General features: G+C 50.6%; 1 protein-coding gene across 2 annotated transcripts; it reads right to left on the bottom strand.

The window, feature by feature from the left end:
- Positions 1 to 12,691: 12,691 nt before the first annotated feature.
- On the bottom strand, positions 12,692 to 113,799 carry RNF165 (ring finger protein 165). 2 transcript variants are annotated; one of them, XM_045527203.1, is made up of 8 exons: positions 113,685 to 113,793; positions 31,365 to 31,680; positions 29,651 to 29,761; positions 23,904 to 24,033; positions 22,004 to 22,108; positions 21,629 to 21,724; positions 17,493 to 17,599; positions 13,144 to 17,032 (listed from the first exon to the last, which is right to left on the bottom strand). In XM_045527203.1, exons 1-8 carry the CDS (start codon positions 113,743 to 113,745, stop codon positions 16,915 to 16,917), a joined length of 1,044 nt encoding a protein of 347 aa, XP_045383159.1. In that variant the 5' UTR covers positions 113,746 to 113,793; the 3' UTR covers positions 13,144 to 16,914. The 2 variants fall into 2 exon arrangements, with proteins under 2 accessions (XP_045383160.1, XP_045383159.1); XM_045527204.1 differs by lacking the exons at positions 29,651 to 29,761; positions 31,365 to 31,680 and having other exon boundaries at positions 12,692 to 17,032; positions 113,685 to 113,799.
- Positions 113,800 to 132,305: the final 18,506 nt, after the last annotated feature.

The raw sequence follows: 132,305 nt of genomic DNA, 5'->3' as shown, positions 1-132,305 counted from the left end.
CTCTATTCTGTGATCTCAATGTCCAGCCCCAATACAAAGGTCAAAACATCAAACTTAAAACTGAGCTTCCTCCCATCCCCCAGCTCCGTCCTGTCGCGGGTGGGCCGTGCAGTGAGGGAGAGGTGAGAGTGTGAGTGTGTGAGCACGTGCAAGTATATGTGTGGGCATGTGTGTAAGCATTGTGGTGGGTGTGTATATGTTGTGTGCATGAGTGTGTGTGTATGTGGTATGCATGTGTGGTGTGTGCATGTGGATGTGTGTGTATAAGAGCATGCATGACTCTGTGTGTGTGTGTGTGTGTGTGTGTGTGTGTGTGTGTGTGTGTGAGTCAGCCTTGCCTCTTTTCCCCTCCCTTGCCCTGTTCCTCCCCCTACCAAGTGTTGGTGCCCCTGGGTTTCTGACTCCTCCAGTGGAGGAGGTGAGGTGACGGGAGCAGGCAGCTTCCCATCTGAGGTCTGCTGTTGTAGTTGGTGTCTCTTTCTGGACTTGGCAGGGGTTTAGGCTTTCTCTTATGAGCACTTGTGTTCACCCTCCACACTGCCCTTTTGTTTAGGACCTAAAACACTCCACAAGAGGTCCTCCAGCACGCTGCGTTCTGAAACTCTGGGCATTCAGGCCACTCATCTCTCCGTGCTGGCCAGCCAGCCCATCTCTCACCCCTACGACTTCTCCAGAGGGGCAGGCCACTGTGACCTCCATCGAGGTGGATCCACCCCCTCTGCAAATAGCTCTGTTGAAGCCCCAATTTCTAGCCTTGGGTTAAAGGGCAGCCAAGAGGAAGGGGACACTCAGCTCTCTCTCTGAATGTCCCTTGCTTGTCCCCACTGCCTCCCAGTCTCTCCAGCCTCCCTCATAACCTGGGGGAGGATGCTCTGTCCAGAGTGCCAACCAGTTCTCTGCCATGTCTCTCTGGCAAATGCTGCATGGCGGTCTCACTGTGGAATATGGCATCTGTTGTCTTGTTGATGCAGCCAAAATTGGTACAGGAAGAGCCCGTTGTTATCCTGTTGCTGGTGTGTTCTGTAGACGTTGACTCACTATTGTTGTGGCAGGGCAGGCCTGGCACAGCCACATCCCCATGGCCTTAGTCAGCGTTCCTGCCTCCCTTCCCTCATTGCCTGCTCAGCTTTCCCCAGAGGACTTGTCAGGAACTCATGAGACTGTGCTGTGAAAGCTCCATACGAATCTTTTACTATCTTTGGTTCATTCAGGTGTACTTTCTTACCTACAGGGCACCTCTGACCCCAAGCTCACCTGATTCTCCAAATCCCTAGGACCTGGGCCAAGCCCATCTCAGCAAGTTGCCTATAGCTCTGTGCCCAACATGGTACCCTCCAGCAATGCCACACACACTGTCCCCTCTGCTGTGCTTCTGCTAGGGCTGTCCTGTCTTCCTGAAGACTCCCTGTCACCCATCTACCCCTCCATCTCTCTAGGCACTGTGCTTCACATTTTTTTATTGATACACAATAATTGTACATATTTATGTGATACATGTGATATTTTGACACAGACATACAATGTGTAATGATCAAATCAGGGCATATCCATTACCTCAAATATTTATCATTGCTTTGTGTTGGGAACACTTTAAAACTTCTCTTCTAACTATTTTGAAATATAAAATAAATTATTATTATCTATAGTTATCCTACTGTGCTATCAAACACTTGAAATTATTCCTTCTAATTGTATGTTTTTAATCCATTAACCAACCTCTCTTCGTAACCCCCGCTCACCCACACACACACATCCCAGCCTCTGGTATCGATCATTCTATTCTCTACCTCCATGAGATTGGCTTTTTTGGCTCCCACATATAAGTGAGAACATGCGATATTTGTCTTTTGGTGCCTGGCTTATTTCACTTAACACAATGGCCTCCAGTTCCAGCCAAGTTCCTGCAAATGACAGAATTTCATTCACTTTTATGGCTGAATAGTATTCAATTGTGTATCTATAACCCATTTTCTTTATCCATTCATCTGTTTATGGCCACTTAAGTTGATTCCATATTTTGGCTAATGTGAACAGTGCTGCAATAAACATGGAAGCACAGGTATTTTTTTGATATCCTGATTTCCTTTCCTTTGGATAAATAAATACCCAGTAGTGGTATTGCTGCATCATATAATAGTTCTATTTTTATTTTTGAGAAACATCGTTACTGTTTTCCATAATGGCAGTACTAATTTACATTTCCACCAACAGTGTATAAGAGTTCCCTTTCCTTCGCATCATCACCAGCATTTGGTTTTTGTCTTTTTGATAATAGCCCTTCTAACTGGGTGTGATGATATCTCATTGTAGTTTTGACTTTCATTTTTCTGATGATTAGTGATATTGAGCTTGTTTATATGCTTCTTGGCCATTTGTATGTGTTCTTTTGACAAATGTATATTCCGTTCCCCTGCCCACTTTTTAATGGGATTATTTGGGGTTTTGTTACTGAGTTGTTTGAGTTCCTTGTATCTTGTGGCTATTAGTCTCTTCGGATGAACAGTTTGTAAATGTTTTCTCCCATTTCAGAGGTTGTCTCTTCACTCTGTTAATTTTTCCTTTGCTGTGCAGAAGCTTTTTAGTTTAATTTAGTCTCATTACTCTAATTTTGCTTTTGTTGCCTGTGCTTTCGAAGTCTCAGCCATAAAATCTTAGCCTAGACCTGAAGTGTCCTGAAGTGTTTCCCCTATGTTATGTTTTCTTCTAGTAGTTTTATAATCTGGGGTCTTATGTTGAAGTGTTTAATCCATTTTGAGTTGATTTTTGTGTATGATGAGATATAGGGGTCTCCTCTCATTCTTCTGCATGTGAATATCCAGTTTTCCCTGCACCATTTATTGAAGAGGGTATCCTTTTCTCAATACATGTTCTTGATACTTTTGTCAAAAATCAGTTGGCTGTAAATATGTGAATATATTTCTGGGTTTTCTATTCTGTTCCATTGGTCTATGTGTCTGTTTTTATAACAATACTATGCTGTTTTGGTTACTGTACCTTTGTAATATATTTTGAAGTCAAATAGTGTGCCATTTCCAGCTTTGCTCTTTTTGCTTAATATTGCTTTGGCTATTCAAGGTCTGTTGTGGGTCTATATGAATTTTAGGATTTTTTTTCTATTTTTGTGAAGAATGTCATTAGTATTTTGGTAAGAATTGCATTGAATATGTAGATTTCTTTGGACACTATGGTCATTTTAATGATATTAATTCTTCCAATACATGAGCATGGGTTGTCTTTCCATTTTTTTGATGTCCTCTTCAATTTTTTTCTACAGTGTTTTGAAGTTTTCCTCATATAGGTCTTTCATCTCCTTGGTTAAATTTCTTCCTACATATATTTTTTTAGTTGCTGTAAATAGGATTGCCTTCTTGATTTGCTTTTCAGCTAGTTCATTTTTGGTATATAGAAATGCTACTGCTTTTTGCATGTTGATTTTGTATTCTGTAACTTTACTGAATTTATTTATCAGTTCTAAAAGTAGTTTTTTGATGGAATCCTGATATTTTTCTATATATAAGATTGTGTTTTCTGCAAGGAGGGACAATTTGACTTCCTCTTTTCCAATTTGGATTCTTTGTTTCTTTCTCTTGCCTGATTGCTCTGTTTAGGACTTCCATTACTATGGAGAAGATAGTTGATATGATTTTTATTTTTTTAATTTTATTGGGACCAGTCCAGTGTTTGTTGATCTTCTGTCTAATGGATCTGTCCAATGTTGGCAGTCAGCTTTTGAAGTCCCTAATTATTATTGTAATGGGGTCTATTTTCCTCTTTAGTTCTAATAATATCTGCTTTATATATCTGGATGCTCTGGTGTTGGGTGCATATATATTTAGAATTGTATATCCTCTTATTTAATTGATCCCTTTATCATTAGATAATGACTTTGTCTTTTTTATATTTTTTGGCTTAAATTCTATTTTATTTGATATAAGTATAGCTACTCCTGCATGCTTTTGGTTTCCATTTGCATGGAATTTTTTTCATCCCTTCACTTTCAGTTTATGTATGTCTTTATACATGAAGTGGGTTTCTTATAGGCAGGATATAGTTGAGTCTTGTTTTTAATCCATTTAGTCAGTGTGGAATTTAAATGGGGAATTTAAACTGTTTACATTCAAGGTTGTTATTGATAGATGAGGGCTTCTGTCATTTTGTCACTTGTTTTCTGATTGTTTTGTATATCCTTTGTTCCTTTCTTCCTCTTTTATTGTTTACCTTTAGGATTTGGTGGGTTTTCTCTAATGGTAATGTTTGACTTCTTTCTCTCTCTCATTTGTGTATCTGCTCTACCACTGAGTTTTATGCTATTGTGTGTTTTCATGATGTTAGATATTATCCTTTTGCTTTCACACATGAACATCTCTTAAGCATTTCTTTTAGGGCCAGTCTAGTGGTGATGCATTCCCCTAGTTTTTGCTTGTGTGGGAAAGACTATTTCTCCTTCATTTTTGAAGGATAGATTTTCTGTAAATAGTGCTGCAATAAACATGGGAGTGCAGATATCTTTTTGTTATACTGATTTCCTTTCCTTCCCTTATGACCCAGCAGTGCACCTTCTGGGTCATATGGTAGTTCTATTTTTAGTATTTTGAGGAGCCTTCATACTGTTCTCCATAATGGTTGTACTAATTTACATTCCCACCAACAGTGTATGAGGTTTCCCTATCAGATGGGGCATCTCTGAAGGTATACTCTGAGGAGGGGACTCTCTCTGAGTCTTCCACTTCCCCTGAGCATCCCTGGACATCCTTGGAATAATGTGAAGGGCCGAGAACTATAACTCAGAGACTGGGGTTCTAGGGGGGCAGCAGAAGGCAAGAGTTAAGGGTTCTGGAGTCTGGATTCAAATCCCACCCTTACTTCTTAGCTGTGTAACCTTGGGCAAGTCATGGAACTGCCCTGAAAACTTTCTCCTGAAAATCGAAGATGATCCCAATGTCATAGGGATCATTATAAAGATAAATAAGGCAGGTCATGTAAGCAGCTGAGCATGGTGTCTGGCACCTAGTAAGTGTTTAGGAAATGTTAACTGTCATTATCCTCAGTTTCATCCCTACTGCTTAGTAGGCTCGTGACTCAAGTGACTGGATGCTCTCCTAGTTCCTTTCTTGCTCTGATCAACTATGACTCCAACAAGGACAAGAATCTGAAGCTTGAGACTTTCTCTTCTTGGAGAGATCCTGCTGTCTTTGGGAACCACCCCAGCACTCTGGAAGGAGAGGTTGCCAGGCTGTTGCCAGGGCAACTTCAGCCTCAGAGGTAATCAGATGAAACAGGGCTGCCCCTGGGCTAAATATCAGAGATGAACACCAACTCCAGCATCCTCCCGGCTTCCTCTTCCCCAGTATTCCCAGCTGTACCCCTATTCCCCGCCCACAAACATAGCTTGACCTTGTCTTTCCTGATGCCCTCAGCCCTTGCAAAGCTCTGGGCTGTTGCCCATGCAGCCTGCCCTTGGCAGAAGGCTCCCAGGGTGCTCTCCAGCCCAGGGCGCAGACTCCTTCTAGTAACTGGTGAGACTGAGAGCATCCCTTCTCCCGTCTCTTCTGGCAAAACCCTGTGTAAATAGCTTAACATTTATAGGACATCATGATGATGCCCTTACAACTCTGAGTAGCCACACCGTACACTCGGGGAAAGGAACATTCCGGCTCACCCTGAGCTGCTGGGTTTTGATCTCAAATGAGGCTGCCAGTGTACACAGCATGCACATGCCATCTCAGCTGTGTGGAATATGGGATGGGGTGGGTAGTCCCCTGGCTGGGAGTGGGAAAGGAATCCAAGGGTCTAACTGCTCCTTAGACTCTCAACCAATCACCCTGTCTTCATCAGAAGAGCTTCGTCATCTTCCCACGCTCACAAGCCCCCTGTTTAGAGATTTCTATTTCCTGTAATGTTCCAGACGCTTTTTTCATGTCAGCTCCTTGAGCCGTGGGGCTAAGAGGTGTCAGTTTTCTTCTCTCTGCTAATCAGTTTCATCTCATCCATCCTCTTTCATCTTGAACCATTTTGTTGACATCTCTTGTCTCCTAGGCCCAATGGATTTAAGTGTTTCTTATTCTTTTGTGCTCCTTTAAGTGAAGCTTCCAAAACAAATGAGTTTAATCTTCAAATTTGAAGGGAGCTATCTCCAACTTTTATTTTCTACATCCTGGATTTAGATAAGTAAATAACTATAAATATGTGTATAAAAGCACTTTATGTATTACCATAAGCTACCTCAAACCCTTACAGCCACAAGTTCAGAAACATATAAATAAAAACACACCACCAATACATCTCCCATTTTTAACACTACAGGTAATACTGGTTTATTCAAAGGAATTAGAATCCGTTAATAAGAATTTCAGGTACCAATGACAGACCAGAGACCAGTCGTCACCGAGGGGGAAACTCCTGAAGCCGGAAGGCACCCTATCTTGTTTATGGGCACACAGCGTGAACAAAGACCTTGCCATGAGGCCCCACGTTAGCCCAGCCTTCCTGCTCTATAGGCGTAAGAACTAAGGACCAGAGAGGTCCTCTGACTCACTGAGGGTCACACAGGGGCAAGGCTGCGCTTGAACCAGGCCATCCGACGGATGCCCTCTGCACTCTGAGTGCTTGAATGGGACCCCTCATAAAGCAGGACTTGGGGCAGCAGTGGAGGAGGTGGGAGCAGGTGCATGACGAGGGAGGGGTCAAGGGAGAGGTGCCAGGAGTATTGCAGAACTTAACATCAGCTGGGTCGCAGCTCCACAATGTTATAGGATGAGCCTGCTTTTGGGGGCTGGGTACTGACTTTCCCTAGGAGGTGCCAGGGCCTGAGCAAGTTACATTGTTTGAGGCCCTGCAGTCGTCCTTCTGCCATACAAGCCATGCTGAGGCTGTAGGCAAAGGAGAGGGGAGAACTGCTTACTAGGTCCCAGGGAGAAGGGTGGGAAAAGGCTGACCTACTGCATTCTATTCTCAGCTGATTGCTATGCCCAGGCCTGGCTGCTGTCCCATCCCTGCCAAGTACCCTGAGACAGGAATGAGGGACACCCAGGAGGAGCCCCCAGGAGTGGGCCTCCCCCCACAAGTCTTACCCTATCCTCCCTGGCCTGGGCTTTGCATTTCAATACATCCTCTTGCTGGTGGCAGGACAGAAAGCAGTGCAGGGACTAAGATGAGGTGAGCAAAGGCCCAGGGGGACAAAGTTAAAGGAGATGTCCAGCCTCAGGCTCATGCAGAGCAGGGCTAGTACTGAAGAGCACGGGCCTCCTGTCCTGGCCCCAGCGGAAAGATATTCTTTTACCTGTAGCCCCCACAGAGCTCTGTACCCCAACAGTCCTAATGCTAAGGCTGAGACCCCACAGCCAGCATGGTGAGAGTGAACAGACCTTTTCTTGGAAAGGCCTCCTAACCTGTCTCACCCCAACGCCGTAGTCCACAGCCCGTGATGGGCAGGAGGGGCTTGAATGCCACCTCTCCTCTGGCCAACACCCTCGTTAGGGCTCTGGGTGAAGAAGACAAAAGAAGGGGAGGGTCTCTTCTTTCCCCAGCACCTCCCTTCCTTTCCCTGCAGTCCTTGCAAGAGAGGCTCACTCCCTCCCCAAGCCCCCTTGGGTATTGAGGGCTCACAGGGCTCCAAAGCTCTTCCTTATAAGGATGGCTTTGTGAGTGACAAGGTTTTATATGAGCTCCATCTTTCCCCACCTGATTTAGAGACAAGTCTGTATTAACGAATATTGGAGAGAACGGTAATTATATTGCTTTGGAGTAACTGCTAACAAAGTATTTCCAAGTATCCCTGAGGGTCTACTTTAAAGAAAAGATAAGACTCATTTGCAATTAGCACAAGCTATTTACATACAAACTGTTGCACCAAAATCTAAAAAACACTCTTGCTCTTAAGTAGGTTAAACAAAAGCCTTCTAATGTTATTTTCCCAGTTCTCTGGCTGAACAACCGTTTTTATCCAAGATTTTGATACCAGTAAACTCAGCTCAGTCCAGACACAATTCTTCTTTGAATTCTGATTTGTAGGGTATGAACGGATGAGGTCAGACAGGACAATGGGTGCCCCATTCCTGTGGCCTCCTGGTGTGTCCATCCTGAGCAGGCACCCCCATTACTCCTAGCCCCTTTGCGGGGCCTGGCACCAGGCGTCAACCGCTCCTAGGCACCCCCAAATGCTCTGAGCAAGGGCAAGATCTGGGTTTTCCAGGGGACGGATGGGGGTATCTCAGCCTCAGGCAAAGGGAGTAAAGAGAGCCAGTAGGAAAGGTGGTTTTGGATAGAGGTTTGGAGAGGAAAGAGCATTTTAGCCCTAAACTTAGAAGGGACAATTTGGGTAAAGGCACCTGAATAGTGGTAGGGGAAGGAGGTGCTTATGAACTGGAGGGAAGACGTGTCTGTACTTCCAGCTTAGTGGCCTCAATGTGGCTTTTCTTCTAGAGTTTCCAACTGAATGCAGAAAAAATTGTTACCAAATACTTATTTCAGAAGTCTTGTTTGTGATTCCTCAGCCACCAGCCTTCCTGCTGGACAGGTGGCTGCTGGTGGCTGACCATGGCAGGAGGTGGCCAGAAGGGATGAAGGGACATTGATGGGGACTGAGAAACACTACAGAAAAAGGAGAGGGAGGAGAGAACAAAAGGCTCAGGATTTAAAGAAAACAAAACATCATTGTCATCATCATAATTGCTAAAAGGATGGCCTTGTTAATAAACTATCTAACAGAGCAAAATAAACTAACAGGAAGGAAAAAAAGGAGAAAGCTCACAGCACATAATTGCCCCTTTGAAGAGACCCATCATAGTGCACAATTGCCCCTTTGTTTGATTAACCACCTGTGGCTCAACTTGTTGTTTTTAAGATTACCTTGTTGTTTTATTTGAGAGTTTGTTTTCCCAGCACTTGAAAAGAACCAAGGAAATAGAAGGAGCTCAGACCCCCAGTTCCTGCCAGACCACATTCCAAGGAGACTGAAAAGTCAGCTTCACAGAGAGGAGGGGAAAAAAATGAAAGAAAAACAGACACTGCCGCTTCACAGCTGCATTCTGCTATCAGCTGGCAACAATCACTTTTTTTCTTCTCCCTTTACCATCAATAAAAACCCTGAACCCCTTACCCTCTCTGCCAGCATTTCTCCTTTCTTTCTCTTGTGCCATGTCCTTCCCTCCCTTTGGGAAGTAAAACAAACTTTCTTTCTTTAAAACTATTCTAATCTTTGTGTTGAGAATTCTATCTCATCCTACACTACGTTCCCACCCTAACCATAGCTAATATTTCTATAGTGCTCACCATATTCCAGACATGTGTTAAGTGCTTAACACATATTAGCTCATTAAATCCTCATAAAAGTCTATGAAGCAGATGCTATTATTATTCCCATACTATGATCAAGAAACTGAAGCACAGAGAGTTTAAGTAGCTTGCCCAAAGACACACAGCAAATAAGAAGCCCAAAAGCAAGGTTTTTTGTCAAATGAAACATTGATGGACCTCCATATATAAAACAGACCAAAGAGCGGCTGCTCTGACAGGTAGGAGGAAGCCCTGGTTCATGAATGAAAAGATACATAGATAGAAATGTACGGAAAGCTACAGACAGTATTTTGGTTCATCTCACTTGAACAAAACAGGAATTTAAACATTCATTACCTGGCCAAGTGTGGTGGTTTACGCCTATAATCCTAGCACTCTGGGAGGCCGAGGAGGGCAGATCGTTTGTGCTCAGGAGTTCAAGACCAGCCTGAGCAAGAGCGAGACCCCCATATCTACTAAAAAAATAGAAAGAAATTAGCTGGACAGCTAAAAATATGTAGAAAAAATTACCCGGGCATGGTGGCGCATGCCTGTAGTCCCAGCTACTCAGGAGTCTGAGGCAGGAGGATCACTTGAGCCCAGGAGTCTGAGGTTGCTGTGAGCTAGGCTGATGCCACGGCACTCTAGCCCAGGCAACAGAGTGAGACTCTATCTCAAAAAAAAAAAAAAAAATTCCTTAGCTTCATGTAAACTATGCACTTTAGTTAATAATAATGTATTAATATTGGCTCATCAATTGTATTAAAATAACAAATATATCACATCAATGCAAGATGTTAATTAAAGGGGAAACTGGGGGAGGTGAGGAGAGAAGATAATGGAAATCTCTGTACTTATGCTCATTTTTCTGTTAACCTAAAACTGCTCTGAAAAATAACATCTATTACTTTTTTTTTAAGTTCATTAATATGGGTTCTGTTTGCAGTTTTTCATGACCCCACACTTCTCTGAGGACAAATGCTAGACAAGGCAAAGAGCATGTGAGCTCGGGCCCTTCCGAGGGAGCAGAAATCCCGCAGTGTTGACTGCTGCAAGTCAAGTTCCTTCTCTCCTATGGGGAAATCAAGGAGCCCTCCAGTTCAAACACACAAGAGCTTACATTTGAGGACTGATCAAAAGTGGGAACTTTCCTTCTTTAAGATCCATAACTAATGTTTAATAAACAGTTCAATGAGATGGTTGATCACAGCCATAAAACAGATTCTCTGAGAGATAAAGAGGTGCAAGAGAAAAGCAGGTACGAGACAGGAAGAGGAGGAGGAGGAAGAGGAAGAGGAGGAGGAGGAAGAGGAAGAGGAGGAGGAAGAGGAGGGGGGAAAGGGTCAGGGAGAAAGGAGGAGGAGAAATAAGTGAAAAGGGGACGGAGGATGAGACAAGCTGTGGGGAACTACATAACTGACATTACCTCGCATCTTGGATAAAGACATGCATAGAAATAAGCACCCTGCACAAGTAAGGTGTAGTTAGCAATGCAGTTCATTTTTATTAGTTATAAATAAAGTACAAAAAATCCACCAAAAGTGAATCTAAGCATTTACACAATTCCTAATGTCTCCGCCTTTTCATTGATGCACTATTGCTTTAATATTCATAATAAATATTCTTCTAGCTTTCTGCTATAAAATAGTCTATGTAGCAAAATGTTGCACAGCACAACAGAACAGAACAGCAGGAGGATTACAAAAAAGGACAATCAACACTGAGTATAATCCTTTCACTTACCAGGGGCAAACAAATTACCCCCTTGAGGGCCCGATGCAGCTGGCTCCAGCGCTGGGAAATGAGCCGCATCCAAGGCCAGGGGTGGGGCTGGGAGAAGGGGCGGTTGAGGCGGGTGTTAAGGGGGGAGCACAGGCCAGCCAGGGGAAAGGGCCCCTTCACACTCTGACCCCGCAGAGCAGCATAAGGCATGCCCGTCCAGGAGCCCTGCCAAGGGGGAAGTGTCCGCCAGGCCTGGCAGTGTGGTGGCTGTGCTCCCACCAGGGTGGCGGGGGACTCCACGGGAAAGCAAGGCTCCAGGGTGGAGGCAGCAGGGACAGCCGGGCAGACAGCAGGCAGGAAGCCCAGAGACGGGCACCCTCACCTGGCCAGAGCAGAGTTGGGGCTTAGGGCCCACACATGGCCCAGTGGCTCACATGAGCCTGGCGGGACTGGGTGACAAATCTCTGTCTCCACTTCCTCCCCCCACATCAGCACCATCCCCATGGGGCCTCACCCCACCAGGCAAAGGCAGTGATGTCAAGGGACAAGAGGGAGGATGAGCTGGGAAGGAAGGGGAGGAGGAGGGGTGGGAGGAAGGCAGACATGCCACAGTCCCAGCCCACTCACAGGGTCCTCTTGGGGGTGAGAACCTGCTCTCTCCTCTTGGCTGAAAGGCACCAGGCTCACCACTATGCCAGCCTTTGCCGCCACTGCCCCAAGTCCTCCCCCATCTACAGGGGCAGCGAGAGTGGAGGCCCACCCCCTGCCCTCCATAGCAGCCCCTCCTGCCCACAGCCCCCAGGGAGCAAAGGCAGAGGGTGCAGGAGGAGATGCTGGGGAGAAGAGGCCACAGTTCTAAAATCTATGTCCCCATCTGTTGTCAATGGGTGGCATCTCAACAGCAAGCGCTCTGGAGACCACAGGATGGGGCTGCCAATCCCAGACACCACAGTCCAGGGCTTCTCTTCTGCGCACCCCATCCCCGTATCTGACAAGCCGTGGATTTCAGCTCACTCTCTAAATAACTGTCCAAACCTTATGAAAGGGCACATCCCATATCCAAGGATATGTCACCTAACTTATCTCCCTGTCACCCACAGGATGCTACAAAGAAAAGGACAAAATCTCTTCTGGATGTCTCTTCAGAGCAAATCCGTTAGATAAATTCTCAGTCCACTGTCTCTATTCTTCTCTTTTTCTTTCCCCTCTTTTCCTTCCATTTCCATCCTTTCTCCTTCCCTCTCTTCTCTCCTGAGAGGGTGAGACAGCTCAGCACAGCAATTGCCCACCGGCTCTGTGCCATCTTCTATCCGAACCAGAGGGATCCTGAAGATCCGCCAGTTCTCTTCCCTCACCCCAGCCCAGAAAACTGAGACCCAGAGAGGCTAAGGGACTTGCTCAAGGTCACGGGGAAGTCTGTCATAGAGTTGGTCTGAAAACCTAAGTCTCCTGGCCCCCCCCACCATTGAGTCAGAGCCCGGGTGCAGAAAGTGACCCCAGTGCCCCGTGACCTTCCTCAGAGGACAGTGGGCGGGTGGGCTGAGGTTGTGGGAGGGACAAGGGAAGAAGGAAAAGCAGGTTAATGGTGGGGGGAGAGGTTGGGGGGGAGGGGGTGCCAAGGGCAGCAAGTGAAAGGATTACCCCAGTCTGCTGACGAGTGCAAATTATATTTATATATGTGCTAAATACAGTCACTATATTGGAGTTTTTCACTAGATCACAGCATACAGAATCAAAGGTTTGCATTTCGTATGGAATGTATCCAAAGAGGCCAGCACCACAGTAGGACACCTTGCAATCACACACCCTGATAGTTTGGACGAAATAAAGTTTGCGGAATTTTATTTAAATTTTTTTTTTTTGTATTCATAGTTGTTTGTCATCGTACCAATGCATGCAAAGCATTCCACTCCCAGAAACAACGCCAAAATGAGGTAATAGGAGTAATAAAAAAAATTAGTATCCTTTCTAAATAAATAAATTATAATTAAAAATGCAAAACAACTATAAAAATAATTAAATAAGAACCCACAATATCTACAAGTTAGTCATAAATTATGATTGTTAAATATAAGGCATTTAAACTCACAAAACCCTGTAAACTAGCAACGTGCCATGTTTTTTGTTTTTTTTGTGTTTTTTTTTTTTCATTTTTGTTTTTCTATCAGCTGAAATCGCTCTAGCATTTGCTCTACGCGCGCAGGAGATGAAACACGAGGGGACCCGACAGACGTTGCTACAGCCCCACGCGGGGAGTGTTCGTCCCGCCGGCAGGCGGGGGGCTTAGGGGATTTTTTTTTCAAGAAAAAAAAAAGTCTGGTGCTTTTTCTTCACCATTGAAAAAACTGTGCTTGTTCATTAGGCGTAAAGAGTTAAGAATACTTGCACGGAGGCTGGGAACATTTGCAGAAGAGGAGCTTGAGTCCTGCCACAGGTGGTGGCCAAGGGCGACAGGGGGCCGGAGGGGGTCCTGGCCAGGTGGGGGAGCCGGGGCCCCCTGACCGCCCTCGGGCTGTGCCCAGCCGGGCTTGTGGCGTTGGGTTGATTGATTAGCGTCCTTGGTGGACCCGCAAGGCAGGGCTGCTGCAGAGGCTAGGATGCCCGACGTGAACCCTGGGGTCGTGATCGCCCCAGAAGGCACTCATGCGTCTCAGTCAGAAAAGGGTCTGAGTCCCTTGAGTTGAGCAGGAGGAGGGCTTCGGGTGGTGTCCCCTCCTGGAAGTGGTGGATGTGAGATGCTGAGGCCTGATCCTGCCATCCTGCCTCTTCTCCGCTCTTCCCAGGCGCCCTCCCCGGGAGGGACCTCAAGGGAGCAGAAGTGCAGACCCGCTCCTCCCCTCCCACCCAAACGGCTGCCTGGCTGAAGCAGTGGGAGCAAGGAGGGTTCTGAGTGCCGCTCACCTCCTGTCCCCACCTGCAGGGGACAAGGAGATGGGAAGGGGTGGGGGGCTGCAGGATCTACCCCCACATTAAGCAGCTTACCTCTCCCCCTTGGGCGATCCCCACCCTGTCCCTAATGTCAGCCTGGGGCAGAGAATCGGGAGGGAGGAGGGGACCAGGTCCCACCCCCTCACTCAGCACATGTGCCCTCAGCCTCTGAAACAGACGTGCGCGCCCACAGAAAGTCCTTTTCGACAGCTTGGTGGGCACACGGCTCTAAAGACTTGAAAGATGTGTTGATGTTAGGGAGGATCACAAAGTGTGAGTTGGACAGAGATTCGGCAAGCATCCAATGCAACCTCCTTGTGTTACAGCTGAGGAAACTGAGGCCCAGAGAGACAAAGGGGAATTCCTGGCATTGCCCACTTAGTCAGGGAAGAGCCAAGGCTGGAACCCAGGACACCAGTTCGAGTTCCATCCTGGCCTCCCCACTGTCTCCCTTATGCCTGCCACCTTTCAGGCCAGCCGCAGAAGAAAGAACCCAGAGACTGAGACTAAGAGAAGAATGACCTTCCCGGACCACCCTGGCTACTTCCAAGCCAAAGCCATCTTCTGATGAATTCCTGGTTTGGGCCCAGCCATGAGGGAGGATGGGGCAGAATTCCCAACTTCTTGTGGCATTAGTAACTCGCTTTCCCCCAAATCCTGACTCAGATGCACTTTCTCCACTGGTGGGATTGTTCACAAACTTCAACCACTGAACTGGACCACGTGGTGCTGCTTGCTGCTAACCCTGAATCTTAGATTCTTGGCCATTTTGCACTATTGGATGTCTTGTCTCCTCAACTAGACTAAGTTCCTCAAGGCAGGGACATTGCCTTCCTTGCTATCATCTTCCTCAGCACCTGCACCAGTAGGCACTCAATAAAGATTTTATAGAACACCAGGATATTAGTGCTGGGAGAGACTTTAGTCTAACTTTCTTGAATAACCTCCAGCCAGGAGCCACTTCCCCCACCCTCAGCCTACGGGACAGAGCAGCCATTGTGCCATGAGCCAGCTATGTTAGAAGGCTCTACCTCAAGCCCAAATATGCCTCCCTGTCATTTTTACCCATTGATCCTGGTTTTACCCTTAGTAGCAGCAATATAGACTCAAATTTCCTTCATCGTATGGAATTCTTACAATCTGCAGTAAGTATCCTGTCGCCCTTGGTCTCATGGATATGAGGGCATTGAGACAGGGTTAGGGGTTGAGGGGAGGGGGAGGCTTTGAGAGCCGTGCAAATGGGGGAAGAGGAAGGGCATGAGGGGCAAAGGAAGACTGCAGAATTCCAGCTGACCTGGTGTTTTCCCCATATGGATAAAGAAAGTTGAGTTTGGGTTGGGATTTGGTGAATTTTCCTATCTCCATTCTTCTGAGCTGCCATCTCTCTGCTCCCTTTGGGGTTCAGAAAAATTGTGGGGTGGTGCAGAAAGACACACTGTATGGTGTCACTTGGAACTTCCAGGTCTGTGTCTCCCAGCACCTTCATCCCTAAACCCCAGAGGTTCCCAGGAGAGAGCATAGAATACGTTGGACAGAGATTGTTAATCCTCACGACATCTAGGTGAGGTAGAGGGGCTGGAAATGGGGGTGCACTGTTGTTTCTCCCCACTCAAAGGAGAAGGAAACTGAGGCACAGAGAAAGAAAGGGACTTGCCCAAGGTTTTCAAAGAGTCAGAGAAAGAACCAGAGGTTAGGGACACAGGGCCTCCCAAAACCAGCCAATGTGGCTTCAGAGCCAGGGCCATCTCTGAGGGACTGGATCAGACTGGAGACATCCCCCAGGAAGCTCAAGGTCTTCCTCAAGGCCCACCTGCTTGACCTCAGCCCTGAGTGCTGGCTGAGAGCACTCTGGCCAAGACCAAGCGTCCATCACCCACGCTATCTTGTCTGCATCCTCTGGTTGATTTTTTGCATAGGGAGGCAGTGGCGACATTGCCTCTTTGTGGCAGGCAAGGGCACAGCCTAAAGGAAGGAGTGGCGGTGAGCATGGGTCTCCCGGCTCCCAGGACACAGGGGCAGCTGGCACTGAAGGCTGAGCCCTCCCTGGTCCAGTGTGGAACCCGGGGTGTGGGGACAGCTGGGGCCAAGCCCTGGGACCAGAGAGCCCTCCCTAGACAAACTCCCCCTTCGCTGCTGGAGCTCTGCCTTCCTCGCCTCGGGCTGAACCCCACAGGGCCAGGTGAGACCCCATCAGCTCCCGCTCCCCCCTTTCCCAGATGCCCCTTCCATGCTCCGTGCACTGTAAACATGAGAAACACAAAAGCCAAGGAAAACACAAAAACAAAACCAAAACGAGAACCCCCCTTCCCGCCTCCCAAACTGGGTGAAAAAAAAATCATCCTTTTTCACCCTAAACAGGATTTGGCTTTTTTTTTTTTTTTTTCCACCTTTGATTCCTATTTCCTTTTCTCTCATAAAGACGGGAAGATTGGGGCTGTCGTGGGTTGGTTCAGTCAGGCACCAAAATAAGAAACTCAATGAGAAATATTTGGTGCGGATTCGGTAATAGCGACATGTCCACCACAAGATGACTACAGCACCACACACAACATTTTTCTTAAGCTAACATGCTCCGGCTGCCGTCCACAGAAATAGCGAGAGACCCCTACATGGTTCCTACGTGGTCGAGAGGTATATACACAATCCTTCGAAGGACAGGATTGAGGGGCCGGTCTACCAGCTAGTGCCTTCGGGATCCCACCGGGTTCTCAGCAGCCTGGGCCCCCCCTTCCCGCCCCTGCTCTGGGCACGGCCAGCTCCCTCCCTCCTGCACAGCCAGGTGGACGGGGACAGTCACCATTCTGGATGGGCGGGCCCTCCCCACTCTCTCCTTTCCCTCAGACACTGATACCACCGACTCCTCCTTCCACAAATGTGCTTGCAGGCTTTCCTCTACGTCAAATGGCTCAGAAGGCAAAGTTTGGCTGCAAGGGCTATGGCCGTGGGGGGACCTGGTGAAGGAAATGGGGCGTCCACTGGCTAATCCCTCCCTCAGCTGTCGGCTCCCAGTTGTGTCTCAATGTCCACTCGGCAGATGGGGCATTTCTTGCTCATGGCGAGCCACTGGTCCACGCACAGTTGGTGAAAGAGATGCATACAGGGTAGGCGTCTGGAACAGAAGGGTGAGAGTCAGGGACCAGCAGGGGAGACAGGCCTAGGGCTGTGCCAGGAGCTGAGGGGGACAGAAGGGAACAGGAGACACACACCCTGGACTGCTAGGGGACTGCCCTGCCATGGAGGGAGGCTGTGGCTCAGACCAGAAGCCGTGACAGGAAGAGAGCGTCGAGGCCCTCCTCCTCCATGAAGCCCTTGCAGATCAGCCTGAAACAAAGCCATGACTTTGTCTTAGACGCATCCAGGCCAAACATTGCACTGTTCTCTTGCACTTTGCATTCACATGTCTATAACTGGGGCATCACACATCTAGAAGGTTCCACATCCCACCTTCCCAGTGCACCAAAGAAGCACACTATAGCACACCTGGCACACCCACATGCACAAGCATCCCTACCCCCAACACAGCACAGGGAGGAGAGAAGGGACAGGGACTCAAAGAGGTGGTCGCCTACCTCACATCTTCTCCATCTTCGAGCATAGACAGACAAATTGTGCATTTCTCATCTGTGTCTGACTCCTCCCCCTCGTCCTTCTTGCCCTTGCTGTCCTGGGGTCTTCGCTGGGAGAAGCAGAGAGAGGAGTGCCCATTACCTGGGGCCAACTCACCTGGTGGCCGTTGGCTTTCATCCCCAGCCTCCTCCCTCCCTGCAGCTTCCTCTTCCCCAGGAGTCAGTCCGTTTTTATGTTCTTAAGTAATACCCAGACCTCCTTGCCACCCCCTCCCCTTGCTGCAGGAGAGGGAGGGTTAAGGAAGAGGCTTAAATAAAGAGGCTTAAAATAAGAAGTGGACTTTATTTTTACGGTCCCAGGCACTTTCTAGGGACACAGAGTTTGGAAAGGAACTGGGTTTCCAATGAGTCAATCCTTTGCAAAGCTGTGACATGTGCACAGCTTCCCTTTTCTGATCTACTCCTTACACCCTTTACAACCCAGATCTCTGCCTCCAGGCATCTCCCTCCATGGTCAGGTCCAGCAGGCTTCGTTCATTCATTCATTCATTCATTCACTCAACTAACATCCATTCATTTATTCACTCATTACTAGACGAATGCAAAAATTCCTCAACCTGGCATTAACTCCTGTAAATTTTACCACATTGTTATGAACTATTTTATGTTGTTGGATTTCTATTCCTGTTCAGAAAGTTCATTTGAGAAAGGCACTACCTTCAAGCAATCATGTGAGCACTCTGCTTATACTTGTTGACTTTCACTGTCCTGTTGTTAATTCTATGCTAATTCCTTTGAACTAGGTAACCACTATGTAGAAAGTCTCAAGTTCCTAGATGGCATGGACCATGGCTTACCCTTCTTTAAGTACCACCCCTACAGTTGGCCAAGTACAAGGCATATCAGTACGAAATATATATTTGGAGAAGAAGGAATCTAATTAGTGAACAACATCATCCTAGTTTCATGTTCCCATCTCTATGCTGGATGGTGAAACAGTCTGGCAATAACCACCAGAAGAAAATTACGCACTCTGTCCCTCTCCAGGGATAAGCAGACTTCAAGGTCATTTTGCAAAGAGAAAAATCGGAAGAGTCACAAGATGAGGATCATCCAGAGAACGACCTTGGGGCCAGGCATGGACACCAGATCTCCCTACTCTGGTCCCTGGTCCTAAACTCTGAAGCCACTTAGTCTGATTTAGTGTTGGGAATGCTGTAACCTCACTGGAACATACAAGAAAATCGATTCCTTCTGCTCTCAGCCTCACTGCACTTTGCACATCCCACAGCAAACCGTGCTAAGCTTCTGCAATAAGTTTCCCCTTATCCAGAATCCAGAAAATCAGAATTGTCATGCATTTGGGGTATGAATAGAGTCATGATGATCTGTCTGCCGAAGGGTCCAGCTGTGCTTGCTGGAGGAGTGGCCTCCTGGGTGCCCTGCTAGAAAACAGGTGTCTAATACAAGACACCATTAAGACTCAAGTACTTGCCTATTTTCTATTGTTTTTCCCCATCGTTATTCTTGATTTCCTTGTTATAGTTAATAATTTCAGCTTAATATTACCTTGTTTTACTACGTCTAATCTATATTTCTTTAAACTACTCTCCCTTTTCAATTCTTATCCTTTTCCTGTTTGGTATTTTTAATCTTTTAGATCTTCTGGTTTTTGTTTTCTCTTCCCTATCTACATAACTTTTATTTCAACTTTAACTTTTTTCAACATTTATGTCAATAGGTATTTTATCCCTTTTGCTCTTACCTTCTCATTTCATTAACATTCCCTTTTAGCTTTGATATTATTGATTTTAATTTTATATGTTACTTTCATACTTTTCCTAGTTCTTATTCTTTTCATATTTTTCTATTTTGACTCTATATTTTCTTCTGTATTTTTATTCTTATATCATCATTTTCAATTATGCTTTTCTGTTTTATATTATTTTGCTCTCAGTTTAAATTTTTTAAGGTTTTCTTCACATTTTATTTGGATCCTAACTTTGCTCATTTCTCATTTTTAATTCTTCCTATTCTTTTTAATAGCATTTTTATTGCCTTAATTCTCCCTTTATTCTCCTAACTTTTTACCTGAGGCCTTTACCTCATTGATTCAGTCCATTTTCCCTTTTCATTCTTAGTGTTAGTACTTTTTCACAATTTCCTTGTGTTCTGTTGAAATGGTGGCAGGTGAGGTGTGCATCTTTGGAAGGAGCAAACACCCCCTGGCCTGGGACACAGATGCTGCTCCTGAGCTCCTGAACATGCCATTCGTTCTCTTCCATGCTCTTCTCCAATAGCCTACAGCTCTGTCTCCAGAGAATGATCATCTTCCCCATGCAGATGGCACCCTTAATTACTGAACTGCCATTTCCTCTCTGAGTATACTGTCCAGTGTCTGACTCAACAATTGTGGTTGAAATCTTTTATGAATAAAATCTCATGCATTGTGAGGAGCTGCAAATACCAAGATTCATGGCCTTTGACATTGACACCACCAGCACATGGGCAAGCCTAGGGAAGAGTGTACCTGACATCAAGGGAACAGCAGCTCACCACACCTGAGCACTCGGTGGGTACCAGGCACTGCACTAAACTGCTCAAATGCATTACCCCCTTTAATCTCCATAGCATCCCATATGGTAGCTACTAATATGATCATTCTCATTTCACATTAAAAACATTAGAGGAAGGGAGAGCCTGGAAAAGCCAAGCAAATTGTTCAAAGTCACACAGCCATAAGGGGTGCAACTGAAATTCAGAAGTGCCTCTAACTCCAACACAAGTGCTTTCAACCATGCACCCTCAGGTGAAGCCTGGGTTGATCATGGTGAGTAGGGTCCTGCCCTAAGCTTCTTAACACTTGTCAAGCTTGTAATTTCTCCCAGAAGGAGGTGGCAATTTTTCAAAATTAATTTTTTATTTGTTTTTATAATAGACTTTATTTTGTAGAGCAGTTCTAGTTTACATAAAAATTAAGAAAGAAGTCCAGTGTGTTCCCATATATCCTATTTCCCCTAACACACACAGTCTCCCTTATTATTAACATTTTGCATTAGTGTGGTACACTTGTTACAATCAGTGAGTAAATATTGACAGACTATTATTGATTGAGGTCCATTAGTTTACATTAAAGGTTCACTCTTTGTGTTGTACCATTTTATCAGTTTTGACAAATGCATAATGTCATGTGTCCACCATAGCAGTATCATACTAAATACTTTCACTGCCCTAAAAATGCCCTGTGCTCCACCTATTCATTCCTCCCTCCCTCCCTGCTCACAATCACTGACCTTTTTACTGTCTCTATAGTTTTGTCTTTTCCAGAATGTCATCTAGTTGGAAATATACAGTATTCAGCTTTTGGGAGCTGACATCTTTCGCTTAGTAATGTGCAATTAAAGTTCCTCTGAATCTTTTCATGGCTTAATAGCTTATTTTTTTAATTGCAGAATAATATTCCATTGTATAGATGTACCACAGTTTGTTTATCCAGTCACCTGTTGAAGCACATCTTGGTTGCTTCCAAAATTTTTTATTTATTTTAGTTTAAAAATGTGTTTAAAACTCAGGCTCCTGGGCTCTAATCTTACCCCAGGTTCCTGGACCCTAATCCTGGATGTTGTACCTCTACAGGCTTAGGGTAGAGCCTATGACTCTGTGGCTTTAAAAGCTCCCCAGGTGACCTTACTGCTCAGTCAGATTTGAAAACTCCTGATCAGAAGACTTAGTTGCCCATTTGTCCACATGTGGATTGGACAGAGAATTATGTTCTAAAGCAAATGTTAGCCTTCTGTGCAGGTGCCCCTTTTTCCCATCTCAACTGGATACAAACATTTATATGCCTGATATCTACATGTGTATGCATATGTAATATACCCATTGATAAGTCCACATGCACACACACATTCCCAGCCCTCCTCCTTTACTGATGAGAGGCCCCCCATCTCTCCCTCTGGCCACACCTGGCACAGCCAAGCGAGAAGACCCTGGGAAGGTATCATAGCTTCAGAGCATCTAACCAGAGCAAAGACTTCTGGATTTTGGACTGTGCCCATGTGTGGACAACCAGGCCAGGGTCAATTAGACAACCTCTCCCCCATTCCCTGACTTTGCAGGCTGGCTGCTGGTAGACCCACCTTCTTGTACTTGTGGGGGAAGGTGAACCTCTCAATGGTGTTCTGTACAGCTCCTCTAGTCACATTTCCCAACCTGTCCTCCAGCTGCAGAAGCTCCTGCAAAGAGAAAAATGTGGACATGTGGACTCAGCATGTGCAAACACACACATACACACATGATAAGGATGAAGGGCACACGTACCTGTCAGGAAGAGTTTGTCTGATGCTTAAAGACTATAATATCTATACTTGTTCTCCCTTTTTCTCTCTCTTACTCTCAACCCTGAGGCTTCCCGCCACCCATGTCCTACCCACCAGCAAGGGAAAGGGGAATGGATGTCACCAACAATTATAGTGTCTCCACCAACCCAGCTGGTGTCAGACAGAGCATCATACCTCATAGCTCTCCCGCACAGCGGAGGTGTGTCTGCTGGGATTTAGTCCCTGGAGAGCAAGGAAGTGAAGCTGAGGATAAGGGTAGTTTCGGATTTCATGGACGACCTGTTGGGAAAAAAATGCTTTGGATAGAGCAAGGACTCAGGGCTTCTCCACGAGCCCAGTGTGCAACTCCTCCTCCCACAACCACCAGGCAGCACACCCTTGAGATGCTGTGGGCAGAGTGCTACCTTTCCTGCTCTTATGTCTCTTTCTCTTCATCAAGAACCAACCTTGTGCCTGGACCAGCCCCAGAAAAAGTAACAAAGTCAACAAAGTGACAACTAACCTTCATGGCAGGCACTGTTTTAAGCATTTCACATGATTGACTAAATTAATTGTCTCATGTGATCTAAAATGTAGGCACTATTACTGTCCCCATTTTACTGGTTAGGTAAGTGAGGCACAATAGATTCAGTAATGGGCTCAAGTTATGCAACCAAGTGATGGAACCAGGATTTCAAACCCTGGCAGTTGGGTGGCAGAATTCATTCGCTTCACCCCTACCCTGCACTGCCTTTGAGCACAGCGTGATAGCTAAGGGATTGGACCAGAGCCAGGACCAGGGTTGGGACTCAGAATTTAAAACTGAGTAATCAAGATAAATAATATTTTGATGTCATATTTTTAAAAATAAAAATGAATGCACAAACAAGTCCATGCTGAGCAAAATATCAGTATTTTAAATAAAGACAGACTGAGCATGTAGTTGCCTCACTCTATACCCTGCCTCACTCCTCCCTAACCCTGGCCAGGTGGGGCCAGGTTTCTATCACAGCTCCTCCACTTACTGTGTGTGCCATGGCAACTTACCTAACCTCTCTGTGCCTCAATTTGCCAATCTTTAATACCCTTTTGTGGAGGGTTACTGAGAGGATTAAGTGGGATAATTTATGTAAAGGGCTTAGAACAGTGACTGGTATGTAGCAAGTGCTCAATAAATGTTTGCTTTCTTTATTCTTAAGGGATAGTATTTCATACACAAACCAATGACTCTCAGAGCTGACAAGGACTCCAGAGTTTACTCATCCAAGCCCCTTGTTATAAAAATAAGGAGGCTGAGGAGCTAAGTGATTAAATGACAGAGACAGGGGTTGAAAGGCTGGGATTATGCTTTAGGGCAGCAACATGAAGCTGTCTGGAATTAAGAAGATTTTCCATCAGTCGTTTGCCGCTTTAATGGAATGTTTTCATTTTGATTTCATGTAGCTTGCAATGGCAGGAACTTGAAAGCTCCCAAATGTTCAGCATTCTACAGTCACAAGAAGGCCTTTCCCCTGCAGAAGGCAGAACTGGTTCTGCAGGCCAGACCTGAGGGCTCCCTCTGGGATCTGTTTGGGCCCTCACACCAGCCCTGTGAGATGGGCAAGGTAGACATCTTCACTCCCATTTCACAGACAAGTAAAACCAAAGCCCAGGGAGGCACTGCCCATGAGAAATTAACTAAATGAAGTCATATGAGGTACAGGACCTACCATGCCTGATCTTCACCCTGAGCCTTTTCCCCCACAGACCACAGCCTGCCATGCTACCCCTCTCCACTCCTCCAGTGTCCACTCCCACTGCAGTACTAGCTTCTAGTCCAGCAGGTTCCCTTTCATTGCCCCTCAAGCCAGCGTGGGAACAGGAGCTGGGAGGGGAAGGGAGCAATTGATCTGCCTGGAACCCAGAACAGGCACAGGGAAGTCGGGACACAGAGGATCTGAGGCAAGGGGAGCCAGGACACAGGGGAGGTGGGGCACAGGGGAACTAGGGCACAAGGGAGACGGGGCACAAGGGATCTGGAGGCCTCAGCCTATCATCACTGGAGTTCAATAGGCAGCAAGGGAATCAATTTCCTGGCAGAGCCCCTTTCACTCACCATCTGCGTGGAGGAGGAGTTTCTGGGAAAGTGGTGCATTCGAGGAGTTGCTAGGTAATGCTGATAGTGCTGAGGGATGGGCCGCACCTGGAACTGAGCAGGACTCAAGCCAGCATCCACACTGAGATCCCTGCAGGGAGACAAGCTCAGTGAACCACAGGGTGGTGTGATTTAGCCATCAGGTTGCAGAAGGGCCCTCAGACATCAAGCCCCTATCATAGAATGAGAGCCACACGCTGCCAGAGCAGCAAGGGACTTTACATCCCCCAGCCCTTACCCTCTCTTTAAAGGGAAGGGAGCTGAGATCCAGAGAAGGAAAGGGCTCTGCAAAGTCTGAAGGAGCTAGAGCAGTCCAGGCCCCGTGAAACTTCTTGAAACTAGGGGAACAAAGCTCCCTCCCAAGACAAAGTCCATCCCTAAGAGAAATGCTGAAAGACAACTCTAAATAGAGCAGGTTGGGAACACAGAGCAAGGGAAAGACAAGGCCCAGATAAAAGTGGAAAAGGGAGCAGAAGCCATATTTTTACCACTTTGAGAAAACAAGAAAAAAGGGGCCCTCTACAGCTAGATCTATGAGTTAGAAAGCTTATCCTGGCCCAACTCCTCTCACTCCTAAAAATATAGGAAAACTGATTTCACTTAAAAATTAATTCATTGATTAAGTACACTGAAGAGGAACCAATGGCTAATTTGGAAAATGGCTAATTTCAGGTCTAGCAAGAAAATGCACAAGACGAGATTGAAACATCTTGTCATTTCTGCAAGAAAGAGAGCTATCAAAAATCTACTAGGGGCTGGACATGGGGGTGCATGCCTGCAATCCCAGCACTTTGAGAGGTTGAGCAGGAGGATCACTTGAGGCTAGGAGTTTGAGACCAGCCTGGGCAACATGGCAAGACCCTATCTCTACAAACAAACAAATAAAAAACACTACTAGGTGTTAGGCCTGCTCAGGGTGGGAATCTGGAAAGTATGTATAAGATGGAATGCTAGATAGGTGAACAAATAAATGTGGCTACATTCCAATAAAATTTTATTTACAAGAACAGAAAGCAGGTCAGATTTTATCCAAAGGCCATGGTTTTCCAACCTATGACAGCAAAAATGATAACAATGTATTGTGATGATTATAACATATGTAGAGGTAAAAACTGCAAAAGAAATAGAAGAGGATGGGAAAGGGTAATGGAAGTATACTGTTGTAAAAGTTTTACATTACACGCAAAGTGGTATAATTCTATTTTAGGGTAGAGTGTGATAAGCTAAATAGGCACCTTATAAACCTAGTGCATTCCACAATAAAATACAATAAGATAAAATAAAATAAAATAGTATAACAAGTCCATATTTAATCCTAAAAATTACTCAGCTGATCCAAAAGAAGGCACTAAACAGACAAAAAGTTTTTAAAAGAAGAACCAAAACAACAATAAAACAGGTGAAAGAAATCAAAAGCAAAGAAAAAGATGCTAGATTTAATTCCAACCATATAGATAATCACATTAAATGTAAAGGGTCTAACAGTCTAATTAACAGGCAGAGATTGTCAATTGCAAAACAAAAGACAACTATATGCTGTCTGTTAAAACAACATTTTAAACATAAAGATATAGATACTAGGTTAAAAGTAAAAAAAGGAAAGAGATATACCATGCAAGCACTAAATAGGAAGAAAGCTAGAATGGCTGCTAATATCAGACAAGTAGACTTTGAACCAAGGGATATTACCAAGGACAAAGAGGGAAATTTCATGATGATAAAGGGGTCAATTCATCAAGCAATGGCAATTCTTATAATATCCTATTATACAAAAGTCAAATAAGTGAAGCAAAAACTGACAAATCTGAAAGAAGAAAGACAAATTCACAATTACATAATAGTCGTAGACTTCAACCCTCATAGAACAAGTGAACAAAAAATTTAGTAAGAATATAGACGACCTGAACATCATCCACCAACTTCATCTAACTGATATTTATAGAACACTCCATTAAACAAGAGCAGAATATATATTTTTAAAATAAATATAGAATATTTACTAAGGTGGAACATATGCTGGACCATAAAATAAGTCTTGATAAATCTAAAAGGATTAGAATTATACAGAGTATGTTTTCTGATCACATTGCTATTAAATTAGAAACCAATAACAAAAATTCTGGAAAATCCCAAGTTTTCAAAAATTAAACAATGCACTTCTAAATCACCCAGGATCAAAAAGAAATCGTAATGAAAATTAGAAATTTGCAGTCCTTAAAGAAAAATCCATTAGTTTATATGCTTATATTAGAAAAGACGGCTCAAAGTCATGATATAAATTTCCTCCTTAAAAAGCTAGAAGTCAGGTAGAAGGGAGGAAATAATAAAAGCAAGATCAGAAATCAATAAAATTAAAAACAAACAATGGAATCAAAGGCTGTTTTCTAAAGAACGATACAATTGGTTAAAACTCTAGCTAGATTGATCAGGAACAAAAGAGAGAAAATACAAATTACTAATATCAGGAATGAAAGAGAAAACATTACTAGGATTCTACAGATGTTAAAAAGATAATAAGGAAGTATTATCAACATCCTTACACAGATAAATCCAATGAAATGGGAAAATTCCTTTAAAGACATAAATTACTAAAACTGCTGGACTTGGCAGCATATGCCTATAATCCCAGTTACCTGGGAGGCTGAAGTGGGAGGATCACTGGGCCCAGGAGTTCAAGATCAGCCTGGGCAACATAGTGAGGCTTCATCTCAAAAAAATTAAATCAAAAATAAATTACCAAAACTAACTCATCAGGATATAGAAAATCTCAACAGTAGTCTGTCTATTCTTCAAGAAACTCCAGGCCCAGATGGCTTTACTAGTAAATTCTATGAAACATTAAAAAATAATAATAATACCAATCCCACACAACCTCTTTTAGAAAATAGATGAGGAAACATTTCCCAAACCATTTAATGAAGCAAGCATGGCACTGATAAAAAAAATCAGACAAAGACATTTCAAGGAGAAAAACCTATAGACCAATATTACTCGTGACCAGAGACGTAAAAGTTCCTTAACAAAATTTTAGCATTTTGAATCCAGCAATAGATAGATGAAATGAGACTTATGTGACATATTGACCAATCACATGTGTAAACTTTATCTGAATCATGATTGGTACAATCGATAACAATCACAGAAATTTGAACATGCACTGCATATTTGATTATATTTTTAAAATATTGTTAATATTTTTAGGTATAATAGTGATATTGTAGTAACAGTTTGAAAAAGAAGAGTCATTGACTCTTGAGATATGTAGTAAAATATTTACAGATGAAACAATGTGATGTCTGGATTTATTTCCAAATACAGTAGTCCCCCCTTATCCCTGGAGAATATGTTCCAAGACCCCCAGTGAATGCCTGAAATTGTGGATAATACTGAATCCTGTATATACTATGTTTTTTCCTATACTGTACACACATACCTATAATAACGTTTAATTTAAAAATTAGTCACAGTAAGAGATTAGCAACATTAATAATAAAATAGAATAATTATAACAATATACTATAAGTTATGTGAATATGGTCTCTCTCCCCCCTCCCACCTTCCCTTCCTCAAAAATACTGTAATATTTTTGGACCACAGTTGACCGCAGGTAACTGAAACCATGGAGAACGAAGCCATGGATGATCGGGGACTGTTGTGACAGCAGGGACGAAAGAGAGAGTGGGGGTAAAGATGAAGCAAAACTGGCCACAAGTCGATGTCAAAGCTGGATGGTGAGTATATGTGGGTTCATTGATGTCATCCAGTTACCTGCGGCCCGTCTCCTCGCAAAAGCAGCCTCTCTGGAAACGAGGGCTTGGGTGCAATTAGCATGATCACAATTGCAAAAACCCCTCGTCACCACTAGGCTGGCCACTGATGGACAGAACTAATTACAAAGAAGGAGAAATGACTTCCCTGCTTGGGAAGTGGCAACAGAACAGGCAGAAAGAGCCCAGGGGTAGACCGGGGGACTCCAGGCACCTCCTGCTGGGACAGGGACCAGCCTCCCAGGGCCTCCTGCTTTACGTTTCCTGGGGTGAGCAGGGCCCAGGAACGCAGAGTGGTTCCAAGGAGGCAGAAAGGTGAGGAGGCTGGGCTGAGTAAAGGAAGCTGAGGATAGGGCCAACACCTGCACTGCGCCCCATGATGTCCCCAGAACCACTCCCACCTGTACCACCTGTCCGGTCCCACTTGCCCATGCGTTCCTGAGTGTGTGTCCAAATCACTGAGCTGTGTGTAAGGGCCCTGGGTGCTCCATGGGCTGAATTAAATTAAATTGAATTGACTTGCCTGCTGAGGGATGGAATTTAATCCACACTGCAATTAAATCATCCTCATTTGAATCTGCTAATTAGAAAAAGGCTGGGCTGATGTTGGCTGTAGTGTAATCTGTCTTTTAATGGATTGTCCAATTTAACAGAGAGTGTAGCTGAGAAGGAGCAGAGGGCCAGAGACGACGGAACACGTTAAACCCACTGTTCCCGCACCTGGAAGCACCCTAGCATTCAGCCAACCTGAACTACCTTCTGAATCATGCCTAAGCGTCCACAGATAGGGTTCCCAAAGCAAACCTTGACTAAGCCAGTGCCTGGCCAAATAGCTGAAAAATAACATCAATTTTTTTTTTTTTAAATAATCCATCCTTTTCCATTGAGGGCTTTTTTTTTTTTTTTTTACATTCTTTTAAAAAACATTTTTGACCTAAAGTTGCAAGAACAGCATAAAGAATTCCTGGATACCCTTCACCCAGATTCCCCAAATGTCCCCATTTTACTATTTTACTGCATTTCTATTTCCTTCTCTCTCTGTCTCTCTTCTCCCTAATATATATGTACATATACACATACATATATATTCATAGACACACACACACCTCTATGGAGGTAGGGTTTTTTTTCCCTGAACTATTTAAAAATAAGTTGTAGGCATGATACCCTTTTTCTCGAAATCCTCAGTGAGCTGCACATCTTTTTAAAGTACGTGAGGGTTCTGATCCAACCCTGGTTAAGATCAGCACCCTCCTAAGCTAGAACCAGGGAGTTGAGTGGGACCCAGGATCCCAAACTGAGCAACTCTGCATCCCAGGACAACAAAGACCTCTGTCCCGAGTGCAGGCGATTGTGGGAAGACCTCGCAGGGGCCCACTGCCTACAAAGACACAAAACAACATCTTTAACCACTCTCCCAGCTTCTCTCCCAAGTCCTTACCCCAACCCTGGCTGGCTCTGTCTTCATCTTTCAGGCATAATGTGAGCCTGTGCTTACCGACTACCCTGCCCTGCACTGCCTTGCTGGCGTGCCTTGGCACTGCTCTGTGGATCCCTAGAGACCCACCCCCTCCAGGAAGGCTTCCCTGACCACCCCAGCTCCTCACAGTTCTCCTTTCTGCTCTCTCCCTGGGGACCACTGGTTCATAGCCTTCACTGAGCTTAGGGAATGTTTTGTGTCCCTGTCTCCCCCCTCCCCTGCAGGACCATGAACCCTGAGCCCCAGGCTGGGCACTGATAGCACCCAGCTACATCTGAGCTAATTGCTGGAACCAGGCCCGAGTGGGGCCATCTGGCCCTGAGGCTTGCTGGGAGCAGAAGCAAAGGCTGGGCCTGAGAGCTAGGCCTCCTGCACCATCAGAGTGAAGGAAAACGGGAGCTCCACGGATCTGGCAGGACCTCCCCACCTCCCGACTACCCCCAGGGACCCCAAAGACTCACCAGTCAGTGCCCTCAGCCAAATACCTGGGCTGAGGTGTCTGCAGTTGGTGGCCGAAGTCGAAGCTGGGGTGGAGGCGGTGGGGGTGGACAGACACACGCTCCTGACTCCGCCTGCACCAGAGGGGAAGGAGGGCCATGGTGTCAGGGGCTGCCTGGCCACCCAGCTCCCAGGGACTCTGAGCAACCCAGCCAGCCTGAGAGCTGCAACCCTGCTCAGAGCCCCTCTTCACACACTCCAAGGAAGCTGCTCAGATGAGCAGCGGTCAGTAACTCAGACATTCCGATTGTCTTTGGGCTGCCCACTCTTGTGAAGTCTCTCCTTGGGCGTGTCTGCTGCAGGTTCCCTGGCCCCACCCAAACTCTCTGCCTCTTCTGCTCTCCTGCTGCTCCCTCTCTGTCCTTGGTGGGACGTCTTCAAGACACACACACTCACCTCCTGCAGGCTCTCCTACCTCCATTCACCCCTCTGCTCCCACCACGCTCTTCTCCTCTCTTTGACCCTTGCCACACTCTTCCCAGCTTTCATGTTCCAAGTCAAAGCCCACCTCTTCCAGGAAGTCCTCCCAGAATACCCCAGATCATGGTGACCTCTCTTCAGGCAACCCAACTCTACAATCACTGATGCTTAGGGCCTTAGAAATCATCTAGCCCAGTGGTTCTCAAGGAGCACCCCAAGCATCCTTGGGAGTCTCTGAAACCCTTTCAGGTAGTTGGAGAGGTCGAAACCATTTTCCTAATGACACTATGACGTTATACGCCTTTTCACTCTCATTCTGTCACAGGTGAACAGTGGGGTTTTGCAGAAACTGTGTGACACGTGATTCTGCCAGATTGAATGCAGAAGCAGATACAAGAACACAGCTGTCTTCTCTCGAGCCATACATTAAAGATATTTGCAGATAGGTAAAAAAAAATCACTCTTCACATTAAATTTGTATATAGTAGTTATTTTTCATAAAAAATGTATCATTGGTATTAACATAGAATGAGTTTGTTACTGTTATTTGTAAATGAATTAATATTTTAAAAATGTTTCAGCTTTCATTTCCAACATGGTAACCATCAGTGGTCACAACCCACACAAACAGAAGCTCTTTGTAGTCCTCTTTAATTTGTAAGAGTTCAAAAGGGGTCCTGAGATCAAAAAGTTTGAGAACCACTGATCTAGTCCAACTCTTTCTCTTGACAGTTGAGGCTCAGAGAGGCGTAGTGACTGGCCCAGGGTCCCACAGCTATTCCAGACCCATTTGATTGGTGTTGTCTAATTTTGCTCTCCATTTGTTTCATGGGTATACGGCTGGGTACTCAGAAGGCGTGGGCCCTTGGAGGGCAGGGCTGGAACCAGCTATTTCCTTTGAGTTCTTGGGTGTCAGACACAGGCAGTCATAAAGCTAGAGGGGGTATAAGGGGTTCCTTAGTCAAATTTCCTGCCATACCGAGCAGAAGTCCGACTGTGAGCATCGTGAACCACTCAGCCTCTGGCCCTGCGCCTGGGTGAAGTGACAGGGACACACACTGGCTTCTGAGGGAGTCTGAGTCGGTTCAGGGCAAGAGTCACCTCCTGCAGAGACCCACTTGGTGATTGCCTGGCAGGCCTGGCCCTATAGAAGCCAGGTGTCCCAGCCCTGGCCCCGCCCCGGCCCTGCCCCAGCCCCGGCCCCGCCCCCGCCATGGCCCCACCCTCTTCCCCGCCCCCGTCCCAGGCAGCGCCCACCTGGGGTGCGAGACGAGCCGGCGGTGCTGGGCTTCCAGGAGCTGCTGCTGCAGGAGGTATTGCTGGTGCAGGGCCTGAGGTAGGAAGGAGGGACCTGTGACGTCCTGGAACTGCAGGGTGGGCAGCGGGGTCAGCGACTGGTGCAGGGCGCCGCTGTGCTGGTGGGCCGGGGCCATGTGGGCGCTGAGGCCCGGCTGCGACTGCACGGGGTGGGCCAGCGGGAAGTCGGGGGCGAGCTGCTGCGGCTGCGGGGGACCCAGGTGGAAGTGGCGGCAGGAGGTAGCGTGAGGATGCTGAGACCTTTGAAAGGGGGCACCTGGGGAGGCAAGGACAGAGACGTCTCCGTGAGGACCAGCACGGGGCCGCTCCCACGCTGACCCCGTCCCCACCCGCGGCAGCCTGGAGCTGGCGAAACTCAAGACCTTCATTAGAACACAGCAGTTGCATCGCTTTTATGTGCATGTGGTCATCTTCAATGTCGCCAAGCAAAGGCTCTGTGCGCGTACGTGTCGGAGGGGGGAAAGAGTGAATACATAAGCATCCTTTTTATAATTAATACACTTCTTTAGAAGTATTAAGGTCCCCAAAGGCAGTAAGGCACTTTGGCAATCTTATTGACTCTACCATTTTTTTTTAAGAGAAGGTATCTCCCTGCATTCCGCAGGCTTCAGCCCAGTGACACAATCATAGCTCACTGTTACCTGGAACTCCTGGGCTCCAGCCATCCTCTTGGCTCAGCCTCCCAAGTAACTGGGACTACTGACACGCACCACCACATCTGGCTAATTTTGTTAAAAAAAATTTTTTTTGAAGAGATTGGGGTTTTGCTAGGTTGCCCAGGCTGGTCTTGAACTCCTGGCTTCAAGAAATCCTCCTGCCTTGGCCTCCAAAAGTGCTGGGATTGCAGGTGTGAACCACCACCACCACCACCACTGCCCCCGCTCCGTGATTCTACCTTTTTAAATAGATACTACCTAGAGAAAATTTAGTTCAGCCTAGCCATGCCCTGAACTTCACTGAAGCCTTGGCCAGCTAGGACCCAATCTTTATGCAGCCCTAGTTTCCAAAGAAAAAATAGCAAAAAACCCAAATCACACAAAATTTTTTGCTTAAACAGTAAATAAATAATTTATTATAACATTATAAACTATTTAAAAGCAAATATGTCCAGGTACAAGCTGGGCTCAGGCTACATTTAATTTAGGCTCCAGTACTTTTCAAATAAAATTGAGCCTGATGACCAAAAAAAAAAAAAAAACAGCCTTACAAATTCTCCAAGAGCAAAATGTCCAGCTCTAAGCACTGGAGGGAGAGCTTTAATGAGGCAAGTAAGTAGACCCAGCATTTCAGAGAGATTTGCAGAGAATTTCCTACTAAGCATGGCAGACTCACCACACGTCTGCTCCTTCTCAAGCCCCACTGAAACGCAAGCGAAGGAATAAAGAGAAGATAAACAGACAAGGACAGAGAGAACAAGAGAGGTGACATCAGCAGGCAACAGATGTCAACAGATTTTTGGAAGACAGTAAGCAGATGGAGGAATTAGCAGAGAGGAGAAATCAGAAACCAAGAGCTGACCAGAGGGGCCATCAACAGGAAGTGGACAGATCTTGCCACATGATGCTGGAAGGCATTGGCTACTCCGGAAAGCAGGAGCGAGGGCAGAGGGGAGAACAGGGAGACTGTTCACAAGTCTTACAAGTAGTTACACCCAGGGTTCCTCCCCTTCCTAAGCAGGGCAGTGACCACCCCTCCCAGAGAGGCTCCGATGGGGGGAGGGTGACATCAGGCAGAGGAAGGCAGGGATGCAGCACCATGGTAACACAGGGGATCACGTGAACATCTATATATGGAACTTTGGAGCCTCCATCCGCTTCTGCCACTTGGTTCCAAAAACACTGTCACCCAGGTGTGCGCCCCTTCCCTGCACTCTCCACAGCCCCAGGCTGAAACTGGGGAATGCTACTCTAAAGAAAGTCATTGGTCTCAGAAAGAGTTCTACAGATACTTCTGGTTGAGAGCACCCCAATGAAATAGTTGGGTTCCCAACTGGGCACTCTGTAATGAGGCCCATGAGTTGACAAGTCCATTCTCATACCTGGGCACACAGAGCTTCTGGACAGCCTTAGTGACCTGCACTGCAACATGAACAGACAGCCCAAGGGTGTCCAGGTTCTTGATTACAAAGTGAAAGGAGAACAAGAACATACCAAATATTTAAAAATAATCTCAGAGGAACACAGATAATGCAAGGACCAGGAAAAAAATTAACTTCAAAACACTATAATTAATATTCTCAGAGAAATAAGACTTTGGATCCATGAAACAAAAGGAAGCTCTTTAAAAAAGGAGCAATGAGGAAACAAGAAAGAGAGCTCTTGGAAATTAAAAATGTACGAGGTGAAATCTGAAATTCAACAGTGGGGTTGGAAGATAAAGATGGGGACGTTTCCCAGGAAGCAGAAGGAGAAGACAAAGAAACAGGGAATAGGAGAAAAAAGATGCAAACATTGAAGGATCTGGTCAGAAGATTCCACATTTCACTAGTGAGAGAGAAAGAGTGGAGGCAACAGTGGGGAGGAAATTAGTGGGGAGAAATTACAAAACCTATTTCCCAGAACAGAAGGTCTGCGTTTCTAGACAGAAAAGGCCCCCTGAGTGCCCAGCAAAATAGATGGGGAAAAGAACCCCACAACAAGCCATCTCCCTGTGAAACATCCAAACGACAGGGCAAAGAGAAGGTTCCAAGACCTTCTAGAGAGAAAGCAAACCAGTCCCCTGTGAAGGGTCAGAAATCAGAATCACTTGAGATTTTTCAAGAATGACACTGGAAGCTGGAAAACAGTAGAGCAACTGCCTTCAGGATACTGAGAGGGGAAAATGATTTTCAGTCTGGAGTTCTCTGCCCAGCCAAAGCATTAATCAAGTATGAGAATAGAATAAAGCCATTTTCAAACATACAGGATCTCAAAAAAAAGTTAACCTTCTTGACACTTCTTAAGGAGGTACTGACAAAAACCAAGAAAGAGGAACACGACATAGGAGCTGCGCCCAAAGAGGTGGAATTTTCCCAAGCACACGGCTGTGCAGGCTTCTGCAGCCATTCTGCAGGAGAATAGGTGGCGGGGGCGCTTAGAGGAGATCTGGGGTGGCGAGGGGTGGCTGGAAACGACAGGGGTTACCAATTTTGGCCACATGAGAATAGTATTTGAAGGAATTTTACAATTTGATAGAGAATTGGGTAAGAATTTGTAAAGATGTCATACAAAGCAAGGCAACGACAAAAAAAAATGCAATTATTACCACTAGGAAAAGTTGTGCAAGAAAGTGTAATGATCTGTATTATGCACTACTTTGCCCAGCAGGAACAATGTATTAACAGTAAAACAAATAATTAATAAACTATGTTAGAACAGAAAAGGACATTTCTTTCTCAATATGGAGAACATAGACAATGTCAGAAAGTGAAAAATCAAGGAATGGCAGTCTCATTGTTTATTTAGAACTTTGCTTAGTAATTTATGTCTTTCAGGAAGGAAAGGACTGAAGAAGAGTTGAAATCCTTGTGCTCGAGGGAGTTTGACTTGGCGGGGAGGCAAGGGACAGACAAAAGCTACTTTGCTAACTGTGTCTTACAGTGGTCTGTTCAACTTTGTCAAGGATGCACCTGTCCTTGGTAGACTTTTAAAAAATCTTTTAAAAATAAATGTTTGCAAAAAGAAATGAAAATCTGAAGAATGTCTACCTGACTCCACGTGAGCCAGAAAAGAATGATCTAGAACCTCAATTCCCACAAGCGTTCCGGATAAGTTGGGCCTCTCTGCCTTATGAACTCTGGCTTTGATGAGTCCACGGGCTACAGCATGAGCAGGCAGGCACCGGACCCCTACCCTCGCCCCACCCTCTGTCATCACGCATGACAGTGGAAAGAGGACAAGAGTCCGATGTGACAGACAGAACGACGGAAGACGAGCTGTGGAATGACAAAGAAGAGAAGAGAAAAGTGACTACAAGGGAAGGGAATGGTCAATAGAAAGATATTGTGGAGACTCTAACCCAGTTCTGTCCAGTAGAATTATGATGTGGGTCACATAGGGACTTCTAGATTTTCTAGGAGTCACCTTTAAAAAAGTAAAAAGAAATAGGTGAAATTACTTTTAATAATATACGCTATATAGCTCAATATATCCACAATGTTATTTCAACATATGCTCAATATAAAAAATTATTGAGATATTTTACATTTTTTTTCATACTAAGTCTTTAAAACCTGGTGAATATCTTGTGCCCACAACACATCTCAATTCGCACTGGCCATGTTCCAAGAGCCCAGCGGCCACTGGAGGAGAGTGGCTTGCTTAGTGGGCAGCACAATGCTAAAGAAAAGATGCCAACCCCAGACACCGAGCAAAGCCTTTCAGCCACTTTTCCCAGTTGATCTGCCTTCCCCCCGGCCATCCACATTGGTCTACGCAAAACTCCAGACTCCCCGGGCACATTCCCACTGGGGGGCCTGCACCCCATCTCCCCAGCTACCCTCCCCATCTTTAAAGATCTGTGTCGCCTCTTGGCTCCTCCAAAAATGCCTCCCCTGCCCACCAGCCCCCAGGGCCGCCTTCCTCCTCTGAGCGCTGAGAACACCCTGTCTCTCCCACTCACTTGGCACCTGGCGGTGGCTACCTTGAGCTGTCTCTTCACGCTGGCCGCCCCCACCAGGCTGAGCTTCGTGTCTTTACTGTCTCTGGATCCCCACGCACCTCGCCGGGAGCTGGCATTCAGTAAATACCTGGGTGTTGACTGATTGTTGGAGGGAGTGAGGGACAAACAGTGGCTCAGAGGGACAGAGGACTGAGCTGGTTGAAGGCAGACTGGTTTGAAATTGAGTGGGAAAGAGTGGCAGGTAAGGCCCGGTGGGCTCTGGGTTTTGATGCTGTGGCACAGCCTCCCTCCCACAGGTGCCCCCTGCCGTGAGAGCACCCACTCTGTGCAGGGAGCCTCCACGCTTCTACGGAGGCCGCTAGGAGCAGGGCCGACCCCCCCAGCCTGGACTGCTTTCCACCCTCCTGCAACCTGTGCCCCCCAGTGCCTACACTGGGAGGTGAGAGCAGATGCCCTCTGTCCAGGGTGGGTAGCAAGAGGAAGGTCCTGTCCCATAATATTTCAGGCAGTTTCTTCCTACAGAGGTCCTTTGACTTCCCTCTGGGACTCTGTGTTCCTCCTCCCTGCCATCTCCAACCCCAGAGTGGTTCTTGGTCTCAACACCCTGCTCAGAAGGCCACCCCCTCTGGGCCCCCGGACCAGGTCTGTGAAAGTATCAGGTAATAGCTGCTTTGTGTGTCTCTAAGACCATAGGAGCGAAGCTCTCAGGGTAGAATATCTGGGTCCATGACAAGCCAATGATCAGTGATGTCTGAATAATACTGACATCCCCAAATGCCCCACATTAGTAGACAACCTGCAATTTTTCGCATTAGAGTTATTCCTTCGGCTTAAAAAATAATCTCCAGATGTCCCTGATTATACTACACATTTATCATATTTCCCCAGGGCTAAAATGCCACCAAGTGAAAGAGTCATTATGATCTAAATAACATTTTCAGGGAGCAGAAAGAAGGGTCTCCCAGAAACAAACAAACAAACAAACAAAGCACCACATTAAATAAACACATCAATTGTAAGACACGACTTAGTTCCAGAAGAAAAAATTGTGTGTCTTAGAATTCTGGAAGTTGATGCTGATGATTAGCACGTGTCTCTGGGAGGTGGCCGGGGGCAGTCCCTTAAAGCAGGGACTGGGGCCTGAGCGAGGCAGGCGGAGGGCTGAGGGTGGGAGGCCCAGGTCTAGCCCTGCACATTGAGACAGGGGAGGCCCACAGGTGCGGGACTCACCTGATGCCCACCTGGCATACACGGGACACAATACAGGGGCCCCACAAATGTCTGGGGGCTGGTGGCTGCTTCGTGCCTCATGGGCAAGGCTCCTGAAGAGGCTGGCAGCTGGAGAGTGGGTGGATGGGAGGACAGAAGAACCCACACAGCCCCAGGGAGGAGGGCAGGGCAGGGCCCAGCGCGGCGAGAACGGTGATGAAGTCCCGCATCTCTGAAAGGTTCAATGACTGCCCTGGACACTCCTCTGGTGGGTGACAGAGTGGAGACATGAACGGAAGGAGGGAGGGGCCAGAGTGCAGGGAACAAGGAAGCTTGATAAGGTGGCAGTGAGCGAGTGCTGTGGTCTGGATGGTGTGTCCCCCACATTTGTAAGTTGAAACCCTAACCCCCAAGGTGATGGTGTTAGGTGGGGCCTTTGGGAGGTGATTGGGTCATGGGGGTGGAGCCCTCATGAATGGGATTGGTGTCCCTATAAACAATGCTCTGGAGAGCTCACACGCCCTCCGCTGGGTGAGGACAGAGGGAAGGCGCCATGTATGAGGAGGAGGCTCACAGCAGCGACGGAGTCTGCGAGTGCCTTGATCTTGGACTACTCAGCCTCTAGAACTGAGCAGCCAATCCCTGTTGTCTATAAGCCTCCTAGTCTACGGTATTCTGCTATGGCAGCCCCAGCGGACTAAGACGGGGGCCCCCAAGGAGGAGAGCGGTGCAGGAATGGGCCAGGACACCAAGTGGACACGCTGGGCACAGGCTGGGTGTCTCTGGCCTGTGCATGGGGGCATGGGGCCAGGGCTGGGCCCGGGCAGGAGCAGGGAAGAGCCAGGCTAAGGCCGGTGTCAGAGGCAGTGGAGGCAGCAGAGGGCCTCCCCAGAGAAGGCCTGCTCCCCCGGGGTGCAGCCCCGTACTCATTAGGGAAGGAAAGTGGCCTTTGTCCTCTAGGCTCTGGGGCTCAGAGGCACTGTCGTCCAGCCCTCGGAGGAAGAGGGGGCTGAAGGAGGGGAAGAACAGGCGGCCTGGAGGGCACCACAGGCCACCTGACATTTCAGCCTGGCCTGCCGCCCAGCCCACTGGGCCACCGCAGTGACGATCGCCTGCTGCTAGCGGGCACCTCAGGCACAGGCCTGCCCAGGGCTTCTGTTGCAGGGCCCCCAGCTGCCCAGAGCTGGGTCTCGCTCCAGGGACTGGGGACCCTGGGAGAGGAGGACGGGAACCAGGGAACCAAACACTCCCCGGGGCTTCCCTGGAGGCCCCAGCTCCCTCCTCCCCAGCAGTTCTCAGGGCGTCAGGTTTCTTGCTGCAGGCAGAGCAGGGAGGGGCTCCTGAAGAGAGGGGCAGGCCAGAGACACGCCCTCCCAGAGGCACCAGGGAGGTGTGGGGAGAGAGAGGACAGAGGACTGCCAGCAGCAGGGACGGGAGGGCTCAGCCTCATCAGCGGCAGCTCAGCCTTTGCTCGTTTGTGCAGAGCAGCCTTTTGAAGAGCAGATTCTGCCCACAGCAGCCAGCGAGGGAGGCTCACTACCAAGAAGCTTTCAAAGCCAGGCAGAGTCACCTGGTGTAAGGGGTCCGTCCCAGAGGCCAGGGCGCCTCCCCTCGCAGTCAGACCTGGACGGCACAGTGGACTGCTCTGACCTTCGTGTCCTAGACTTGTGACCCGCGATGATGACACCTGATCCTGCACACCTGCTGAAATCCCTCTGCTGGCAGGGGCCTCACATGGCTTCTGACCAGGCTTCTCATCTTATTCTCTGGCAGCCAAATAGAAAGAGCTGGGGGGATGTTTGTGAACTGAATGTTGTGACCACCCCCAGGGTCCCACCGCTGCACAGGCCAGGCCTGAGATGAGCCGGCAGCGCTGTGCCGTGGTGGCCAGCGGTGACGGGGGCCAGATCAGTGAGAGGCAGGGCAGACCAGTGCTGACCTTCGAAACCCTTCTTCCAAATAAGTGGCTGCCACATTAATTTTCCTAAAGCACAGTTGTGAGCACTCCATTCCCTGCCCTGACGCCCCTCCCAGCCTCTCTCTCTCTCTCTCTCTCTCTCTCTCTCTCTCTCTCACTGCCCTGTGTGAGCTTCCCTCTCATCCCCACCAGACCCCAGGGTCCTCATCTGCCTCTGGGCCCTCTATGGCCATTCTCTGCCCCTGGGCACTGCCACCCCACCTTGTCAGACTGTCCAACTTGACTATCCAGGGTGGATGTTAACTCCAAGGCCTTCCCAGATGGCTGAGATTCCCCTCTCCATCTGACTCGTGGCATTTAGCCTATTACACTTGGCATTTTATTTATGTACAAATTTTATCTCCCATAATAAGCAGTGAAGTGAATGTTTTCAGGGCAAATGCCATGCAGTAAATGCCCTTTGTTCTTAGAAGGGGCTTAGGAATGTTCTGAGGGGTGAGGGCATGGAATAACAGAGGAAGGAGGAAAAGAGGAAGGAAGAAGAAGAAGGGAGGTGGGAAGAAGAGAGGGAAGGGGAGAAGGGTTGGGAAGGAAGGAAAGAAAGGAAGAAAGACCGCATTAGCTCAGGGAAGGTAAATACCAACTTATTAGCTAGCAAGGAAATATGGGTCTTCACGGAATCATCAATATCCAAGCTGAATGAGCCTCAGGGATTGTGTAGCCTTCACTCTGCAGATGAGGACCTGGAGGCTGGGAAACCTGGGGTGGCTTGTCCCAGGGCTCCAGGCCTGGTTGGAACTAGAGCGCAGGCCTCCTCAGTCCCGGTGCAGCGTGAGCCCCTGCCCTGCCATGTCCCAGAGTCCCCTCCTCCCAGCACATAGAACCGCATATACCCATACACAGCCACACCTGGTACTCCCAGGGAGGAACCCACCTGCCCAGTGGGTCGCTGAATGAGAATGACATGCCATGGCCCTGGTAATCCCACCTGCCTACCCTCTCCCTCTCCCTCTCTCTCACTCCCCTAGGAATAAGCATGTTCCTGCCTAACAAAGTAACCATGAAATGCCAGGGCCTTGGCACCTGTGGGGAACAGGTGTGAATCTTCTGTGGGAGGTGCTGAGGAACAGCCTTGGCGAGTGGGGCTGCTTGGGCACAGTCCAGGGCACCTCGGCCAGTAGCTCAGGCCTCCTCCCTGGCCTCGCCAAGGTCAAGTTCCAGCTTTATAGAGCAGATCAAGGTGCTTCCAGCCTGTTGGGTTCTTCTGTAGCAAGACAAACCCTATAGGGCCTCTGGACATCCCTGTGCAAAAGGCTTTAGGCCTTGCATTTCACAGGCTTTAACTGAAGGAGAAAGATGGAGGAAACTTCTTGGGTACTGGAACCGATTCTGGGCACCTCATACTAAGACAGATGATAAATTGGACCCCAATGATGGAGGGTGGGTTATGAGGGGACTTCTGTCATCTAATATGGGGAACAGTTGGAGAATCTGGGTGTAATCAGGGAAGAGGAAATTCAGGGTCAGGGAATAGCTGCAGTCAAAAGCATTAAGGTCTTCCTAGCAGGCAGATTAGAGTCAACAAAAGGAAGACATTTCTCAGAATTTGCTTTGTCTCCCAAAGTTCCTCATCACTGCAGATGTCCGTGCAGAAGCCAACTAACTGCCCTGCAGGGGAGCGTGAACGTGGGGCAGGTCAACCACCGCCAGATGATGCACATCCCCTGCAACATCTGCCTCCTTCCCCCACCTTTTGGCCTATCATGGTTAAAGTTGGCCAGACTGGTCAGCCACTGTCTATGAAGGCACAGAGAGCCAGGCCTTGGTGATGGCAGGGGGAGGAGGAAGCGTGGCAGCAAGGAGGGAGCAAACTGTAGTCCTTGGAGACTGCTATGGTTTGGGTCTGGTCTGATTGGCTTCACCAAGTCTCATGTTGGAATTGGATCCCCAGTGTTGGAGGTGGTGCCTGGTGGGAGGTGTTTAGGTCATGGCTCATGCATGGCTTGGTGCCGTTCTCGTGGTGGTGAGTTCTTGCTCTATTAGTTCCTGCAAGAGTTTCTTTTTTTTTTTTTTTTTTTTGAGACAGAGTGTCACTTTGTTGCCCAGGCTAGAGTGAGTGCCGTGGTGTCAGCCTAGCTCACAGCAACCTCAAACTCCTGGGCTTAAGCGATCCTACTGCCTCAGCCTTCCGAGTAGCTGGGACTACAGGCATGTGCCACCATGCCCGGCTAATTTTTTCTATATATATATTTTTTAGTTGTCCAGATAGTTTATTTCTATTTTTAGTAGAGACGGGGTCTCACTCAGGCTGGTCTCGAACTCCTGACCTCGAGCGATCCACCCGCCTCGGCCTCCCAGAGGGCTAGGATTACAGGCGTGAGCCACCGCGCCCAGTCTAGAGCTTCTTGTTAAAAGAACCTGGCATCTCCCTCCCCCTCTCTCTTTTCCTCTCTCTTACTCTCTCTCTGTTTCCTCTCTCGCCATATGATCTCTGCACACACCGGCTCCCCTTCACCTTTCACCACGAATGGAAGCAGCCTGAGCCCCTCGCCAGATGCAAATGCTGGTGCCATCTTTCTTACACAGACTGCAGGACCATAAGCCAAATAAACCTCTTTTCTTTATAATTTACCCAGCCCCAGCTGTGTTCGCAGCACAAACAGACGAAGACAGAGACCAAGCCTGGAGGCCTGAGCCGAGGTGGAAGGAGGGGATGCAAGCCATGAGGGCTGTGTGCAACGACAGACGAGACGGTCCACTCAGCACAGCCCCCAAAGAGCCTCCTGTTCCCTGTGCGCTAATACAGCTCAGAACTCCATTTCCTGCTTCTTCCCAGACTCCCAGTGCCCACACTGAGTTCTCCAGCCTGGGAGACATTCAGATTCCATGTGACTAGGTAACGCCCGCTTTGTGACTTGTTCAGGTGCAGGGTGCTTGGGAAAGTGAAACAGGAAAGATGGCGGAGAGGGCGAACAGTAAGGAATCTCGAATGGCAGACCGGGAGTCTGGGGTGCACTGTATGTGCTGACTACTTGACAGCAAACCAGACAGAGCAGAGATGAAGAAAATGAAAGGGGGCCATCTGCCCGGAACCCAGCTCCTGGTCTCCTTACCTACGCCAGGTAAATCGGTTTAACCTCTTTCGCTCCAGTCTGATATTCCCTGGCTCGGCCCCCTGGGCTGCCACAGGCCTGCTTTCCTCCCTTTCTATCTATTGGGTCCCCATCCAGCGGGGGACTCCTGGGGCCTGGAAAGGAAGTGATATGCCCAAAGGGATCCTTTACAGCCAAGAGCAGCTTTGTGATGCTTCCCCAGGGCCAGGCTTTGATCTCTAATGAAAAGCTCAGCTTCTTCCAAGGAACTGAATTCCCGCTCCCAAAACACTGATGGGAGGGGACTTTGCTAATGCATAGTAAGAACTCCTGGATGCAGGAGTGAATGATAATGAACGGCTGAACGTGGAGGAAGCAGCACCTTCCTAAAAACCTTGATCGTGTGCAAACAACTGTTTTGCAGCATCTTCGCACTGCGTGGTTTTGCATGGTGCAGAGGGACAGCGTAACCAAAGCAGATAAAGCGCACCTTGAAGAACTGCAGACAGAAAGACTTTGCGATGCGTATAGGGGCCCAGTGGCAAGTCTGACCTGAGGTGGGGAGGCCCAGCACGGAGGTGGTCAGTGTGAACCACCATCAATGAACCCAGAAGAAGCGATTTCAGATCCTCCACCTGCCACTCCTGGCCAAGGAAGGAGAGGGCGTGGGTGAGCTTTCGTAAACTTTGTGTAACTCCTCTCAGGTCATGAGTTCAGATGTTCTGCTAATACTGTATTCTTGATAAAGACTCAAGTAAATTAAAAAAAAAAAAAGAAAACAATAACTTTTAAGAAGTGCTAGGGTGGCTGCCTGGGCGCATCTCACAGTGGCATTGCCTGGTGCCCGAAGGAGCGGACCAAGTTCAGAAAGCCGCTTTGACTCGGGCTCTTCCCATCGAGGTTTGCAGAGTGCGTGTGACACACAGGCCTGGCCCTGTGAATATAGTGGACGGGACAGAGGGTAACTTCATTCTCTGCCATTCCCCGCAGGATGTCACCCTCTCCTGCACCCTTCTGTGCCCAGCTCCAAGCCTGGCCCCCCGGGCCATGCACTCTGCAGTGCAGTGAAGGGGAAGAGCTTACGCTGTGGCTTTTCTCAGGAGATCATGGTGTGAAGCTCTAATGGTGGGATTTCAGGCAGCGCCAGGGAGTCGGGACGCTGGGGGAGTTCTTGGCCTCCCCGTGCCCCTGAAATCAAATCACATCCGTGCGGGGGTATCTGCTTGCTGTCAGAGGGAGCCAGGGTCAGTAAAATTAGATTCCCGGCCATTACTGCTTGTGGGGCAGCCCTGTCTGGCACTCCCGGGTGTGTGTGTGTGCGTGCACATGAGTGCATGTGACACAGAGAGAGGGAGAGAGAGGGAGGGAGGGAGGGAGAAGGGAGTGAAGGAGGATGGTGGTGGAAAGATGAGAGGAGAAAGGAAGGCAGGAAAGAGAGGGGGCTGTGAGAGAGAATAGAAAGGGGAAAAACAAAAGGCAGCAAGAGAAGAGAGAGGAGGGGGAGAGGGAGGGGAGGGAATGCCCAGGACAGGCAGAGCCAGCGGTTTCTCGGAGCTGGCAGCTCCCAGGGGCCTCACAAGCAGCAAAGGCCCATCCGCAGTCCCTCATGTGACTCATCAGCCCCTTGGCTGCCCCTGCTTGGCCTGTGGCCAGTCTGCCTCCCGCCCTGGCCCGCCCGTGCCTGGCAGACCTGGTCCAGCTGTGTCCTGTCCACTCTGCTCATCACTTAGCATCCCACGTCACTATTTTGGGCCAGCATCCCTTCCACCGGGTCACCCCAGCTGGACCGAGAGGCCCCACAGGCCAGGACTGCACCTGCTCCCACGGAGGAGAGAACCGGGCAAGCCCTCAGGAGAGCGAGGGCAGCTTCCTACCTCTGGGCTTCAGCTTTCTGTGGCATCTCACCTGCCCGCCTGCCGAGGGAATAATCCTGTGAAAGTGTCTTACAAAGTAGAAAGGCTTCCCTCCCTCCACGGGGCCTGGCCCAGCGCTGGCTGCAGAGAATGGGCTCAGTGACTTCCTTGAATGGGAGACATTCCGAATCCTGGGAGCACCTGCTCCTCCCTGGTCCCCACCCTTCCCATCAAGCCCCAGCATGGCCTGTAGTAAGACACAGGCAGGGGAGAGCAGCCAGGGGCCCAAGGGCAGCCTGCCAACAGCAGCACCCTGGCTGACATCCTACTTCTGGGGTGGACTCAGGGACACCAGAGAGATTTATGGTCCAGTAATAGCCTTCCCGCTGGAGCCAAAAATTCTCCAGGAGGGAGTCACTGCTTTGGATTAAGCATTAGCCTCTCTCACTTCTACTTTTAAAGTGCAAATGCCCAACAGAGGGCAACACGTTAAGTCCCTAATGTTTCCTGGTGTGGGTGAACTTGCGAGATTTTCCGTCTGTCCCAAGAGAATGGAAAACCGTGGAGATGCAGAGTGAGTTGGAAAGGCTGGGAGAGAAAGACTAACCTTATCCCCTTCACAGCTCTGTCCCTGCAACCCAGAGAATGGACATAGCCAGACACCAACTCTCTTCTGGGTCTGAAACTGCCTTGCCACATAATTGCATTTGATTCAGAACTTGACTTAGTCACTCACCAAATACTTATCGCATGCCGGCTGTGCACCAGGCACTGTTCTAGGTGCTGGGGATGCAGCCGTGAATGAAGCAGTCGAAAATCCTTGCCCTCATGGAACAGTGGTCTAGCTCTGCAGTGGCCAGTGTGGTCACCGCATGTGAAACGTGGCTGGTCCAAGTTCACATGTGCTGTTGTGTGTACAGTAGACACCAGACTTCAGAGACTCAGTACAAGCAAAATAATGTAAAAAATTAATAACTTTTAAAATGAACTCAATGTTGACATGATAATATTTTGGATATATTGAATGAAATAATGTATATTAAAATAAATTTCCACTGTTTCTTTTTACTTTTTTCATGTGGCTGCTAGAAAAATTTAAATTGCAGGGGTGTCTTACATTATACTTCTGGTATACGTCGAATAGTGCTGGTCTGGATGATAAGTAGATATATAAGAAAATATGTCATTTATTGGTGAGGATAAAGCTGTGCAGAAAACTGACGCAGAGAAGAAGGAAGGAGGGGATGTTTTCATTTTAAATAGGATGGCCAGGAGAGCCTTCCTGGAGAAGCTCACTTTTATATAAAGAGCTGAAGAAGGTGAAGGACTGAGCAGGCAGTTATCCAGGCAAAGTGCTTTCCAGGGAGCTAGAACTGCATGTGCAAAGGCCCTGTGGTAAGAGCGAGCCCGGCATTTTGGGGAACATCAGGAGGCTTGTGTGGCAGGGGTTTAGGTGAGACAGATCATGGGGGCTGGGGTATAGATCACACAGGACCTTGCTGACCATTATAGAACATTTTCCTTGACTCTGAGTGAGGCTAGGAGCCAAAGGAGGGTGTCTGAGCAGAGAAGTGACAGGACTTGACTCTCTCTGGCTACTGAATAGAATAGGCTACAGGGGCAAAATGAAGAAGCACAGACCAGGCAAGAGATGATAGTTTCTTGGACCAGGGTGGCAGCGGGGGTGGAGGTGGAGGGAAGGAACGATCAGGTCCAAAATATATTTCATTTCAAGGGTAGGGTGACCAGATTTGCTCATGGAGTGAATATAGAACATGAGAGATAGAGGACAAGGTGGACTTCAGATCTTTTGTCTTGAGCACCTACAAGAATGGTGGGGTTGATAGTTTGCAAAAATGGCCCCAATTCCTCCCTTCTCTGTATGCTCACCCCTTGCAAGGTAACACTGCTGCTCCTCCCATCAAGAGGCGGAGTCTATCTCCCCACCTCTTGAATCTGGACTTGGCCATGGGACTGACTTTGGTGAATAGAATGTAGCAGAAGTGACATGATACCAATTCTGAGCCTAGGCCTCAAGTCCTTGCAGTTCCTCCCCACCTCCGCCCCGCCCTCTGCCTCTACCATAAGAACAAGCCCAGGCTAACCTGTTGGAGAACGAGAGACATATGGTGCAGAGACAAACTGTCCCAGCTGAGGCCATCCTAGACCAGTCTGTCCCGGCCAACCCAGCCAGTGACCACAGACTTATGAGTGAGCCCAGATAAGACCAAAAGGACTTCCCAGCTGAGCCCAGCCCAAATCACCAACCCACTGAATTGTGAGCTGCATAAATGGTGGTTGTTTTAAGACCAAGTTTTGGAGTGGTTGTTATACAGAAAAAGCTAACAGATCCAAATGGTGTTGCCATTGATTGAGGTGGGGACTCACTTTTGAATTATACTCTAATTGTTTTGAATATGTTTGAAAGCTCAGAGAGCAAAACCCTCGTCTTCTCTCCCTGCAACACCCAGAGCTGGACATTGCTGGATGCAACCTGGGTGTTCAGCAATGCTTGCTAGATGGATGGATGGATGGATGGATGACTTATTCATTGGCTCCCTAATCACAAGTCAAGTCCCTGCGTCACCCTTCTCCTGACAAAGCCAGAGAGCTTTAAATACCTCCTCTCTCCCTGCCCACTGCTCCCTCAAGAGGTTGCAGTTGAGCCTTGATTTCCAGTGACAGCAACAGAGAATTGGAACCCACAGATCCGTGTGTTTCCTTGAGAACGTGAAGCACTGATTTTCAGCCTCAGTTTTGACCTCCCACACCCAGCCTTTTCCCAGATGTGCTGGCAAGTAGACAAATCAATTGTTTTGAGTTTTTCTTCCCCTCCACCCCCATGACATGTTAATTAGCAGTGAAAATGCCAGCAGCAAAGTCAGGAAGGCTGAGGACAAACCCCAGCCCTGAATAGCCAGCTGGTACCGCACTGGGTGTCTTAACTCCTCCATCCAAAGTTCACTTCCATTTCCCTGTTTCCTGCCTCCCTGCTCATCTCTCCTCCCACTCAGCTGCTGCAGGTCCCTCAGGAGCTCTGCTCCAATCCACCTGGGATGGTCACTGTAATGTCAGTGTGTCACTTCACCTCTTACAAAGCTTTCCCCAAATTCAGCCCCGCAGCCATCCAGGGCAGTGGGTTAGGGAGATTAGCCCCATTTTAGAGATGAAACTGAAGCTCAGAGGGTTAGAAAGACTTGCTCAATTGCTCAATGTCACTTGGCCCAGACTGGGAATTGGGAGCTCATTTTTCTGATCCCAAGCCTGTCTCTCTCTTTCACTGTCAGCACCACCAAAGCATGTGCTTGATAAAGGAGGGGCTTCTTGCGCACATCACTGGAGAGGTTGCCGTCTTAGGGCTCACAAGGGCATTCATGTTTTCACAGGCATCAGTCAAACTCTGGCCAAGGTCGTCCAGGCCCAGGGAAGGGACACTTCAAATTGACACAGGGAACCCCCCCCCCAGGCCCTGCAACAAGGCTGATTTGGCTTCTGCTCCCTCCCCCAACCCCATCTCCTGGGCTTTGGCTCCAGACATCACTGAAGCTGGTGGGGTGGCCACAGCCGAGAATAAAGGCCCAGTAGGATTTGCGGCTCAGCTCAGGCCCTGATCCCACACATGTCCTCCACAGCCCTGGGTGTAAGTGTGTGCTCCCTGTTCACGATGCTGTGACGGCACAGAGTGAAGATGTTTACTGGGGGCAGAATGGTCCCCAACGAACTTAATATGGCCTCTCTCATGGCCCTTCCCAGCTGCCACTGCACCCTGCCCTCCCTACCGGGGCAAGGAAGGCCCTGAGGACCCGGATTCCACATGCTATGTTTGCCCTTCTGGAGTCTGATGGCTACATGTGTGTGCATGTGTGGTATGTGTCTGTGTGTGGTATGAGTCTGAATGTGTGCATGTGTGTATGTGCATGTGTGTATAATCATGTGTGTTATGTATGTGGTATGTGCCTAAGTGTGTGTGCTTTGTGTCTGAATGTATGCATGTGTGTATAAGCATGTGTGTGCATGGTGTGTATATGGATGTGTGCATGTGTGTGAGCATGCATGTGTTCACGTGTGTGTGTGTGTGTGTGTGTGTGCATGTGGTGTGAGTGTCTATGCAAGTGGATGTGCACACACAGAGGGCAGCTGTGATCTGAGTATCCACGACTTGCCCCGCGGCCTGCTGAGATTAGGCAGGCCTGTCTGTGGGGGCTACCTACACAGAGTCCTGATTTGCCAGGCCAATGAGTTTTTATTAAATACCTGTTGTATACTAATAGAGCATAGGGGAAGTGAAGTATTTTCTTTCAAGGAAGCAGTGGGATGTGTCTGCCCGGAGAGTCAGGCAAGTTGCATTCAAGTCCAATCTTACTCACTGTGTGACCTTAGGCAAGTAGCCCAGCTTCTCTGAGCTTCAGCTTCCCGACCTGCAAAATGGGCATAAGGATCTTGCCTTCTCTACCTCCAGAATTGCTGTGGATTCAGATGAGAAATGCTGGGGTAAAGTGCTTTCAAAATCGTACAGCACCTTACACAAATAGGGCCTGGTATTAAGGATGTTACAACAAACATTTATAAGAGAAGAGCCCAAGAATGCTGCATGAGCTCGAATTAAATTGCATGGTTTAGATTAAATTGCATGTGTAGCAAAAGTAAATATGCAGATGGTTTCTGGAAGGATCCGTGAGACCTGACCACAGTGGCTCTCCATGAGTAGCTGGGGCAGTGAGGAAGGCGGACGTGGTGTTCTGTGCATATACACATCCTTTGGCATCATATGAAATTCGTACCATGTGCATATGTTACATGGTTTTTAAAATACACTGAGTAGTGTTTTAAAGTAAAATAATAATTAAAAAAGTAAGTATGGCAAAGTGGAAAAGGTGCTGCTCTTCTGCTTTTCTCTACCCCCCAACCCTTTGCCCCAAGTTCCCAGGGTCCCCCATAATTGTCACCCACACCTCTCCTGGCATTTCAGCTTTCCCTCTCTTCCCAGTTAGGAGATAAGTAAACTGAGACTCAAAGAAAGTAAACAACTTGCTGTCACATAGCCCAGGTCCCAGGGCTAGTAATGCAAGGCTGTGTGAGCTCTGCAGAGTCTGCTGGACTCTGTAGGACTCCACAGCCAGGGAGCAGCCTCCTACCCCACTCAGAACTGACTACCAAGCTCAAGGAAGGCCATACAGGACTGCGGGTTCAGGCACCATGAGACAGGATAAAGCAGATAGATTTTGGGGTGGACAGTGTCTTCCCAAGGCCTCTGGGACGTCATCATACGGTCCACTTCCAGTTAGGGCTGGGCCTGGGTGACACTGCTTTATAAAACTTGAGAATCAGTACCCTTGGAAGGGAGGAGGCAGCCTGCCTTATTCTAACTCCACTCCAGAGAGAAGAGGTCCTGGCAGGGTTCCCAGCTTGCAAAGTTTTAACCAAACAATTTCAAAACCTGAGTTCAAGATCTGTCACCCGAAGCAACAAACTTAAACAGAGTGACACAGAGTCAGGCTCCCCGGCTAAGACAGGAAGACTTTTGGAACATCTCCAGCTTCTCGGAGAGGGGGCTGTATTGTTTGACGTGGGAGCATCCCTCATTCTTTGCAGCCAAAGGCTTCTGGAATTCTGGGGGAGTTGGAGGGTCTTAGTCAGGGAAAGAGGGAGGATCTGCCAGTGACCTTGACCGAGGGCAGCTCCCCTTTGGGCCTCTGTCCTCATCTGTAACAAGATACGGTGGCACCTGGCCCACAGGTGTACCGTGGGCAGCATGGAAGGTGTTTGTTCCTTGCTGGCTGTTAGCAGTGTCGCCACTTCTGAGATGGCTCCTGCCTGAGATGACCTTGTCCTTCTCCCAGAGTGGGGAGGGCTGGGGGTAGACAGGACCACCAGCAGCGGCCCTTCCTGTGTGTCCACGTGCCCTGGCAGGGGACATGCTACAGCCAGCTGCTGGGGTGGGAGCTGGGGAGGGGAGGTGCGGCAAGCGGCAAGCGAGAAGAAACAGACAAGCCAGGCAGCTTCCGCAGCCTGACCCAACGTCAGCTTCCGCAGCCCCTCCCACCTCCGGGGCAGCACTCAGTACCGGGCTCAGCTCCCCGCGGGACGGGACGTTTGACAGCAGAGTGGCTGCTCTCTGCTCTGTCTTCAGAGCCTGACAGGCAGCTGTGAGCTGCTACCAAGAGTCAAGGCAGCAGCAGACAGGCAGGGACACGTTTGCCTGCAGGCTTAGCGGGGAGCCTCTGGGGGTGCAGGCGACCCCGAGACCAGGGCTGTGGGTCAGCTTCCGGTCAGCCAGGTGGCCAGCCCGCACCAGGATATGCCCCTCGACCCCATGGTCCCTTGAATTCACCCTTCCCCAAAGCAGGACATGCGATCATGGCAGGACTCATGTGCAGTTGCCCAATTTGAGATCTGATTTTGAGGCTGGGGGGCGGGGGGAGAACTTAAACCTTGCGGGGAGGGGCTGTGCTTTGATTCCCAGGGCGCTGAGATGAGCCCGAGCTCTCCGGCTGAGCTGAGATCCCGCACTTGGGGAAGAGAGGGCGTTTAAAAATAGCACCGACTGACTTGAATACCTCTGCGCCCTGCCTGCTGCCAGTCAGATCCAATTACTCTGCTGCAAGAGGCTTTTAGCCCAGGGAGGCTGGCAGCATGGACGCCACCCCAGGGAGCGGGCCCCAGTGCCCCAGCCCCTCCTCGCACGGGCATCTGAGAGTCCAGGAGAAAGGAACTGGGGGTGTGAAGACCACACACACGACCCACCCCAGGCCGTGGTCCCTGCGTGTCCGGCTACCTGACCGAATCTGGTCTCCTCGGGCCCTCTTTCTGTTCGCACTGGGTGAACAGCCCCAAATACCTGCCCCATGCCTGAGATTCCACCAGTTGGGCCTGACCCCATTGGAATGTGAAAACTTGTTTCAGCTCCCTAAGATCCAAGTGCCCTTCTCTGGGATGGGCTTCTGGTCACAGTCGGGAACATAAAACTAGTACACACATAGAATGTCAGCTCCGTGAGGCAGGACCTCGGCTGTCTGCCCAGGGCTGGCACACAGTAGGAACTTACCAAATGTGTTGAAATGAATCCATCAGTAGTAAAAGGGACTTGGCAAGAAAATGCAAATGACTCCACACACTGCACCCCCAACTACAAGGGTGAACGATAATCAGCTGACTCAGAAGTGCATGTCCTATTAATGATGGTCACATGGAGTCATCTCAGCAGCAAAGCCAAGTGCAGAGGACCCTAGAAAATCTGTCCCCTTCCTGTCTCCAGCCAGTGCCACTGGAGTTATCTCTCGGCAAACTCACCCAACCCCAAATTCCTAGAAGTGAAGCTTTCTCCTGCAAGGCCTCACCCAGCCTTCCCCGTGGCACTGTCCCCTCCTTTCTGCTCTGGTCCTATCCGTTCAGTCACCCTCAAAATGATCAGATGCTCAGGAATGCAAACTAAGAGAGCTGTCATTAGGAGGGGTGCCTCAATCCATCAGGCACGTTTTACCTGTCTTGTCTGTAACACTTGTCACTTTTCACTCTAGAAGCCTCATCTCAGCAACTTCCCCGGCGGGGATGCAGGGTCTCGGGCATCTGGCACACACTGGTGCCCAGAAGGTGTTTGATGAATGAATAACTGGGGGGACGGGGCTGCTGCAAACATTGCAAAGGCATGTGTAATGTAGGGGTGACTTCTGACCACTTTCATGAGCCTGGACAATCGAGGAAATGATGCTTAAAGCGATTTCACCGCACACCAACCACAGCAATGAGGAGAACAGGAGGAATGAGTAGCGTTCCCACTCACTGGGGCCTGTTTGCTTCCTTGGTGACATGTGCGTGTTTGTCAGGGGGGCCCTCCCCCTCTGCCAAGCCCGTGGAGTGGACGGTTATTGGTGATAGATTTGAGTGCTTCTGGGCACGGCTCCAGGTTACCGCCAAGATTTAGTCCCTGCCAGCACCTTCCTGGGCTGAAATTGCCAGCAAGTGTCGGGAGCCTCGCTTCCGCTCGCTGACGGTGACCCTGCAGCTGAGGCTGCAAGCAGAGCCCTGGATGGCGAGTGTGCCCTCGGTCTCACTGCCGAAGGGGTCTGTCCTTCACCATAACACACACAGCTGGCTGGCTGCCACCTCCTCCACCCGGACTAAGGGAAGCCAGCTGTGTGTACACAGAAGGGGGAATGATGACAGCTGCTGGCACAGCACCGGTAAGACATTGAGCACCTGGAACACATTCATTTTCCCTCTCTCTCTCTCTCTCTCTCTCAAGGGGTAGCTGGAGAGCAGAAAAGCAAAGATCAGAGGAAGCAGCGAGCAGAGATGCAAGGAGGGGGCACGACTTAGCCAAGCCTGGCTGAGCATCTGGGGCCATCAGAGACGGTAGGGAGGCCGGAGCAGGGCCCTGAGGTCATGTAACCTCAGAGGGGGAGGAGGTATTGGAGCAATCACCAAGACCTCCCACCCACCTCTCCTCACCACAAAGCAAAGCAGCCGGGCCACAGCTTGCCAGTGGGATTACATTATGGTACAACCTCTAGGGAGAGCGATTTGGCAATGGGCATGAAAATCACAAAAGTATAGCCCCTGTTAACTGGCAACTCCACTTGCCATCCTAAAGGTTAAGTGCGTAAAACTCCATAAGCTCACAAGTACAAAATGTGCACTGCGGCTGGTTAGGGTGAAAGGCCAGGAACAACCGAGTGCCCATCAATAGGCGAACACACGTTCAGGGAGCTTTGTGCAGTCATGAGGAAGATTGACCGTGATCTCCAGGATAGCTTGAAGCAAAGAAAGCACGGAGCCTGCGGGCCCATCTACTCCGAGTCCTCCATTCTATAAAAGGGGAGCCTGAGAGTGAGGACCGAGTGGCAGAAAGCCATCCCTTCTGCAACTCAGAGGCAAGTTCAATACTAGGACCGAGGCTGCCTGACTCCCAGACCAAGGGTCCCAACACTGCGGCACAATTTCCCAGCTGGTGAGAAGTGGCCAGGAGCCCACAGCCTCTTATCCTCCCCTGTCGCAACACTCGACAACCCAGAGACAGACAACCCTTCTGCTATCAAATCCAGATTCTCAGTGTCGCTCTGCTGCCTTTGCTCCCGCTCTGTCCCTGGCTAAACGAAGGAGGACTGTGTCACCACCCTTTACCTGCAGACGTGCCAAACCTCAGAGGATCCTTTGAGCCCCTTATTTCTGCTTTCTCAGATCGTATCAGTCAAACAGGGCTGGTTTATTCTAGATCACGGAGCTTCTCCCTGGGACAGCGTCCCTTCCGGGTCACAGTATCTCATATCATTCTTCTCCATTTATCCCCTTAAGTGGACAATAAACTTGCAGACTATCCTTTCTTTTGAGGGATCAACATTCTTTTTCTCAATTGTAAAGGCTCGTGGTTGCAATAACAGCTGACATTAACACGGCACCCACTGTATGCCTAGGTGCTTCTCGTATATTAACCCCTTTAATCCTCAGAACTCCATGGTGTCGCTACTGTTTTTATCCCCACTTGACCAATGAGGGGATCAAAGCAGCGAGAGGCCAAGTCACTTGCCCAAGGACAAACTTTAAGTGGAAAATGGCCCTGGGGGCAGCTAGGCAATGCATTGGGAACTGAGACTTGAAATGAAAACCACAACTTGCAGAAAAGCCCATGCGATGACTCACAGCGCAGATAAACTCACCACCATGATGTTCATCACAGGCTGTCTAAGCTCAGACTCTTCTGACACCAGCTCATTCACAGCCATCTGTTCTGAGATAAGACCACACACAGACTGATCTGACAGCAATTCCCCATCGGCTGGTGCGTTCTAAAGATATGACTCCTGACTGTTCCAGCAACGCCCTGGTCCACAAACTCTGACCAAGACTGCACTCTGATTAACCAGCCCCAAACTCTGCAGTCCCCCTCCTTCAATGCCCTCTTTGGGATGCCCCCGTTCCCCATGATGCGTGCGCTTCTTCACTGCAGCCGGCCGTTAAACCTAACGAGGTTCGACTACAGGTGTGTTGCTGACAGCCTTTGGCCGGTGGGCTTTAATGGGACAGACCCGGGGTTTGAATCCAGGAAGTCTGGCTCTGCGTGCTGAGTGTGTGACCTCTGTGGACATCCCACTGCCTCCAGACGGTCGTCACGGGTGCATTTACCAAGCTGATGCCATGCAGGGGTGGGGAACCTGCGGCCTTAAGGCCACCTGTGGCCTTCTAGGTCCTCAAGTGCAGCCTTTTGACTGAATCCAAATTTTACAGAACAAATCCTTTTATTAAAAGGAGTGCAGCGGAGAAAGATGAAGATTTTCCTACTTCAAGGTTTTAAGAGTGGTGCTTAAAAAAGAACAATCTTGGAATCAGAAGGCCGCCGCTCCCCACCCCTGCCTGCTCCTTGGCAGGTGCCCCCATCTTCTCAGTGGCCCCTTCACTGTTCCTTAAAGCAGACCTGAGATACCTGGTGCTCACCTTCCCCTGAATCAGAACGCTTATCAGCTACCTCCAGGGTTCCCTGCTTCCTCCAGGGCAGACACCTCAGCTGAGTGGTCACAGCTGACTCCAGCCCACTGCCCTGGCCTAACTGAGCTACTTCAGGCCTCCAGACATTCTAGAGCTTTCCCACCTCCAAATATCTCCCCAGGCTCTTTCCCAAATCTGAAATACCCTCCCACGCCATCCGTCTTGCCCAAACTGACTCAGACTTCAAAGCTCAGCTGCTATGTCACCTCCTTCAGGAAGGCTTCCCTGACTAGCTCACTGGATCTTTGCCACCCTGAAGTCCTGAAGATGACATCAATCTCTGTGCTTCTCAATATGCCAGGCTCTCCAAGCAGCCTTGTGACATTTGTGATGCCTGTCGTGTCAACCCGCCTTCCATATGGGTAGATCTTGTCACCCCAAGTGGAATGTAAGCTCCCTGCAGGCAGGAGTGACCCAATATGCCCCAAGGCTTCAAGCCAGTGCCAGCTCCCAGAAAGTACTTCCCTGCTCTTAATTTTAAACATTCAACTATGAATAACAGCTATGACTCATTTTTCCCATGCAAGCCACTGCCGGAGCCTCAGGTCTGGAAATGCCCTCTCATTAGAAGAAATTAGCATCCAACTTCAAAACAAAACAAAACACTAAACAAGACCTCTGCCTAGGGAGAAAAATCTAGAAGGAAGGGCATCAACAGGCTAACATGGTCCTGTTGGGTGATAGGATTAGAAATGATATCTGAGGTGAGAAATAAAGCCACATAATGATAACAAAGACAATATGCCCCAAAGAAAGAGAAAACACGTGAACAAGTGAGCAAAAGCCAAGCCCTATGCCAGCGATGGGCGGCAACACTTGGCGGGGTGTCAGGGGAAGGAAGTGTGGTACCCCCAGAAGACGGGTGGGGCTGAAGCTGGACTCTCAGGCCAGAGCTGGTCGCCCACTCTGTGGGGTGAAGACGGCACAGGCTCCAGAAAGGGAAACAGGAGCCCTGGCCGCTGATCCCGGCGCTTCAAACAGATCTCAAACACAGGGGAATTCAGGGCAAATCAAAGGTAGCCCAACTCTGTGCGGCAGGATGCAATTTATAGTACTCATTTCCCCCCAAGAGGTGGTAGAGGCCAGGGCAAAAGTCAAGTTCAAGAAGGTTTTAGATAACTCTTAAATCAAAGCTCCATAAATAGTCATTTTTAAAGGGAAACTAGGTTTTCAGGGACATGACGAGGGTGATGTTGGGAAAGACAGCCACACTGAGCCTATCCTATCCTCGTGTGTCCCCATCAGGGTCAGGATTCTTGGCTAGAAGTGCCAGAGCCTGGAGTTGCCTGACACCGGCCTTCACTGTCCACTCCCAGCCAGCAGCAGGTCCCTGTGGACAGGACGGGAAGTCAGGGGGTGCGGGGGGCACAGCCAAATGCCTGGCTGCAGCGTTGTGCCCAACCTGCACAACTGAGCCACACCTCATCCCTCTGTGGTCAGACTCACCAGCCAGGGGACACGGGGGGACCTGTACCAGGGAGAGTCAGCCTGGTGTGCTAGACCCCAGCCTGCCACCTCCTGGCAGGCAGACCCTCTCTGAGCCTTGGTTTCTCGTCTGTGCAGTCAGCAGGATGAGAGCTCTCTAGGAACTGTTCTGGTCCCCACATTTGTTCCTCTCCAGGGCTTTCTCGAGGCCTGGAATTAAGAAGACCGGAAGGGCTTCAAGTGCTTCAGAGGCTCACTCTGGCTGCCCAGCCAGCACCGCGAGGTCAATGGCAACAAGGGGCCAGGAGCCAGCCCAAGCGTGGGCCACCTGGCTGTCACTCTGCCGCAGCTCCTGTGCCTGCCCCAGGGCATTCAGTCTCCTGACAGTGACCACTCTCTGGAGAGGCTGGGAAGGGCCGACTTTGTGCCTATGAGTGGGGGTGTGTGCTGAGAAAAGTATGCACGCGTGTGCGGGTGCACGTAGGGGAGGCGCGTGTCTGAGTGTGGGGTGAGTGTGTGCATCCGAGGGGTGTGGGGGGAGGGAACGGTGCACACAGGGGCGGTGTCTGGGTATGTACATGTGTGCACGAGGGGAGTGTGTGCATGAGTGTGTAAGGAGGTACACGTGTGCATGTGTCCAGGCAGAATCTCACTCTGGGTAGAGGAAGGGAGTGTCCGTCCTGCAGGGGGGCCTCATGTGCTGGTGAAAGTAGCACCCCTCGTGGCAGGGACCCCCGAAGTGCTCCGCCATCCCCAGACCTTAAGAAGTTGCCTGGGTGTTCCATAAACACATCAGACTCAACCCATGCAAGTCAAATTTATTTCCCCCACCTCCCTGGTCCTCCCTGCCTTACCCCTGGGGCTGTGTGGAGCTCTTGTGGTGCCAGTGGCCCAGGTCAGCGTCCTGGGGGCCTTCCTGGCATTTTTCCTCTTGTGCTCTCAATCCCTCTCTCTCTCTTTCTCTCTCTCTTTCTCTCTCTCTCTCTGTCCTTCACCCCTTCTGTCCCACACTTCCTATAACCACTCCCACCTGCCACTCCATCACCCTGCCTCCCTCGGCTGTGTCTACAGCCTTCCCTGTCCCTGCCTGGGCCACTGCTGTACCCCTCACTGTCCCCACCTTCTGTCTGGCCTATGCTGCCTGGCACACTCCAGCCAGGCCACCTTCCAAGTGGCTTGGAGAGCTTCCCTGGCTCCCAGCAGCTGCAGGGATGACCGTTCTGGCCATCGGCACCTCCCGCAGGCCCTGCTATTTCTGGGGAGCCCTCAGAGCTGAAGAATTGCTGACTCCTGGGCTAAAAGTTATGCAATCGGATACTCAACAAGTCACTTGACCTCCCTTTGTCCCAGGGAGCAGCATCCTCAGTCAGGCTGCCACCTTGTACACTATAGATGTCTTCAAAAATAATAAATTGCCATTTTATTAATCAGATCCTACATAAAAGCAATTAGGCGATTAGCCTTACCAAAAACAAAAAAGGTGGGGGGTAGGTGTTGCCATATCATGGTTGCTTAGAGTTAAGCTCAGCTCTGTGGTATGGCGGGAAGAACGGACGGAGGCTTGGGCTTTGGAGCCGAACAGAGCCTCACGTGAACTCTGCATATATCACACAGCCACATCAGCTGGTGAACCTCAAGCACTTCACCTAACTTCTCTGAACTTCCTCGGCCTCAGTTTCCCCAGCTCTAAATGAGACTAATGATCCCCACTTCACTGAGTCGTATGAGAGTGAAATGAGACAATGAATACTGAGTGCATTGCATGTCTGACACAAAATAAGTGCTTCACACCTGTCAGTGTCTTTCTGTCACCCTTCACCCTTCCTCCTGTCTTTGACCCACATCCCTCAAAATTACTTAGTAAGAATTCATTAGATTAAGTGCAAAAGAGCGAGTTACCCAGCACACTAACTGCACCCCCATCTTCCAACAACGATAAACGGCATTGCAGCACCAGGAAAGAACTTTCAGATGTGACCCTCAAACCACTGAGCAGTTCTGGGGGGATCAAGAATTGCAGCAGAGCAGTTTCAGGCTGTAAATTACATTTAAATTTTTGCACAAGGGAAAAAGATGAAATCCAGAAACTGCCCATGGGAATATAAAACACCTTGACAAATTTATAATGGCTTTTGTAATGGTTTGTGAACACTTAAAAAGGGAAGGGGGAGAGGGAGGGGATTGGTAGTCACTGGGGACCAGTAGAGTCCCCTAAAGTATGAGCTTTGGTGACGGGGTCACCTGGGTTGGCAGATGAAGAACACCAGAGCGTAAAGGATCTGACTTTGACCAGGCATCTGGCATGTTGCATGTGGAAGCGTTCAATAAATAGTCGCTCAAATGAACGAACCAGAGAATGAAAGACGGTTAAGAAATGTTTGTGGATGGAAATGAGAGGTATAGTCTGGGTCACGGATGCTACACAGGTTGGCCCAGGGAGTGCTGGTTGATATCACGCTAGAGGGAGGGAGGGAGAGAGGGGGGCTCTCTCCAGGAACACACCACGGGCCTCTGTGCTGGGCCTGTGACCAGGAAGTGCCTGGTGCTCATCAGTTACACTTGTCCACTATACAGGAAGCTCTTGGCTGAAGAGCTGCAAGTCTGGCTTATCATGTTGGAATATTTTCGAATCTGGGAGAGATGGACATTTTGCTAGGTGGCAGACTCTCGAACCTATGAGATTTCAATGGCTTGGAAGCACGGACAGACCAACAAGATGAAATATCACAGACCTAGGTGGAGAAGCCAAGGCTTAGTTCAAACCCTCTGCCCAAGGGCTGCAGGGTGACCTGCCGGAGAGCAGCACAGGTGAAAGTGAGTCGTGGGTTTTGAGAGCAACAAGCTTGCCGGAGCCATGGAGGCGGCTGGGACGGGCTAACAGTCATGACATCATTCATGACACTCGTCTAGGGTCCTGAACCACCAGCAAGGCTCGGGACACTAGAGACACAGACACCTGCCTTTGAACACTTGAAGGGTTGTCCCTTGGCAGCGGGAATACATGAATTCTGTACAGCCCAAGAGGGGTGAGTTTAGGATTGCCAACTGAGCAAATAAAAACACAGCATTCCCAGGTAAATTGGAATTTTACACAACCACCAGATTGTTTAGTACAAGCATGTCCCGTGCAATATTTGGGACACGCTTATGCCAAGACAATCATTTACTATTTATCTGAAATTAAAATTTAACTTGGCATCTTGTATTTCATCTGGCAACACTGCTGGAGCTGTATTTAGAGAGTAGAATTTAGAGGGAGGCAGGTTTTAACTAAATATAAACACCTAGCACATAAATGAACTAATAAATGGACAACTTAACCAACAGGGAATAGATGCTTTCACAGGCGTGAAAACTCACAAAATTGTACACTTTAACTATATGCAGTTTATCAAGCATCAACTACACCTCAATAAACCTATTAAAAACAACAACAACAACAGAGAATGGAGGAATGGATTGCCTTGCAAACAATGTGTCAGACCAGTCCCAGAGAAAGTTCGGTCTGAGGCCTCTTTTGAGGGCGGGGAGGAGAGGTTTTCTGCGTTTGCATCAGTTTCTGTGCAAACGTACACATCAGATGCAAGCTGACGGCCCTCCCACCGTGGAAAGCCCCTGATCTCTGACAGGAGCTACGTGTCATCAGCTGGCCCCAGGTAGCAAGGTGACCACAGACAAGTCACCTTGCCTCTCTAGAAGAAGATGAAGCATTTGCCAAGATCCCTTTGTGCCCTCGTGCTCTTGGACCCATTGTAGCAGTTAAATACAAGGGACTTTCATTTTTAATTGAATGACACTGAGAGATTTGAAAAATCCCACCAGACAAAAATGTCCTTGACTGACAGCCAGTGGTGGGAGAAGTGGGGGGCGGGGTGGGATAGGCAGGACCCCCTGTGCCATCGGCAGAGTTTGGTGCACAATTCACTGAGTTTGGTGTGGCCTGCAGCACCCACGGGCCACACGGAGGCCCCAGGCCACGCCTGGGCTGGTGTGGCAGGTGTAACAGCTCCCTGGGGAAAGGACCCACAGTCCCGGGGTCTCACGCAGACAGGGCCCGGGGGGAGTGACTTTGCACTTGCCCCTGAGCAGGACTAAGCAGGACCCAGCAGGCCCCTGGGGACCCAGGGCACAATCTTCCTGTGCCTTCACTCCTCCTGGGTTCCAATCTGGTGTTCCCATGGCCCTGGGGACTCTCAGCCTGGCACAGCATGTCCCTCGTTCCCTCATGGGAGGGTCTGGCCTCCCCAGAACTTCCTGCACCCAGATCAGCTTTGGAGGAGGCAATTGCTGCTTCTAGCAGCTTCATCTCCCCTGTATCCTATTCCCTGCCCCTCCCACCTGCCCAGTCAAAACCCCATAAACCCAGAGGGAGTGAGTTGTAAGTGCCTCCATGAGACCGCACCCTCGGTCCCTTGCCAGGATGTTTTGTTCTAACAGAAGACCAAAGGGGGAAAAATTCAAACGGTGGAGTGGCAGGATTTAGCCATTAGGAGCACCGTGACAGGACTGCTGAGAGCTGACATAATTTAGGCTGTGTTCAGACCGAGGGAGACGACACAGCCTTCTTGACAGACTGTCTGACTCTAGGCCCGCCACACTAAGAGGCACATTGACACACCAGGCAGTGTTCTGAACAGCTGGGGACCCGTGAGAACAGGGGGTGATCTGACTGCCTAGAAATGTCATTTTACAGGCAGTGCTTGTGTAACGATTCTCCTTCTCATCCTCTGTCCCCCAAAGCACTTGACACAGAATGCAGGCAGGTCACACAGTCTTACAGACTGAGGGTCCCCATCTGATCTGAGCTGGAGAGGAGACGGGGCTGTCACAGCCAGACGGGAGGCTTCGGAGCTCTTAATCAAGCCGCACCTCTGCACTGGGAACCTGCGGGGTGCCCGGTCCCTTTTCTGAGGGACACAGAGAAGTGAGAAACCGGGTCCCTGTCCTAGCCAAGCCGGAGTAAAAGGACAGCGTGCGGGGCCTGCCCTGTGGTCAGGGTGAAAGGCTCAGAGGAGGGCAGGGACAGGAGGGGTGGGCAGCGTGAGGGTTGGGGAGCACCCAGCCCAGCCTGGGAGATAAGGCCTGGAGCTCGAGAGGAAGACAGGACACCCGGCCAGGAGAAATGAGCCGACAGAAGGCTAAGGGATGAGGGAGGCCCAGCCCTCCAGGAGGCAGAGCGCCCAGCACTGGGGACCCCGGGGGTCCATGGGGCCTGAAGATCAGAACACCTGGGGTCTGGTCCCAGCTTGCACCTTGCTAACCCTGACCTCAGTTTAAAGGAGTTAAGTTGCTTGTCCTCATCACCTTGCAGGGATCTGTGGCCACCTGCAGGGGGATGTGTGGGGGTCACTACCAGGGAATGAGGGAAAAGCAGGGAAACAGTTGGAGACGAAGGATGAGAACAAGAGCAGGGCCCGGCCAGGGAAGGAGGACAGCGTGACCCCCGAGAGTGCTCTGTAAACAAAGGCTCCGGCCTTGGCAATCACCCCCCTCTCTGCCTCTCAGTTTCCTCACCTGTAAAATGAGGGGCCTTCCCTTGTAACCGTCCACAATTCCAAGAGCGCTGGTGATCCTCCTAGCAGTAAGAGAACAAGAAGCCAGTCCTTGCCTTCAGGACTGGTGGTGGCCGCACTGGACACTGTCATTGCCAGCCTGCCCTCCTTTTCACTGCCTCCCGCTTCTCCTGTCAGAGGCCACCCCTGCTGCCCGGGCCCCCGGGGCTCCATCCTCCACCAGCAGTCAGAAACCACAGCAACACGGGCGATTCCGTAAGACGGGCTGCTCCCAGAAAGTCACGTACCTCGGCCCAGTCCAAATGCACACATTCCCAGGAGGCCCTGTGGCCTGGCCCCATCTAACGGGGGGACATAACGGGGATAGAGGCCAGTGTCCCAACGCCCTCAGTCCTGTGCATGCGCAGCCCACACACAACGTGGGCCCTTGCGCCCAAGCTATGGGAGCACTGTCCTCGGGGTCACGAGTCCCACTTCCAGCCCTGCTGCCTGTGTGACCCCGAGCAAGTCCTTCTCCTCGCAGTCTCCACTGTCCTCATCCAAAGGACGGGCACAGCCCTCCCTGCTTGGCCTGCCCGTGGGGCAGCAGCGAGTTCTGTGGAACACCCTATAGTTGGAGGTAACTTGTCCATCTTAGAACATGACGCAGATTCTCATGACCTCCCTGGGACCTGGTGAAACTGCACGCTCCCGGGTAAACTCCCCGAGTCGGGGTCTCTGGTGGCCATGCCCAGAAGTCTGCCCTTCCCCGAGTGCTCCCTGGGGTTCTTTACACAGTGAAGCTTCAGAACCTACATGTGTGTCCCAGATGGTGACTAGACGTTGGTGACATGCCTCATTCGAGGTGGGGATCAGACGAACGGCAAAAGGGCAGTAACCACCCACCCACCCACCAGGAGCACTGAGGCACAAGAGGGAGGAGTCACAGTATTTGGGATATTTGTCCTCTCCGGTCACTGGTACAAGATCCCTTGATGTCAGCAGCTTTCAGGCCCCTGATCCCCACAGAGCCTGCGGGGGCTGGACTGTGTGCTCTCAGGTCAGCAGCACGGACCCCCCAGTAGCTCGAGGCCCACCAACCCTACAGTGTCAGTCCAGCTCAAACCCTTTCTTCAAACGCTCCCTGACCACCCCTGTTCTGTATTCCTCCAGCACTAAGGTCCCAGCCACGTCACCTGAAGCTTCACAGGACACTGTCCAGCATTGCTAACCAGTAGTCTCTCCTGTGTCAGATTCCTGTCCCACCAGCAGGCACCTTGGGGACAAGGAGCTAGGTTTCTTCTGCTGGAACATCCACAGCTTTGACGTGGGTTCGGGGCACGAATTTCACTCTTGCCATTTATCACCTGGTCTGGTGTTCACCTCTCCTTCCTCCCTGCCTCCTTCCTCCCACCTTGCCGCCTTGCTGTGACCACACACACAATCTCCCACCTCACCATGACCACATACATGCCACACATACACACACACACACACACACACTTGCCACCTCTGCATGAGGACACACACATGCACACACACCTGCTGCCTCTCTATGACCACACACACACACACACACACACACACACACACAGACACGCACACTTCCCTGTTCCAAGTGACTGACCCAGTGAGTGACCTGTGCTCTGTCACCCACTCAGAAACTGCACACACTGGTCTGATATTTCCTGATCTGGAAGGAGCCCCACTTCCCCTCCCACCCCCAGTCCCCAGTCCTGACCCCGGGAAACGCTGAGGTGGGATGAGGAAGAGGAGCAACATCTGACCAAGGCCCTGCCTCCTCCTCCAAGCCTCCAGCACAGGATCCCGGGCCCAGCCTGGGGAGGCGAACCGCATTGACTCCTGGCAGGAGGCAGCTTCCTGTTTCTAAGAATCTGGGGCTTTGAAAGCCTCCTCGGCGTCCCGGCCACCCTTACACAGACAGCATTGTGGTGCGTCTCAAGCAGTCTCCGATTTCCCTTCCAGAGCTCTCAGGCTTTCAAAGGAAGAGGGAAGCCAGCAGCTGCCCGAGACACCCGCTGGACTGGGCTGAACTGAGCCAGTTGGAAAATTAGCAGAAAATCCACCCATCCACATCATGCCAAGAACTTGGGGAGAGTTGCAGGGACGGGGGCCCCTGCCACGCCCTTCCTTGGATGGCTCAGGCTGTCACTGTCTAGGTGTGGTTTGCACGGCCGGCCCTGCTAAGGCTGTCGGTCTCCCTTCTCGGTAGTCCCCTGTGGATTGTGCCTAAGCTCCAGTTCATGGCCCAGCCAGGCTGAGAACCAAAAGACATCGCTGACTCTTGGATTAAACAGGGCTGAGCTCAGTGGACAGTAGTTACTTCCCAAAGCCCACTGAAGTCAAGTTACACTGAATTGAGTTGAAGTGAACAAAATGGATTAATTTCACATTTAGCAACTATTCACCGAAAATCTGCCATGTTCCAGGTGCTGAGTCTCAGGACTTAGGGGTTGGACAAGGTCCCCGCCCTCACACAGCTCACCATCCTTGAGAGGTGACAGGAGGCCTGCAGGCGCCTGAACCTGCTGACCTTTCCCTGCCCTCTCTCACTGATGGGCCCTGGGCTTCCAGTGGCCGAGCCAGAAGGCCAGAGAAGTGCTACGAGAGAACAAATACAGGAATGGCCTCGATGACTCCCTCTCTGTCTCCAGCCCCTTGCAATGTGCTCTGCAGCTCCCTCAGCCAAGAGGGAGGGTCTATTTCCCTACCCTTGAATCTGAGCTGGCTTTGTGACTTGCTTTGGCCAATATAATAAGGCAGAAGTGACCATCCTAGTCCCGAGCTTAGGCCTCAGAGGGCCTTGCTTATCTCTCTCTGTCTCTCTTTCTCTGAGATTCCTGTCTCTGCCACCTGAGCAAGGACAATGAGACCTGCTGGATGATGAGGGACCACGTGGAACAAAGTCAAGTCAGCCCGGTTGTCCCAGCCAAGGCCACAGACATGTGAAGGAGCTCAGACAAAAGCAGCAAGCCATGCATGAGTGACTGATGAGCCTACATGGGGCCAGAAGAAGTACTGGGCTTTCCCACAGAAGGGCGAGCAATGATAAATGCTGTGGTTCTTAGCCACTGTGTGTTGGGTGGCTAGTTAAGTAGCATTATCAAGGCAATAGATACAGATACATGGGGGCTGGTCCCAAAGCCAGCCAACCTGCTGCAGAAGGAAAGCACGTTTGCCACTCAACTCCCCTGCCCAGCACCATCTGGCCCCAGAAAGCCCCTGAAGGCAGAGAAGTCAGAGGATGGACCTTTGCATTGAATGTGACTATTCACTCACTTCGCCCAAACCCAAGCTTAGGCATTTTCCCGGGTAAACACCAGCTGAGATGCTGGGCTTCCTGGAGCTTCAGAGAATGAACCAGATCTTATTCCCTGCAGCAGGAATTATGGTAAAATCACGGACTCTGGGGTCCAGCGGACTCAGGTTTGAGGCAGATGAGTTACTTAACCTCGCTCAGCCCCAGCGAATTCCTTGCAAAGCTGATTCTTCAAAAGGCTGCTGTGAGGCTTACATGTGACGACACATGCAAAGCAATAGTTCTCAAGTGGGGGTGATTTAGCCCCCTAGGGAACATTTGGCAGTATCTGAAGACATTTTTAGCTGTCACAATTGGGGCAGGGGTGCTACTGGGGAGAAACCAGGGATGCTGCTAAACAACCTATGACACACCAGGACACTTCCCTCAACAAAGAATTCGCCAGCCCAAAATGTCAGTAATGCCAAAGGAGAGAAACCCAGTCCCTGGTCCAGTCCCCGGCCCACAGCAAGCAGCAGTGGAGATGGTCACCCAGTGCCCTGGAGCAGCGGGGCTCAAGGACCCCAGCGCCCTTCCTGGGAGGTCCAGAGAAAAGTGCTAGTAGCAAACTTGACACTGGAAATAGCTCCCATCTTCTAATCAACCCCTCCACCCGACGGCTCTGCAAAATGGGAGCCCAGCTAGTTGGAACTGACTTCAGGTGTAAGTTTGGGTTCTAGCAGCGAGGTGGCTGTGTGACACTTAAGAGTCTCTGGCAGCCAAGATTCTCTGGCCCAAAGGGATCCATCTCTGTAAGCTAAGCAAGGCTTTGCCTGGAATTGGTAGCACATTTGAAGCAAAGCCCCACATGTGTAAAAGGTCATGCTAATTGGATGTTCCAGCTTCACAGAGTTACCCTGCATTCTCAACTAGGGCACCGGCTTTCAGAGAACTGACCTGGACCAAAATACACTGGAATCTCCCTTGGTTGACTCAGAAAGCCTTTGGTTCCTGCAGAAACACCCCTGGGACCATTATTAGGATCCACGGTTGTCCTTGCACAGTGGAAAGGACAGGAAGGGAAGCTCTGGATCTCCTGACACCACCCCAGGGCGCAGGCAGCAGGAAGAGCCACAGGGTCTGGGGCTGTCGGGGAAGGCCATGGGCTTCACTGCAGCCAGGAAAGATGGAGCTACTCACAGAGATGGGGAGGAGGGACGGGACGTTCTTGGTGGGGGTTCTGAGCGGGAATCTGCCCAGACTCTGCCAGCCTGGTTCACCCCTCTGGGAGGGGCCGGGAAGTCAGGTAGGGACAGCAGCAGCTGGCAGAGGGCAGGGAAGCCAGAGTGGCTCCCGAGGACCCAGGGGAAGAAGTGGGGAACAGAGTGGTCCCGATTAGAATGGCCGTTTCGTTTCTCGGGAAGGGCTGCTCTGGCTTGAATAAAATCTAAGAAGGGCCCAAGAAAGCCCCCGGGGGACCCAAGTCCCTGCAGTCTGGAAGTCTGTGTTCAGAGGGCATTGAGGGGTGGGGTGGGGAAGGTGAAATAGTCCACCCCCAGGGTTGCCCTTGACGACAGCTGACGCTGGCCCAGAAGCGGAAGACGGCCCCTGCCCCATCTCCCTCCACCCCTGCAGAACTTCTGTGCCTACAAAATGAAAGGGTTGAACCAGAGGACTCTGACGCGCTTTGTTTCCTGTGGCAGTGTGTGTCCGTCCGATGGGAATTTATCCAGGGCATTTAGAACTTACCGTGATGTTTCATGCATCAGCACTGTTGGGGAAGATTCACATAAGAGAATTTTCCCTGTAACAGAAACTTGCCCATTTACTCTCCATCATTTAGTATGGAACCGATCCCGAATGCCACACCCTTCCTGGCTCCTTAAGCAGTGACTAATACAGTGGGCCCTTCCCCGTTCCCTCGTGGTCCTAATGACCCGACGGCGAGTTATGAGACAGGGTGACCGTGTGCCTGTTCCTCTTGGGTACGGGTTCTGTGGTCCCTAAGCCCGTCCTCCTCCTTTCAATTAGTTGTGCCCAATCTGCTGAGGACCTTGAGCCAAGACAGAACTCTTGTTCTGATAGAACTGTTCATGAACTAAGAGTCAATAAACTATTAAAGAAATCCAATAAACCACTGCAGAGTTAAGCACGTGAGCTTCGTGACAACTATTTCAATGTTTTGCGTCTTTTTTTTTTCCTACCTCTGCATCTTAGATCTGTTTCTGACTGCCCCTGAGTGGGGTGTTGAATTCATTTTCACTCACACCCACCTCTCCACACAAACACATCTCTCAGAGTTCTCTGGGTTTACTCCTCACTGGGAAATGGGACTTTCTTGGATTTATCCTGAAACCACCTTCCAAAAAAGCTGCTCTTGGTTGTTGACCAGGACGGATGAACAACGCCATGCCCACCCGCGACTCTCTACCCCAGTCTGAGAAGCCTAAACCACCAGAACAAAAGGAACCCACCAAGGTCCACTAGTCTCTGAGCCCGGCTGAGGGCACCTTTCTTTAGCACCAACCTGCGTGCTTCCTGTGCCTTGGCCGTGGCCACGGCAGACCCTGACAACAGAGTTGAGGATGCGTTGTCACCATCTCCAGCTAAACCTGCGGGTCCCAATGTGGGTTTCAGAAACAAATTGTTCTGCAGGATTGAGCAGCCGCTGTGCCACGGAAGGGTCCAGGACCAAAGGCATCTAGGAAGCACTTGGAAGTTGACGTACTTAGAAACATTAAGAAGTTTAAAAAGTTAAACAGGTTTTTTTTTCCTGCCATGTCTCCAAGCCTGTAATATACTACAGTGAATGGTGAATCTTCAAGATAGAGGTGATATTACGAACAGGGTTTCTCAAACTTACCTAGCCAGGGAACCTAAGCACCCCTTGAAAACTCCACCTGCAGTGGAGCTACCTCCTTTCACCCAGCCCTAATTCTGAATGGCCATGCGACCTTGAGCAAGCTCCTTTCCCTCTCCTGGCCTCATATTCTTCACGTGTCAAACGAGGGAGTTAATCCAGATGGGGAGTGGCACAGAGGTCTGTACGGAACTCGTGTGCCAGCTTGAATCTTGGAAATTCCCAGCCTGCGGGGCTGTGTTAAGAACTCTGATGCTGCCTGCAGGCCTCGGGGAACAGCTGCCGTGGTCGATTAGGCACGACTGCCCTGGTCCCAGGAGCCGGGCTGGCAGCTTGCGTTGCCCCACATTGGCTGTCCCTGTAGCTAGATGACCCCTAAGGTCACCTTCTGCTTCAAGAGTCTGCTGTGGGCACACACAGATCCCTGGCCGGACCATGGCATTTCAGAGTCCTCCATGGTGAAGACTGGAAGCCTCTCCCCCCTTGGCATTTGCCTTGGCCATTGACGCTGGCTGGGGTTTCTGGTCTGTTCCATTCAGTGGCCCTTGCACCTTCATCATCCTCCTGGCTCGCCTGGGGGCCTCCTCCAGTTTGGGGGTGTCGTTCTTGCTTTCCACCCTCCAGACCTATACTCAGGTGGTGCTGAGAAGCACAAGAATGTGCCCTCTGCTTTTGCTTCTGACAAAACCAGGATGGTTACACCTGCCCAGCTCCATCATAGAGTGAGTTTGTGTCTCAAACGAAATGACTGCGTAAATGATGGTACTTGGAAAACCATCAGATTGTACAAATGTCAGAGGTGATGGTGATGGGGATGACAATGCTGACGATTAGAGTAGCCGGGCGTCAGAGGGTCTAAGATCCTTGCACGTGGGTGGAGAAGACTTTCATTCAGCCTCCTCGCCAGCGAAAGCCATGGGGCAGCCAGGAGGAGGGCAAGCTCTGGCACCATGGGTGCCCAACCACAGTCCCCTCTCACCCTGGGAACACGCCCCTTGGCAGCAAATGCCAAGGCCTCACGAAGCTGAGGGTGGACCCCAATGCCTCCTTTTTGGCAAAGCAACTGGGGCAGCCTGGAAGCAACTCCCTCCTGCAGACAAGGGGTTCACAGAGCCAGAGCTTCAGGACTGGCAGAACCACCATGAGGTCATCCAGCCCCATCCCCTTATTTTATGGAGTCGATATTACAGTCTTCTTGGCACATATTAATAAAAATAACTCCTCCAGCCCCAGACACCTCACCAGGCTCAGCTGAAACACTTATCACTTACAGAGAGAAAAAAAAATCACTTTTCCAAGAAGAAGGCAAAAACTGATTTATTAATTAATTACCTCAAGGGGGGGCCTGCCAAGACTGTGGGCTGGGAACAAGAGTCTGGAGGGGGGACAGAGAAGCTCTGGGAGGCGGGGGTGTGTGCTCTGCTCGAACTCCGGAGGGTGAGAGCTGACACTTCCAGATCAGGGGCTGCGGGGCTTGTGCTGAGATTTCCTCTCTGGGCATCTTAAAGCAAGGCTTGTTCCTGCCTCCACCTATCAGCAGAGAGAGCAGCAGCTGGGGGGCTGCAGGCTCCAGAGCCTGTTCTGTGTCCACTAGAGTCAGCAGAGCCACCCTGGAAACGCTCCCAGTCTCAGCCTCAACGTCCTTCTTCTGCATCACCTTCCTCCTCAGAAGCCCTCCCTGTATGCGCGCGCGCACACACACACACACACACACACACACACACACATACACGCGTGTCTAGTGCCCAGAGCCCTCCAGACAAGGGCTTTACACACCCACTTATGAAGGTGAACCACCACTTTCATCTCCCAGGAGAACTTACAATGCACCTCTCATCCCTGTGCAATTGGATTTGGGGCCCAGGAAGCGGCCCTGTAATTGTGGGGGCAGGACAGGATTCCCCTGGCCCCTGACAGCACACCGCCCAGGCAACCATATTCTCCAACCCAAGAGACACAGGCAGGCCCCAGCGTGGGGAGTGGGGCCTCTGAGAATACATGCCAGATTGGTTGGCCCATCTCCCGTGGGGAGTTCAGAAGCTTTGCCAACCAAGAGGGAACCCTGCAGACCGCTCTGGAAATCTTCAGAGGGCAAAGACCAGGGCCACCACTTACAGGTGTGCCGGACACAAAGGTGTCCAGCAAGGGGTGAGTGGGGCTGAGCCAGTGTGTGTGCCCTGGCCCTGGGCTGCAGCTGCCGCGGGGGGAAGATAGGCCATTTTCTAATCCACGCACGAGTGCAGAGTGGCTGTGGTCCTAGTGGGAAGAGGTGCAAGGTAGGGATGAGCCCCTTTCTACTGGGGGCTCTGCAGCTTCCACAGGGCGTCTGAGTGGGTTTGTGCCTATGGGAGGCATTGTGTGTGTGCTGTGTAGCTGAGGCGCAGGGGTGGGGGTGTGTATCTATGGGAAATATTCAAGGAAAGGGCCGGGGATTCGGGAGAAGATAGAAAATAGGGACCAGAGGTATTTCAAGAAAGACGGGGCTCCCAAGCCCCAGCTCTGGGCAGAGCTCTGAAGGAGAGTGTCCCTGTGATAAAAAGGAAAGGGAATCACAAATCCCACCTGCATGCACACGCGCGCACACACCCCAGCCTGCAGGTCCTCGGGGAGACGGGACACCTACAGGGACCCCCAAAAGGGCCTTGGGCATCCCAGCCCTCTGGGACTCATGTCCATCATAAAGTGCCCAGAGCCGGTGCGGTGGCTCATGCCTGTGATCCTAGCACTCTGGGAGGCCAAGGCAGGAGGATTTCTTGAGGTCAGTAGTTCAAGACCAGCCTGAGCAAGAGTGAGACCATCTCTACTAAAGATAGAAACATTTAGCTGGGTGTGGTGGTGCACACCTGTAGTCCCAGCTACTAGGGAGGCTGAGGCAGGAGGCTTGCTTGAGCCCAGGAGTTTGCGGTTGCTGTGAGCTAGGCTGACACCATGGCACTCTAGCCCAGGAGACAGGGTGAGACTCTGTTTCAAAAAAAAAAAAAAGTGCCCAGGTCGTTTTAATAACCAGAGTAGAATTCTGCATGGAGCGAGGGGTCGACCATGTAGGTGGGTCAGGCTGGAAGTGGGGCCGGGGGTGGTGGCCTTGGACGGTAAAAGGCCTGCTGTACCAACAGTGCCTTGATCATCTGTATCTCGCACTCTGCCTGGCTGGGGCCCCTCAGTCTCACCCCCTGACCGCTTTTGCCTGCTGTTAAGAAAAAATATTCAAAACTTCAAAGTAAGACAAGAGGACTATACGTCCTTTCAAAGTCACGCTGGAACATCGTCTCACAGACCTGCCTAAGACCCATGCAGCTTTCCAGGGCAGGGTAACTTCATTTGATTTACTACCGAGCAGAGCCCAGACTCCGCAAAGTTAGATGTTATTAGAAAACTGATGTGGTGCCAGTGTTTTTTGTCCAATGGAGAATCTAATGCCAGAGGTTATGGTTTTATTGCCCTGCTAGACACTAACCAGTTTTGTGTCTAATTTAACAATCTTATTCCAGCATTATTTTTTCCCATTAACGTGTGCATATATATATTTTTTTCTGATATCCTCTTTTGAGCTAAGTGTATTGTCTTATGTGTTCCCTCATTAGCAGTTTAAATAAATCATTATATATTTGTAGGAAATTTATGTTTTTACCATTTTGAAATTTTGACTTGATGCTGTCTTGGACAGGTCTGGTGGTGTCTCCCTTCTGGGCAGCCATCGTCTGGCCGTGTCTACGTCACCCGGCTAGCGTCTACCCCGGATCCTGGCCTGGCACGCTGAGAGGACAGAAGCCACGAGGTGGGGCCTGTGATCTGGCCGAGCTGGCGCTGCAGGCTGGAGTGCGCGTGAGCTTCCGGACCTGGAGCAGGGACGGAGCCATCTCAGGCTCAGCCCTGTTTGCTGCCTCTTCACCAAGAGGGACACCTTGGGACACCTTTGGTGCTCCGTAAGCCTCTCTTTCTGTCCTGCACACAGGGGAAATCACACCTGCACCACCCCAGGGGGCTGTGGTGGACATCAGAGGCGATGGGCGACAGACAGGTTGGTTGGGAAAGCAGGAGACTTAGGATGTGCAAGGTCAGCAGGGCCTGCCGGCATGTGCGGGGTGGGCAGCATTCTGCCTTCCATAGTAGGTCAAATAAACAGTGGGAAAATAAGAGACTGACACTGGATGAATGTATTAATTTTTAAAACACTAAATCCATGCAATAAAAGGAAGGGGAAACCACAGGTCTGCAAACCCAGACAGAGCCAGGGCCCAGCTCTGAGCTCTGCAGGAAATCCGAAGCACACAGAGGCTCATGCCTGCGATGCCACCAGCCCAGGGTGGGCGCCTGCAGTGCCCGATTTCACCCCAGCTGTTGACCTGAGCGACCCCTGCCTCCACGGGGCCTGTCCTCAGGGGGAGAGGAAGAGAGCGCTCCAGGAGGGAGGGGTGCTGCCAGGGACCAAGCTGCCCAGGTGCCAGAAGGTGCCACGTGTGAAACCCTCATGGCCTCTCATTTAAAAACCCAGCCCCAGAGCCAGCGCCGGCCCTGCAGATGCCCAGACTGACGCAGCGTGGAGGACAGCCTGCCTGTCCACACTGCCCCATCTCCCGGTGCTGGGGGCTCGCGAGGAGCCCTGACCCCTGGGGCCTAAGGGAGAGAGGCACCACAGCGCCCAGGCTGACTCCTGGGCTGGAGAGCAAGGGAGAAGCGCATCCCCCCCAAAATACCTTCTGTCTGATTGTGCCTGAAACCCCACCGTTGGAGTTTTGTTCCTGAGAGTCTGGAAAGATGTTTTTTTTCCTCCAGGCCTCTCTGGAAACAGCAGGACCCTGAGAAGGGCGGCACATGTGTGCAGCAGACACCCCTGGGAGCGCCGGGCGAGGGGGGCCTGTGACCAGCTGGGACAGACACAGGCTCTGACTGCAGAGGGAGAAGGCGCAGGAAGGAGGAAGCAAGTGGAGAAGCACAGACTTGTCTTGGCACAGGTCACTGTTTCCTGGGACTGGTCCTGCCCTTGTGGCCCAGAACAGGAGAGCCGACCTCTCAGGGCCCAGGGAGGGACCTGCAAGTCGGGGTGGAAACCAGGCTTTGGCCACAGATGGCAGAGGATGTGCCTGGCCTTGCCGCGAAGGCTGGCTGGCAGGACCAGCAACCCCTCCTCACTTCAGAACAGCTTGCGCTCCTTCTCTCATCCCCTGGGGAGGGCAGAGTGGTGGCATTGTCCTCGCTTTACAGATGGGGAAACTGAGGCCCAGTAGAGTGCCATGTCCGAGCCTTCACCACACTGCCACACTCAGCCCGAGGATGCAAGGTGTGTGTTCCTACCCAAGCGTCAAAGGTGTTCTCCATGACAGATCTGTTTCCGGGACGGAAAGGGACTCAAGCCGGGCTGCATTTGCTGTGTCGTCTCCCTCTGTCCCTTGCCCTCCTTCTCCACCAAGAGGCTGAGGGTTGAAAGGAGGGCTGTGGGGTGTGATGGGCACCCAGAGGGAAGGTGCTCGTCCCGGTCCAGGGCAGGGAGGGACAGCTCCCCTCCTGGCCTGTCTTTGCCCTGAGCTAGTGGCCCTCACAGGCACCCAGCTCAGGGCACCCAGACTGGGGTCAGAATCTCCAATCTTGGGGGTTGGGGACCTCAGAAGTCCCAGGCTCCCAGCTCCCAGCCACAAGCACAGCATCTCCCTAAGGCAGCATCTTCAGAAGGACTTAGCATCAGGACCTGGGCCAGAGTTCACACAAGGAAAGTGCTGGAACAGTGCTCGGCACACTGCAAGTGTCCACCGTTACTACTACTGCCATTGCTCTTGATGTTATCATCGATGTTACTACTTTCACTTTCTCCTCAATGAAACCTTAAGCAAAGCCCCCTGGACCTCCTTCAGACCAGTGGATGGCCCCTGCCCACCCTACCCAAGTCAACAGAGGAGAACGGAAAGCGGCCCCCATGGGCACGACCCTCCAAGGACCCCCAGTTCAGGCAGCACGGCTCTACCCCAGCTGTGCCACGTGCCCTAAACACACACACACACACACACACACACACACACACACACGCACACGCACACAGCACTTTGTCTTACAAGATTGATTGCTCTTTTAAGTTTCAAATTAAGTTTAAGGAGAGGGTTTTGTGTTTGTCAAAGTGGGGACAAGTGGGGTCAACAGGCTTAGAACCTGTGGACTAGACGCCCCCGAAAGAGAGTGCAGAGGGCTTTCCTGGCCTGGGTGACTTGCCAGGACAATCATCTTTCCAGCAACTCTTCCATCGGGGTAAAATCGGAGGGCTGGGGTTCTAGGGGCTCCCAGCAGGGACAGTGAAGTCCCCAAGCCTTCCCCACACCCACGCACCCTGGGGAGCAGATGCCGGCTGCTGCCCTTTGGTGCCCCTTCCCTCCCTACTCCTAATTAGGAGCAGGTGAGCCCCACACGTGACACTGGGGTCCCTGCATTTGACATATGGTGAGTTTCAGCTGCTGACTCATCTGAGCCGTGCTGGGGGAGGGGAGGGTGAGAGAGCAGCAGAGGTGACACCTCAGAGCTTCCCCCTAAGCGCCCCAATTTGGGAAGGTGGTGGTTTATAGAAAGAGGTGCAAAGCCCACCCTTTCTCACCTGCCCCTCCCATAGAGGGCTCGGAGGGGTGAATGCTCTGGACGATGTGCCCCAGACTGAAAAGTCCCAAGAGCTGGCTTCCAGCCCTGGTGCTGGCCCCAACTGCTGTGTGGCCTTCAGCAACCACCCAGCCTCAGTTTTCTCTTCTGTAGTCTGGGCCAAGGGAGACACTGGTGTGTGGTACTCTACAGACTAGAGCGAGGCCACCAGAGGGAGTGTGTGGGGTCTTATCTCTCTTTTGAACACCACGACCTCAAACTTGCTCCCCCAATACCAACTGATAAATAGCTTGTGGGGGGCTCCCTTGGAGCATTCAAGTCTGGCAGAGCAGTTAGCTCGAATGCAGCCCCAGGGCCACCTTCCGCTGGCACCATCTCTCAACTACTGTAACTCATCAGTGGCCAAGACCCACCGCCCTTTCCCAAATGCCTCTTGAACCCGCATGTCCTCTCTATTTCTGTGCCACCTCCCTTGGGCAGTCCACCGCCATCCACAGCAGTCCTCCTGCCCCAGAACTTCCTCTCGGATGCTTGTTCATGCCAAGTCCCACCCTCTTGCACCCTCAGCCCTAGACATGGTGGCCTGAACACCACTTCCTGAATAGTCCATGCATTTATTGGCCCACACCACTCCCTCTGCCCTCAACCTTTGCTTATCACACTCCTACTCATCCCACAATGCCCTGAATAGCGACTCCTCCCTGAAGCCTTTATTTATCCCCCATGCCTCTGCCCTCAATCAAAATTAATGACACCCTCCTCTGAACTCCCACAGGTTGGTCCATAGGACCCTCGTGCGTGCCTCTCCTCCACCTGACACCCTGTCCCCAGCCCCCTCCCTCATCCTTCACCCCTTCACCTGACAAAATACTGCTGACCTTCCAGTCACCCCTCCCACATCACTTCCCCCCAGAAAACCTCCTCCAGCCACTCGTTGCCCCAGATCAGGAAGAAGTACCCTCCTGTGAGATCTCGGGACACTTGGCTGCCATTTGGGAGCTATGTTGACATTGCCTTTTATTTGCCTGCCCTCCTCCCCTCACTGAAAGACGCATCCACAGTGTGGCCAGCACAATGCCTGGCACATAGCGGGTTCCCTAAAACTCCTGGTGAAAGAAAGGAGGAGAGAGGGAAGGAGGGAGGGAGCAAGGAATGACAGTAACCTAAGTCTCAAATTTCCAGTCTCAGTTTAATGAAATTTTTTTTCATTAAAGTCTATTTATTAAAGATCTAAATTTCAATGTGATACCATTTGATGTCTACTTAAGATCTCTCATGTAAGTATATTCACAATTTAAAATAATCCATGGTCAGGCCGTGTGCTGTGTGAGTTCTGATACTGTCACCATATGGAACCCACTGCTGCCCCCTCCCAGCAGCCGGGGGCAGGGCCTGGGTTTGCATCTTTCATTCTCTCACAACCCCTGCTCGTAAAGATTTTTAATCAGCGCTTGCTGAATTAACTTCAAATGAACTGAATTAAGGCCTCAAAAGAAATTCCTTTCCAAGTCACAGGGACATGATTTTGCAACATCTCACAAAATCTGCTCTAATAGTCCAGAGCACAGGTGGGGTCTGAGATCCCATCAGGGGGGCTTCAAGAGACCCCTAACAAAAATATCTCCCCAGGGGGCTGCATCTTCGTTATGCCTTCTCTTACGCCCACACTTCTCCTCTTCACCCACCAGGAACCAAGTTCAACACTAGGAAGGGCAGGGCCAGGCTGTGGCCTTTCCCTGTCCTGACTGTGCTGTGCTGAGCATGGTCCTCAGCGACCCTGAACCTCAGTGTTCCTGTCTGCAAAGTGGGCATCCTCACACTTAGCTCACAGAGATTCTGACACAGAGAAGTTACCCAACTAATGTCAGTTCCCTCCGTGTGGCATATTGATTTCAGAGAGGACTTAAAGTAGGCAGCAAGGACAAGTGACCACTTTGCTGCCAAGGCTGTGTGACAGCCAGGGGCCTAACAGCGGATGCCACAGATGAGGCTGAAACTCGGAGCAGCCAATGTTGCTGTGACAGACTCTGGGCCAGGCCCTGTTCTAAGCATTGGGCACTCACTATCTCATTTAATCCTAAGACCACCCTATGAGATATTATTATCCATATTACAGATAAGAAAATGGAAGCAAAAGAAGATGAAGCAACTTGCCCAAAATTACGTTCTCATCAAAGGCAGGGACCAAGCCTATTTTGCTGTTTCCCCAGCCCTTAGCCCAGGGCCTGGAACTGCAATCAACTCCATTGTTTGATGTAAGCAGAGTCAGTGGTCGCCATAATGAATTTAAGGGACACCCAAAAAAGGTCCTCTGCCCCATGTGCTACTCCCATCCTGCAATATTGTCCCCACCTTGCCTGTCACAGGGTCAGAAATTCTACGTGTTCTGGACCTTCACATGAAACTGCTGGGAACCGAGAGTCACCTGATGAATGCGGAACTCCCAGGATGCATAAACCCATATAACGCAGCAACTAATACACCGTACTGAGGAAGTGGAACCCAGAACAAGTATTTTTGGATGAAAGGGGAAGGAGCTGTCTAGAGTCAATAGATAGATGAGGCCGGTGGGAGTGGAACAGAATGGAGCCAGGGCAACCTAGAAGGGGCCCGGAGGCTCTGAGGACAGGAGGAATTAGGAGGCCAGAGAGGGACCTTGGGGAGGGAGGTGGAGGGCTTTCACTAGGCCCTAGAAGTGACCCAGAGACCTGAAGAGGACATTTAGGAGGGCAGGCGAGAGGACAGTCAGGGACTATCAGGAGGCTAGGCCCTCAGTGCCCGCACATGAACTCAAGGGGCTTCTCTCCCGGGACCCACCATCCAACTAATGGCCCCCGCTCTCTGGGGCATGCAGGGCTTTGGGGGGATAGAAGCCCAGGAGACCCCAGGAAGGGTGTCCAGGAATGCCAAGGTTGGGGTGTGGGGTCCCCAGCCCCCTGCAATTCAGCCAGAGGCCCGCTTCTTTTGTGTACCCTGTTTCCTGGGCTTTCATATTAGACTTTGGGGAGAAGGGGAAGCTGAAGGAGGATTCCATTGTGTTGTTATTTTTTAGTTTAAAAACCAAAGAATTGGAGCAAAGGAGAAGGCATAAAGCCACCTGTCTGGGGAGTGAAATTCGGACACGCAGTACAACATGGATGGACCCTGAAGACACTATGCTGAATGAACTAAGCCACCACCAAAGGACAAATACTGGGATTCCACTCACACGCTGTGCCTAAAGTCGTCAAATTCAGGGACAGAAAGTAGGATAAGAGTTGCCGGGGGCTGGGGGGAAGGGGGCTGGGGAGTTGGTGTTCAATGGGGACAGAGTTTCAGTTGGGGCAGATGAAAAAGTTCTGGAGACGGATGGTGGCCATAATGGCACAACAATGTGAATATAGTTAATGTCGCTGAACTGTGGCACTTAAAAATGGTTAAAATGGTAAATTATACATTACGTATATTTTTACCACCACCAAACGTATTTAACTAATCAATTGAATAAGAATATTTTAATAGCAAAATAGCCTCCTGGCTGGTCCCCGAGTCTCCCGGTGGCCCTGGTCCTCCAGGGTGTGAGAAGGCGCCACTGGAGACCTGTGGGGGGAGGGGAGGTGGGGGACCGGGTGACGAGAGTGCCCCAGCCCAGCCCTGCTCACGCTGCAGGAAGAAAAGAACACCAGGAGTAATTAGAAACACGAGGGGCCTGGGTTTACCATGGGAACCGCAGCACGGGCGCCACACAGCCCCTTTGTCACAGCAACTGTCCATCTGCTTCTGGGAAAACAGGCAGCTGCCGGGAGGGCTCGAGGGCACCGGGCGGGGTCTGGGGGCCAGCGAGCCGCTCTGCGCCCTCCCTGGGGCCAGGCTGCGGGACCCGGGCACCGCGCCGCCCGGAACTCAGCTTCCCCACTGGGTGGTGCAGATAACGACCCGCCCTCACCACTGCCCCCCACTCCCACAGACACAGGGGCATCCTGGGAAAGAGCCACAAAGCGCCACGCACACCCGTGTCAGCGTCTGGTGGTTCGCTGTCCCTGGAGCCCCCGGTCAGGGCGCTCAGCTCTCACCCCCAGGGTCTGCAGGGTGTTGTAGGCCCTCAGCCTCCAGGCACTGCGCTTTCCCTCATTGCTACGTCACTTTCACTGGGTCACCAACTGCAAGAGACACCACGGCAGTGACCTGCTCTCTGCGACACACCCAGCTAGGCCAGCCCTTCTACCTCAGGATGCTGCAGGGCACTGTCAGGAGATCGAGAGCCCACTGCTCATTGCCGATGCCAGCCCAGTCCCCTGTCTGCCTGGCAGTCCAGCCACCTTCCGGTGACCGGCAGGTCGAAGGGTGGAGATGGAACCTCAGACAGCACACGGTGAGTTCCATGGAAAAGTGCAGCGACACTATCCCTGGCCTTTGGCCAAGCATTAGCCACGCTAGACCAAGAGCCAGGTATCAGGTTCAAGGCCCTGGAGCTCCGTGGAGGAAATGACTCCTTTGCAGGGGCTGAGCAGGAGGGCTGTCTGCTGTCCTGGGGGTGTGCGATGAGGATGGGGGAGCCCTCTGGCCTCTCGTTACCCTTAGAGGTTTCAGCCTACCCTTTGGCACAGCCTCCTACACACACACACACACACACACACACCGCTCCCCGTTTCCCAGCAGGAAGGTCCCCTCCGTCGGTGAGGCTGGTGGTGGTGCCCGTGGGGAAAGAAGGGAGCCGTGGTGGGCACAGCGGTGAGAAAGTTCATTTTTCCTGAGCCCCAGGAGGCTTCCTGGACGCCACGCAGCCCTTACATAACAGCACTGCGGTGTGGTTAGAATAAAAGAAACATGGATTCTGGCCCTCTCAGATGTACAGGGTTTAACAAGCGTGGATAAAACAGTTCAGCCAGAGGCAACAGAATCACTTCTGTTCCTGCACCGGATGGAGCAGGAGCCTGGCTCCCTCCCCCACTTGTCCTCTCCGAATCCTAACAGAGACCCCAAAACCCCGGGCCAGCCCCTCCTACTGGAACCCAGACACCTGCCTGTTACCATGGTCACGTGGGCTTCAGTTCTACAGACGGGGTCCCTCTCTCCCAGGCCTGAAACAAGCTACAATGCGGCCCGAGCTAGAGGGAGCCTACTAAGGTCTCCCCAGCAAGGAACGATGACGATGACATTGATGCCCTTTCTGTCACAGACCAATATTTTGAGGCCGCCCTGTGCACTATTTCACTGGGTCCTCATATGGGCTTCCGAGAGGGGTGGTGGTGGCTTTATTTCCCTGGCTGAGTGACAGTGGAACCGCGGCAAGAAAAGTGAGGTGGCTTGCCCAGGGGATGACAGCAAGTGGGTGGGGGGAGTCAGCAGGACGACTTAGTGCCCACATCCCAAACCAGGCTCTCTCCAGAAAACCAGGCCACCAACCCATAGCAACCTCTGCAGGGCCCATGTGAGGACCCTTGAGCCCTCTGAACTCGGCGGTGCTGAGCCATGGCCCAGTCCCCGGTCACCAGCACTGCCGCTGGGGACACTTCTATATAGACATAGCCCTTTGCTGTGCCCTGAAGGAACAACATGCCTCATCTTCAGGATGCCTGCTGACATGGCCTGTCCAGAACACTACAGCCAGCTCTCAGAAATGACATACGGCCAAGTCCAGTTTATTGTGTTTAATAAACAGCTGTTGGTTGAATGAGTTTGAGTAAACAATGAACAAATGGGCGACCCAGCCTGTCTCCAAAAATCTATCTGAACAGCCGGGATGCTGAGGTATAGCAGAAAGGGCCCCGGACACAGGTGCTCTCACCTGCCACCTGGCACTGCTTGACTTTGGCCTGACCATTAGTCTCTTCAGTCCTCAGTTTCCCCGTCTGCATCACTGGGAGAGAAAACCTACCTAAAGCTGGGAAAAGCTTGCAGATAGACAGCAATGCTTCACAGAGGGGTCTCCAAACCATTGCTTCAGCTCTCGTTTTCTGTAGGAGTTTGTCATCAATACCAACAACTGAGTACCAGGTGCTAGATGGGGGCTTTAGGCCCAACCCCCATAAAGATCCTGTCTGTTCAAAACTCTCCTTTGGTTGGAAATCTTTCTAAAATGTCTGGTCTCCTTTAACCTCTCCACTAACCAGAGAACACTGCTGAGTCTTACTTGGGTGATAGAGGATCCAGCAAGGGCCCAGGTCACCCCTCAGATGGGGGTGCACTGTCAGATCTCCCCCTCTGGCCTGGTCTGGGTGACCCCTCCTCCTCATCAGACCCCATGTCCCTGCAGTTAGGCCACTTCATTGGCCAGGGGCAGGCTAGGTTTGTTCCTGTCTTCCTCGGCCTCCCCCAGAACATACCCCTCCTTCCTCTCCTGTACCTAATTCCCATGGTTTCCCCAAAGCCCATGCTGACCTTCCACTCCCTGAGCTCCAACAACCATGAGACCTTGGCCTCTCACGTCTCTCTGGGATGACCTGCCATGTATGATCCTGTCTCCTCACAACTGTCCACAGGTCTTGCCAAGAGAACGAGGACAGGGATGGAATCTTATCCTAATCCTGGATCCCTTTAGCCCCTCACATGGAGAAGGGCCTGGGGAGGCCTCACCCACACCTGAATGTCCAAGGTCAGGGATGGAGACGAGGTGATGGATAGAGCTGACTGCAGTCTGGGGCCAGGGCACACCCTTGGATCCTGAGCCTGAACACAATTTTTTCCCTACAGCCAAGGACAGAAAAGGTACTCCTATTCCTCAGTGGCCCTGACTGAAGAGCAGAGTGTCCCCCAAACCTCCCTCGTTCATCCACCTCATCTCCCAGCAACTAGATCCGTGTGAAGAGTTGGCTGAGGACATAGGCTCTGCACTCTGATTTCCTTGATGCAGATTTTAGCTCAGCACCTTATCTGAAACAAGAGGATCAGCCCTTCTGGACCTCAGTTTTCTCATCTGTAAAATGGGAATAGTGAGGTCCCCCCATCCTCTCCATAGGGATGTTATAAGGGCAGCATGTGAAGCCCTTAGCACAAGACAAGGCTGGTCCATCATAGTCCTCACAAATGTTACTTATTACTTTTTATTATTTTATTTCTTCTTTCTGTTAGAGCAGGAAAGGAAGTGGGGCTCCAGACTGGTAGATGGCCCTGGATCAGGTGCTCTGGGGGAAGAGAAGCAGCAAAGCCTTTTTCATCTCCTTCCTTGAGGGGGTTGCAGGCAGCCCCCAAGTCCCCATCAGAGTCACAGAATCATCTGTAGGTCCAGGTCATGTACATGTGTGTGTGTGTTTATGTGTGTGTGTGTAGGGCCAGCAGCTCCCCTGGAGTGGTTTCTTGGGGTTGAGGTGTAGCAGATGGGCCCAAGGGGCCCTGGGCCTCACTCTGATACCGAGGTTTCAGGAGGAAAGCAACCAACAGCTCCCTACCTCTCGAGATGCACGTGTGACATTGTGCTTTGTCTATTGGAAATCGAAGCGTTGGAAGAAAAGCTGAACAGAACAAGGTGAGGTTGGCTAGAACACTTCCCCCACCTCCAATAGGGAGCTGTCCCCAAGCCTAAGTTTGCTGGCTAAACTGTGTGCTAGGGAGTGGGCATGGGGAATCCTGCCCTGCAAACCCAAAGTGACACCTCAATGGCCAGCAGGGGGCTTCTGAGGCATCCACCGTCTCCCCAAACCCCCTCACTGCACAGCCAGGCCCCTAACCTTCCCCAGAAGGTGGCCTGGCTCACTCCCTTCTTCTCCACACAGCGCTCGCCCAGTCCTGTCCTCCCCCACTCACACCTCACACTCTCTCTCTCTCTCTCTCACCAGCCTTCTACAACACCCTCTTCTCAGCCCCAGCCTCTGGCTCCTCCAGCAAGAGCTGCCCTGACTCTGCCCAGCCCATGGAGTGCTGCCATCTTGTATCACCCTCGGTCAGCTCACGGTTGTCCGGAAACAACCACAAGCTGCCTCTAGATACAATGACAGTCTCTCTTGTTTCCCACAGAGCATCCACACAGGGGAGAAAGCAGGGACTTTTAGGTCACGGAGGCCTGGATTCAAATCCTAGACTGCCACTTAGTTGTATCCACTTGGCAAATACCTTAACTCGGGACCATGAGTTTTTAATATCAGTATAGCAACACTTAAACCACGTGATTAAACGATACCAAATGGTCCAAGGAAGTACCACAGTGCCTGGCATATAGAAACGATGACAGTAAACGTTTACTAAGCAATTGCTACCTGTCATGCACTGCTCTAAACTCTACACGTATTAACTCCTCTACATCCTCCTAACAACCCCATAAGGTAGACATTATCATTATCCCATTTTAAACATGAGGACATTGAGGTTCAAAGAGATCAAAAGATTTGCCTGAGGTCACACAGCTAGTGAACGGCAGAGCTGGGGTGTGAACATAGACATTCTTGATCCCGACCATAACCCTAACCATTGTGCTAGACTCTCGGTACGTGCTGCCCACAGCTTCATTCAGATCAGGATCCACCTTTTCATTGAAACTGCCTAATTCTGAGGGCACCGGGCAGCGGGTCCAACAGACCCGTCTATTCAATAACCAATTCTACCTTGCCCCAAAGAATGTCCACACAAGGCTTTGGCACACATGAACACAACCAGAGCCACTTTTCTTCCAAGCAGGAGCCCACTTCCTTTTCAGGTCACTACTATGGACAAATTGTTTCCCACCACCTCCACTGAACATTAAGACAATTTTCCAGTTTGTGTCCAGATCCTAGAGTATCTTGAACATTCCTGAATTGTTGATTTTTAAGGCAGATGGAGACTTCAGGGGTCATCTGGTCTACCCAACATCTGGAGCGCCAGGTACGAGAGCCAGGATGGGAGGAGAAACGGGATTCAATCACTTAAATAAGAAGCTAGATATCCCATAAGGTCCTTGGAAAACACCCAAAACTCTGCATCTGTAAGAAGAGATCCCACATCCCCCAGCAGATGGGGAGCCTGGCAGGAGATTTTCATGCCCTCAACCCCAGTGTCTTCCTGCTGTGTTTGCTTAATAAGGTCCACAGTGTTGTTTTGCTTGGCAATTTATTTCCTTTCTCTTAGAAATTAAGTATATGATATATTTCTCCCAATGAATCCCAGAAGCCCGATAGGAGGGCTGGGCCCTAAGCCAGTGTTAGAAAATCTATTCTTTCCAGCAGGACACAGAAGCCCTTTTGCTAGACTTGGATTTTCCCTCTCGGAGACTGTTTTGTTTGCTGTTGTTTCCCTGGTGCCTAGCACAGCGCCTGACTTACGGCAGACAGTCTATACATGTGTACTGAGTAAATGAATGAATGAGTGAGTGAGTGAATAAATGAATTCACCCGATCTCAGGACTAGGAAGGGTAGAGAAAGGTTTCAAGGCAGAGCTACACTTAAGCCACCCCAGAAAGAAACACCTTGCTCCCACGGTACAAAATGTTCAGAAATCCTTCTAATCCTCTTGGCCATGACCATCCCATTTAATAACCACTGTGCCATGAGGAAGTTCTGGAATCCCCCATCCTGTACTGGGCAGCCCCACTTACTAATGGCAGAAGGAAACCAGTGGGCAACTCTCCATGACCTCCCCAAATTCTCTGAGGCTCATCGTAAAATGCTGCAGCATCTTGGGGTGGGGGGGCACTTGGGAGAACAGGGATCCTCTGGTGGGGCTGGACTGGGGGGCAGAGGAGGGAGAGGCAGCACTGTCAGCTGTTCCCAGCTTAGGTCCCCTAATATTCCAAAGGGCTTATGCCTGTATCACAAGCGTCACCTCTCAGTAGATCCCCCGTTGTTTGTTCACACCCTGTGACTTCCTTCATCAATGATTTTAACGTCCTTCAGGGCGACCACTGTGTTTCTCCCTCTCCTGTGGTCATGCCCATTCTTCCCCATCCCTTCGCTCTTAGGCAACTCCAGCCACAAAGTCGGAGCTCCCAAGACTGAATGAGGTCGTGGAAACCCAGAGATAAAGAGAGATGTCCAAGGTCAGGAAATAAGAAGGGTCCCAGCCAGATTTCAACCTCGGGGCCTGTCTGTCCAGAACCAGTGGTCTTGTGAAGAAATAAGCACATCTGTTCCTTGGCAGAGAAAAGGCTCCTCCAGAGACTTCTAGAGACAGACATGGGTCATCCCAAAACAGAACTCCTGGACTCTTGATCCCATGTGACCCCGAGTCAGGGGTGTGGGGTGGGGAACACTGACAGGGAGCTTGGGTTTCTAAAGAGCCCACATGGAAGCCTCGAGGCCTGGGCTCAGGCCACCTGCCCCTGCTCCCGCCATCCACGCCCCTCCCTTCCAACCGAGGTCAGGCTCCAAAGCGCCTGACTATTTCATGCGACCTCTTCAAGTCCACTGAGAAAGCCCAAGGAGGTGGCATGTTCCCTGCCCTCAAGGGGTTTACAGTCAGCTGTGGAGACAGGACCAGCTCACTACAACAATGAGAATCTTGGCTACTCAACCAGCCCACAAGTCCCCCAAGAGCAGGGCTGAGACTTGACACCTACTCTCCCCCAAGTCCCCTCCCCTGGGCCTTCGAAGGACTACACACAAAGGTGACATCAACCAGCACATGGGAGGGAGGTGTGCAGGAGTGAATCGGGGGCCCAGAGACCACAGGGTGAGTCCTGTCTCGTGGATGCCTCAAGTCAGGGAGCAGCTGAGGCCCTAGAGAAGCCAGTACAGGCACCACCTCCAGGTTGGCACATGCCTGCGAAGGCTGGAGCTTCACACCCAACAGCAGATCTGGTTGGGGCACATCTAGAATAGAGCTTGCTGGTCTGCAGGGTAGAAGACGCGGCCTTTGCTTCCTCTGCAGTCAAAGAAGGTGGAAGAATTAAGAGAGCTCATCTAGCCCAGAGGTAAAGAAAAGGAACCACAGGGGAGTGTTGGAAACAGAAACTTGCAAAGCACTTTGAACATGTCTACGAAAGTGCAATTGAACTTGGTATGGCTATTGCAGGTCACTATCATTTGTTTACTGAAGCAAGTTCCCAACCGGCTAAGGCCAAGATCCCCTATGTCTGTAGACGACAAAGCTTTAAGGCTTTCATTAGTCCAAACGAGTGAGGCTCGGCGGTGCCACCATGTACCAGGGTGGCTCCCATGCTGCTCTGCAGGGTTTTCAAGGACAGAAAACCCTTGAGTCACAAGGAAGGTACTCAGGATGGAATTCCAGGCTTTGCTAATGAGTGGGCCAAAGTCCCTAGGGCCTGCCAGCCTGCTCCACACATAGCCCGCCCCCAAACACACTCCTGGGAGGCAAGCATCGAGTGAAAATCTGCTATTCCTGAAGGACTCACCTAAAGGGCCCTAAGGCAGTAAAGCCAAGCCTGAGAAATCTTAGGTTGAAGCCAGCTTTCTCACAAAACCCCAAGGGGGAAAACTGGACCTCCCCAAGAACCTATCCCAAAGCCTGCTAGGGCCACCTCAAGGCCTGGTGGGGTAAAGACTGGCATTGGAGGGGGCAGCTACTATCCCCAACCCGCTTGTCCCCTTGGACCTGCCTCCAAGCTCAGACAGAGCCTGGGGCCTCCCCATCGAGACCCCCACACGAGTGGGAGTGGAAAGCGAGTGCCTTTTGCAGGCCAAGTACAGCCGAATCCCAGCTCCATTTTGGCTGCAATCTGTAAATGCCTTTGAAATCCTTCGGGGACATAAACGAGCTATTATCTTCAATGCTGCCCTATTTCTTAATTTCTGTAAGTGGGGAAACGGGGCATGAAGCAGATAATAGGATCATGGAAATCTGAGCTAAAAGGGATCTTCCAGAGCATATCACCCAACCCCCTCGCTTGCTAGTACAGGAGACCAAGGGCCAGGGGAGGGTCAGAGACCCATTCGCCCAGGAGCACCCAGCCAGCGGAGGCAGGAGAGCGTGGCCTGCGGCAGCCCCTGGCTGGCACCTGGGGAGGGGATGTGCCTTGACGCCCAGGCAGCACCCTCTGCCCGCAGTGGGACAGGCGCCTCCCCAGACAGGCAGCTTGCTTCACTTTCCTTCCATGATCTCATATATTTAATGACAGTCCTGAGAATAACACTAACAGGAAACAAGAGGGCCAACGGGAACAAGCATGGCAGTCTTCACAAGGCTCCAAAAGAAAGTGTGGAGGGCAACTGGGTGGCTGGGCACAGGGGAGGAGGGAGCCTTGCTTTGCACATGCACACTCTCTGTGTACTGTATCATGTGCCAATAATACCCCGCCAAACATTAATATACATGTGTGCATATATATAACCTAAACCCACATGCATATATACACATACATAGTGAATGATATCTATATCATTATAAACACATGGAATTAATACATGTTCTTCTTTTTTAGAAAAGCAAGACTACAGGGATTCAACTGAAATTTCACTTTGGAGAGCAACGTTGAGAGTTCATCTTTGCCTTTCGTCTTCCCACCTGGAGCTGGGGGCACCCGGGGGCTCTAAGGAGATTCAGAAGGGGTTACCTGATCCAACTAGAGAGAGCCAGTACGGTGTGGAGGGTAAAATATCCTTTGCACCAGGCATCAGGAAAAGTGCGGTCACACCCCAGCTAGTGGCACGGTCTTGGGCAAGTTGCTGTCCTCTTTCCAGCCCACGGCCTCGCAGCCACTCACTGAGAGGTCAGCCGGTGCCTTAAACTTCTTCTAGTTGCAGCGACCTTCCTGCAAATGCAATGTTCTGTGGATGTCCACTTGGAAAGTCACCTGCTGTGGGGCTGACACTGCACCCCTAAGCCCCTTCTCCTCCATAGCTCCACAGCCTTGAGCACCCCAAGGCTCAGCAGCATTTGGCTCTCCCTCCAGGCGGGCCCTGTGGCTCTGCCTGGCACTGCCCCAGGGAGAATTCCACACCCCAGCCTGTGTGCCCAGGAGGGTTAGAGGGCAGGTGGGCCTGTAGGGGACAGGTGGGGAAGGCAGTCAGGGCTCTCCCCTAGCTCCCCATCTCCGGGCCCCCAGGGAAGCTCTGACTGATTTCTCAATGTGAGGGGTCTTTTGCCTGGTGCCGCCTGGTGCTTTGGCCCCAAAAGAGAGGAAAAGGACAGAAAGGAGGAGGAGCAGGCTGGAAAGCAGAGTTGCCATGGGAATGTCTTTGAGGAGAGGACACGAACAACCTGGGTCTCAAGGGCTTCTTCATGAGTGAGGTACTTGGAATTCCAATCTCACTTTCCTTAGGAACCCTGAGTTCCCAGGTTAGCCCACAGAAGCAGTGAGACTGCTTGTCCAGCTGGGCCTGACCTCTGGTTTGGCCCACTGTCTGTAGGAGAACGCTCCCTGTGTTCCTCCATGGCTGGCCACAAACACATTGTCCCGCTCCTCTCATTCTAGCAGCAGGAGTGATGACCCCCCACCCCCTCAGCACCCTCCCTGGAGACTGAGGGTTCTGTGGAGGAGAGGCTAGCCCTGGAATGAACCACACGGTTGGGAGGGAGGATGGCTCTGCCTGGTGGAGTGAGCTAGGCCTTCACTAGAGCCAGCACGTGGACTCATGCATCTCGGGGCATTCTGGACCTAGGCCGCCCCTCACTGGTTGAAATACTAAACATGATGACTATGGCAGAGACCCTGAGTTGTCCCCCAATATCCTTTTTCCCCTCTTTCCATAGTAATAGAACCCCTCATTCTTAGCTGACATGTGAATATCTGGAATAAAGATACTTTCCCAGCTTCCCTGGCTGCTAAATATGACCATGTGACTAACATTTGTCCATTAGGATTCAAGTGAAAATGGCACATGCATTTTCTAGGAAGTGCCTTAATTTCAGCAGGCATCCCCATCCCTTCCTCCCTTGGTTGGAATGCAGACAGAACAGCTGGTGCCTTAGCAGCCATCCTGGGCCATGAGTGACTTTGGGAAGGAAGGTCACAAAGGCAAAGCACTATGTAGAAGGAGCTTGGGTCCCTGACACTGTGGGGGCCACACCAGCCCTGGAGTGCTACCTCCTAAATAGGTGAGAGAAACAAACTTCAGGTTTTAAACCTAGAAGAATGCTATTAATAGCTAACACAACAGCCTTTCAGATGGAGTCCATCCAGGCTCCCAGGCCTCAGTTCTCACATCGCCTTCACTCTCTTGCTCCAACCCCACTGGGCTCCTCTCTGTTTTCAAGACAAGCCATAGGGTCTGGCTTCCAAGATGCCACTCCCTTTGCTGAGAACTCTTTCCCCACTCTACCTGGCTAACTCCTTCCTGCCAGTCAGGTTCCCTTATGTGCTACCCCTCCTCAGGAGGGGTTACCTGACCCCCAAACCAGTTGAGATCCTGGTTATGCCATCCCAGAGCTGCCTGCACTCCCCTTTGTGGCATTCAGCATTTTGTAAACTCCTTACCTACAACCCATCTCTCCCAGCAGACAGAGCAAGGGGCAGCCTGCCCTGCCCACCCCGAAGCCCTGGGCCTGGCATAGTGCTCAGATCACTGAGCGGAAGCTCAGATTGTCGGACTGAACTGAATCGTACAGTTCTAGCTTCTGGACAACGGTTCACATGTTCCTCTCATGTGAACCCTATGAAGTTAGAGGCTATTGCTACTGTACTGAGAGGACAAATAAGGCTTGGGAAGGGGAAGTGACTTGCCCAAGCTTGGTGTCAACTCAGTGCCAGGACAGCCCAGCTCTGCTGACCCACAGTAGTGTGGATCAAGGGATGGGGGACCTGAGGCTCCACAGGGACAAGATCTTGGGGTGTGACTGAGGGAGTCTCTCCTCTCGCTGTGGTCGTTTTTAAGTCAAAAGCACGTTTCTCATGAGCCTGCTCTGAGCAGCGCTTCCCTAGCCCTGGGGAGGCAGTGACGAGCACGGTGCAGGCCGTCCCTCCCCAGCTCTCTCCCTGAGCACGCGAGAAGGAAGGGTTGGGAGGAGAAGCTGGCAGGTGGAGGGACGAGGAGAGGAAGAGGTGGTCCTGTGTCGGGAGCATGTCATCAAGGGCCAGGGGCTCTGGGCTTTGGGGAGACGACAGTCGCTCCTCCTTCCTCTGCAGCCACCACACCTGAGGAGGGGCACAGAGGGCCACTGAGCCCACCCAGAGCCCCGCGGCTTCCTTCAGGGGAGGAACAAACGGGTTACCTTTAGGATGCGCTTCAGCCTTCATAGCTGCCGTGGCCTCATTTTACCAGATTCGCAGTCCTAGAAGGCGGCTCTGACGAGGCCTGTGGTGCCCATTCCTGGGGCTGTGTGTGCTCCGTGCGTTCCTGCCTCACTCGCTTCCTCACACTCTGCCCTCCTCCCCAGGTACCTGGATCCTCCCAAACCATGGGGGCCCCGATTCCTGGAGACTGCCTCCCCACCCACCCAGCCTGCGGGGACCCAGGCCGCCTTCCCTGAACCCTTGCAGCCCTCACAGCTGTCCCTGATCCGGCACGATTCATCCTTGCTGTGCGTTGAGTTGTGTACCCCCAAAAAGATATACTGGAATCCTAAGCCCCACCACCTGTGACATCGAAATAGGGTCTTTGCAAATACACTCACGTTCACATGAGGTCATACTGCAGTAGGGTGGGCCCTAATCCAATGACTAGTGTCACTATAGGCCACGTGGAGACACTGAGACACACGGAGAAAACACCATGTGTTGACAGGGCAGACAGGCGTGAGGCATCTACAAGCCAGGGAACCCCAAGGACCACCAGGAGACAGATGAGGCAAGGAAGGATTGTTCAGAGGAGACGCACGTCCCCGCTGACACCTGGATTTCAGACGCCCGGGCTCCAGAACTCTGAGAAATTACATCTGTGGTTTAAAGCCACCCAGTGTGAAGTGTTTTGTTACAGCAGACACAGAAAGCCAACCCTTGTCACGGATCATGTCCTGTCTCCCTAACTGGGTGGTGGCTCCCAAGCTTCAGGAGGGGTCTTGCAACCCTCAGTGACCCAAGCATCAAACCCAGTGCCCCTCAAGGAGACGTGATGGAGAGGGACTGGTGGCTTAACGAGGGTCCTGAGACCCCCAACCGTTCCTTTACAATCGCCCGGGATTCTGAAAAGGGGTCAGGAAACCCTCACCCACTGCCACCTCCTCCAGCACAGCCCACCAAAATTAGGCCGTCCCTGCTGTTCTCTCTCCTGTTCTTTTCATTCCTGATCCTCGTCACACAGTTAAATATTTATCTGTGGGTCATTTGTTTACTCTCAATCACCTCTGCTAGACTGGAAGCTCCACCAGGGCAGGGACCACATGGGCTCCGTTCACTACAGCGTATGCCGGCACTTGGGCATAACAAACACTGAGTACGGACTTTGCCACCTCTGGGGAAGGGGCCTGGGGGTGAAGGTGAGGTGGGCGGAGCAGGAGAGAAAGTGACTATTCAGCGAGGCGTCCTCCATATTGTGTACAGTTCTCCTACGTGCATTTCTCTCTTCTTTAATGGCAAAACAACTAGTTCATGTTTAAAATTAACAGATACATAGAAATACAGATTGCTAGCTCAGAAAGGTGGATCTGGTGTGGGGATTGGGAATGTGGATTTTGCAAGAACCCTAACGACCACTGTGACAACTGGATGCTGTCGCATAAGGCAAGGAAAGGCACCTTTCCAGCCAGGGCTCCCTCTGGTTCCGGAAGAAGAAGCCCCTTTAACCTCTGCAGTTTCAGTCTTTCCCTCTGTCTCCTGCACCATGTCCAGAGGTGACCATGGTCTGGGACCAAGGCAGAGAGTTGGGGGGTGCGGGGGGTGAAGCCGTGGGAGGAGCAGAGGGCAATGCCACAGAGAGGGCTGGGGAGGCGGAGCCCTGGGAGAGGGTGCTGAGACCCCAGGCGCCCTCCCAACCTCAACCTGTGTCTGGGGCTTGACTCGTGGGAACCTTAATGGAATCTGCACCCTCCCTTCTGTGTGTTCAGGACTCTGGTGTCCTGAGCCAGGAGGTAGCCACACTACGCCCTGCCCATGACAAGGGAGCCTTGATTCGGCCCCTAATATCTACTGGGCTCCTTCTCTCTTTGCCCTCAAGTTCAGGGCTCTGGTCAATATCACATTCACAGCAAAGCTTTTCCTGAGTACCAAACATAAAATAAGCACCCCCACCTAGCCCCCAGCACCACCACTCGCATTCCCTGCACTATTTTGCACCATAGCACCTGTCGCCTCGCCATGCCACCTACTGGCCTGCTTGCTTGGTCACTGTCTGCCTTCCCCACTAGAATGCAAGCTCTGTAAAGCCAGGTGTGTGTTCCCTGTGCAGCCCCAGCACCTACGACACGCCTGGAACACGGTCGTCTGACCGCTTGATCAACATTTGCAAAATGAGTGAATGGATGAAGGGATGAATGGATGAATGGACCATAAGGCAATTTCTCTTTCAGCTTCCACATAGCTTCTTCCTGGCACAGAGTAGGGGCTTAATAAATATTTAAGTAATAAATAGAGAAGAGAATAAGGGAGGAACGGTGGAGATTTGGACCAGGGGCCTGCACTGAGCCAAGTTGGTCCTGGCGGAGGGCCAAAGTCCCTGGCAAAGTGCCAAGAACCAGACTGGTACCTTGGACCAGCAGCCCCATCCCTTACCATGTCTCCACCTGCCTAGAGGCCCTTCTGCATCATCATCACCGTCGTCATCGTTGTCATCACCCATGGCAAGCACATACCCAATAAGGCAAGGCCACACTGGGTATTTAGGTGTGGGGGTCCTGCAGGCACAGCGGGGCCATACCAGGCTTTGGGTCACATGTGCAAAGCTGGGCGAGGGGAGGGTAGTCAGGGGGTAGCTGTGCACATGAGGGGGAGCCAGGGACCCAGAGCCCTGCCAGGAGGGCAGGCAGGCACCGAGTGCAGGGGCAGCAGAGGCCCAGGGAAGGGACAGCCCAGGGCACAAAGACCACGGCTGCTGGAGGAGCAAGAGAAGGACAGGCCAGTATTCCTGAAGATCACCGAGTGTCTGGAAGATTGGGGTCCTCAGGTAGGCACAAGAAAGGGGCTTGGACAGCTGGCTTGGGGAGAGAGGGAATGTCGAAGAAATTAGTGTTTTTTCTAGAATATTAACTCTATGGCACTTCTGTCCTTTCCAAACCTTTTTAGACAGCAAGTGTCTTCTGTGATCCTCACCAGGGTCTACAGAGTGAAGCAGAAAGAGGATCCTCATCCCATGGGACCCAAGAGAAGCCCGGGGCACCCCCGAGAGAGGAGAACCAGGCTGGTCCTCTACAGGGGTCTCCAAGAATCTGCTCTTCCCGGATGTGTTCACCCTCCCGAGTCCTTGGGTGTGAGTGGTTGTATTAAAAATGTTAACAGCAAGATGAAGGAGGGTGTCTATGGTAAAAAAGAAACCTGGATCATATAGATCACACACTTGGCACTGCTGTTTGTCCCTGAGGAGTCAATAGGTTTATTTGTGGCCCCTACACTTTGTGTTTGGAGCACATAAAAAAGAATGCCAGGCCGGGAGCGGTGGCTCACGCCTGTAATCCTAGCACTCTAGGAGGCCGAGGTGGGTGGATCGCTCGAGGTCAGGAGTTCAAGACCAGCCTGAGCAAGAGTGAGATCCCGTCTCTACTAAAAATAGAAAGAAATTATCTGGCCAACTAAAATATATATAGAAAAAATTAGCCGGGCATGGTGGCGCATGCCTGTAGTCCCAGCTACTCGGGAGGCTGAGGTAGGAGGATCGCTTAAGCCCAGGAGTTTGAGGTTGCTGTGAGCTAGGCTGACGCCACTCACTCTAGCCTGAGCAACAAAGTGAGACTCTGTCTCAAAAAAAAAAAAAAAGAATGCCAAATGTTGTCAATTCTAAGAGCCCATCAATTCTATGGTGCACCATCACTTTGTGAACCACTAAAAGATTTTTAAGAGGCAATTAAACTAGGACACACTTTCATTTATAAAGCGCATCCCAATTTCCAAGATGTCAGACATAAAAGTGTGCAAGTCTTAAATCTGGACTGCTGCTGCGGTTGGCGGGGTGGTACGTTCTTTGGAAACCCTGAATAGGATCAGGTAGAGACCCTGGAGATCTTCTAACCAATTCTCAGGTCTCTTTAAAGGTTTGTCTAGTCTGACCTCTAAGAAAGATGAAAACTCCATCTTGCGAATAGCACTGTTGGCTTTGGGCACCTACGGACCCTGAGTATGCATCCTCCCCTCCTGTGCTTCGTGCATAGGGAACCTCATCTTTTTTTTGAGACAGAGTCTCACTCTGTCACCCCAGGTAGAGTGCAGTGGTCTCATCACAGCTCACTGCAACTTCCAACTCCTGGGCTTAAGCGATCCCCCTGCCTCAGCCTCCTGAGTAGCTGGGACTACAGGCGCACACCATGACACCCAGCTAATTTTTCCATTTTTAGTAGAGATGGGGTCTCACTCTTGCTCAGGCTGGTCTCAAACTCCTGAGCTCAAGAGATCCTCCTACCTTGGCCTCCCAGAGTGCTAGGATTACAGGTATGAGCCACGGTGCCGAGCCTTAGGGAACCTCATCATTACAGCCTGAATGTAGGAATGGGCCCTGACAGTTTACAAACCTACACCGGTTAATCACCCTAACCCAGGGTGTCTGACTTTGCCCACGCTTGTGGAGCTGGCATCTGAGCCCTGGCCCCTGATCCCTGACCCAGCAAAGCTCCCTCCATCACAGCAGCCCCCTCAAGAAGTGCCCCCCTCCACTGCTGGTGCTTCTGCTAACATACCTGCCCCTCTGGGTGTCATGCGCCTTCCCCAGAATCGGTGGCTGCAGCGAGGGAAACGAAATAATTCATAAATTGGGGCAGAAGGAAGAGGAGAGAAGAAGCAGACAGCACGGTGACTTTGTGGCTCCTGCCCTCCTGGCTTAGGAGTGACAGTGGAGACTAAAATGTGGGAACCTCATCTTCACTCCCGCTGAGTGACCTTGGCCACATCCCTTCTCCTCCCTGTGAAATGAGGGGTGGGTGATGGGCCAGATATCTTTGGGCTTCTAATGAAAACCCTGAGAGCTGAGTCTTGGTGGATGGGGAGACAGAGTCACCTGGGCCCAGGCAGGCCACCCCAGGGGGAGGTCACGATTCTATCCGAATGTCACTGGGAGCCCCTGCTGCACCATCGCCCATCCCGGGGTCTCTGGGTCATCACTATGGGCCATCTGGGTCAGATTGTCTCTTCTGCAGAGCACATCCCATTCCCTTAACAGAGAGAGGACCTGCAGCAGGAGCATGCAGTGGTGGGCACACACTGGCCTGAGGAGCCAGAGTCCTGGTCCTCTACCTGCTGCCAGCTGTATCTCCTGGGCCCCATCATCCCACTCTGATTCTCGGGGTCCTCCCCCATGCTTCCATTTGCAGAGGGCTACAGTAGGATTAAGGGATTTTTAGATAACATCCCTCACCAGTGGCAGTGGGGCAGGGGACAGGGAGCAAACTAGCATTCATTGAGGGCCTACAACAAGCCAGGCTCCTGTGCTGGAAGCTGTATGTACCTCATTCCCACAATGCCCTGTCAGAAGGTTGCAGACCTTGCTCTCACCCAGCAGCCTGACCCAGAGCCTGGCCCAGAGTCCAGATGTTGCACCAGGCACCTCCTGTGGACCCAAGGGGGAAGTCCTGGTTGCATCCCCATTTCTCAGATGAGAAAGCTGAGGTACCAAGAGGTTAAATACCTTGTCCAAGGATGTGCAGCTTTTATTGAGGGTCTACTGTGCACCACACCCTGGGCTGGGCACTTCACAGTCTCCATCTCATTTTTAGCTGTAATTCTACTGTAGTCTTATGGACAAGATGGAAATGTTAGCTGGTCACAAGACAGGGAGGATTTGTAATTAAATGAGTGAGCACATCCAATCAATTCAGGTCTGTGGCTTGACACCAACTTGGAGGATGGCTCCTCACTCCTGCCCTGGGGCTGCCTTTGCACATGTGGGTGAACCCTGGAGGCCATGCTAGTCCCACCCGTGGTGCCCCTAAACCAAGAGGGGTGGACAAAGGGTGAGCTTTAATCAGAATCAAGGTAAACCCTGATGTGTAGGTCCTGAGAACCAACTGAGGCAGAGATGACTGCTTGACAACCCCCCCCCCATTATCTGTTCTCTCCTCCTGTGGTAACAGAACCCCAAATTTAGCTGGGCACATGCCTTCCAGAATAAAGACTACACTTCCAAGCCTCCTTTGCAGCTAAGTATGGTCACATGACCAGGCTCTGACCAATGGGGTGGCTCCTTTGGCACTGTCTTGCTCTTCCTGCCCTTTCCCTTCTTCCTCCCTCCTGCTGCTTGGAGAGCAGACTTGGGGTGAACCATCCTGGACATGCAGAAAAGGGCAGCACACTTGGGAGGGTGGAGCAACAAGAGAGGAGGCACCCGAGTCCCTGATGCCAAGCACCTGCCCGCCACGCCTGCCCAGGCCCACTGGCTCTGGGCTGTTCTGAGAGTTGCTATCTCTGTAAGATGCCTTGAGTTGGCATCTCTGTTACCAGAGCCAAACTTACCTCCTACTCAGTAAACCTGCTCCACTAGGCTGGGCCATTAGTCTCCACAGCAGTTGTTATCAGACTGGGGAGCTCTGGTTGGTCCACATGAATTAAGCTCAACGACAGGCGGACGTGTGGCCAAAACACCCGAAGCGAAGGGAGTCTACGTTAATGGAAGTGTAGATGCCAGGCAGGGAGGGGAGTCTGACGGAGACCATGCTGGCTGTGTCCCATTTTATGGGCTCTGGCCAGCTGGAGTTCATCGAGGTGAGTCTCCTGGATGAGACCCAAGGCACCTGAGGAGGAGGTTAGCCTGGAGGGCTCTCAAATGTCTCCACAGAGCCCTGCGAGGGCTGCTGAGAGCCAGTGGTGGGGACGGGAAGGCCAAGACCTGGGAGGCAGAGGACACAGAGCTGCCATCCTGGGGAACAAGCTCGGGAAATGCAGGAAAATAGGTGAGGGGCAAGGCAAAGCCCATGGGCCACTGGCCTCCATCAGGGCAGAACGGGGGTTACATGTGAGTCAGACCTTCCTCCCCCCACAAACACCTCCCCCACTGAGCTGCAGGGACAGCGTCTGCCAGGCCACCAGAGGAGAGAGGTTCCAGTGCATTCTGAAGGCTACGCACTCCAGAGGCCCCCAGGAAAATACACCCTAAGGCTGCTTAGGTGCATGCGCAGGAGAACCCCTTCAACACCTCGCATTCTTGGGGATCCCATCCCAACCCACACCAATAGATTGACAGTCTGCTGAGGGATATGATGTCTGCGTGCAGCAGATTCACAGCCCGGCCCCGCCCCCAGGTTGGGAACACTGCCTCAGGTCGTGGAAAGGGCTTGAGCTTGGGGTCTGAGCTGGACTTAACCCCAGGCCTCAGTTTCCAGGCCTGGTAGCTGAGAATCACCTCTTGCAACACCTCAGTTATCTTTCAACTGAGTTTGATAAAAAGTAACTCAAAGATCAACATCAAAGGACAAAGAGAAGATACCTATACAGCCCGCGAGGTGACGCTCCTGAACTGCTGCTCCTCTCCCACTCGGGAGGAAGGGGCTGGGCCGCTGAGGGACGACAACGGCGGGCGTTTCTGCAGGGGCCAGAGACAGCCTCTGCAAACCCTACCATTTTGCTCAAGGACGCAAACTCATCAGCTTTTTGCTCCGGGTCTATCCTTTGCCAGCCCTTCCTCTCGTCCCTTTCTGCTCGGATATCCAGGGAAGGGAAGGAGAACCTGGAAGGAACTAACTGCTGCAGCCCACCTCACAGCCCAGCCCTGTCCCCACCCTCCATGGGCCAAGACTCACACCAGGCTCGGGAGAAGTCCCCAGCCCCGCTCACAGAGGTGGTGACTCGGTAGGGCTGGGATAATCTGTATTTGAAGAAGCTTCCAGATGATTCTTACTTAGTGCAGACTCCAGAGTGTGAAGCTCCCTGCCCAGGTGATCTCCCAGGGCCTCTCTCCAAACACAGATGACTGTGCCTCCCTGCCTGCCTCCCTGGCTCTGCAGACTGGCCCACCTGGCAGGTCACCGCTCTCCTGCCCGCCCAGGGAGCCCCCAGCCCTCGGGTCTCAGCACAGCTGGCATCTGCCATGATTTATGTCTGTGACTCCGGCACATACTCCAGGGGCAGAGGGACCCAGCGCACCATTCGCAAATTAAATCCAGCCCTCCTCTCGCCTAGGTAATGGGCCCGTCTGATGATAGAAGAGCTTATAAACAGCTATCGTCAAATTAATCTCAATGTCAGAGAAATAATAGCGGCCGTAAATAAGACTAAGTGTGCCTGGCTCGCCAGCTTGTTAGGACACTTTATAAAACGGAGCAGCAACATTAATATCATACGGTCTCTTTCATTCCCCCAGCTACCTGGGCGACAGGAGCTGAGCAGTAGCAGAGGAGGCTCCCAGCTGGTGACGACCTCAGCCAGGAATCAGGGTCACTACCCAGGGTGGCAGGAGGAAACACTAGCACAGAAAGGCTACTAGCCACTTCCTGGCCTCTGCCCGAACTGTCCCCACGACTGCTGCCCGGGTTCTTGGGGTTGGGGGACCACCAGCCACACTCATGCCTTTTCGATGCCCCTCGTGCAGCCTCTGCACCTCAGTGCCCCCTTCTCTCATTCCCTGCTGACACGGAGCTCACCCTTTCACCCCAATTCAAGACCCGCCTCCTCCAGGAAGCCCTCCTAGGCCACATGGCATCCAGAGGAGCTTTGTGATGTTTGTTTTACCCATGATAATGGAGACCATGGCACAACACCTGCGCCTCCCTTGTTAGCCCACACACAGGCCACCGGCCCTCCTGAGCTTCAGCAAGGGCCCCTGGAGACAGCAGAGCCCCGAGGGCGGTGACCAGTCAGTGCCAGGCCCTGCAGCTGAACTGCGCACGTGGACACGCTCAGACCTCACGGCATTGTCCTCGCTGAAGGCCTGCATCTCCTTATTGAAATATTTATTGTGCGAATTCACTGACAGCGGGGTAGGGGCTGCATAGAGGCACAGGTGACATGTCAGAGAAGAGGGGAGGGGGGTCCCAACCGGAGATATTTAAGCTTGTATTTCCGTGGGACAGTGTGTGTAGGTATCATAGGATGCACATGTGTGTGCACATGTATGTGAGTAGCAAGGGTGTGAGTCTGTGCATTTGCGTCTGGAATGTGAGCGTGTATACATGCTGCGTGCTCTAACCTCGCTCATGTGTGTACGTGTGAATGCGTGTGTGCTGCCGACGTCACAACTGTGTGTGGCCCGTGTGTGAATGTGTAAGCGTGTATCACCTGGGGGTGGCGTGGGGAAGGGTGTGTGTCAGGCAAGCACCTGGGTGCACTGTGGGGTGAACATCAAGTGCTGCAGGGACCGTGTGCAATGTGTCAATGTAGCCGTGGGTTACGGGGCAGGCGGTGCCCAGCTGGGGAAGGGAGACCCCAAGGAATCTGGAAAAGGTCATAAATATAAGCTAGACGGTGGGAAGGAAGTCCTGAGCTGAGTGGGCTTTGGTACAAGGCCAGGTCCCCCCGGCCAAGAGCCCCCTCCAGGACAGCCCCTGCTCCAGAGGCAGCTTCTCCTGTCTGGCCAGCAAGAGTGCCTCTGGGAGGGAGTGGCTGGCTCACCACTGACCCCTCAATCTTAGAGTCTTCTCTCGAGTAGGTGCTACATCTGAATGTTTGTGTCCCCACCAAAATTCATATCTTGAATCGTAACCCCCGAGGTGATGGTGTTAGGAGGTAGGGCCTTTGGGAGACGGTTAGGTCATGAGGTTAAAGCCCTCGTAAGTGGGATTCGTGCCCATACAGAGGACCCCTCACCCCTTCCACCACATGAGATTACAGCAGTAAGACAGCCATCTAGGAGGTGGGCCCTCACAAGTCATTAAATCTGCTGGCATCTTGATCTTGAACTTCCCAGCCTCCATAACAGTGAGAAATAGATTTCTGTTGTTTACAAGCCACCTAGTCTATGGCATTTTGTGACAGCAGCCCAAACAGACTGAACAGTAGTAAAGGGGGCACTCTGGGAGGAAGACTGGGGTGGGGAGGACTTTGAGATAGGCAGTTCCTTTTTCTGTCCCCTACCCCTCAGTATAAAGGAGTTACTTGGCCAGTCTTGAGCTAGACGACCCAGTTCCCAGGCTAGCATTTCCCAAACTGTGCTTCATACACCAAGTTCAAGGGATGTTTCTAGAAATCATACACACACGCATGCACACACACACACACACGCACACAGAGTTCTGTGGTCATATAGTTTTGGGAAATGCTACTGAAGGAAAAACAAAGGGCTCTCTTGATTACACGACTTATCAGAGCCTTTAAAGTGCTAATATGTATGGGACTCTCCAAGACAGGGGCGTAGTGTGTAGCATTTACCAATTTTGGGACTTGTAATCCTTTTGCGGAAACAACTTTTAACAGCTCATGGGGCCCCAGTGCTTGATTGGACAGTGTGGAAAATGCTGCCCCAAGCCCCTACATCAAGGGTCATCTCCACCCTCTGTCTTCCAGGAGGTCTCTCCAGATACCACACCACTCTGCTCTTCCCCTCGTCTGAACTGCTCCCAGCCTCCAAACAGCAGCCCATAATAGCCCTCTTACTGTGGAGGTTACTGCCTCAGCATTGATTCATGGGAGTCTCTTGGGCCTCTCACCTCTTTTCTAGGTCTTCGAGGGCCATGCCCAGGTCTCGCCTGCAGCCCTCAGAGGCTCCGAGTTGATTGTGTGCACTTTATTCTTGACAAAAGCCAATCAGCCACCAGCAATGCTGGCCACTAGGCAACCTTGCCATGTTGACCATTAGGGTGGACAAGCCTCAGCCGCCCTGCAGGGCATAAGCCCCCTGGCTTCCCCTCCCCACGACCCCTCAGCATCACTCCGTTTCTCAGTCCACCTTCGCTCCTGCAGGCCCCTCTGTCTGCAACCCCCATCCTCGCCTCTCCCGGCCAGTGCTGCTGCACACCCTTTAAGACTCACTCAGGCATCGGCTTTCCCAGGCATCGCCCTCCCCAGGATGCGCCCCGCCCTCCCCAGGATGCGACTCCTCAGGCTAAGAGAGCACCAGCACATACCTTAGGTCTGTACTGTTCATGCGTCAGTCTCCCACGAGGCTCAGTATTGTTAGCGCAGGTGCTTGGGCGAGTGCCTGGCACAGAGTAGGTGCTACATGAGCATCTGCTACTGCTCTTATCGTTGTGATTATTTTCCTTGCATCCCCCGTGCCTGGCACAGCGCCTGGTCCAGGGCAGGTGCTCAGTGTACATGTGTTAGATGAGCTGAACAAATCCATCATCAAATCCGGGCCTCATTGTAACCCTGATGGAGGATGACTGTGATTGTCCCCATTTTACAGGTAAGAACGCAGAGGCTCAGAGAAGTTTTTCCCCCACCCTCTGTTTCCCTTACCAAATCCAAGGTGCCTCCTAGGAGCAGCCAGGGGATTCTGGATGTGGCAATCTCTAGCAGGTAGCCACATGTGACAATAAGAGCAGCCCCTACTCTGTGCCAGGTGTCATGGTGGGTGCATTACGTCCACTGTCTCATGTAATCCTCACTCAACCTTGCAGGTAAGAATGAGGACACCATTCTGCAGAGCACAGGAGCAATGCCTCGAGAGGGCTGCCCATTTCAGAGGGAGGCCAGCAAGCCCCCGGCTCACACAGGCAACATCACCCCTCCACGTGGCTCTCTTTCAAGGGACAGCGTGGTGACCCGTGGGAGCACTCAGGCAGTTTGGCTGGGCAGAGGGGCAGGAGGGGAGGCAGAGAATTATAGCAGGATGGCCAGGGCCAAGGGGATGGCAGGGAGGAAGGGGACTGGGATGCGGGGATGACAATGAAATGAGAGGACCCAATGCTCCAGAAAAGAAAAACAAAATTCAGACGAGGGTGACAGCCACAGGACTCTGACATTCACCTCTTGGATCAGATCTGGGCCTCTGTGGGAGAGGGGCAGGGGGCAGGGCTGACCTGATAGCCCCTCTAGGCAGCAAAGCTACAGATCTGCCTCCTCTGGGAGGTCCTCCTGACTTCTCCAGGCTTCAGTGGCCTCTCCCCATCCCGTGTGCCAAGATGCCTCCCTGCTGGGCCACACTTTCTGGCCAGCATGACCACGGACTTAGGCCTTGGTGTAGCCTGCTCTGTGCATTCTCCACCCACTTCAGGAGTGTTCAGAGGTCTCCCCAGCTAGGCTGTGGGCCAGAGGCTGCCTGTGCCTCAGTTGTCCACAGCCCAAAGCAGACTCTTAGTAGCTGCTTACACAGCTTAAGCTGAAACATGCCCAGCCCTTTCCTGTCCCTGCAGGGCCCCCTTTGCACTCCCCTAAGACCCTTTAGGCCTGTGGTCCCCAACCCCTGGGCCCCGACTGGTACTGGTCCGGTCCGTGGCCTGTTAAGAACTGGCTGCAAAGCTCCACAGCACCCCCTTCCCCAGGCCCCCACCCCCATCCTGTCCTGTCCGTGGAAAAACTGTCTTCCATGAAACTTGGCCCCCCCCCCCCCCCCCGGGGCTCACAGCAGGAGGTGAGGGGCGGACAAGTGAGCAAGCCAGCACAGCTTCATCTGTATTCACAGCCACTCCCCACCACTCTCTCGCATCACCTGAGCTCTGCCTGCCCCCCACCTCCCCCTTGTCCGTGGAAACATTGTCTTCCATGAAACTTGTCCCTGGTGCCAGAAAGGTTGGGGACTGCTGCTTTAGAATGTTCCAGGCCTGAACAAGCAGGAGTGTGTGTTTGCAGAGGGAGAGTTGTAGGGGGCCGGGGGACAGGATTTGGGAAATGACTACCTTTTTGCTAAGTACCTCCCAGGATTTTGTGTGCCTGTGTCCTCACCTATGACATTGGTATTAACATCAATTATCTCCACCTTTTCAGAAGACGAGCCTGAGGCTCAGAGAGGTCCAAAGTCACCAGCTAGTAGGTGGTAAAGCCAAAGGTTGCCTGGTGGCAAAATCCACACATTATTTGCTACTCAGTCTCCCACCAGCCCTTCCTCGAGGAGACCCAGCAAGCACAGCCCTTGCCCTGCCTGGGAGCAGGCTCCAAAGTCAAGGGAACCCTTAGTTTCTGCTTGGGGTGATGACAAAAGTTTCGGAAATAGTAAGTAGTGATGGTTGCACAGCCTTTGTGAATGCACTTAATGCCACTGAATTGTATATTTTAAAATGGTTAAAATGGCAAATTTTATGCCATATGTATTTTACCACAATAAGAAAGAGAGACGTGTATCCCCCTCAGGACAGCCACTGTCACACCCCTGTCCATCTCGACCTCCTGACCTTACCCTCGGGCTCCAGCCCCCTCACCTGGCCCTGGCTCTCCAGACAGGCCACACATGGGGACTTGCCACCCCTTCTCCCTCCGCCCAGTTATACCCACGCTGTCTTCACGCCCCACCCAGCCGAGCCTCCCTACAAAGCACCCCTTGACTACCCAGGTGGAGCTGCCGGACCTCGGGCCACTTCCAAACAGCCCGGAGTCATGACCCCATGTCCCCACTGGTCCTCAGAGTCAACAGAGCTGAGTTCAGTCCTGACCGGGCCTCCGAGAGCCAGTTCTGCAATTCCAGCACGGGACAGCTGGCGTCCCTGGCTCTGGGAGGAGGAGGCCTTGGGGCGACCCTGAAGTGCTCCTGTCACTTGCCCCCGGAAGCGCCCAAATGTTGAAGGGGTGTACAGTGACCCCGGCCGTCGGGGCATGGCCTGGACTGGCTGCCTGAATGAAACGTGGCATTGAAGTTCTGTATTTTCACTCAAAAGTTCATGTAAAATTTGCAATGAAAGGCAGAAGAGTTCCTTGTTTAGTTTAATATAAAAATCACCTTTTCTCTATATTCAGGGGTGAAACTGGGAACAGTGCCGTGTCTACCCTGCTGTAAACACAGGCCCTTTCTGCCCTCAGTGTCCAGGCTCTGCCCTCTGCCCCGTGCATGTCTAGTGTCCCCTGCAGCCGCGGATCCCAGGATGGAGGGAGTACCCGCGAGTGAAGGCAGGACAGCGACAACAGGGCAGAGAACAGGGCATGTCTCTACCTGCTTCCCACCTCCCCACCCCCCGCCTTCCTGTAGGGGCTCCCTTCCTCTACCTCTCTCCTGGGGGGCTCAGACCTGCCAGGGGCCTTCAGGACTGGATGGGGGCAGAAGAAGAAACCCAACTCAGGCTGGAGTCTCCAGTCCCAGCTTCTCAGCCACACTCCCCAGCCCAGGGAGGACTCAGCTGGGGGCCGGTCGCTGCTCTCCCCCACCCTCCCTGTGGCGCCATTCCTCCAGGCAGGAGAGGGCTGGGCTCCTCAGCTTCAGGTGGGCTGCCCTGACCCAGCCCTGCCCAGGCCCCCTCTTCAGGACCGACTCCCACCCGTGCCCCAAGGGACATAAGGCCACCAAAGGTGAGGCCCAAGCCGTGGCCTCCCGCCCCGGTGTCCAAGGTGAGGGCTCTGGTGAATGCTGATTGACTCAGGGCCAGGCTCTGTCCCTCAGCACAGGTTGGGACACACTCTGGGCCGTGGGGGACAGGCTGTGGAGCCAGGTCCCCACTGTCACTCCCTCACCTGCCCAGAATCCGATTTTCCAGCTCTGGTCAGCAAGCACGTCCTCATGGGAGAAGAGACAGGTAGCGCCAGGCCTGGCAGCCCCGCCCTCGGTCCATCCCTGCCCCCTGCAGAGAATGGGCCCTGCCTCAGAGGCTGAGGTCCCCAGCGGGAGGGCCCTCATCTGGCTTAAGGAAAGCCAGTGTCCCCACCGCGAAGGTGGGAGTGGGCACGTCAGGAGCAGAAGCAGTGGTTCTAGGAGGGGGAGGGTCCTGGGGGCGGGCAGCCCAGAGGGGGAGGGTGGCACGGGGGAGGGGAGCTGGCACTAAACAGGCTGGCTGGGGGGAGGGGGAGAAGACAGGGAGAGCACCTCCGCCCCCTTCCCTCCCACTCTCAGCCCCAGAGGGGGAGCAGCAGCTGTTCCAAAGCTTCCTGCCCTTCCTTGAGACAGGTGTTGGCTGAATTCTCACTTCCTCCCAGCCTGGGAGAGCTCTCCACCTCCTCCCCACCCGCAGCCCGGTGCTGAGTCAGCAGCCACCGCTTCCTCTCCTAGGCTGGGTGAGGCTGGCCGCTGAGATCTGAGATCTGGGGGATATGGCACCGTTGGCACTGTCGGGCAGGCCATTGTGTGGGTGACCGTCACTGTCCCTTGCCGCCGCTAGGACTTCCTGGGGGGCCCCCTGCCCCACAGATGCACACCTCAGGGGCATGTTTAGGGAAGGACAGCATGAGGAATGTCCCGGGAACTCCCTGCGGGGCGGCTGACAAGAGCAGCAGCACCTGGATTAGTGGCAGCCCCAAGCTGGGGTCGGGACCCCTGGGGTCTGTGCTTCCTGGCTTAACCCAGCCCCCGGGTGGGCTGCTAGCCAGAAGGGACAATCCCTGCTCCTTCCCACCACCGCACAGTGTGACCAGCCCTGGAAAGTCACGTGCCTATTGAGTGCTAAAGGGCACGTGGCTGCTGTCCCGATGGAGAGGCTAAAAGGCAATGGGAGTGGAAGCTATTCTCATGAGGAGGAAAGCACAGTGCTGTAGAGCAGGAAGGGGCAAGCAGGCCAATTATCTCCCTTGGCAGATAGGAAGTGAAGTCGCAGAGCAGTCAGACTCCGCCAAGACCTCACGCGGGTAGTTATTGACGGAGCAGGATTCAACGCCAGGACTGTTTCCACTGTACCGCGAGGCAGGTGTGAGCGCCCGCTGTGCAGATGATAGTAATTATTATTACTGTTGCCTTGGGCTGGCTTCTCCATTTGTTTCCTATGCATTGCTTCATGGGGCAAGTCCAGTAAAGCACAAACAATGGACCCACCCATTTGACTGATGGGGAAACTGAGAACTGATAGTAGAAAACTGACTTGCTCAAGATCACAAGTGGAAGTTTATGGTAGAACAAGGACCAGAACCCAGGTCTCAGAACAGTGTATCCAAATCTTCTTACCTGCCTCCCCTCCACCTGTTTGGGCCTGTGGATGGACAGAACGGGGCTGATGGTGGGTGGAGAGGCCTGGGAGCTGTCAGACCTGCTCCACCAACCTCCTGCCCACACGGCCAGACAGCAGAGGGGAGTGGTGGTTAGACCAGCAAACCTGACAGCTGAGCCACTATTGGAGTGGAACATTATACAGCCATTAAAAGTGATGCTTGTGAAAACAACATAGCAAAAGGCAAAACGCTTGTGACATAATGTTAGACAAGAAATGGACAATGCTAAAATTGCATATATACTGTGTTTACAGCTCTATAAAAAAAACAGCAAAGATATGAACAAAAACATGGAAGGCACTTCACCAACATGATTACAGAGGACTGGACTTCTAAGAGATTTCTTTTCCTTTGCTTTACTTTCTAAACTTTCCGAAACGTGATTCTGTTACCTCCAAGAAACAACACAGATATAATTTGTGAAAGGATCTAAGACGATCTAAGAAAGGAAGCAAAATGTACCCTCGACATGGGTATCAAAACCTCAGGAAGGGGACGCCTATTATTTCTACGGAAATTGGAGCAGATTTCGCCTTTCTTGAGTACCCCAGCGAGCCGGCCAGGCCTGCTCTGAGCCTGGGTCGTAAGGTGAATCACTCACCACCCTGGGTCGGACGCCCTGCTCACTTCCTACTCGGGGGTTCTCTGGCCCACCACGCACCCTTCCTGTCTCTCTGCACCTAGAGGGGCTTGGTTTGGGGCACTTAGACCCCCTTGTTTCCAGCTTGGCAGACCGTGAGCTGCAAAGGGGCCTCTCCCAGTGTGGACCAGGAGTCTAGCGTTCAGAATCGGTCCACTGGCTGCGAAGGGAGAACAGGGCCATTTCTAACTCTTGTCTTCATCTCAGCGAGGCTCCTGACAGTGTGTGGGCCATGGAGGGCCTCGGCCAAGCGCCCAGTCTCCTGCGTTTACAGTTCTATTAAAAAAAAAATCCACTTACTAGCCACTTACTAGCTGCAGGAGGGTAGCAAAGGCTTTCGTCACTCTTGGCCTCAGTTTCCTCCTCTGGTTCCCGATTACCTCCTCACAGGCTGTGCCCAGGAGGAAATGAGACAATGGAAGAGAAAGCTTTGCACTGAGGAAAATCCCCTCTCTGCAGACAGGACCAGTCCTGGGGTCAGGGCCCCGTCCTCTATCCCCCCTGTGCGATGGGGGTGGGCTCCCTGCAGCTCCTCCTGCTCCCATCGGGAGGGGTGGCGACCTTTTTGCAAACCTGTGGAGGCAAGACTCCCAGCGCTTGCCCACGCTGGGGTCTTTCTTCTCCAGAAGGGTGAAATTCAATAAAACTGGTTCAAACTAAGATAGCAGGGCACGGAGTGGCGCAGGTCCCTAGGAGGAGTCGCAAGCGAGGTTGCTCAGAGGGTGACCTAAGCAACCGCAGACACGTGTGAGCGACCCAGTAAGGGATTTCAGGTATGGAGAGAGAAGTTTCTGAGAGGCATGTCACGTAAACATGAGGAACTTTTTTTTTAACTGAAGTTCATTTCTTACCCCAACCAGGAATCTGTATTTAAAAGTACTAGAAGTCTCAACTCCCAGACGTTGCCACAGTGGGCCTCCCTCTGCCCCTCCGGCACCTCGAATTCTATGTGTTTATCTGTATACTAAACTCATTTCTCCCTGAAACAGACTGTGCCTCCCGTCTTCCCTGTTTGTCTTCATGGCCTTACGTTCTCCCAAGTACCCCAAAGACCTCCTTCCCCTCAGCCCCCTCCGCGTGGACTCAATCCCGCTCAAGCCCCTTTCCCAGCCCCCACCTCCTCCAAGCTTGCCCGACCTCCTCCCCGGCCTCAGCCCCTAGTCTCACCCTCTGTCATCAGCTGCCGAAAGAAACTATCTAAATACCCCTCTCCCCAGAGAGTTCCCAGTGGCCAAAGGAGCAAGTCCAAACTCTTCCAAAGACCTTCAGAAACTGGCCTTTCCTCTCATTCTCCAGACGTCCTGCTGTGTAACTCGGGGAGTTGTGCTCTAGGGAGAGCCATTCAAAGGCAGGACAATGACCTGGTGCTCCCTGCAGCAGTGTGAGGCACAGGCCTGCACACGTGCCCCTGAACATGCGCGCACACACCCCTCCCTCCTCACATGCACTTGCTGTTCTCGCCAAATCAGCACAGCCACTGGCCTTGGCCAGAACCGCACCTGGAGCACTCTCTCCTCATCCCCCCTCCTGCATGCACACCACCCTCTGAGGCACATCGCAACCCACAATGGTTGGCAAGGTCACCTCTGACTTTATGTATCCTCTGGCCAGTAAATGCCTACAGTTGTGAAGGGACGGAGCATGTCCTAGGCACCTGCCCCATGCCGGGTACCTGTGGATAGCCTGGACACAGCCACTCAGGTAGGTTGTATGATGGTCATCGGTCATCATTCTGATGATGTTCAGAGCAGGAGCCCAAGTTCACCCTTTCAGATGAAGACAGGTAGGACTCAAACCCTGGACTGCTTCAAACTCTTTCTACCTCACTGGTCAGGACAGTTGACCATTCATTTGGGCACTTTGTCACAGAACATCTTAGACAGCGTCTGGTTTCTGAGCACTCAATCCCTCAGCCTCAGCATAAGCCCCAGGAAGGAGACACCCAGGTCCCCATTTCTTCTGTATCCCCCTTAGCACAGTGTTTGGTCCCAAGTAGGTATTCAATGAACACTCATTAGCTAAATGAACAAACAAGTGAGTGGGTGAACGAATGAATGACTGAACACATGAGGCACAGGCATTGCATGTGTGGTTTGGTTATGATGTCATAAATGTTTGCTTTTTGTTCTTAAATGATCCTGAAAATCTCTGTCTCCAAGGTTGGCCCTTCTCCCCATCCCGACCTCCGCTTCCCTTGCAAATATATTGGTTCATCTGTGGCTAAACCATACTGGGCACTAAAAAATACTAATTCACATTCATACAATGTTAAACCAGGGATCTTTCAAAAGCTATTTAGATCCTTAGAGAAACTCAGGCACACGTGTCTTGCACATTTGTGCAACAATGGTTGGGTGGCATTGAGAGAACGAAAGCCATGCCCGGAATCAGATTCAGAGGCCGTGGTCTCCTGCTCTCTCGTTGGGAAAGGGCCCCATGCTGCCCTTGGGTCCAGCACAGAGCTGTTGCTTCCCTGGCCTAGGAAACCAGGAAGTCTTCCAAGGCACCACCGCTTATTTAAAGAGGGCAATGACCTGGGAAAAGTAGGGTAGGAAGTGAGGAAATTGCAAAAGGAAGAGAAGTGGCCCAGGCTCTCTGTCACCTGCATGTTAGGGCATTAATACTCTTGGGGACCTTTTCCCTTAACTTTGAAAAATTCGTAGTATTTGCTGGTTTATGGAAAATGATTATTGAAAAACAGTCATTAATTTAGTGGGCCTTGTCTGATGCTAGTTTCAAGAGAGAAGTTCTTTTGTTCAGAAAGAGCTATAAACAAGAGCTGTGTTCCATGTTATTACAAAGTGTGTGGTGTAGGATCCACTTAACTGAGAGCTTTTCCGAAATCTTGAAGTCAAAAGTTATTAAAACAGATCTGTGCCAGGTGGTTGACAGAGTAAATATAAAATACAATGGCTTTGTAGTTCTTGTATTGTCCAGTCAGGGGGAAAGTCTCCTTAATATGTACGTGTTTAGTTCAGACAATCTGGGTCAAACATAGTATGCACTTCATGAATTAATAAAACATGATCTCCCATTAAACCATAGCCTTCTATATTATCACTAGATTACTAAACCATTCCCAAAATGTATTGTCAAACAATTCTGACATACTTAACACTAATTTAGAAACATAAAACCTTGGAGTTGTTTAATATTGATCTAATGAGCCACTGCTCTCTAGGACAAAAATGAGGGTGATGTCCTGATTTAGGGTAGTTTTATTATTATTGGGGTTGGATTGGGATGGTTTATTTCGCTTTCTCAAACTAGGAACAAAATTGAATGTCTCATGTAGACCAACATTTTTTTCAAAAAAGAAGAAACAAAATCCTCGAAATACTGGCCTTGTAGACCTGCATATCTCCTCTTGCACAAACTACAGCACGAGCCTCCACTGGGAACATCCATGTGTGTCCATGTGTCACAGTAAATCAGCTCAGCTTTCCCACCCAGGCTGGGAAGAGCTCGAGAACAAAGGGCCAGAGCAGAAAGGGCAGCGTGGGGGGAGAGGAGAGTTGCAGGGAGCCACTCAGAAGGCCAGGAAGCACTGTGGCTGGGCAGGGGTGCATCGGGCAGGGGTGCATCAGCGGGAGGAGCAGAGGTAAGCCCAGGAGTCAGCCCTGGAGCAGCAGCTCCAAAATGATGACCTTTTGAAGGGACCATGACTTTCCTTAATCAACTGATTTCCTCGGTGTCTAAAATGCCTCATTTAACAAGGCTTCTTCTGGGCTGAAAACTGAATAGGTGTAACTGACAAATGCTTGAATTTGGGTTCCACTTTTGGGGGGGAAAATGCCTCTCCACTGGCTTCTCCAATGCAATTATGGAAAAAGGACAGATTTTAAGCGTTCTTCTTCCAGTTCAATTTGGGGGTAGCTCCTGACTTCCCTCCTGATCTCCCCCACCCCCACCCCCACACACACACTTAGACAATGGCCGAGATCTGGCTTTCTTTCTCTTAAGAGAGGCCCTAGGGCCACAGATGAAGCAGCTGTCAGGCAAGGAGACTATAATCAGCTTTCACTGGCTCACAACCTGCAGAGGGCACAGACCCTCTTATTCCTACAGTAACAGGTCAGGCTGCCGGCCCTGGGATGGGGGTGGGGGTGGTCCGAGTTGGTTTCTGTTGCACACATCTTCCTTATCCAGGCTCTCAATGAGAAACTGATGTTGCAGGTCCCAAGACTTTAAATATGCACATAGAAGAGGGTACTTTAAAATTCCTGATCATGGAACATATCACCCCCAGCATGATTTATAAGGACAGTAAATCAATGAGACAGTAAACAGAAAAGTTAAAACACAACTCAAAATGGGTTTTTCAGGCGAGTCTGAAATGCTACACGATTGCTAGTTAAGAACAGTATCCCTTTTCTCAACCTAAGTGTTAGATCCCCTTTTCTTCACCAGCGTCATTAACCCAGTGCCCATGTATCTTGGAAACTAAGATGAAATGTGGAGGCTATTGAGTACACAGGTGGCCTTTCAAAGATAGGGGTTCTGTCTAGGCAGGTGAGCTGTTTCAGTGTAACAGGACAAATCACCCCTCCTATGGCCCCAGACGGCTACTGTAAAAAGATATGGACTAAATGAGATTAAAGTCACCATATCTGTACCACAAAAAAAAAAAAAAAGAAGGAAAATAAAAAGAAAAGGCATTCACTCAAATCTTACAATGGGAGGTGGGGGTGGTGGGTGGGTGGGGGTGGGGATAGAAAAGCAAGGGGGGAATCTAAACAGCAGGATACGACAATAAATGGGAAAACAGCAAGAGAAAAAGCACACTAGGTTAATATAGGAAAACTAGTTCTTTATTGAGAGATTGTATATTAGTATTAGTGGATTCTGTGTGTAACAATGTCGTCATGCACACGATACAAAAAAAAAGGCTGGGCCCACCATGCTTCGGAAGGGCAACAGAACAAAAGCAGCGTACAATGAGCAGATGGCCCGGGCTACACGACCACAGTACGTTTCAGCAGGGTAACATCTCTAACCGAGCGCTGTACATTGTCAACTGGGGGATGTAAAAAAATACAGATCATGCTTTAGTTTTAGTACAAGAAAAGGTGAAAGAGATACACAACCAAAAGGATATTTGATACAGAAAAAATTACCCACAAAATAAGAACAGGAAGTAATTCAGCACAGCAGAACACGCTACCCCTGTTTAATGGAAAACCATTTTGCTGGGATTCTTTTATCTTTTCTTTTCTTTTTTTCTTTTCAAATTGCCAAATGGCAGTCTGGGGAGGCTACTTGGGACTTTATTTTGGAAGGGCCCTCGAAGTAGGGCCCTTATTCTTTCATTATTGCTGCTGTTTTGTTTCAGTTTTCAAGCAGGTCTGGCTGGCGAGCAGCAGAAGGGAACCGGCTGTTAGAGGGGCAGCTCTGAGGGCCAGGGCGGATGTCCAAAGATGCTCTTGACATTGTACAATTAAACAATTAAGACACTATGGCCACGGCTCCCTCTTAAGCCAGGGACCTTGGTGCACCACATTTTCAGAGGCTATGGAATAGCAGCAACTGTCATTTCATCAAAGATTTTCTTTTTAATTTATATATTTAATATTTTTTGCCTCCGACCAAATGTAATCCTCAGTTATGCCTGGGTGCTGCCAGGAAGCCGGCTGATGGCCACCCAGATAACTGGAAAATGGGGTGCTGCAGCCTCCAAGCCAAGGCAAAAGGAATCCACTTAACAGGGATTTACAGTGCAATGTACTCGGCTAAACAAGATGAAGATACAAAAATGGTTATTTCTCTACATCTATTCTGAAATGGCCTACATCCTACACTACTACAATGAAAACTAAAAAGAACAGATTTAAGCTGGCAGACTATCTACTAGTTTTACAAGAAGATTGTGGTTTAGGACCTTGTTGAGTTAAGCATTAGTATCCTCTATCGGAAGGTCATGAATTCTTATCACATTGTGCTAAATTTTACCCACTGCCCAACTCACCCCTCAGCCCTTGAATTTCCTGTGGGCTCGTTTGCCATGAAAGTAAACTTTAACTGATGGGCAGAAATCTGTTTCGTTGGATTTTTTTTGTTTGGTGGTGGGGGGAGGAGTATTAAAAATAAAATTTAAAGGCAGCTGAGCAATTTGAATTTCAAAACATGGAATCGGCATCCTGCAATGGTATTTAGAGATTGGTGGTATTAATGAGGATGATAATGATTTAATCAGGATAATTATACTTTCAGGCTCAACATCCTTCTTAATCATTTTTGAATTTCTGCCTAGTGTAATGTTCCACACCCGTTTTAAGAGGAAATGCCAAGTAATAAGAGATAATTGTGTATTGGGGGAGGGGTGGCATTTCAAGGAGATGTCATCCAACCACCCCCCTTCTTCTTCCTCACACACCCCCTCCCCCACCACCCCCCATGGCTAGGCTGGCCTGAGATAGGGGATACTGCCGCTTAAATAGCAATGCCTTCCTCAGATGGAGACAGGAAATGGTTAAGAGGGGTGTCACAATACAGCTAAATGCGGAGGCAGAAGGGTCACAGCGCACACAGCAGCGAGTTGACCATTCACTGAGCTACACAATGAAGAAAAAAAAAAGATTTGATAAATGCAGAATGTCATCATTCTATCATCACACAAAAAAACTGCGGTTCAAACAGGCCTAAGGGGGCCAACCTTGCCTTTTGGGTTCTGGGGAGAGGCGCAGGGCTGGGGACAGCTGGGCTGGAAGCAATAGGGCTGTGCTTTCCTTGTCTTGCCCAATCGGGCCCCTGGGGCGCACTGAAGCGCTGGCCCTGCGACCCCACCCCCCCTGACTTGGTGAGGGAGCCCTGGTCGCAAAGGGAAGACATCATTCTGTGTGTGAGGGAGTGGGGGGGAGGGGGCCTGAGCAGCAGGGATTTAAGCAGACGTGGAGTGGGAGAGGACAGAAGAAACATTTCCAAGAAGAGAAATGTGAGTCCAGAGGCAGAATACAAAAAGAAAAAAAAAAAAATGAATCTAAATGCATCTCGGATTTGCTTTGGGAGGTGGGAATTTTTTATTAAAAGAAAATGGAAGAAATGTGGAGTGGGGGGAAGAGGGGAAAATCAAGCTGTTGTAGCAGAATGTAAGGGAAAGGGGATGTGGGGAGAGGGGGACCGTGCAAACACACCCCATATATCACAGTTAAAAACAAAGCCCGCGCCGGCCTGCTGCTTTGTCAACCGCTGCCCTGGGCAAAGGCCTGGCGTGGGGGCAGCTTCCCACCTCATCCTCACACACAGCGCAGCACCCGCGGGCCAGATGCCCCGCTCCGGCCGGGCCCACGGGTGCACAGCAGCGCACGTCTGACTCTCCGAGGCGCGCGCGCACACTCACACACATGCACACACTTTCACATGCACACACACAGACACACACACCCCAAGCATCCTGAACCCGTAAATGCAACTGTCATACAAAGACAATTGCGGGGGGCGGGGTGAGCAGGGCCATAGCACAAGGGCGACACACAAAAAGGGTTAAGGGGAGAAAAGGATGGGACAGAAAAATCGTGCAAGTGCCCACGAGAGGGTGGGGGCTGGGGCATGGGATAGGGCAGATACCCAGATCCCGGCTAACCAGCCCTCGGTATTAATGGCCAAAAAATTAAGAAATAAAAAACACAAATAACACAAAACACACATAGACCTCACAAAAAGCAAATCACAGAAAACCAAGCATGCTCGCTCGCTCTCTCTCTCTCACACGCAGACACACACACACACACACACACACACACACACAGTCGTGTATCTCTCTCCTTTCGATCATACAGGGCTAGGTATTAGGGGAAGGGGCTGTGATTTGGGGGAACCACGTCCGCCACAAAGAATAAAAAATGGGGCTGGGGAGGGAGGGACCCAAATTCGCCAAATCCTAACTTCACTACAAAAGCTCCCACGAGGGCGGCCACCCCCACACTCGGGGGTCCCCCCGCAAGGGGGTGGGGAGCAGCCACCGCTCGCCCTGCGTCCTCGCGGGTGTGCCCTGAGCCCCCGGCCGCCCGCGGCGCCCGCCCCCGCCCCGGTGCCTGCGGCGATCCACGCTCGGAAGCAGACCCCGAAAGGAAAAAGCGATACCTCTGTTGCGCACAGAGCCAAACACTGGAAGCACGAGATAGCCGACGTGGACCAGGACCATCCTGGCTCCTCGCGCGGCGGCGGCGGCGGCGGCGGCTGCGCGCGGACCCTTTGTGGCGCGGCTCCGGGGCGCGGGCGCGGGCGGCGGCGGGGCTGCGGGAGCCGCCGGGGCGGGAGGCGGAGCGCGGGGCGCGGGCGGCGGCGGGGCGGCGGCTGGCGGGGAGACAGATGGCCCATGGAAAGGCTCCCTTCCCGGCCCCTCTCGACATTCAAAGGCGCTGGGGCCGCAGCTGCCGCCACACAAAGGCGCGCGCAGCCAATGGGAGCGGAGCGCAGCGCGGCGCGGCCTCGCCGGAACCGCGGGGGACAGCAGGGACCGCGGGCGCGCGGGTGGCGCGGGGAGGGAGGGGTGACGGCTGGAAGGGGGCGGGCGGCCAATCGCCGTAGCCGGCTGCGGGGCGCGAGGGGAGGGGTCAGCCCCGCGGGACGCGTGGAGCCCAGCGCGGGTCCCTGGCCGCCGCGGGCTGGAGCGCGCGCTCGTGGAGCGCCCCTGCACACAGACACGGGCGGTGTGCACACGGAATGTGCACACATGGAGAGGGACGTGCACCCGGACGTGTGGAGGTGCGATCGTTAGTGCAGAGAGACGGGCACGAGCGCACGAAGTGCACACGACCCGGAGGTCCCTGCACACCGCACACGGGTCACTCGGGGACGTGCGCTCAGAGGCTGGCGCACGTGCAGAGCCTGACTGCGGACACAAGTGAAGCTGGAAAGCGATCAAGCAGCCGCAAACAGGACCCAGGCACTGTCACACAGACATGCACACACCGAACGCCTTGTTAACGCAGGACACGTGCCAAGAACGCATTCCCAAAGACACAGAGGGGACACACAATGGGACATAGGTAAGACATGCACACCCTCGGGCCCCCTGTCTGATGCACCGGGTTGTTTGCTCTTGCAGAGCACAAAGCTCACAATTATTTGCTGGATTGAAAACCACTCATTCACTGCAGTATGCCCTCACCATCTATGCAGAGACACACTGCCCTGAAAACCCAGGACCACTTGTCCCCCTTTTGCCCCGCTCTGACACAGGTACACCCAGCCATGTGCAGACACGCCCACTTCCACAGCCGGCGGGCAGATAATGCATCAGAGCACTGCAGCTCCTGCAGATTCACACATGGAGGCACAGCCACCCTGTCACGCGTGCTCTGTCACTGTCCAAGACAGAAGCAAAGAGCCTTCCCACCCGAAAACCCACCTCCTGTTGTCAGGAGGACAGCTAAGGCCACGTTCTTGCTTGCTCAGCCGACCTGCTATGAAAACTCCCAGCACAACCCTCAAACCATGCTCACGGTCCACACCAAGGACAGAGAATGCTTGGGGAAAGATAGAGGACATTTCCTACACTGGGTCTTGTCTTCAAAACCCAGTGGCTCCTTTATTTAATGAGCCTTATAAAAACTAGATAGTAAAAATCACAGGATGTGGAGTTGGAAGGAATCTAATCCCACCCAACATGCCCTCATTTTAGAGATAAGCAAGAGGAGGAGCCTTCATTTAATCTGTGGTGTGCTTGAGCTGGGTGTAGGGAGGTGGTCCAGATCCGCCTGACCCTTGCAGCCCAGAGGGGGCTCAGAAATGTCAAAAAAAGGCAGTCACCATGGAGCCTGCTCCACATAGAGATGGGCAGAGCACAGGGTGCTGTGTCATGGGGCACCTCGGAGGCCACCCAGCCCAGTGGGTGGGGGTGGCAGGGGTGGTTGGGGCTGGCTTCAGGAAAGTGACTTCAAAGACTTCTGAGACTGGAAGACTGAAGCTTTCCCCAGACCATATTCCCAGTGGCAAGAGCAGCCCGAAAGCTCAGGACACATCCTTCTCCCACCGGCACATGGACCCCTCAAACCCAAGTCCTCTTCTTCCCCACCCTAAACTCCTCTGGATGTCCCCAAAGAACTCAGGGGTGAAGGCAGCCAGAGGGAAACCTACCACCAGACTAAGCCTCACCCCAAAAGATTATTTCAACCTACTTCTGCTGCCAGCACTTTCCTTTTCTCATTATCTACTAAATAAACATAACACCATCACTAATAAAAATCTGGAAAGAACAAAAGGACTTTAACAAACAGCTAACTACTAGAATTTTTTCCTGTTCTAGTTCAGGCTTTGCCAATACGCATATATATATCAGAGTTGTCATCATAATCTACGTATTTTTTATCCCACTTTTTAAACTTAACATTTTATCAGAAACATTTTCCTGTCCTTTTATGTAGTCTTTGTAATTATCACTTGGAATATTTTTATATATTCCAACAAGTGGGTATATTGTGAAATTACCTAATCCTACCTTATTCTAGGGCACTTAGTCTGCTCCCACTTTTTCATTATTACAAATCACACAATAAACTTCTTTATGCATAAAGCTTCTTGCTTTTGTTGAACTATAAGCTTAGAATAAACTTCTAGGATTAATATTTCTAAATTGACAAGTCTGGAAAACTTTATGGCTCTTGCCACATATTGCTTTATAAAAAGATGAAACTCATCGTCTATGCAATCAGCAGCACATATGTGTATGCTAATCCCTCTGTAACCTTGTTACTTTGGGTGTGCAGTTTTTTTTTTTTTATCTTACTTTATACCAGAGCAGCTCACAAGGCTTATGACCTTAACAAGAGATTGGTTAGGGTACAAACTCTGAAGTCACATTGGCTGGCTCCACATTCTGGCTCTGACACTTCCTAGCTCAGACAAGTTATTTAACTCCTCTAGGCTGTGGTTTCAACATTTATAAAATGGAGTGATGACAGCAGCCTTCCTCATAAGGTCTCTGTGAGGAACAGATGAGCTAGTATTTGCACAGTACATAGAATACTACCTGACTATTTAGCTCTTAGTTTCTTACCCTTCAGTCTCAACACACCCATCTGTTTAATGGGGCTGTTAATAACCCCTGCCAGACCTACCTTATAGATTTATTGTAAGGCTCAAATGAGAAGATAGCTATGGAGTCTGTAAACAATACAGAGAATTCTAGAAGCATAAATATAGTGGTGTCTCCAGAATGAAACTTGATTACTGTCTTGCCCATCTCTTGTTTTATGGATGAGGAAATGGAGGCTCAGAAGCAGGTTGTGAGCAAGGTCACAACCATTCATGGCTGAGTTAGAAGCAGAATCCATATTTCCTAACAAATAGCCTTGTCTTGTTCCTACTTCCCATCTTTTCCCATCATGCTGGGATGGCTGTTTTCCACTCCCCCTCCCATTAGTTAAAGTTCACAGAAGTATAATATCATAAAGCAGATGTCTGAGACTATAAAGATTTGTAGAAATATTCCATTCATCAGGGGTTTTTTTGGTATGTTTTTCCCACCTCCTGCCAAAATCAATACCTAGTGCATGTTTGCAGGTTTAATATGTAAGAATAAAGAAGTATAAAAAATGAAAGGTAAAGAATGATCTATAATTCCTGATCCAAAATGGAAAAACATGACCCTACAACGTGGAGATAGCCCTGCCACATTTGTTCCTGGCCCTGTGACTCCTCACTCTCTTTTGGCTCCCCTGTGGCCACCTATGGTTCTCATAGATCATCATGTTTCTGGGGCCCAGAGGCAGCTGTTTCAAAAACAACTCCTTTGGAGCCTAGCATTTGATCAAGGTTATGACCACCATTGCCCTTTAATCAACAAGTGAAAACAAATATGCCACATCAGTCATACAGACATCAAAAATTTCCAAGACAGATGCTAGAATTCCTGGTCTTCTCCATGTTTTCTTGGCGTCAAGTAGACACAGCTTTCAAAAGCTGTGAAAAACAGCTATGCTTCAATCAATGAACCCACCGTGACTGGTGGCACAACAGCCCTGTGCTAAACGGGGCAGGGATCCTAGATGCAGTTGGCTGCGGAAAGAGCCATAGCCCCAGGCACAGACAGTCCACTGAGGAGTCAGGCACAAACACAAGAAAATAAAGAGTGGTCAAGAGGGGCCGACTGCAGCCCAGGAAGATGGTGAATCAGAGGTCAAGGTGGGCTTGAATATTCAAGAAACCCTTTGCATGGATCAGGGTAGATGAAGACCCTAAGGTGTGGGTCCATTCTGAATAGGCTGAGAAAATGAGGAGGCAAACACAAGCAAAGTAGAAGAAGGAGAAGGAGCTGCAGAGGGAGGAAGGGGAGGGAAAGAGAGGAGGAAGAAATGGAGGAGGAGGAAGGTGAGAGAAGAAGGAGGGGGAAAGAGGGAGAGGGGAGGAGAAGCAGCAGCAGCTCAGGACAGTGCTGTGGGAGGGAGTGCAATGTCCTCGTGCTGACTTGAGAAGCCGGGTCATGGAAAGGACAGGATCAGTGACGGCTGGACCACTTACTCGGGTGTTCACCGCGCAGTCACTGAGCAGAGTCCTGTGTGCCAGGCAGTGCAAGGGACATAAGATGAACGAAGCCACTTCAGCCCTCAAGCAGGTGTGGGCCAACAGCACACAAAGCAGGTACTCAGGGTCCACGGTCCCTTTCTCCAATGCAGTAGGGAAATTCTCAGAGCACCTGGCTGCCCGGGTTAAATGCTAAAGATCCTGGACCCCCTGGCAGTGAGGTGGGGTTGTAGGATTAAGTCCTGGCCAAAGGGATGGAAGTAGGAATGTTGTGGGTTCACTTGCTTAAATGAAGCTCATTTGGAGGATGCTAGTAAATAAAGAGAATGAACCAAGCAGGTACCCTGTCTTTCCTGTGCAAACTCCATTGTTTTAAGATAATGAAATATTGAATGAGGGGAAATTTCTCTTTATAGAAGTATTGGCTAATAAATGGAGAAGTGATATAATGAGAATATCATCTTAACGAAATGATAGTCCTAGGCAATGACCATCAATGGCTACTAATATCACCAAAAGAGAGACAACGGGACATGATGTGTCTCCTGACAGAAGAACACGCCCCCCACCGCCACCCATGAACTAGTCTTTCCAGAAAATGAAACCTGAACCTGATCAAACCTCCAGACCTAATTTCCAATTGATAGGAAGCACAGGAAACAGAGAAACTTGGTAAAAGGTACGATTGGGAGGCAATCAACAATTCAGATTGCAGAAACTCTGCAGGACAAACCAACCATTTTCTTCAAAAACTAAATTATCAAGTGAAAAAAGGAGCTGGAGGGAGGACGTATAGAGGCATAAGAGATCTATCAACCAAACACAATGTTTAGAAATGTGATTAGAAAAAATACACGATACCAATAATTGAGGAAATGCAAACTGACTGGATATTAATGATATTAAGCGATTGCTGGGATTTTTTTAGATAAAATAATGACATGGTGGTGGTATTTACACAAAGAACCTTATACAGTCAGCCCTCTGTGTCTGCCCATTCCCCATCTGCAGATTCAACCAACTGTGGGTCAAATATATTCAGAAAAAATGCAATAAAAAATAACAATACAACAATAAAATATAATACAGATTTTAAAACAATACAGTGTAACAACAATTTACATAGCACTGACATTGTGTTAGATATTATAAGTAATCTAGAAATGATTTAAAGTAATAGGAGGATGTGTGAAGGTTATATGCAGATACAACATCATTTTATATAAGGGACTTAAACATCCTCGGATTTTGGTTTCTGCAGGGAGTCCCAGAACCAATCCCCTGCGGATAATGTGAGATGAAACTATTAATATTTACAGCTGCTTCACAGATGATATTGAATGATGTCTAGAAGTTTCTGTCCTTTCTGAGGGGGTGGGTAGGTGAGCAGAAGGACAGATGAAATTATTATAGATTGGCATTGAATTGACAGTTGTGGAAATTGGATGAAAGATACATGCGTGTTCATTGTTAAAAGAAACACACATCCTTGCATTCTGCTCGCACACAAAAAGATATTTTCTTTAGATGGGCAAGTTAGAAAACTGTGCTCATTTGACACAGCCCTGGACTGGGAGCTTGGGCTGAATCACTGTCCCCACATGCGACTTGGACTGTCTCTGTTCTGCCACACAAAGTCCTCAGGAACACTCGCAGTGCCAGCTCACCACCCATGGCTGCAGTATGTCCACTTCACAACCTTGGCATGAGAGAAAAAATAAACTCTTACCTTGTTTAAACTACCATGACTTTGATCTCTGTGTTCACGGCCAAACCTAACCCTAACTAGAAAGTAGAAATGATTCATACCCTAAAAGAGGCACGGAAAACACTGCCGGGGGTGGCGGGGAGAAGGTCAGACAAGGAAAGAGCGAGTCTAGTCAGGTGGGTTGGTTAGCAATTGCTACAAAAATTGCCATTACATCATATATAATGATCAAATGGCAGGGGCACACGGCAGTGAGCATTGATTCTTGCAGATCTGTGGGCTGGCCGGCTCCGCGCCTGCTCCAAGGCAGCTGCCGCTGTTGTTCCTCGTGGCAGGTCTGTGTGTTGCTGGGTGGCTCTGCTCCACATGTCTCTCATCCTCGTTCTACTGGCCAGGACATGTTCTTCTCCGGCAGTAGCAAGTGGACAGCTGCAAAGCCTCTTAAAGTGAGCTGGTGATGATAGCTTATGCAGAGACCCGGGGTGAGTTAAGGAAACAGTGAGTGGATTGATGTGATGGGAACAGAGCATGTGTGTGTGTTTGTGTTGGTGTGTGCACACATGCACATGCCCGGTGAAGAAATCAGGAGTTTATTTAGTAGGCAGTGAGGAACACTAGAGGTTTCTCAGCATTGGAGTAAAGTGTCAGGAAAACTAATCTATCTACTCACAAAATGAACGGGGCTGGGAGTAGATTCTTGAGGCTAGGTCATCAGTCAGGTGGGGTTGGGAGTCAGCCTCAGGAATGGCATGTGGATGCTGAGTACAGGGGTGTCAAGGAGGAATAGAATACACTCCTGACCTTTTTAACCAGGGAAAAGAATGTTCTCTGGGCCCTCCTCTCCTCGTAACCACATTAAGATTCCAAAGGTAATTAGCTGGACATGGTGGCATGTGTCTTAGCTACTCCGGAGGCTGAGGCAGGACGATCACTTGAGTCCCGGAATCTGAGGCTGCAGTGAGCTATGATCATGCCACTGCCCTCATGCCCAGGCAACAAAGTGAGGCCCTGTGTCCAAAAGAAAAAAAAAAATCCCAAAGGTAGTTCCTAATCTAGTTGTTCTTAAATGCAAAGTGATGCCATTCAAAGGAATCTCACGTACTCATCTCTGAAAAGTTATGCTTTCCTCTTAATCCCATTGTAATTCTCTGATTAACTTTTACTGACTTTTTCACATGTTCTCTGATTTTTCTGTTATTGGGATGAGGCAGTTATCTATATTCATAAATCAGTTCAGATATAGGACTCACCATAGAAAACATGCCTTGGATCAGGGGAGGCCACAAAGGTGCCGCAGAGAGTGTTAGCAGCCCCGGTTACCTATTTCCCCCTTCTTCCTTGGTAATACAGCCTAATTTCGTATGAGCATATGGCCACCTGGAATAAAGACTACATTTCCCAGACTCCTTTGAAGTTGGGTGTGACTAAGTTCTGCCCAATGGGATGTAAGCAGGAGCTCATGTGTGACTCCCAGGAAGTGTTCTTTAAGGTAAGGAGGTGTGTCTTTCTTTTCCCCTTTATCATTTGTACTAATTGGAAGACAGATTTTAGCATTGGACTGGAGCAACCTTGGAGTACCATGAAGTGGAAAGTTCATGCAGAAGATGGTGAAGAGGCAAGTTTGGAAAAACCTGGATATCAGATGATTTCACGAAGCCATTCTACCAGCCCCAGACAGCCTCCTTCTGAATCCTTTAAAATAGGAAAGAATTAAACTTCTGTCTCATTGAAGCCATTGTCATTTTGCAGCTTTCTCTCACTCTCTCCTGCCTGCAGTCAGGTGTGAAATCACCACATAACCACTGATGCCTCCCCGCACGGCCCCAGGCAGAGGTGATGTATTTGGGCTGTGATGCAAGACTTTGTTCAGGTTTATGGAACCGGGTAAGTTGTAAGTTAATAAGAAGAGACACTACTTTAATGCACATGGAGAGGCCAGCAGGAAGGGACAAGCAGGGGAAGTGGCCACCATGTCTTCAATGAATGTTAAGGGTGGATTGGACAAACGAGGTGTGACAGATGAGATGACTTAGGCTTTCCCTGCAGGCAATGGAGACATCGTGACCTTATCTTCCTTCCTTAGTTCCTTCATTCTCCCTCGGTGGCTCCCTCCTTGTTGGTGGGGGTAGATGAGGGCAGAAATCCACCTGGAGGGTGCAGGGCAAGTCCTGGATGCACTGTCCTTAGGGGGCTGGTTCTCACACTTCAGTGTGCATGAGAATCCTAATGGAGAACTTCTCCACGAGGTAGATCGTCAGGTCCCAGCCCCTGAGATTCTAACTCAGGACGCCCCAGGGCAGGGCCCAGGAACCTGCATTTTATCCAGCATCACCTCCTCCCAGGCAAATTTCCATGCAGATGGTCAGGGACCCTCTTCGAGAAAGCCAGCTGTGAGCTGCAGCCCGCTTTGCTCCCCACCGCACACCCAGTGCCCAGCACGCTGCCACCCAGGGCTACTCAGCACCCATCCCTTGGCAACAGGGAGCTGCTGTGCGTCCTCGAGCACGAGAGTAACCTAAACAACCCTTCCTCTTCTCCCAGCCCTGCTGCCCTGGAGCCTGCTGAGGAAGAACAAAAGAAATTTCTAATCCAACAGGAACCAAGGGTTTTCTTTTTTTAAAAAATAAATCAGGTTCTCAGGCCAGCATTTTGATCCTGTTGTGGCTCAGCCTACTTTCTGCCTTTGCAGCGGTGTCTGCTTGGCCCGCCATGAACTCGGTGTGTTGGTATCAGGTGACTCAACCCTTTGGAGACAGGGGCCTGCGATGCTGGGCTGGGAAGTCTGGGGCCCGAGACCTGTGGTTGGGACATCAGTGTGGCCCTTTCCAGGGTCCTCGTGCCTTCTCACGTGGTGCTCATTGCCCCTCCCTGCCACGGCACGGGGGCTGTACTTGTCCTCCTCCCACTGGCAAGGAAACTGAGGCTCCGAGAGGTGAGGATACTCTATTAAGGAAGCAGGATTCACAGTCGGTACACACGGAGGCGTGCCGCCTGGCCCTGGCTGCTCAGCCACTCGATCATTGTCTCTGTCTCAACCCCCAGAAGTGAGGCTGGTGCACACCTAGTCAGAGTATGCCAGGACCTCCACCCCACCCCCTCCACATTCTCCCAAAATCAGACGCAGTGCCTTAAAATGGCCCATCTCTCACTCCTGTGGGTTAAGGCATCGTTCCTGGTTTAAAACGTGGCCTTGGGAAAAAGCAGTATGAGTGCATGTAAATTCACACATGAGCGCCCTTGTGACCTGTCAAACCCTCTGGAAGCTGAGTCTTCCCTCCACTCAGGAAGCAGGCTCAGCCCTCCTTAGCATAGTTATGGAGCCAGCTGGATTTACCCCCAGCACCTTTTGTCCCGCCTCTCTCCTCTCCCAAGTCCCCTGCAATCCAGTGAAACCCCAGACTGGCTTCTCTGGGTAGTCACAGTGCCTTGAGTCAAACGCCTGGGACTCTAAAGACAGAGTTTCAGGTTTGGGCCAGGCAGAAGGGGTGGATTTGAGAGGCCTTCAGAGTCCCTGGAAGGCCCCTGCTGATTTGTAAGGCTGGTCCTGGGGACCCGAGGGAAAGGCCCCCTAAGGGGCCAGAGGGAGGTGGGAGGAAGTCAGAGGCCAACCAGACCTCCTGGGCATGTTGCCCCGCAAGGCAGATGTGGTCCAGGCTTCACCCCACAATGCGTTCAGGTTGCACCATCAGGAATGAATTGATGGTTGATTACTGATAATAACCACTCCAGAGCAAAACCAGATGGGGGAGTGAATTTAATGAAGATGGAAATGAGCTGCCATCCACCAGGAGAGTGGCTTCGTTGGTCGGGGTGTGGATCAGGGACTCTCAGAACCAGAAGGGATTGTTTACAAAGCCCAGCCCAGCCCCTGACTCAGGAAGAGAATCCTCACATTGCCCGTGAGTGGTCACTCGGCCTGTGCCAGAAGGCTTCCGGTGACAAGGGGCTCCCTGCTTCCTGTGGCTGTCTTTCTGGGTCCCATCTACTCCTCTGTGAATTCGGGGCTTCACCCAGACACGTTCCAGGGTCCCTGCCTGCTCCGGTACCCTCTGATCCTTGGATTCTGGAACCCGCAGGACTTTGTGGTTATGGCAGTAATGGCTGAAGGGAAAGTCTGAAGTGTCTTGTCAAGGGTTGGGGGGACACTTGTCCTAAGTGCTTCTAAGCCAGGCTGCACATGAGTCCTAGGTCCCTGCACAGGCCGGGGACGAGAGGGCAGGGTGGAATGACCATGAAACATTTGGATATAACCTGAGGCGAGAGCTCAAGGGCACAGGCTGGCAACCCGGGGATGACAGGGCAGCCTGGGTGGGGGCTCTGCGTGTGTGACTGTGTGGCCAGCAGAGCACTTGCCTATGTGGGTTTCATGTGAAAGCCTTCTCACGTCACCCCAGCAATGCACTCGCTGTGGTCTTACTCCCCACCAAGGCCCACGCATCTGGTTCCCTGCCTGCCCCTGCAGGTGTCCGGATTTGCCACTCCTGCCGGTCCACCCCTCTACCAGGACGTCCTTCCAGATCAACACTGCCCAGGGCTTGACCCCTGCTTATCCTGGGCTCGCGGCCCCTCGCCCCCCGGCGCAAGGCTAAGCCGGCCGTGGGTTATTATTTTGCATGTTTTCTTAAATCCCTTCATCCGCCCTGCTTCCCGCAGGCCCACACTGTGTAATCATTTCCATTTCTCTGCAGTGCCTCGTGGAAGATGCAATGTGGTCCCAACCTGGGCAAAATCTGGACCTTACTTTTTTGTTTTGTTTTGTTTTACTGATAATGGTAAAACACACATCGGGTAAAATTTACCATTTTTACCATTTTAAGCATACATTCACACTGACATTGACAATGTTGCATCACCATCACCACAATTTCCAGAACTTTCAATCACCCCAAACAAAAATTCTGTACCCATTAAGCACCCCAATCTCCCCTCCCCCAGCTCCTGGGAACCTCTGGTCTACTTTGTGTCTCGATGAATGGGCTTATTCTAGGTCCCTCGTAAGTGGACCCACACAGTGTGTGTTGTTGTTTTGTGTCTGGCTTATTTCCCCTAGCATAACGTCTTCAACGTTTGCCTGCGTTGTCGCACCTGTTAGAATTTCATTCCTTTTTAGGCCTGAATATTATTCCATTGTGTATTTTATACACATTCTGTTTATCCTTTCATCCATCAAGGAACACTTGTGTTGTTTTCAGTGTTTGGCTATTGTTAAAAATGCTGCATAATAATGGTTGTCTAAACGTCTCTTTGAGTCCCTGTATTGAGTTCTTTCGAATACATACGTAGGAGAAAAATTGCTGGGTCATGTGGTAATTTTATGTTTAACTTTTTGAGAAACCTTCAGTGTTCCTGAGTGTTGCTCTTAAATCCAGGTAAAATATCACTTCATTGTGACTGAAGCATTTGGTCTCCAGCTCTTTCCCTACCTGAATCAAAATCCGTCTTTAGTGTCCCAGGCGTTTGACCCATGGCACTGTGACTACCCAGAGAAGCCAGTCTGGGATTTCACTGGATTGCAGGGGACTTGGGAGAGGAGAGAGGCGGGACAAAAGGTGCTGGGGGTAAATCCAGCTGGCTCCATAACTGTGCTAAGGAGGGCTGAGCCTGCTTCCTGAGTGGAGGGAAGACTCAGCTTCCAGAGGGTTGACAGGTCACAAGGGTGCTCATGTGTGAATTTACATGCGCTCATACTGCTTTTTCCCAAGGCCACGTTTTAAACCAGGAACAATGCCTTAACCCACAGGAGTGAGAGAAGGGGCACTTTAAGGCACTATGTCTGATTTTGGGAGAATGTGGAGGGGGTGGGGTGGAGGTCCTGGCATACTCTGACTAGGTATGCACCAGCCTCACTTCTGGGAGTTAGGACAGAGACAATGATCAAGTGGCTGAGCAGCCAGGGCTAGGTGCACACCTCTGTGTGTACCGACTGTGAATCCTGCGTCCTTGATCAAGTACCCTCACCTCTCGGAGCCTCAGTTTCCTTGCTACAGCCTCCCAGAGCACAAGCTGCCAACATATGGGAGGACTTCATTATCAAAGAGGAGTTACAGAAGAGTCAGCTTGGGGTCTAAAAACGAATGGGCTTGGGCCCCAAAAGTGACCATATTTCAGGAAGCAAGTGTTTGAATAAAGACCAGAAAAAAACAATATCAATGTGTCTTCCTAGTATGCACCCATCCTCCCTGCCATCCGCAGCACCTGGCCACACAGACGCACAGGCAACTGTACTGCTTACCCAGGTTGCTGGGCTGGTTTGTCCTTGGCCATGCCTGGCTGGACTCCCTCCCCTCTCCCTACAATAGTACCCATTGGCCCAGGCTGCCCTTGCTGTTGGCTCCCTGCGAAGTTACTGCAGGTCTCTTGGGGCTCCCTGAGGCCTGGACAGGTTGAGGCTCTGTCCCTGCCTCCCTGCTGCAGCCTGTGAGGGCCTGGCCCAAGTGCCCAGGTCACAGAGAGATTAAGTCAGCAGGACTGAGGCCTCTGAAACAATCTGATCAGTAGGTAGAAGAATTAGAGCCTAAGGGCTGGGCGCAGTGGCTTATGCCTGTACTTCTAGCACTCTCGGAGGCCGAGGTGGGAGGATCCCTTGAGGTCAGGAGTTCAAGCAAGACCAGCCTGAGCAAGAGCGACACCTCGTCTCTACAAAAAATAGAAAAATTAGCTGGACATGGTGGCGCATGCCTATATTCCCAGCTACTCAGAAGGCTGAGGCAGGAGGATCGCTTGGACCCAGGAGTTTGAAGCTGCCGTGAGCTATGAGCAGGCCACTACACTTTAGCTGGGGTGACAGAGTGAGAACCTGCCTCAAAAAACAAAACAGAACAATATCCAAAAAAGAATTAATGCCTAGCAAGAAAGAAGGCAAAAATGGCAGCTTGAACACACACAACTAAATTTGCTCCTTTCCAAAATTCACCAAAATGAATAAACAGTTGTTTTAAAAGATCTAATCCACGAGGACAGGAGAGGAGATTGCAGCAACAAGCTTGGGGGCTGCAAAGCAAAAGGAAAAGTGGTACCTGGAAATGGGTAGGTCCCAGGGAGCAGAATCCTAAGCCAGTGGGAGAAAATCTGGGAAACAATCCCATTCCATTGAAGAATTCTCAAAGGGCTCAGAAGCTGACCAAGATGGTACCCTTGGAATTGAAAGTAAGGGGACTGACGAAAATTAGGAGATTCGAGAACAAACAGGTCCTCCGAGTCCCTTGCCCACTCCACACTGCTGGACATTTGCCCCCTTCTCCCTCAGGGCAGGGTCTGGAGGTTTGTTCTCTGCAGAAGATAAAGCAGAGAGTCCTTGGGCAAGGAAATAATTAGCAGCCTCAATCCCCACCAAGTTCTCCTCCCCAACTCAGCCTCCAAAACACTGGCACAAGACTTTTACCCTCCAGATGGGAGATCAGGAGAGAACTGGCTGAGCATTTGACCAACCCGAAGGAAAAACCCGAAGACATTGACCCAGGGGTTCCCCAGCTAAGCGCCCACCAGGGTCACCTTGCAGTGAAGATCAAAGTCAATGTGCCCTGCTCACCTCCTCAGAGTTTCCAATCAGTGTTTGGTTCCTTCCCACCCACCAGTCCACTCAGTTATCAGCAGCTGACCAAGGGCTATCAGACCTCCTAGAAAAGCTGCTAAAAAAGGAAAATAGAGACCAAAGAACCTGGAGGCAGCACAGACTGTGCACAAAGAAGAAGAAAAATAAAAGTAAAGATCATTAATATCCCCAAAGAAATAAAAGAAGATGTTGCATTTGAAGAACAGAATGTTATTTTAAAAAGAACATTTAGAGAACAAAAAAAAGAGTTTTTGGAAATCAAAAATATGAGAGCAGACATATGAAACTCAAAAGAAGGGTAGGAAGATCAACTTGAGGAAATCTTCCAGAAAGTAGAACAGAAACAAAGACATGGAGAACCCAGGAGGAGCTCTAGCATGAGATAATAGGAGAGAGAGAGAGAACACAGAGAAAATGGAGCCAATGAAATCATTCTTGAAATAATTCAAGGATATTTCTCAATCCAGAAGGACATGAGTTACAGAACTGTTGCAAAAGTGGGTCCTTCTGGGTCTTCCCCTGTTGCATACACCAAGCTTCAAGGAGAATTTCCCAGCATCTCTCATTAAGTGGTGAAGAATGGTCTTCACTGGAGAAAGAAAACAAGATCAGTGTGTAAAAAGAGACATGAAGACAAGGGATGGGTCTGAATCTCCCATCTTTCCGCAGAGGGGGCTGCTGGGATGCAGTGTGGCTCTGGTTCTAGTATACAGACCCCATATTCACTGTGGATCTCCTTTTATACTCCCTTTTATAGACAATCGTAGGAAAACTGCCTGTCATGGGAGTAATATTGGGCTATGGGGCACCAGGTAGTCTAGATTTGGGGTACCTAATTTTTGCCATTGTTGGATGATACTAGCTGTCCAGCATCTGGAGGCCTTGTAGTCTATGGGAACTTGTAGGGGTAGCCCCCAGACCCCCACTGGGGGGCAGGGGATGGAGGGTGGGGGGAAAATGTTGGTCCTGTGGGAAGCTCAGCTTAGGTGTATCTCCTCCGACTGGGAGATGGGGACCCAGAGGCCCAGATGGCTTGTGTCTAGGCAACCCAGAATAGGCTCCCAGGGTCTTCTTAATAATTCTGTTTGCTGCACCCTGAACACTGAATGACCCACGGAGCTTCCAGCACAGTAGCTGTAAACAGTCCCACATCAAAGCCCATCACTGGAAATTTTCAGAACACTGTGGACGAGGAAAAGATTGGGCCAACTTCCACGGAGAAAAGCACAAATCGCACATGAGGTCAGTGACGCCAATGGATTTGAAATTCTCAGTGTCCATACTGGCAGGGAAGGTGATGAAGCAAGACACTCAACATTCTAAAGGAACATGATTTCCACCCCAGAATTCTATACCCACACAAATTACCTATCAGGTGGGAGAGTGGTATTTTTCAGCTATGCAAAGTCTCTAAAAATTCTTACCCCAAATCCTTTCTCAGGGAGCTACTAGAAGTTGTTCACCACTAAAACTGAGGCAGAGGGATGTAGGAAACAGGGAATCCACACAAAAGAAGAGCCAAGGGGATTTCCAGGAGGACAAGAGAGGGAGCCTTAAAAAATGCAAAGGACATTCAGTCCAGACTGGAGTAGTCATTATCCTGACTCTGCTGCCATACCACAGTGTTAGCTGATGATGTGTTTTACCAAAGCAAGGGAGTAAACCAAGGAAGAGAAAACCATGAGATGTAGGACACACAGGCTCCAACTCAGGAGAAAGGCAAGGGGAATTTTAAGGGTGACAGCAAAAGGAAGTCCCAAAATTACAACTGGATGGCAGACATAGAGAAAAGCAAGTTGAGACTGGAGGAAAATTTAGGTCTCCAAGAGGGACAACTCCAGGAAAAAAATATTGGAAATGATGGATTACTTTATATGATTGACCTTATGGAAAGTGTACTATGGAAAAAATATGCAATGGATGCAAAGAAAGCTAAGCAAATGAAAACAACAAGGCAAATATTAAGTCCAGGAAAAACAAAAGCAAAACAAAAAAAATAAGAAAGAAAGAAAATAACATGCACTACAGTACTCAGCTGTGAATAATTTTTGCAAAGGCATAATAGCCTAGACTGAATGTTGATTCAAGCAAAAATTGTAAAATAGCCATTTTGGAAGGATAGGGGAGGGGAAGGAGAGAGGAAAGGATAGTGATCTAAGAGCTCTAAACCTCATCTATCATAATAAGAAATCAATAGGTAATGCCTATAATTAAGTAATCAAAAGACAGCAGCACAAGCATAGTCTTTAGACATACAGAAATGGGTAATTTCCAGAAGAAACAGGTAATAGAGACCTTTAGTACTTGCTTTTAAGGAAGGAAAAGTGGGATAGTGAGAAAGCGTAGGGCAGGGAACTCCCTGCTACATTGTGTCATAAGTCTTGTAGTACCATTTGCTTTTTAAAATGTGTGTATATATCATTCTGATTTTTTTAATTAATTAAACAAATAAATGTATAGCAATACTGGAAGGCAATGACTTGGAAATTGTGCCAATGTCTGATTTGATTGCCTGATTTGTACATACCCTACAAAGACTCATGAATTTGCTCTTATCTAATAGCTTTGGGTCTGTGATTCTCCCCAGAAGGGGTGACTATTTCCCAAATAGACAATAAGCATTTGTGGAGTGAACTAATGAATCAACAAACGAACCAACAAGCCACAACCAGCAGAAGTATAAGCATAATGTACTCATAAGAACCCAGTAGACATTAGTGTGTGGACAGAGCCCATCTGTTAGGGACTGTGTTAGTCAGGGTTCTCCAGAGAAACAGACCAACAGGATATATGGAGACATATAAGAGGGATTTTATCACTGGAATTGACTCACATGATTATGGAGGCCGAGCAGTCCCATGACATGCCATCTGCAAACTGGAGAACACGGAAGCAGAAGACAACGGCCTGAGAACCTGAGTTCTGGCAAGTCCCAGGGTCCGAAGGCCCAAGAACCTGGAGTTCTGATGTCCAGGGGCTGAAGAAGATGAATGTCTCAGTCCCAGAAGAGAGAGCAAATTTACCTTTTCTCTGCTTTTTGTTCTATTCAGGCCCTCAATGGGTTGGATGTTGCCTGCCCACATTGGTGAGAGCAATCTTCTTTATTCATTCTACCAATTCAAATGCTAATCTCTTCTAGAAGCACCTTCACAGATACACTTAGAATTAATGTTTTACCAGCTATCTGGGCATCCCTTAGTCCATTCAGTTAACCATCACAGGGACCAAGGCAGGGGCTGCTGCATAAGACCAGGCAGTCTCTCCATGAGGGATGGTTGGGGCCCAGGAAACTCCCCTTCTCTCTAGGATGTCTCATGGTCCCAATTCCAGACCCACATGGGACACCGCAGCATGGATGCCTGTCTCCATAGGGACTGGGGCTTTAATAGTTTGGCTCCTTTGATAGAAAGAAACAAAGACTCACCTAGACCACCTTAAGAAAAGCAGATATGAAATACACCTGTACCCAAATGTTTTATCACTGAACAATTCACAATTAAAAAGATATGGAATCAACCTAAGTGCCCATTAACTGATGAGTGGATAAAGAAAATGTGGTATATATAAACCATGGAGTACTACTCAACCATGAAAAGGAATGAAATAATGTCTTTTGAAGAAATTTGAATGAAACTGGAGACCCTTAGCCTAAGTGAAGTATCTCAAGAATGGAAAAACAAATATCACATGTTCTCACTTACAAGTGGGAGCTAAACAATGCGAGCACATGGTCATACAAAGTGGTATAACTGACACTGGAAACTAAGAAGAGGGGAGGTTGGGAGGTGGGTAAGGGGTCAAAGATTACCTGTTGGGTAGAATGTACACTATTTGGGTGATGCACACACTGAGGGCCCTGACTTTACCACTATGCAATTCATCCCAGTAACAGAAAACACTTGTACCCCCTAAATCTATAAAAATAGATAAATAATAAAAATTAATGCGATAGAGTACATATAATACTTTATACAGTATTTGCAACACAGCAAAAATTTAATAAATGATAGTTATTGTTATGAAAAAACAAAACAAAAGGCAGACATGATGGGCAGGAAATAAGAGGACTGCTGCTGCAGACAGGACAGACAGGGAAAGCCACTCCAGGCAGCTCTGGGGACCTGCTCCTCCCTGGTGTGACTTCTTCCTGCATGTTCTTCTGTCTTGGTCCCTCTGCTTCTCTCTAGGAAGTGGACATTGCTGAACATCCTCACTCTGTTTGGGGGAATTTCCAGCCTTATGAGTTTCTCCTTCCCACTGCTGACCCCAGAAACCTCACCATTTAGTCTCACCCACAACAGGCTTTGACCAGACATGAGCGCCTGAGAAAGACAGTACCACAGGGCAGAGGCATCAGCTTCCTCCGTGGCAGGGCGTGGGCTATCCTGCCCGGGAGCTGAGCCCCCAACCTGGTTCCTAGTCCTCCAAATGATTCTATGTGGATCTTGGTTTAGGTTCTCCCAGAAGCAGACCCTGATTCAAGTATTCAAGGGTAGGTATTTATTTGAGAAGGGATCCCAAGAAGACAATGGCAGGAGAGTGAGGAAGGGAGGGAAGCTAATAAAGTTATCAAGTGTGGTAGGTTGTTTAATGGTGCAGTATCCAGTATCCACGTTTCCTGGTAATGTGACTTCATCACTCTTCCCATTCAGGGGTGAAGTGTATTCTACACCTCCTTGAGTATGGCCAGCCTTGAGACTTGTTTTGACCAATAGAATACAGTAGAATTTGCGCTGAGTGGATGCTAGACCTAGGCCTAAAGAAGCCCTGCAGCTTCTGCCTGGGCCCTCTTGGAGCCCTGCCCTGAGACTACCATATAAGGAAGCTGCTCCCGCCTCCCAGAGGATGCGAAGTCACGTGCAGGGGAACTGAGGCACCCAGCCAACTGTCAGATATGTGAGTGAGGCTGTCTTGGATCTTCTCTCCTGGCCAAGCTCCAGCCAAATGCAGCTGCATCAGTGAGCCTGTGCAAAACCAG

Source organism: Lemur catta, chromosome 16, assembly GCF_020740605.2.
Source record: "Lemur catta isolate mLemCat1 chromosome 16, mLemCat1.pri, whole genome shotgun sequence".
In the NCBI taxonomy this organism is placed as follows: Eukaryota; Metazoa; Chordata; class Mammalia; order Primates; family Lemuridae; genus Lemur; species Lemur catta.
Note: the sequence above shows the minus strand (reverse complement) of the source record. Positions and strands in the feature narration are given on the sequence as shown.

What these genes read in the sequence shown, in the direction of transcription:
- RNF165 (XM_045527203.1), bottom strand. Translation starts at nt 113,745, where the DNA reads ATGGTCCTGGTCCACGTCGGCTATCTCGTGCTTCCAGTGTTTGGCTCT. An exon ending in CGGCTCGTCTCGCACCCCAG is followed by an intron (nt 29,762 to 31,364) that starts GTGGGCGCTGCC and finishes CCTCTGGTGCAG; the next exon opens with GCGGAGTCAGGAGCGTGTGT. An exon ending in ACTCCTCCTCCACGCAGATG is followed by an intron (nt 22,109 to 23,903) that starts GTGAGTGAAAGG and finishes TTTTCCCAACAG; the next exon opens with GTCGTCCATGAAATCCGAAA.